Source organism: Coregonus lavaretus, assembly GCF_964263955.1.
Source record: "Coregonus lavaretus genome assembly, chromosome: 24".
Lineage (NCBI taxonomy): Eukaryota > Metazoa > Chordata > Actinopteri > Salmoniformes > Salmonidae > Coregonus > Coregonus lavaretus.
The window spans coordinates 38,053,017-38,194,633 of NC_140011.1; the positions used below are offsets into that span (position 1 = coordinate 38,053,017).

The 141,617-nt window shown below is 41.8% G+C and overlaps 3 protein-coding genes, 1 long non-coding RNA gene and 2 pseudogenes across 7 annotated transcripts; 4 read left to right on the forward strand and 2 right to left on the reverse strand.

Moving 5' to 3' along the window:
* Window positions 1–34,489: 34,489 nt before the first annotated feature.
* On the reverse strand, window positions 34,490–36,081 carry LOC311099980 (liver-expressed antimicrobial peptide 2). The gene is made up of 3 exons (XM_084140706.1): window positions 35,697–36,081; window positions 35,412–35,578; window positions 34,490–35,310 (listed from the first exon to the last, which is right to left on the reverse strand). The coding sequence occupies exons 1-3, from the start codon at window positions 35,763–35,765 to the stop codon at window positions 35,271–35,273; spliced, it is 276 nt and encodes a 91-aa protein (XP_083996832.1). The 5' UTR covers window positions 35,766–36,081; the 3' UTR covers window positions 34,490–35,270.
* Window positions 36,082–38,982: 2,901 nt separating this feature from the next.
* On the forward strand, window positions 38,983–40,317 carry LOC311099983. Its single transcript, XR_014609773.1, has 2 exons — window positions 38,983–39,503; window positions 39,843–40,317. It is a non-coding gene; the product is annotated as an uncharacterized lncRNA (long non-coding RNA).
* Window positions 40,318–46,048: 5,731 nt separating this feature from the next.
* LOC311099953 (H(+)/Cl(-) exchange transporter 5-like) lies at window positions 46,049–60,410 on the forward strand (annotated as a pseudogene). The gene is made up of 13 exons (XR_014615728.1): window positions 46,049–46,174; window positions 46,598–46,750; window positions 47,425–47,573; window positions 50,041–50,140; window positions 50,272–50,459; window positions 50,548–50,670; window positions 50,772–50,978; window positions 56,074–56,154; window positions 56,319–56,861; window positions 56,967–57,153; window positions 57,343–57,741; window positions 58,041–58,257; window positions 58,517–60,410. The product of XR_014615728.1 is annotated as a H(+)/Cl(-) exchange transporter 5-like (transcript).
* Window positions 60,411–63,432: 3,022 nt separating this feature from the next.
* Window positions 63,433–73,135, reverse strand: LOC311099970 (tumor necrosis factor ligand superfamily member 10-like; the record flags this gene model as incomplete). The annotated part of the gene is made up of 5 exons (XM_084140692.1): window positions 63,433–65,866; window positions 66,726–66,818; window positions 68,506–68,542; window positions 71,428–71,577; window positions 72,956–73,135. 5 exons carry the CDS (start codon window positions 73,133–73,135, stop codon window positions 65,403–65,405), a joined length of 924 nt encoding a protein of 307 aa, XP_083996818.1. The 3' UTR covers window positions 63,433–65,402.
* A 10,008-nt stretch (window positions 73,136–83,143) lies between these two features.
* LOC311099967 (G2/mitotic-specific cyclin-B3-like) lies at window positions 83,144–94,941 on the forward strand (annotated as a pseudogene). Its single transcript has 11 exons — window positions 83,144–83,221; window positions 83,436–83,534; window positions 85,090–85,190; window positions 87,158–87,272; window positions 87,357–87,458; window positions 87,538–87,630; window positions 89,364–89,501; window positions 89,663–89,811; window positions 89,970–90,119; window positions 94,450–94,581; window positions 94,860–94,941. The product of its transcript is annotated as a G2/mitotic-specific cyclin-B3-like (transcript).
* Window positions 94,942–106,685: 11,744 nt separating this feature from the next.
* LOC311099959 (5-hydroxytryptamine receptor 2C-like) lies at window positions 106,686–135,091 on the forward strand. Of its 2 annotated transcripts, XM_084140679.1 has the most exons (5): window positions 106,727–106,846; window positions 129,230–129,724; window positions 130,013–130,093; window positions 131,942–132,142; window positions 132,709–135,085. In XM_084140679.1, exons 2-5 carry the CDS (start codon window positions 129,373–129,375, stop codon window positions 133,599–133,601), a joined length of 1,527 nt encoding a protein of 508 aa, XP_083996805.1. In that variant the 5' UTR covers window positions 106,727–106,846; window positions 129,230–129,372; the 3' UTR covers window positions 133,602–135,085. The 2 variants fall into 2 exon arrangements, with proteins under 2 accessions (XP_083996806.1, XP_083996805.1); XM_084140680.1 differs by lacking the exon at window positions 130,013–130,093 and having other exon boundaries at window positions 106,686–106,846; window positions 132,709–135,091.
* The last annotated feature ends 6,526 nt before the right edge of the window (window positions 135,092–141,617 follow it).

Below are 141,617 nucleotides of genomic sequence, written 5' to 3' on the forward strand. Positions count from 1 at the left end.
CATTCAGGCGAAAGAGTTCAATCTTGGTTTCATCAGACCAGAGAATCTTGTTTCTCATGGTTTGAGAGTTCTTTAGGTGCCTTTTAGCTAACTCCAAGCGGGCTGTCATGTGCCTTTTACTGAGGCGTGGCTTCCGTCTGGCCACTCTACCATAAAGGCCTGATTGGTGGAGTGCTGCAGAGATTGTTGTCCTTCTGGAAGGTTCTCCCATCTCCACAGAGGAACTCTGGAGCTCTGTCAGAGTGACCATCGGGTTCTTGGTCACCTCCCTGACCAAGGCCCTTTTCCCCCGATTACGCAGTTTGGCCAGGCAGGCCAGCTCTAGGAAGAGTCTTGGTGGTTCCAAACTTCTTCCATTTAAGAATGATGGTGGCCACAGTGTTCTTGGGGACCTTCAATGCTGCATAACTTTTTGTTGTACCCTTCCCCAGATCTGTGCCTGGACACAATCCTGTCTCGGAACTCTACGGACAATTCCTCGACCTCATGGCTTGGTGTTTGCTCTGACATGCTGTGTCAATTGTGGGACCTTACATAGACAGATGTGTGCCTTTCCAAATCATGTCCAATCAATTGAATTTACCACAGGTGGACTCCAATCTAGTTGTAGAAACACCTCAAGGATGATCAATGGAAACAGGATCCACCTGAGCTCAATTTCGAGTCTCATAGCAAAGGGTCTGAATACGTATGTAAATACATTTTAAAAAGAAACGGCGGTTGAAACCAAAAATCTCCAATTTGGACTCCAGACCAAAAGGACACATTTCCACTGGTCTAATGTCCATTGCTCGTGTTTCTTGGCCCAAGCAGGTCTCTTCTTATTTGTGTCCTTTAGTAGTGGTTTCTTTGCAGCAATTCGACCGTGAAGGCCTGATTCACACAGTCCCCTCTGAACAGTTGATGTTGAGATGTGTCTGTTATTTGAACTCTGTGAAGCATTTATTTGGGCTGCAATTTCTGAGGCTGATAACTCTAATGAACTTATCCTCGGTAGCAGAGGTAACTCTGGGTCTTCCATTCCTGTGGCGGTCCTCATGAGAGCCAGTTTCATCATAGCGCTTGATGGTTTTTGCGACTGCACTTGAAGAAACTTTCAAAGTTCTTGAAATCTTCCGTATTGACTGACCTTCATGTCTTAAAGTAATGATGGACTGTCGTTTCTCTTTGCTTATTTGAGCTGTTCTTGCCATAATATGGACTTGGTCTTTTACCAAATAGGGCTCTCTTTTGTATATCCCCCCTACCTTGTCACAACACAACTGATTGGCTCAAACGCATTAAATTCCACAAATTAACTTTTAAGAAGGCACACCTGTTAATTGAAATGCATTTCAGGTGACTACCTCATGAAGCTGGTTGAGAGAATGCCAAGAGTGTGCAAAGCTGTCATCAAGGCAAAGGGTGGCTATTTGAAGAATCTCAAAAATATATTTTGATTTGTTTAACACTTGGTTACTCCATGCTTACATATATGTTATTTCATAGTTTTGACATCTTCACTATTATTGTACAATGTAGAAAATAGTTAAAAAATTAAGAAAAACCCTTGAATGAGTAGGTGTCCAAACTTTTGACTGGTAGTGTGTGTGTGTGTGTGTGTGTATATATATATATATATATATATATATAGAAGTGGCAGATAGACCGACAATAAAACACCATGTTTAAATTGAAGAAAGTTACGCATTTAATTTGTTGTCTTAAGGGGGAAGGCGTTATAGGCTTTTTTTTTTTTTTTTCAATTTCGTTTTCAATTTCAAAGGTTGGTGGTTGTTTGGATGTGGCTTGCCCTGATTGGAATCATCCTAGTTGGTCAGGATGTGTAGCACCTGTCGCCTTGTTAGTCAGTCGTTGGTGTGACCTGTGCTGGCACAGCTGCTATTCAAGAGCGGCTGGCCCAGTGCTCATGAGAGATGTTGGACAAGCGAGACTGCTGTTTAGTGCACCCTCTAAGTTTGTTGACACAAAGCCTTTTATTTTGTGTCTCCCTGTTTGGTTCGCTACACATTTGTTTTGACTCCTTATCATAAGTTGTAGGGGTTTTGTTGTGCTTTAGTATGTGTGATATAAGGCAAATATGATAGGGAGTTGATAGGAGACACTATTTAGTGTGTTTCAACTGTGAAATATCATTTAAAACAGTTTTCTATTATCATGGTCTAAAATCATGTTTTAGAACATCTCCAGGCAAAAACTAGTACAACACCTGTAGTCATGAACTAGGTCTAAAACCATGTTTTATGCAATTTTTACAATTGAACTAGTACAGCACTGGAAAGAGATAAGTGTTCATACCCTACTTGAGTTGGCTTGGCCAGCACCCAGTCTGTAAGCACCCCCATGGATGCCTTTCAGAACCCATTATAAAACTCCACCTGTTTTGTTTTGGTTGTCAGTGGCTCATTTGCTAGTTCCCTTTTTCTGTTGAAGGACGATTTTTGGTTTGCTATTGGGAACGTAACACAGTATCAGAAAGGGTGCTTAATAAACTGGTCTTAAATACATCTGAAACTAAAAGCATTGTATTACGTTCAAAACATCCTCAGACCTAAACCTAAACTGGAGTTGTGCATGACCATTGAGGAAGTTGAAATCCTAGGAATAACATTGGATTGTCAATTATCATGGTCAAGTCATATTGTTGTGAAGATGGGGAGAGGTACAGTGGAGTCAAATTGATTGACACCCTTGATAAAGATGAGCAATAATAACTGTATTAAATAAATAATTATAATATTGAGCTGACCCAGATGGATTTTTGGGGTCAAGTTTAAGGAGCTCCTTTAGCACCTCAGACTCAGTGAGAAACTGTGTAGCGGGGCAAGGGGGAAAAGAGGGAGGGGTTTCAGGACTAGTCGCATTAGAAGGGCTGGGAGATGAGGAAATGTTGGACGGGCATAGCTGACTCAAATAGGAATCCCGACTTAATGAAGTGGTGATTCATGAACTCAGCCATGCGCTCCTTGTTAGTAACAACCACATTATCAACATTAAGGGACATGGGCAGCTGTGAGGAGGAGGGTTTATTCTCCAGATCTTTCACCGTTTTCCAGAACTTCTTGGGGTTAGTCCCACAGAGAGAGAACTTTGGCCTTCCGGGTAGCCTGAGTGCACTCAGTTGGTGTTGGGACAGCTTTATGTAGGCCCTAACATTTAACGTCTAATACAGGTACCCCCGCCACACTCCCCCCTCTTTCCCGAGCGTATCTTATTCTTCTGCTGTAGTCCCTGTGTCTTGCGTGTCTCTATATTTTTGCAATCCCAAACGATCAAGGGGATACTGTGCTAGCCTCACTTTTCTTGAGTGAGTAGATGTCTGGGTCACCTAAATCACGTGTCAAACTCATTCCACGGAGGGCCGAGTGTCTCCGGGTTTTCGCTCCACCCTTGTACTTGATCGATGAATTAAGGTCACTAATTAGTAAGGAACTCCCCTCACCTGGTTGTCTAGGTCTTAATTGAAAGGAAAACCAAAAACCAGCAGACATTAGGCCCTCCATGGAATGAGTTTGACACCGCTGACCTAAATAATCCTCTTCCCTACCAATTGCCCCTGGCTGCTGCTGTTCTAAGTGCTCCACTAGCCAGGTGTTTTCATCTGTTCTACAATTTGGCTCATCTGAAAAGGTAGCTAGGTAAAGGTGCAACATGTCCTTAGTTTTAAAGGGTGACTGCACTTCCTGATTTGGCCTCGTTTTAGATTTGGTTCATTAAAAAATGCTAGTGGCCATGACTAAATTCAAAGTTGGCTTCGGGGTGTGGTTTGATGTGTGTGTGTTGGCAGGTGGGAAGAGTTAGACAAATTATTTCTCCAATTAGCTTCAGCTGGCTGGTGTGCCTATCTCCGTGCTAGATAGGGATTGTCAATAAATTACACAATGTAAATGAGACAATATTTTCATGTTGCACACCTTTTAGTTCTCATTAAATGCTTTCAATATTTGTATATGAATTTCTACAATTTATAGTTTGGGTTTAGGTTTTTAAAATCATTGAAATGTGGAGCTATTGGAATTTTAACATATAAAGCCCCACGGTGGAGGTGTCATAATACCCATAAAACCTAGTGGTCAAACAGGGAAATGGTTCCAATCGTTTTATCACCATTCATTTTTCCCATAGGGGATTTTAGAAACACTTAAAATAAAGGCTGTGTTTCATGTAGGCTGACCCTGGCGTGACATTTTGATAACCCCATGTAAATCCCTCTCGGACAAGGTGACATTAATATATTCGGCTGTTTTTACTTTCAGATTTGAAAATGCTAATTAGCATCAAAGTAGACATGTGAGACTACAAATCCCTACAAGCTCCTGCACGTCATCTCTAGCTGACACCTTTGCTAACAGGTATTTTAAAAACTTGCACAAGACAGTTCACAGAATTGTCAATTTAAAGAAATGACTAAATTCATGACTAAATTTAGTTAACATTACATAGTTAATCCAGAGATTCTTACCTTTGCCTCGATTCGGCAGTTTAGTCCAGATCATGGCATTTGACGTTCTTTATGATAGCAACATTAGCAGCTATTTAGCATTTCATTTTTAGGGGGTAAATACAGGCGAATATATTGATTAAAGTCACCTTGTCCTAGAGAGATTTACACGGTTATCAAAATGTCACGCCAGGGTAAGCCTACACAAAAACACAGCCCTTATTTTAAGTGTTTCTAAAATCCCCTATGGGAAAAATGAATGCTGAAAAACGATTGGAACCATTTCCTTGTTTGACCGCTAGGTTTTATGGTTAATATGACTCATACTGTGATACTCTATAGTCACATGTAAGTTGTGTAATTTACTGATGGTCTCTAACTAGCCCCATAAAGAAACTCAAAGTCAACCCAAATTTACCACAGGCGTTACAATCAGGCAGCGTGCAGCTGCACTCCGAATTGATAATTACTTGTGTGCCGACAGCTGTGGGCAGGATTGAAACAAACCCAACCTTCATTTACGTTGTGATGCAGTCACGACCACAAGTCTCACAAAAATCAGTTTTGGACGAGACAGACTTTATTACCAAAAGTATCCTAATTGCACGTTGTAGTAAATTTTGACAGAATAAAATGTTTCTGACTCATATCGGTGCCTTCTTTAAATGAGAAGTTGGTTTTTGGGGGCAGTTGCTCTTTAAAGTTACTGGATACTGACACGACCAGGGCAACTCAACTGGAAAGGAAAATTCAAGTGTCCACGTAACAGCGCAACACAACTCCAAATATGACAGATAAGAAACTACATAACCCCTAGGCTATATGAATTTAAAGAGACATGAGCCAAAAACAATTACCTGTAGAATGGAATAGGTTATAAGACCTCTATGATTCATTTCATTTTGTCAGTTCTACCAGCTAATGTGAGACTTTTAGATTACATAACATTTGAGGACATATTTTAAGTCCCCTGTAGCTCAGTTGGTAGAGCATGGCGCTTGCAATGCCAGGGTTGTGGGTTCGTTTCCCACAGGGGGCCAGTATGAAAAATGTATGCACTCACTAACTGTAAGTCGATTTGGATAAGAGCGTCTGCTAAATGACTAAAATGTAAAATGTAAGGGCCTATGTATTTTCTATGTTTTGATCACCTACAATCTCACCACAAAGCTGGCCATATTTTCCCTTCTCTTTCTGGCTTCCCTCCCCCTTTCCTTCTTAGTTCAAGTTTGTTTATTTGTCATATATACATGATATACACTGAGTATACCAAACATTAGGAACACCTTCCTAATATTGAGTTGCACCCCCAATTTTGTTCTCAAAACAGCCTCAATTTGTCGGGGCATGGACTCTACAAGGTTTTGAAAACGTTCCACAGGGATGCTGGCCCATGTTGACTCCAATGCGTCTCACAGTTGTGTCAAGTTGGCTGGATGTCCTTTGGGTGGTGGACCATTCTTGATACACACTGGAAACTGTTGAGCGAGAAAAACCCAGCAGCGTTGCAGTTCTTAACACAAACCGGTGCGCCTGGCACCTACTAGCAAACCCTATTCAAAGGCACTTCAATCTTTTGTCTTGCCCATTCACCCTCAGAATGGCACACATTAGGGGTGTAACGATTCGTTTTAACAACGATTCGATTTGTATCATGATTCGTGGTTGTCGATACGATTCAAGGACGATATTGGTTCATTTAGAACGATACGATCCGAAACGATTCAGTGACTTGAAATCGATTCAGTAACCTTTTAGCCAAAAATTCAACCAGTGTGACTGAAATAAATACCTGGATATTGGACAGTGCAGGTGAAGTTTCCTAGATTCCTGTTTCTTGTAAGGACCGCAATGGTGGCTTGATAATTTCTCGCTCGTCGGCTTCTCCTCTGTCGTCCGCCATGCTATGTTTTGTTGTCTTGGCGCCTTTGCGCTGCTGCTGGCGCGATGACGTCATGGATAGGCAGACTGAATCGAGTAATGTTTAAAGCCTTTATCATTAAAAGTGCTAAGAAAAAACATCCATATAAACAGGGGTGCACATAACTTTTTCAGTGAGTTACTCAGGTGAGTACCAGCAGATGGTGTTTGGTACTCACCATATATGTAGCGTGGTCTTAATAAGTGCAGTCTTCTTCACTGTCCTCCTCAGTGCCGCCACCACTGTCCTCCTCAGTGCTGCCACCACTGTCCTCCTCAGTGCCACCACCACTGTCCTCCTCAGTGCTGCCATCACTGTCCTCCTCAGTGCCGCCACCACTGTCCTCTGCTTCAGCTTCCTGCATGGTAGATGATGAAGATGCTGCAGATGCACCTCCCTGTCCTTGGTTGAGCCTCCGATTAGCTGTCTCCATCCACAGGTCAACAGCAGGCTTTGGGTCAAATGTCTCTGTGGTCTGCTTTGACAGGTGAATGTGCATCAGTGCTGAGAGACGAGCATGTGACAGACAAGATCTGTACTTGGTTTTTATAATCTTGAGATGTGAGAATCCCCTCTCACAAGCTGCACTGCTTAAAGGCAGTGTAAGAGACAGCTTAACCACCTTGTTGATGTTGGAATAAGCATCTGGGTTACTTGTACTTACTATTTGGACCAAGTCATACACAGAAGAGGCTCCCAGGCGTTTTCCTGCCTGCTTTAAGCGCATCCATTCTGTCACAGTGGTATATTTGTCAAGTTGCAAGGTGGCCTCATATTTCTTGAGAATGCTGCAAACTGTTGTGTTTCCAAAACTGTGGAGGTCTTGCATTTCCTGAGGCCATGTTGAAGGATCAAATACTAAGAAATGATCACATGACTTGAGGGAGTCATATCTGATTTCAAACTCTTCAATTAACCCCCTGAGTATTGTCTCTGTCAGCATCAGCATTGGAAACAGTGTGTGCCCTATGGCTTTCACCATCAAGCAGAAGTGTGAACTGTCCAATGGCCACCATGAGTTCATCCTTACATTCTCCAATGGTCAGCTTTTCCTTCTGAAACCTAATGGATGTGGTGTTCAAAATGTTGCAAATGTCAAGCATGTTTGACAGAAAGCACTGAAAACGCTCTGTGCAGATATGCTGCAAGTCACTGTTATCACTCGTAACCAGTTGCATTTTAATGGCTGGCAATAGTCTTGATATTTTTAACAGTGTTTCATGCCTCCATGCAGACCATCTGATATTATGAAACTTACCCAGTTTCACAAAGGAGATCCCATTTTCTTCACATAGCTTATTCAGTGCAGCAGTTTTTTTTGCTTCACCTTTTTGTAAATAAAACTGCAGCAGCTTGACCACAGAGCGATTAAATGTCTCACAGTAAGGAACGTTGCGATCAGCTGATTTAGCGCAATTCTCCAGTGTGTGTGCGGTGCACAGAATGTGCACAAGGGAGTCTCCAACCGCAGCAAGTTGCCGGAGTTTTGGCACAACGCCGTTGTAGATACCCACGTTGACAGCAGCAGTCTGTGCACACAGCGACCAACTTTGTTGTCCAGTCATCCAAGCCTGTGTCCTGGAAAAGTCTCACAAGTCCGTCTGTTATGGCCTGTGCGGTTCGGTCAGCACCCAATTCAATCAGTCCAATAAAGTCCGAAGTAAACTCTCCGTTGCTGGACACAGACACACTGTAAACGATTTCCTGCTCAGTTTTTGTGATGTCCTCAGATCCATCAAAAAGCAGCCCCCAAAATTCAGCAGACTGCAACTTGGCTCGTAACTCCCCGCTGATGGTGTGAGCGATGCTCTGCATGATCCGTGTGCCCTCTTCACGTGAATGATATGCACCTCCGACATTTACTTCTAGCCGCTTCAGTAAAGGAACATCCTCAGAATAGGAAGACATGGGACGTGCGTGTTTAGCTTTATGGAAGGCGAGGAGAAAAATATTAAACAGAGCTTGCCGCTGTTCTTCATTCAGCTTGTCTCGCCATCTGGCAAGTGGGCGACTGGACATTTATTCTCGGCTAGCTTGTTTAGCAATGGCTTGCGCTACATTTGTGTGCTCCTTGCTCTTTTCATGTTTGTCAAATAAAGGATGGTTGAAATTCTTTGAGCCTTTAAAAAATGCACCTGTTTTGTCTGCTAGATGTGGATTTGAGTGGCAAATCTTGCACCACATTTCAGTGCGCTCATCGTTAGCTTCAAGCCACTGCACATCTTGGAGCCACTTTTCCGAAAAAAGTATTTTCTTCGGCTCTGGCTCCAGTTGGCGTTTCTTTGTAGGTGGCGAAACGCCAAAGAAGCTGCTTAATGTCTGTTGCTTTTTGGACATCCCTGACAGTAGTTGACAAGCAACATGTCATGTGTAAGGTTAGATGAGAAGATCGGTCAAGTACGCAAAGGCGCGTAGTAACACAAGTGGCATTACGCATTCCTGATTTTTGTCGCGCTTGCGTACCTGCGTACCAGTTATGTGCACCCCTGCATATAAAGTCTGACGTGCTTAAATCCAATGGGTTATTTCCTAGTATCGATACAATCGATTTATTACATTTTAAAACGATGTTAGATCGATATATGTTGTCCAAAAGGCCAACTCGACGAGCACAGATCGATGTAGTTGGATCATAGAAATATAAATCGATACATCGATGTAGTAGATGGATCGTTACACCCCTAGCACACATACACAATCCATGTCTCAAGGCTTAAAGATCCTTATTTAACCTGTCTCCTCCCCTTCATCTACACTGATTGAAGTGGATTTAACAGGTGACATCAATAAGGGATCATAGCTCTCACCTGAATTAAACTGGTCAGTCTATGTCATGGAAAGAGCAGGTGTTCTTAATGTTTTGTATACTCAGTGTACATGTACTACACAGTGCAAATAAATGCTTACTTGCAGGTTAACCTCTCGACAATGCAACAATATAAAAATTATTAATAGAATAATTAAATAAATAAAAGCACAATTAAATAATTTCACCAATTTAATAATGGGCAGTTTTTCTAACAAATAGTTACATAGCCTATATGGAAATAACAGATATGAGCCAAGCATGTTTACCTGTAGAATGATATAGGTTATAAGACCTTTATGATTCATTTCGTCAGTTCTACCACCTTAAACAGGGTTAAATATGTTGTAGTAAAGTTCAGCTTCAGTCCACACGGGGGCACTGTGTCACTGTCAGAAGATATGTGCTTCAGTCAGAAAACCGTTCTCATCTCTTCAGTCTCAGCTAGCTAGCCGGCCAGTAGCTAAAGCTATCGAAGTGGCTAGCCAGCCAAGAAACGAAACCTAAATCAAATACACTCGCTGGAAACACTTTTCCAAATATCATGACATATCAACATCGTTATCTTGCCCATTCACTAAATATACTGTTAAATAACTTTGACTGACACCCAATAGCTTAAAGTTGCTGAACGGTAACAATAGCTTATTAGCATTAGCCAACCCTTATAACGCAGATAGAACAATGAGACAGATATTTCACCGGAGACTAGCTAGTTAGCTACCACCAACCCTGCCTAAACCTGTGGCTAACTCTGCTGCACGTTGACCTTCTGGCTGTTCTCCCCTCTCCACCTCATTCACTGCTGCCTCAACCTGGTCGCTTTTTTTGTTGCCACTCTTTTGGAAGAAGTTCTGAATATCTATATTTGCTCTGTGCTATGCTGCAGACTGACTGAGTGACAGGCGTTTTGCTAAGTGATGACATTGATCTCTAACCGGTGCTGTAGGGGTGCGGTCAAGGGACATGAGCGGTCCATTTCGATGTGAAACCTCGACCAATCACAGCAGACACCGCGTCACTCCAGGGGCTTCCTGCGTTGCCTGCTACTGCCTAGCGCAGTACATTGAATTGTTTTAAAATGTGTCAGTAAAACATTTTTAAAAAATACTCTATAGGGCAAGTGATGTGTGGTTATGGAAACTCATGTCAGACTGAAATGTACTCTTTTTTATTTATTTTATTTACCATCAAAAACAGCCCCGTAAACCCAGGCCTAATGACGCCACTGACAGTAATGTGGATGCTAACATGATTAGGGTTAATCCTGAATGAATCGTGAATTATGATATATGAGAAAGTTACAAAGGGTTAAAGATCATACACCCAAGCCATGCTAACCTCTTACTATTACCATTAACCATGGGGGTATGATCTTGGCAGTATGATCTTTGAGGGTTAAGCTTAATAAGGCACACAGTGTGTGTCAGTTGACCTCCATGGGTTCCTCTTCATCCTCGTTAATCTCCATGGGTTCCTCTTCATCCTCGTTAATCTCCATGGGTTCCTCTTCATCCTCGTTAATCTGACCTCTACAAAAACACAAATGGAAAACAGTCAACATAATTCAATAGATAATTACACAGTCCTTACAGGAAAAACATGATTTCACATGTGGAAAGTCACACGATTTCACAGTCATTATTATTAAACCTGTCCACACCTAGGGTTTGAACTCACAACCTATTGGTTCGCTGCATTCCGATCTTTCTGCTACACCCACGTCTGTGTCAATAACAGATTTCACCTGTATTTCTACACTTTGGACTTCAAAGTGAATCTCAGCTTTGTTAAAAAATAAACTCAAGATAAACTATTATATTTATCACGGTGATTGAGGCGTAACATTGAAACAGAATATTATGCCCCACCATCATTAGACAACTATACAGAAAACCTTCAAATTGCTGAAATAAGTAAATGAAATCGATGATGAGACAATAGTCAGATTAATTGAAAACTAAAATCGCAGCGCAGATGGCACTCTTTTGCTAAGTGCAGAGATGTATTATAGGTGATGAATGTGAATAGGAATGCTATAGACTTTGTGGTGAAGAAGAAAGATCAGTGCACTTCAAATTCAGAGGTTGTGAGTTCAAATCCCAGGTGGAGGTCGTACTTTAGCTGAACAGTGAACCAATAACTTTAAAAAACACAATTTCATTATTTTACTTATAATGATTTGGGATGGGTTGAGGCCATCTAGGACCATCCCATGACGTCCTGACGATTGGTAGAACTAATGTTTTGAGAAACTCTTAAACATCCTAACATGGTCCTCACCCTTACGGAAATACCACATGAATTTCATGTGATCAAATGTTTTCACATGCGAAATGTCACATGATGTGTTCCAAAAACACGTTTTCACATGTGAAATGTGTTCCGAAACCAAATCATGTGATATTCCACATGTGAACTCATGTGGTTTTTCCGTAAGAGGATGCCAGCAATCTGAATTTCTTGCTACGCCGCCTGGTCTGTGGCCATGACAGAGATCGGCCACAGATTTATGACAGAGATCGGCCACAGATTTATGACAGAGATCGGCCACAGATTTATGACAGAGATCGGCCACAGATTTATGACAGAGATCGGCCACAGAATACATTCCTGCACTTCTAAAAGTTGCCCAGAATCAGGTCAATAATTATGCGATTATCTGAAAACACCAATGAAAAAGTAGCAGTGCTCAGGGACACTTTAAGTGTGCACAAATGCGCTCTGGATTTTAACTTGCAACCTTCTGGACTGGAGTGCACTAATGTCTCAGCGGTGCCACCAGATACTTATTTCTTCCCAAGAAGATATATCTACACACTCTCAAAAATAAGAGAACAGTTACAGTACAGTGTTGTTCTCTGGTTTGCAAAAAGCTCAAAGATACACATAAGGTACCTTCAGAGGTACACATAGGAATTCACATGGTACTGGTCGGTACCGTTTTAGTGTACATGTTCAGATAATTTAGTATAATAGTAATTTTTTCTAAAGAATATATTCAACATAAGGTACAATCATTACTGTACTTTGAAATGTAGGTAGGCATCATGCTCATTAGCATATTTGGGGGCCTGTTCTAAAATCTGTTGTATTTGTGCCAACCGTCAGTGGAAATGTTGTACGAGTTTAAGTGGTTTATCGTTATGTTGCTGAAGGTTGAGCACCTCTTTTGACATGGTTAGTTCTACAAATGTTGTTAGAACCAGGGTTGGCGCTATGGGTGGGCTAAGAGTGTGGAAAGCTGTCATCAAGGCAAAGGGTGGCTATTAGAAGAATCTCAAATATATTTTGATCTGTTTAACACTTACTTGGTTACTACATGATTCTATATGTGTTATTTCATAGTTTTGATGTCTTCACTATTATTCTACAATGTAGAAAATAGTATAAAATAAAGAAAAACCCTTGAATGAGTAGGTGTTCTAAAACTTTTGACCGGTAGTGTATATCCAGTGGAAACGTCATAAAAAACAGCTGTTCCACAAAAATGCACATAGGCCTATAAAAATAATAATAACTGGCATGCAGATCTGTAGAAATTGTAGGATAAATTGTAAGCTTCCTCAAATGGTGCATGCAAGTGCACACATAGGAGGTCCCATGAAAATAACGTGCCCCCCTATGGAACTCAATTGCCCATTCAACTGATTCGTTCTGGCGTCGGCCCTGGTAAGAACTTGTGACAATCAAGAGCTGCACTGTTATGAGGTTTTAATATGCATTTTCCAGTAGCTTAATGGCAGCTGGTTCACAGAAAGTTAATGTTTGATGTTCAATAACTTACTGTCAACTAGCTGCAAGTCGGTTATTGTAAATTTTGCTGTAAATTACTGTAGCTAATGTCACACTCACTGACTAGATGGTTTGTCATGGAAGTGAGTATTACAATGACATGGTGACCAGCAAGGTTGCCAGGTCTAGCTAAAATGTGTAGCCCAATGACCACTCAAAACCCGCACAAAAGGCCTAAAAACTAGCCCCATTTTCTTTTCACAGCAAGAGAGGAGTTGCCATATTCATACAATAAACCCTTTTTCCATAACGTTATCGAGCCAATTAAGAAGGAATATTGTAGTAACTTCTAATGACGTTAAAAGCAAAATTAGGTTTTCCTAAAAATAATAATTGCGAGCTATGACATTATGTAATAAAGGAATTTGAATATGTGGCAAGAGAAAATACAATTCGCACTTATTAAACTCGCCAGATCATTTTCCATCAATGGATGTCGATTTAAACTTGTTTACTACTATGATTAAGCAATAAGGCACAAGGGGGTATGGTATATGGCCAATGTACCATGGCTAAGGGCTGTTCTTAAGCATGAGGCAACTTGGGAGTGCCTGGATACAGCCGTAATACGTGGTATATTGGCCATATACCACAAACCCCCAAGGTGCCTTATTGCTATTACAAACTGGTTACCAACATAATTAGAACAGTAAAAAGTATACATTTTTTGTCATACACTGGTATACAGTCTAATATACCACGGCTTTCAGCCAATCAGCATTCAGTGCTTGATCCAGGTTTATAATTGTAAATAAATCCCCTTTGCGCATGTGCATAACTATAGACAAATCCAACAGGAGAGTTTGAGTGATGAAAGTTGGACAGAGGGTCTCAATCTCTGAGCAAGAAACACTTGGAGAAACCTAAATAAAAAACTGTTAGGCTATTTTCGGGCAATTGTTCTGTTATTATGTTCCAGATGTTAAGACTACAATCTGTTATAAATTGCCCATTTGCGAAATCGACTTGTCATTTCAAAAGGCATAGGCTACAGATTAAAATGTGGGTTTATGATTGTAATGCAATTTTGCCATGGTTTGCTTGGATAAAGGCAGGTAGCCTATAGCCCCTGATAGGCCTACATCTCATTTCAGATAGTCTACAGTAGCCTAGACAAGATGCAAGCAAGATGTAAACTGAACGATTTAGCAGTTTGCTTAGTTCAAATTAACAGACAAATGTATTAATGAATAGCGGGGCGATTTCAAGGTAAGAAGTGCTTGTGTTTCCCAATAGCCTGCCGGAATAGGCTACTGAGGATAGGGTCATAATTTCAATCACTGATTTAAATATTAATAATATGTATATGAACTGAATATGCTTGTCAACAACAGCCAGTGTTGTTGATAAGCATTGTTTAGATTTTTTTTTAACCTGTAGACTAATCTGACCACTGTTACAGTCAATCTAAGGCATTCTAACAACTGGTTGGCAACTGCGATTGAGCTTTGATAACTTCTAATTTAATTAACTAAACATGTCCATTAATAATTGCATAATAACACAAGGCTACAACAACAATAAACTGAAGTTATAGGCTATTTATTAAATTGGTTTGCCAGCTCCATGAAGGCTACCCAAGTGGCACAAATGGATTTGAAATTACTCCAGTGATATCGTCATTTCAACATTTGTATTGTAGCAAATGGTAGCCTACAATGGCATATAAATTAATAGGCTACTTGATGGCCAACAGAAGCAAATGTATCATTCTCTACATTTAATGTCAGTTTCATTGAGGACTTTTCCCCAGAAAAAGAACCACACAAGGTTCCATAACTTCCCATTCAAATGCCCACTCGGGCAGCCCCCGAGACCCAAGAACTGAGCATGCATAAAACACTTCACTAGATACTGTTTTCTTTAAGCAGTCAACATTAGAATGCAGTTTAAACCACCTCCAAGCGAATTTATGTAACGCGCCCGAAGTAGTTTTCTAGTGCATCGTCTCAGTTCTAGCGTGTTAATATGTTTTATGGAAAAAGGGTTGGAAATAGGTATCTCCATAATGACAATCTAAATAGCCTAACTGGTAAAAAGTTGTCACGAAGTGAACAGCTATAAATGAAATATTGAATGGCTCTTTGGTATAACATAAATATTAAGTTCTGCTTTTCTGATGTATCAAATACTTATGTCATGCAATAAAATGCAAATTAATTACTTAAAAATCATACAATGTGATTTTCTGGATTTTTGTTTTAGATTCCGTCTCTCACAGTTGAAGTGTACCTATGATAAAAATTACAGACCTCTACATGCTTTGTAAGTAGGAAAACCTGCAAAATCGGCAGTGTATCAAATACTTGTTCTCCCCACTGTATATACTGTATTCTATAATATCTATTGCATCTTAGCCTATGCCACTCTGATAATGACATTGCTCATTCATATATTTATATATTCTTATTCCATTCCTTTACTTAGATTTGTGTGTATTAGGTTTTTGTTGTTGAACTGTTAGATATTACTTGCTAGATATTGCTGCACTGTCGGAACTAGAAGCACAAGCATTTCGCTACACTCGCAATAACATCTGCAAACCATGTGTATGTGACCAAAACATTTTATTTTATTTATTTGGAGGTTCATATGTTTACCTGTGAAGTGTACCTTTGACTTTTTTGTAACCCAGGGAACAACGCTGTACCCTAACCACACCCTTATTGTTTGAGTGCCTTAATACATGTTCTGAGTAATAAGAAGGAACCTGGTGGCACTGCAGAAACAGTGATGCGCTCAACCAAAAGGCTGCAAGTTCAAATCCCCAAGGATTCATGTATACTCTGTGTCCTTGAGCACTGCTCGTTTTACATTAATGTAACGTTGGTGGCGATAATTTGATTATGGCCAGCTTTTTGAATGTATTCTTGCCAATAAGTCTGTAGCCATATCTCTTTTATGCTCAGAGACCTGTTGTCACGTTATCATGTTATCATGGCTGGGAAGATGTTTTGGGTTGGGGGTGCTGTCGAAGGTGCAGGGAGGGGGGGGGGCTTAGTTCACTCATTTTGTGTGGGGGGGTTATCAGGGTGTGCTGCAGCACCCTCAGCACCCCTACTTCCTGCATCTATCACATAAAATCACGTGATCACAGAGAGGCGTTAACATGGTCTTACCTCCTCCCACAATGAAGAGGTGCCTGGTTCATGGGACATGTCCACTGGTTGTAGACCACCACTCCAGGATTACCCAGCGGGTTGTCAATACATTGACATGGAGCCTGCATCAGTCAAGAACGCACAGTATTACACAGAGCCATGATCACATGGAACTCCCTTCCATCTCCAATTACTCAAGCAAATTACCTTTAAAAACTGTATAAAACAACATGTCATAAATAACAATAGGGACTGTGGAATGACACACGAAAGCTGCTGTTTGGCAAAAGCTAACGAGGATCCGAATGAACCAAAAATTAAACTAGAAGTGGGGAAAGGTATGAATGTGATAATACATTTTTATCTTAGACCAATATAATTAATCAATGTGTTTCTTACGCTAGGCTCTATACGTATGGGACATGTCCACTGGTTGTAGACCACCACTCCAGGATTACCCAGCGGGTTGTCAATACATTGACATGGAGCCTGCATCAGTCAAGAACGCACAGTATTACACAGAGCCATGATCGCATGGAACTCCCTTCCATCTCCAATTACTCAAGCAAATTACCTTTAAAAATGGTATAAAACAACATGTCATGAATAACAATAGGCACTGTGGAATGACACACGAAAGCTGCTGTTTGGCAAAAGCTAATGAGGATCCGAATGAACCAAAAAATTTAACTAGAAGTGGGGAAAGGTATGAATGTGATAATGCATTTTTATCTTAGACCAATATAATTAATTAATGTGTTAATTAATTAATGTAATTCTTACGCTAGGCTCTATACGTATGGGACAGGTCCACTGGTTGTAGACGACCACTCCAGATACACCCAGCTGGTTGTCAACACACTGCGTTGGAAGAAACTGAGGAAAGATGAATAATTATTATTATTATTCGGGGGGGTGCTTATATTTGTCCTGTTACACACTTGTGTGTAATGGAATTGTGTTTCTGGCATATCGCAACTCCCCCTGAAACATTTTGATGCATTAGTTGTCACAATTTTCAACTTAAAATGCATTTATTTTACACACCACCCTTAAGATGGACCCTGGGAAAACTATCATCATCAGTCAAGTGAGGTGACTCAGCTAGTTCCCAACTGAATTATCTACAAATGTTCTTTGGCAGGGGCTATAACGTGTTCCTCAAACAACAACCTACACAAAAAAATGCTGCTTTGGTTGACCTAACTGCTGGGTTGCAGGCATTGGGTCACTTATTTGGGTTGTTTTCTTTAAAAAGAGCAAGGTTGGGTGGTTGATGCTTGGTTATTGGTGCTGGGTTATTAAGATATATCCCAGCGGGTCAGATCAGAAGACTGATGCTTGTATTCATTTTGACCCTGCCCTCTGGTTTCTGCAGGGGTTTGCTATGACATTGACCATAAAAAACAGCAGTCAACAATTAGATTGTAACTTTACATGAAGTAATGTTGTATTTCTGTTGGAAGACTGTGGGATCTAACAGATAACGAGGAACCATTCTTCCTGGTACAAATAATGCCATGGAAAAAATAAAACCTACTGTTTTCTTAAAGACACAAGACATTTTGTAATGGTGCACGATCAGATATAACTTTGTGATTGTTCATTTGTAGAGCATAGAAGTCATACTTCTGAGATACCTAGTGAAGATATTCTACCCTGGATGCTGTATCGAAAAATCACAAGATCTGTAAACTAGGTAAGGCTAGCATGCTAACACAAGTAACATAGGCTAAACACGTCTTTCTCTACTGATCTAGTGTTTAACATACATACTTGTGTGTTAAGGCAAAAGCTACTACCAAACGGTGCTACATGAACAAACAAACAATACTATATGGAGGACATTTCCATAGCAATTTTCATCAAATTAAAGTCATAAAGGCCTATGACTTGAACAGGAACGTTAACCGATCCAATAAATAGTAAAACAATTTACATCCGACGAGCCAAAACAAATCACCCAAATCATTGAGGGCTCTGTCCTATCATTCTGTTTGCATTTGAGCCAAATATCAAGAATTTTTATTTGAGGTACAATACCATCGCCATCGTGGAGTCGTGTAGCTTGTAGAGCCGGAAAAGGATGAACCCATTCACGATATGTCGAAAATTTCGAGTGACACCCGTGGTCCGGAGTGGAAGGTGTTGTGTACGGTTTATCATCCGTGTGTTGTACGTAACTTCTAAAGTACAATCTTATTTGACCTTTATTGAACACATGTTTGCTTTCATCCTTTATCCTATTCCTGGGTTTTTTCCCCTAAGCTTTTCCACAGTCATTATTGACATTGTTAAATCATAATTAGTATTATTTCTTCAAGTTGTTAATAGTTCTAATGTGTTCTAAACCAGTGATTAAGAAGTACTTTTGTTTAGTACTTAAAATAAATCAGAAGAACTTATCAAGTATAAGATCATGTAACCTTTTTCCCGTCTTGTGGACAAAATGCCAGTTGATCAGTTTTGATGGGTGATCTTTCTTAGCGGAGCCAATGTGTTGGGTCATGTTGTCAGAAAATCCTTGGTAATGGTCAAAAAGAAATCTACACACTACAATATTACATTGATATATTACAAAAACAACGCTTCAAAAAATACATGTACATTCGTGTCCGTCCACATCGAGGAAGTGAATAAGAAGGAAGTATTAAATAATTCAAATATATATTCAAAAGTTATCCATAGTTCAAAAGCCACTCCCATCACAATGAACCCGTCTAACAAGTACTGTACCCAGTCACAAAAAATTCTAACATTCATTAAAATTCAATTCTAAATATAGCTGCAAGCATCCGTGCTGGGGTTCAAAATTTGGCCCATACCACCACCATCAGTAAACATTTGACACATTACCCTAGGATGAGCTACTTCTGTACTCATTACCACGCTTGCCAAATATCAGGAATCAGTCGAACAGACCATGCAATATGCTTTTGATGTATTTTAGACAATTTTCAATGATGTTGACTACTTTAAGGACTCTAGCGCAAATTATATGGCCGCTATGAGCCAATGAGTACAGTTACATGCACACAATAAGGTGATTGTTGTGGATAGTCAGATTCATATAATAGTTTAATTAATATGTTTACATGCTTTGCAAGAAGAACGATTTCCCTAATAATCCTGTTTACATAGACACATCTGAGATCAGGCTACCTGATGGGACTTTTGATAAATGCAGAACATTTACAATCAAAATAAACATTCTACCACAGTGACCGTGTTATTTTGGGGAAGACTGAGTTAGGACTATATATATAAGAAAGGCACTATCTGAGGTATGAATTGGGGAAAAATGATGTACCAATAACTAAAATGACTAATGAGGGCCTTACAGGGTACCAACTCAGTGACAAGTGGAACGAATCTAAACGTTTATTTCTGAACGTGTAATTGCATAATAATGGAGTTATTACATAAGTGAAAAAAGGAACAGTCACTACTCCTCGTCTACAGTAGTTACAAAAACCTTTAGCTCTTACCAAAAATACATTTCAATTACCAAAGTATTATGTAACAACTTGCTTATAAAATGTTGCTCCAAAAGCAATTACACATGTATTACACAGCCATAAGAACAGGTTTATGTTATGTGTTACTGAGAATGCTAATAGTAACAAAATATGTCTATTAAGTGTCAAAAGGAAACTTAACCAAAAACTGCCGTCTTGAATCATCTACAGCTAAGGTACGTGGAAAATCATGTTAGTTTGTATTCTGAGTAAACTATCCCTTTAAAGATGGTATAGTGCAGGGGTATTCAACTCTTACCCTACGAGGTCCGGAGTGTGCTGGTTTTATGTTCTACCTGATAATTAATTGCACCCACCTGGTGTCCCAGGTCTAAATGAGTCCCTGATTAGAGGGGAACAATGAAAGAACTAAGCAGTACTGGTTAAGGTCCAAAGTTGAGTTTGATGGGTATAGTGTTTGTTTGAAACAAGAACACTTCCCCTCAGGTGGACAAAGAGGTTCCGACTTTTTGCTAAGCATCCAACTTGCTGTTTGCAATGTTTACAAATGGCTTTGAATTCATCTGCACTATTTTCAGGTATTATACAATTAAATGCAGCTTTCAACCTTTCCATGACTTGTTGAAAAAGTGATATATACAGTAGTTGAGCATCCCATATTTATAATTGACAGAATGTTCAGATAGAAATGTATTGTGTAGATCAAATATGACTGTCAGTTAGATTGGAATGGTATAGGAGAATGTATTCGATTCATCTCCAAAATGCAGTTGCAGATACAGCCCTGCCAATCCAATAGTTTCTGAAAAGTAGTCACTACTCAGATCTGTAGTAGTAGTAGTAGTTGCTTTCTCAGATCTGTATTCAAACAGTTTTAAAAAGTAATTACTTTCTGAGATCTGTATTCAAACAGTTTTAAAAAGTAGTCATTTTTTAGGGATATGTATTCACAGTAACTATTTGTATGACTCTAAGTCACACGGGGTGAGGGGCTTGACCTTTCAATGTTTGCGTTAAAACCAGTTAAATGGAACTAAATGTAATTTAAAATGTAATCTATGTAATCCCCAAAAGTAATTATTTATCATGAGAGGGCCATAAACAATTCTCCATACTCCAAGAAAGGTACAATCTCACCTTTCTGGTGAGTTATAAATTGCTCAAGTGTAGTCACTTTTTAGGACACAAGCTCAAGTAGTGCTTGTAACGCCAGGGTAGTGGGTTCGATCCCCGGACCACCCATACACAAAAATGTATGCACGCATGACTGTAAGTCGCTTTGGATAAAAGCGTCTGCTAAGTGGCATATTATTATTATTATTATAAGTGATCGATCAGGTGATAGATTAGGTGATAGATCAGGTGATAGATAAGGTGATAGATCAGGTGTGTATGCACGCATGACTGTAAGTCGCTTTGGATAAAAGCGTCTGCTAAGTGGCATATTATTATTATTATTATTATTAAGTACAAATATTAAAAAAAAATGAAAATATGAAATATTTTATGATGCATTTCCTATTCAACAAAATGGTATGAATAAGGCTTGAAATGACTATTCTTTCTAAATATAGTATAATCAAATTATAAAATGACTAACTATAAGATTTCACCTTCCTTATAACCGTAGAATACATATATGTTTAGTGTTAGAGAAAATGTGCTTATTTTCTAAAGGTCTCTCTTGATCACAGTCTACCCCGACTGCTGTAAACGTCACAGAGCTCTCTAGCTTCGCTTCCTGAACTCGTTAGGAACTTTCCTTTCATCTCATATTAATGTTGTCCGTCTATGACAAACCGAGTGTTTTTTGTTTCAAATCTATTATTTTAGATTACTTTGATAAAGTCGGCTATCAATCGATCTCTGAATGCACTAGTGACAAAACCACTCTCTCCTACTGTGCTACAATGTAAGGATTGCAGGCATGTGCTTTGTCAATAGCAACTCCTTCAGCAAGGAGTTGACGGACAGTCGGCAAAGCGAATGAAATGATATAAGAGCCAGCCCAGCTTCAAGTGGTGTTAGATTTCACATCCTACTTCACACAGGCAAAATAGATATACTCCTGTGTCCATGAGAAGCAGGGCTACCACTCAATGCAAGCCATTTCGATCTACGGTGTCCACAGATCGATTTATAAAGGGAAATGTCAGTCGGAACAGGTACCAGAACCACGCAGGTCCCCTAAATAGAGGACTTTACGTCTAAGAAGTTAAGAAGTGCCACTATATTTGGCCAATTGCCATGGCATTGCATGAGAGGGTGTGGCCCTTGGCCCTTTACCATCATGAAAGTTGCACCCTTATCATTTGCATTTTAATGTGAAGTTACAGAAGAAGCTGTATAACGGCAACAAATACAATAGTGTTTCACCCAGCTTTGCTGCTTGAACCCCTAATAACTTTTAGTTCTTGTGAACGGGTGTGTGTGTGATCTCAAATTAGATAAACATTGACTTTAGCTTACTGACTGGGTTAGTAATGTGTTCACCTGCATTGTCTTTTGGACAGCCCTGCCACAGACACACCATATTACCAAGTTTCAAGTTTTTTTTTTGTTGTATGTACAGGATACACATGGTGTACACCGTCAAAGGAAATGTTTACTTGCAGGTTCCCTCTCGACAATGCAACAACAATAAGAAATAATAAAAAGATACGAATATAAAGTAAATGGCTCAGTAGAATAGAATAAACATTTGAACACATGTATAATACAGGAAGGCACCATTTATAGTCCAATATTTACATGTGTTTTGGGGAAGCGAGATTGGGGGGGCAAGTGTTTAAACTGAAGTATTTATCTATCATAATAAGAGCCTGGTAGCAGCAGTTGCGATGTGTAGCATGAATGTGTGCGTGTGTGTGTGTGTGTGTGTGTGTGTGTGTGTGTGTGTGTGTGTGTGTGTGTGTGTGTGTGTGTGTGTGTGTGTGTGTGTGTGTGCATGAGTGAGTGCACGTGTGCTAAGGTAGAGAATCCGAGCAGGTGGTCAGTCCAGTCCAATGTTAACTGGTTCTACCACTGTCATCTCACCAGGTGTGTTAACTTTGATTATAAAATGTTTTAGTCTCCTGTAGTAATAATATTATGTTAACTGTGCAACCGACCGACCTGTCAATCAATCAATCGACAAACAAACCAATAAATCATTCACTCACTCATAAATTGAGTCACTCACTCAATGGAGGTCCTCAGTTAGTAGATAGAACTGATACACTATTGTCTTGAGAAATGAAACGGACATATTTTGCACACCAGGGGACTGCGGACTACGTAGGCAACGAAGGTGGAGTTTGCCATTGTAATCGAGTACTGTAGAGCAGGGCAAGGCGAATGTCGTCATTAACCGTAACACAAGAGATGAGGGAAAAATATCGTACAGATAAAAACCCAACACAGCACTCAACACTTAGCTACCCCTACTAGCTAAAGCTAGCTAGCTAGCTAGCTAACCTTCTTCTTGTAGCTTTCCGGCAGACTAGACGATTTGTGGCGTATTGCTACCTTTCACAGGTCAGAGTGTGAATTACACATTTGGGACACAGAAAAGGGGAGAGGGGTTTGCTGAAGTGAAACAACTTAACCGGTGTCAACTTGATCACTAATGCATTCATTCTATCGATTTAAGAGATTATTCTTCTGAGCGCTACTTTATTTAGTCTTCTAGGGCAACAAGGTATGACAGAAGAGAAGCTCCATGTATCTAACTATAGTTGACAAACAAATGGCCTACCAAATGTCAAATTATAAGCAGAAATGTGATGGTAGTGTTACAGTGTCCCCCTGACTATCGATGAATTTAAAAAACAAGAAAACTGTGCCGTCTGGTTTGCTTAATATAAGTAATTTGAAATGATTTATACTTTTACTTTTGATACTTAAGTATATTTTAGCAGTTACATTTACTTTTGATAGTTAAGTATATTTCAAACCAAATACTTTTAGACTTCTACTCAAGTAGTATTTTACTGGGTGACTTTCACTTGAGTCATTTTCTATTAAGTATCGTTACTTTTGCTCAAGTTTGACAATTGGGTACTTTTTCCACCACTGATAACAGAATATTGATATGCATTTAAATGTGTTCAATATGGCAGCAGCGTCTGTGAAGAATTTACTTGGAATTGAAATTGCTGCAATCTTCAAAAATGGAATAGAATTGGAATTTAGACTGTCTGAAATGGAATTGAAATTGTATAGAAATATCATCCCTGGAATGGAATTGGAATTGAACAAGAACCCTCCTTGGAATGGAATTGATGGAATTCAAAGGGAGGGGAAATTGAATTTGAATTTGTGGAATTGACCACAATCCTGATATACACACACATACACACACTCCCTCACTCTACCCCTGAGTAATGACACAACCCTCATCTCACATCTCCTGCCCAACCATCCATCTCTCCCTCCTCCCTCTCTACCTAGTAAGGCTATTTTCTACCACATCCAATCACAAAGAGGCATTCCAACAGAGAGTGCAGACCAGAGAGTCTTGAGGTAGATATTATATAATACTATACTAATCTATGCTAAACTTTCATAATCAGAGTCAAGATGAATCAATCTTCACCGTAGCTTAATCTGCATATCAAATTGACAGTAAGTTAATTAAACTGTATTAAGTTAGCTTCTGCATCTGGTGTGATGAATTAATCAACTATGTTTAGTTGCACAGGTATTTTTAATTTGCAATAATTCCTGGTGAAATATGTGAAATATTACTTGAATATTCAGTTATATTTATTAAACATTTGGGACTCAGCCAGTGAGTCATGTTGACTGGGCCTTGAGCAAGTCACCAGTCAGTCTGATCAGATATGGTTATGTAATTGGCTAATGCTCATATCCACTAGCGTGAACCGCTATATGTGTGTGTCTTTTGTGTACGGTAGATGGTTAGGACAATGAGGCGAAGCCTAACTCTTAATTGGTTTGACTTGTACTAATTGACTGTAGTTCCTTTAATACGCTTTATGAAACAGCTCTGACGCAATGACATGAATAGACGCACACACGACACCTCTCTCTCTATTGTCAGTCATGTATCACACTCCTCCTAAACAGACCGGACTGATCGGAGGAGAGAGGGATGAAAGGGTGTTACATAAAAAGAGGAAAACGGGTAGGAGGGAGAGAGGAAAGGATGGAGGAAAAGAGGAAGGAGAAGAGGAAGGATGTAGTAGAATTAGGTGGTCCCCTAACGGTTCTCTTTCACTGTTAATTAGGGAGGTAGAGTGAAGAGAGGGGAGTTAGAGGGGAGAGAGAAGCAGAGGGAGGAGAGAAGGAGGGAATAGATGCAGGGGAGAGAGAAATGATAATTGTTCCTACTGTGGGAGAAGGATGGGAGAGGAGATGAAGGGAGAGGGAGAGAAAGAAAGAGCGGAAAAGAAAGAGAGGGGGAGAGAGGAAGAGGGAAAAAGAGATGAGGGAGAGAGGGAGGAAAAGAGAGAATGAGAGAAAGAGAGGAAGAAACAGAGGAAGAGAGGAGGAAACAGAAAGAGGGACTGAGTAGAGAGGCAGAGAGAAGATGAAAGAGAGAAAGAGAGATGAGAGGAGAGAGAGAAGGCAGTACACGCTTAGAATTAGTGGCGACTCAAAGAACCCCTGGAGATCCTCAAGGAACACCTGGAGTTCCTGAAGTAACCATTGCTAGTCAATGGTTCATATTTGCACCTTCGGTTAGTTGAGGGGTTCTTGAGAAACCTTTAATGGTTCGATGTAGCAACGTGTTCCTGGAGGAACCCTGGAGGGGAGACGTGGCTTAGTAGGGGCGTGGCTTTAAGATATTTTGTCATTTCTGTTCATTTGTTCTCTTGTGTTGTCATCACATGTTAAGGTCTGCCTCCAAGCCCAGTCTGTAATGAGAAGATCACAATAAAACTGCAGACTGGGAAACCTTAAAACTCACCACAACCACCCAGAGCCTTGATCTGCCCCAATGTGACCCAGACCCCCTATCCCTGGACCAAAGGACCGTCCAGATGGGCCAAGTCCTCCTCAATGCCAGACAGGGTCTCCATGAAGCACAGGGGCAGCCCAGGTGCCCAAGGCACCTCCTCATCCTGTCCTGATGACCCCGTTTGACCCTGAGTGGAAGTCAATCATGGACCCCACCCACCTTCCCACTCACTGGACACCAGTCACCCCCTCATTACGCCCGTCACCATAAAATAACTGCTGAGCCACATCAAGAAGTTAAAAAGGTCAAGGCACCAGGGGAGGACACCAACTCAAAGAGGCCTCCCCTGAATTCCACTCCCAGCTCTGTGACCTCTACACCCTCTGCCTCCATGTTGGTCACTTTCCAAAGCCCTGGAAGTCAGCAGTATTGACCATGATTCCCAAGCCAGGTAAAGACCCCCACTAGCCAGCCAACTATAGGCCCATCAGCCTTCTTAACAACCTACGGAAGCTTCTGGAGAGGGTCCTGGCTCACTTCAGAGACACTGACAACGGGGGTCCTCAGGGTGCACCAGGCCGGCTTCAGGAAGAAAAGATCCACCACCGCTAACATCCTGATGCTGGCCGATATCAAATCATGAAGCTTTATTTATATAGCACGTTTCAGACATTAATGCAACGCACATCACAGGAAAAAGCAAAAATAAAAAAAACAATGAAAATAAAACAGAAATATTTACTACATGACAAACATAAGAGGATAAAAAAAAAAAAAAGAATATCAAAAACTGAAAGACTAAGAATAGAACAAGACAGAGGTCACAGTAGCGGTGTTCTTTGACGTAGAGAAAGCCTTTGACAAGATGTGTCACAATGGACTCATCTACCGACTGCAGGATACAAACCTGAAACTCCCCACTCAGTTGGTCACTCAAACAAATGGGAGATAATGCTGACGAGAAACCACATCATCCAGGTTCTCCCCAGAGGCGGGAGTAACCCAAGGCTCCGCCCTCAGCCTTCTACTGTTTAATGTATATATGTGATATTAATTACTCCCATCCAAGAGAGAGACAGGTCTCCCAGTTTGCGGATTACCTCTGCTACTGGGCGGCCTCAAAGACCTTTGCACATGCTGGGAAGAAGCTAAAGAACAGCATAACTGAAATAGAGATCTGGGCCAACATGTGGCGGGTTAAACTCAACCCCCTCAAGACACAGTGCGTCCTCTTCTCCACGCACCTCAAGGAAAGACAGGCAAGTGAAGCTCCTTGCAAGAGAAGGAGGGAAGGAAGTGACTGAACCACCTGAGGGTGCTTTGCAGGAAGAAAGGAGGATCCACCCCCAGAACAGCCATCAAAGTCTATCAGAGTTATCTCAGACCGCTGTATGAATATGTCTGTCCAGCCTGGAGCAACGTAGGGAGGTCTCTTCTGAAAACTGCAAATTGGTCCACAGGCCACACTTCTAGATAAAATACGTATACAGTCTATACCAGGAATGGGCAACTGGCGGCCCCCCTTTTGTAGGCCTGTGTACCAATTTCACAAAAACATACAGTGTATATATTTTTGGGAACTCAGTCAGGGTCTCAAATTACTGAGAGTTAGAATAATAGAATACGCAAGGTGCAAATTCATACGCATACCAACAAGCCACTGTGGCCTCATGATGAGTTCTGTTTTTTTTTGGTGGCCCCCACCCCCATCAAAGTTGCCCATCCCTAGTCTATAAAGACTATACCGTAGGTCTCAGCAAATGCACTGAACATCAACAGCAAGTCAAAAGGATAACTTACTGCCACTTTATATGCAGCCTTTATGTAGAACGTGACGTTCTGAATCAGTGTATCATCTCGAGTGTAGACCATGTGAAGGCCTGCCAATGACAGCAGACAGGATTAACAGAAGAACTGTTGCACATTTGAAGGCTTAAGGTTGCAGCAATACTTGAGGAGAGGGCACACAGTGGGGTGTGCATGTTTACCTGATGCAGTCATTTGGGCCAGGTAGAGCAGGATAATTGAGGTGGCATCCACCGGGCTGTAGCGGCTGTCTGGGACTTATCCTTGTTCTTGCTGTATTTAAACTTCTCCACTTTGTCAATCTGAGAAAAATGAACAACCACAAACACCTGGGGCCTCATTTATCAATATTGGGTAGAAACTATTCTAAAATACTACTTATGAACAGAATTTTGAATGTTCGTACGAATAGAAAAAGTGTGATTTATCAAACAATCCTACGAGCGTCATACGCACACCGGTAGGAGATAAGTGTTGATAAATACCAATTGTTCTCAGCCTGAGTGTTTGTGAACGACCTTGGCTTTTTGCATTTCGGAACGACCCTAACTAACCATATATGGCCAAAATCCTTGCTTTAACGCCCGTGGGGAATATACAATGCCTTACCATGGAATATCCCACAACAGCGCATCAAAAAAAAAAAACACGACAAAAAAACCTTTCAGAGACTGAGTACAACCAAAAGGTTGCCTGCTCAGTTGTGGTTTGACCAGTAAAAATTCAAACAGCTACAAACAGGACCATTAGGACAACACAAGTTGCTTTAGCAATGGCAAATATCCTTCATATGAGTAGGCAACGTTCACCAATAAGCCATCCATCCTCAACAGCGCCCTCCTGTAGACGTACAGGCAGGCCAACATTGCTGAAGTAGAGGGCGGTGCCTCAGGTATTTAAACACTGTTTGAGTAGGTGAAGTTATGGAGATTGTACTCCTATTAGAGACAGTTCCTCAGTTTAGGGTTCTTTAATGTTGATTGGCATTGTGCCATGCCACTTAGGCATGGCCGGCCCGCTCATTACGCAGCCGCCTATGGCAGCAAATTGACGAGGGCGGCATTTTCTGAGCTGAACTGACCAAGACGTACCTCCAACAACACATAAAACATCATAATTCTGCCCCTAAACAATGACAATTTCTCTCAACCAGTGGTACAGTGAGGGAAAAAAGTATTTGATCCCCTGCTGATTTTGTACGTTTGCCCACTGACAAAGAAATGATCAGTCTATAATTTTAATGGTAGGTTTATTTGAACAGTGAGAGACAGAATAACAACAACAAAATCCAGAAAAACGCATGTCAAAAATTTTATAAATTGATTTGCATTTTAATGAGGGAAATAAGTATTTGACCCCCTCTCAATCAGAAATATTTCTGGCTCCCAGGTGTCTTTTATACAGGTAACGAGCTGAGATTAGGAGCACACTCTTAAAGGGAGTGCTCCTAATCTCAGTTTGTTACCTGTATAAAAGACACCTGTCCACAGAAGCAATCAATCAATCAGATTCCAAACTCTCCACCATGGCCAAGACCAAAGAGCTCTCCAAGGATGTCAGGGACAAGATTGTAGACCTACACAAGGCTGGAATGGGCTACCAGACCATCGCCAAGCAGCTTGGTGAGAAGGTGACAACAGTTGGAATGATCATGAGAACGGTGAGGAATCAGCCCAGAACTACACGGGAGGATCTTATCAATGATCTCAAGGCAGCTGGGACCATAGTCACCAAGAAAACTATTGGTAACACACTACGCCGTGAAGGACTGAAATCCTGCAGCGCCCGCAAGGTCCCCCTGCTCAAGAAAGCACATATACAGGGCCGTCTGAAGTTTGCCAATGAACATCTGAATGATTCAGAGGAGAACTGGGTGAAAGTGTTGTGGTCCCCACCGTCAAACATGGAGGGGGAAACATTATGCTTTGGGGGTGTTTTTCTGCTAAGGGGACAGGACAACTTCACCACAAAATCCCTCCTGAGATGTGTGCAAACCTGGTGGCCAACTACAAGAAACTTCTGACCTCTGTGATTGCCAAAAACGGTTTTGCCACCAGGTACTAAGTCATGTTTTGCAGAGGGGTCAAATACTTATTTCCCTCATTATAATGCAAATCAATTTTTGACATGCGTTTTTCTGGATTTCTTTGTTGTTATTCTGTCTCTCACTGTTCAAATAAACCTACCATTAAAATTATAGACTGATCATGTCTTTGTCAGTGGGCAAACGTACAAAATCAGCAGGGGATCAAATACTTTTTTCCCTCACTGTATATGGGCTTTTTAGGTGAGCACGCTGATCCCGTCTTGTGATAAGCAGTGTCCATTTTGTCAAAGGCAGAGACGCAATATATTTATCTTGTCCATTCCCACCGCACCTCTCCAGGGTGGTGTTAGAGAGGCATCGCTGCGGAGCTCCACCAACATGCCCTCAAATTTTTTTGCATAAATCATTTAGCAGATATAGCATGGTAGAAATAGTATGTGGCCTTTTCTGTAGCCTACAGGCTGGATCTAAAATGTATGACAATGTAATGAGATGGAGACTTTTTACATCATGCAGGTTTCTCAGATTCAAATAGCTTAACCTAAATGGCGCCCAATCAAATAAACAAGCGCACTGCCATGTTAAACAACATATCCTAAAAACAGGACAGGTCAAAGTAAAATGGACAATATGGAATGAACATTCAGGATACTCACAACTGCTGTCCAGGAGTTTCACCCCATAGGCTAAATTGTCATGATCAGTGGTTTTAAGTTTGGATACAATTTTTACAAGCTGATCATAGCAAAACAGAAAATACTTCTGCATTTCTCGCTGTGTAAATACATTGCAAATAGGCTCAGGATAACTCCTCCAGATAAAGTTGGGTAGCTGATATTCTGAGCTTAAATAGCCAAATTGATTAGTCACAGAAATCAGGACTAATAAAGCCAATGCAATGGCCTGTTTTACAAATGGTGGGCCTACCACATGGATGGGCATTCATACAATTCCATTGCTGGCCTACATGGTAGGCTACACCCCAGTAAGCACGGACCGACGCCATCCGGACCGGCCTTCTTTTTTTTGTGTTTTACAAAACGGTTGTCCTACCACATAGATGGGCATTCCTAAAATTACATTTCAGGCGACACTGTAGGCTATACCTCAGTAAGCACGCTGACCGTCTTTTTTTGTTCAGATGTTATCCGGTCTGGACCAGCCTTGATTTGGCCCAAACATAGACATCTTTTCACCTTTCATTCAGAACCTAAATTGAACCAAACTTCAACGTCTGGAAAATACGTATTTTAGATGTCGTTTCAACTTCATTTTGCTTACTGGGACGGCATTTTTTAAAAGCCTGCATTCAGCTGTGATTATCCAATTAATAATAATACACATGAATACAATGGCATCAACACTAATACAAAGCACATATTCATTTAACAATAACAAAACAAGACATACAGCTCTCATCTGTTATAATAATCCAATGACTGAAATCAAAATACAAGTAGATATACACATCAGACTAGCCAGTTAACAATGACAGGTGAAAATGTAGCTATTAATGTTAGATAGCTAGCATTAAAAAATGAGATACATAATGCTGTAATAATTACGCAAATATTCTTAAACTATTGACAACTTTGTCAGTAAAACATGAGGAAAAGAAATACATTATTTACAGTTCTGGTATTTACGCACAGTGATGAATAAATTAGTTAGAAAGGAATAATGTCCAAAAACTGAGATTTGTGTTCACAGCAGGTGGCGAGCTGCACTTGGTAAACTGAGATTTGTGTTCACAGCAGGTGGCGAGCTGCACTTGGTAAACGGAGATTTGTGTTCACAGCAGGTGGCGAGCTGCACTTGGTAAACTGAGATTTGTGTTCACAGCAGGTGGCGAGCTGCACTTGGTAAACTGAGATTTGTGTTCACAGCAGGTGGCGAGCTGCACTTGGTAAACTGAGATTTGTGTTCACAGCAGGTGGCGAGCTGCACTTGGTAAACTGAGATTTGTGTTCACAGCAGGTGGCGAGCTGCACTTGGTAAACTGAGATTTGTGTTCACAGCAGGTGGCGAGCTGCACTTGGTAAACTGAGATTTGTGTTCACAGCAGGTGGCGAGCTGCACTTGGTAAACTGAGATTTGTGTTCACAGCAGGTGGCGAGCTGCACTTGGTAAACTGAGATTTGTGTTCACAGCAGGTGGCGAGCTGCACTTGGTAAACTGAGATTTGTGTTCACAGCAGGTGGCGAGCTGCACTTGGTAAACTGAGATTTGTGTTCACAGCAGGTGGCGAGCTGCACTTGGTAAACTGAGATTTGTGTTCACAGCAGGTGGCGAGCTGCACTTGGTAAACTGAGATTTGTGTTCACAGCAGGTGGCGAGCTGCACTTGGTAAACTGAGATTTGTGTTCACAGCAGGTGGCGAGCTGCACTTGGTAAACTGAGATTTGTGTTCACAGCAGGTGGCGAGCTGCACTTGGTAAACTGAGATTTGTGTTCACAGCAGGTGGCGAGCTGCACTTGGTAAACTGAGATTTGTGTTCACAGCAGGTGGCGAGCTGCACTTGGTAAACTGAGATTTGTGTTCACAGCAGGTGGCGAGCTGCACTTGGTAAACTGAGATTTGTGTTCACAGCAGGTGGCGAGCTGCACTTGGTAAACTGAGATTTGTGTTCACAGCAGGTGGCGAGCTGCACTTGGTAAACTGAGATTTGTGTTCACAGCAGGTGGCGAGCTGCCCTTGGTAAAGAACTGAAGCTGTGATGTCATCACTGAATTATTTTTATTCGATGGGGTTTAAAGGCGGTTGGCATCCAATGTTAATGGTGCAGTACCGCCACCAGCTGGACGGGTATTGAACGAGAAAATAAAATCCATTGCGGGAAAGGGGGAAAATGGCATACAAAAACGTACACTTCAACTAACAAAACCCATCCCACTTCTTTAATCACAGTCCGTTCCAAGATACTTCCCTACACAGGCTCAGGGGCCTGTGAGGGTGGAACATTTACCGACCGGATTTCTTGCAAGGCCTCTGCTGTGAAATCATGAAGACCCAATGTTTAGCTGCATTCACAATGATTCCAATTTTCTCAGACTTCTCCGCTTGTGCTGTACAGTTTATGACCATTGCAATAAATAATACAAAGTCCACCTTTAACATGTTACGTTTCACGATACCTCGATTGATGAGAAACCTTCACTGGTCAGGGTGGCTCTACAACCATTGTTTCTTCCCTGCCACTCATTCCTTCCAATCTTCACTGCCTCCAGATAGGAGACAGGCTGGACACTCCTTACCCTTGCCACCTCGGTCTCCTTCACTTTAACAGGGCACTCCAAGAATTCGGGCGCATGTTCGCCTCCACAATTGCAGCATTTCACTTCATCTGGCATACTATACTCTTCCCTTCTGCACACACTTGACACATTACCAAATATTTTACATTTATGACACTGAAGGGGCTTGTGCACAAACGCTCTTACAGGGTATCTCATTAATAATAACTTTATATGAAAAGGGAGACTCTTCATCAAAGAACAGTAGTATGGATGAAGTGAATTTATTTTCTCCATCAACCATATTGGTCAGTCGAGGTGCACCAACCTCTTCATCTATGTCTTCAGTTATATATTATCTGCCTTTACTTCTTGCGCCACCCCAGAAATAATCACCTTAATAGGGGCCCTGCTTCGAAAATCCTTACAGAAAACGTTCCACAATTGCAACACCGTCGTCATTCTACATACCGTTCTTCAGTATATTCTGTTAGTCTGCACACACTTGAAACATGGCAAAATCCTTTACAATTCTTACACTGCAGTGGTTTGGGGACGAAAGCTCTTACAGCGTATCTTCCATAACCAAGCTTCACATGCGTAGCTATTTGCTCTTTATAAAAAACAACAGGACTGACAGACTTTCTTCTTTTTCTCCATTCACCTAGCAGGTGAGACGCCGGGCACCAACCACACCAGGAATTCTCTTCAGGTATTCAACCTGAACATCAGTCGTCACCCCTGAGATGATTCCTTTGACGGGTGCTCTACTCCGAAGTTCAAAACACAAAACTTCTGTTGTCCGGATTCTTTTGAAGCCCACTGCAATCTTCCTCTGCTCTTCAGAAATACAATTAATCAAAATTGTTTTATATATTGTTTTATATACATACAGTACCAGTGTGCAAAGCTGTCATCAAGGCAAAGGGTGGCTAATTTGAAGAATCTCAAATATAAAATATATTTTGATTTGTTTAACACTTTTTTGGTTACCATATGTGTTATTTCATAGTTTCAATGTCTTCACTATTATTCTACAATGTAGAAAATAGTAAAAATAAAGAAAAACCCTTGAATGAGTAGGTGTGCCCAAACGTTTGACTGGTACTGTACATAGGCCTACATATTTACAAATATCTTCACATGATGGTGTTTCTATTAGTTAAAAATAAAAACAGTTTGATCTTAACATTTGAAAAAGGGCTTTTTTTTTATTCACTGTGTGATTTTTATGCCCTGATTTCTATAGGTAAATTATTCTAGGTGAAAGATGTTACTCCAACCTCATGATATACCTTTGGAATTTGTAATTGCTACTGTTGTCGAAAGGAGTAGTGTGAGTTTTGTGAAGTTAGGTGTTCCTTAACCAATGCCGTTGTCTTCTGTTTGGGAGTGATTCCTACATTGTGCAATGATGTCTTATAATGGCATACAAGAATGAATTGGCAAAGATTGTTATAAATGACATCTAATTCGCAAAGTATGGTCTTGGTTGTGTTTTTCGATAGATGAGGTCATCATAGTCTAGTACAGGAAACAGCAGTTGGGTTACTATGGTCTTTCTAATGGATACAGTAAAACAATTCTTATTACAGCTTGTTATAGTTGCACCATCGGATAATAACATGAAAGGGAAGCAAATGTCAGGGTCTAGGAAGCTGCGTTCTGATCACTGTCTGTTACACTGCATCTCTCAGACTAGTTAGTCTGTATTTTCTGTGTGCATTAGGCCTAGCCTGTGTATAATTGACTACAGCATCTTCAAACGAATAATGTAACAATATCATTAGATGGAGTTGTCATAAACAATAAAATCAAGTTAAATATAACATTAAGTTAAGCTATAAAGTTATGAAGTTATTTATGAAAGTAAACAAAAAGTCTACAAAATGTGGAAATATCTGTGCCGTGTCATCAGTAAGATACGAGCAGTCAATGAATAAACAAGAACATCAAAATTATCAGAAGCATACTTTTATTTTTGCAACTTTAAGTGTGTTTTCTCTTGTTAAATGTACATGTTGGCAGACACTCTTTTACAGTATGCTCTTATGCACATTTTTCATCATCGCTTCATTTGTGAGCAAAATCTTTGTTGTGCTTCTTTTTTTCAAATACATCGAACATTATGCCTCTTCATTATAGCGTTTCTATAAAAATCACTACGAAGACATTAGACATGAGTGAGCAAGAATCGTTACAGTACAGTTTTATGCGGTACATGGATGAATGGTTCATATTCACTTTAGTACACACTTCTTATCAGTTAACATTGCATACTAAACATTTCAACTAAACACTGTTGTGTAGGATGTCAGGATACATGGAGGACATTTGCGCAATGTTTAATGGTGATCATTGTGTGGACCCCCAATAAGAATAGCTGCTGCTTTCGATACAGCTAATGGGGATCCTAATAAAATACCAAATAAAATACAAAAAAAAATAGTTTCAAGGCTCTTGAGTTGTAGTATTATACAGTACATACATATAAATGGTAAGTTAAAGTGCTTTCAAGTACATGTGAGATGAATATACACCAAGTTGATAAAACCATTCCTCTAATTTCAAAATGTTTAATCCCTGGCCTACATTAAAAAAAAATAAGTTTGCAATCTGAGAAGTTTCACCATGTCTGTGAAGTTTCTTGACAGGCTTGTTACGTAAATCAACTTTATTAAAACATTAGTCAATGTTCTCTGATTGGTGAGAAGAAACCTCTGGCTCCTCCACTTCTAGGAATGAACCGCCCCATTGAGGGCACAGTGGCCCCTTCTACACCAGGAGAAAAATGACAGTCGATCAACATAAATGGAAAAACAAAACAATCAAATGATAGCTAATGTATAAAGCCAAGGAAGTTAACTATATCTTACCTGCAGATTTGGGTGGAGCACTCAAAATGGTCTCGGCAGTAGGCCCCAGTGGGCTTGGTACCCATGAACCTCCACAGAGGGGTCATGCGGGTTCTCCGTTGCAGTAGCTTGGTGCCCTGCTGGAGGCTCAGCCTTGAATCATGGCTTCCTATTTGACTAGCACACACCTGCCATACAAAGTGTATACATCAACAACATTTAGCATTACGGTTTCACTACTGGTTAAATATGGTTAACAACACTATTGAAAAGAAAACGATAAAATAATGATCAAAAGTGCTTTACCTGATGCATAAGAATCAGAGCCACTAGACACACTCCTTGCGTTGCTTTGCTGTAGTTTTGACCGTGCATGGTGAGATATATCCTGGAAAATTCGGTGAAAGGTGCTGGATGGCAGCTAGGTGTATGTTCTAACTACAGTAGCAAACATGCTTTTGGAGAACTCCGCTTATATACTCACTCTCTCTCTCTCTCTCTCTCGCTCTCTCTCTCTCTCTCTCTCTCTCTCTCTCTCTCACACACACACACACACATACATTTTACATTTAAGTCATTTAGCAGACACTCTTATCCAGAGCGACATACAGTTAGTGAGTGCATACATTAATTTTTTAACAATTATTATTTTATTATTATTTTATGCTAGGCAAGTCAGTTAAGAACAAATTCTTATTTACAATGACGGCCTACCCCAGCCAAACCTGGACGACGCTTGGCCAATTGTGCGCCGCCCTATGGTACTACCAATCACAGCCGGTTGTAATACAGCCTGGAATCGAACCAGGGTCTGTAGTGACGCCTCTAGCACTGAGATGCAGTGCCTTAGACCACTGCGCCACTCGGGAGCACACGCGCACACGCACACACGCACACGCACACACACTCGTACTCACACTCACATGTCATGTCATGTCAAATGACCATAAGACAATGATGAGGACACCCCCTCAATTGGATAAAAGGAACACCTTATTACTATTATTGCTGCACTTTGGACTTTGTCATTTAGACAATGATGACAACGGCAATTAATTAACAATGGACAATATATTGAAGTGTCATACAGACTGGTGCTGCTTCTTTGTGGGGACACAATGCATTGCATCCTTATATGGCCTAAATATGGAAATATACATTGGAAGCTATTCCCCTACAATTTTTTATTGTACTACTGTTTAGAATAGATGGCCAGTCCCATATGGGCTACCACACAATTCCATTAAAATAAAAAAATATATATATATATGGCTGTCCCCCTCCATTTACGCTACTGAATTTATCTCCCAGGGAGGACATGGCCTACAGGTCACGATTAATTATTGTGAAGATCTAGATTATAGACTGCTTTTCTTGCACATACCCTCTTCTTTTTTCTTGTATTTAGTATAGAGCACCTAAATGCTTAATACAAATGGATGGTACATTTATGTCTAAGGTAATTTAAACCATATTGCTGATAATAATGAATGGTTTACAGGGGGGGTTTTCTGGTTGGGGAACGATCAATGGGTGGGTTTCCCTGAGGGTCCTGCTTTGTGTTTCACATCTATGGACTTATCAACAATAAAGATAATAATTACATAATTAATAATACATTCTTTTTTTTCTTTTTTTTTTACAATGTCAACGCTAGCTATTCTCTCTTGGAATTTGAAAGGCCTTAATAGTCCTATTAAACGTTCCAGCTGTCTAGAATTTCTAGCAAGGAACCATACTGATATAGACATTTTCCAAGAAACACACCTGTTCCAAAAGGACGCCCATATAATAGAGAACCATTTGTACAAACTGAATGTCTTTTCATCAGCCCCAAACAAAACTAAAGGTGTAATCATAATGATACATAAGAAACTCAAAATCCCCATCATGGGTAATGGCGAAGACTAAGAAGGCAGAATCACTTTCCTTAAATGTACAGAGCTTTCAGAAAGTAGTCATACCCCTTGACCTATTCCACATTTCTTTGTGTTACAGCCTGAATTCAAAATGGATTCAATATTTTACACACAATACCCCATAATGACAAAGTGAAAACATGTTTTTAGACATTTTTGCAAATGTATTGAAAATGAAATACAGAAATATCTCAATACATGTTAGAATCATCTTTGGCAGCGATCACAGCTGTGAGTCTTTCTGGGTAAGTCTCTAAGCGCTTTGGACACCTAGATTGTACAATATTTGCACATTATTCTTTTTTAAATTATTCAAGCTCTGTCAAGTTGGTTGTTGATCATTGCTAGAAAGCCATTATCAAGTCTTGCCATGGATTTTCAAGCCAATTTAATAAGTCAAAACTGGAACTAGGCCACTCAGGAACATTCAATGTAATCTTGGTAAGCCATTCAAGTGTATATTTGGCCATGTGTTTTAGGTTATTGTCCTGCTGAAAGGAGAATTTCTCTCCCAGTGTCTGTTGGAAAGTATACTGAACCAGGTTCCCTCTAGGATTTTGCCTGTGCTTAGCTCTATTCCATTTATTTTTATCATAAAAAACGTCCTAGTCCTTGTCGATGACAAGCATACCCATAACATGATGCAGCCACCACCATGCTTGAATCATGCACCACCATGCATATGCTTGAAACCATATGAAGAGTGGTACTCAGTGATGTGTTGTGTGTTGGATTTGCCCCAAACATCATGCTTTGTATTTCTTTGCCACATTTTTGCAGTTTTACTTTAGTGCCTCATTGCAAACAGGATGCATGTTTTGGAATATTTGTATTCTGTCCAGGCTTCCTTCTTTCCACTCTGTCATTTAGGTTGGTATTGTGGAGTAACTACAATGTTGTTGATCCTTCCTCAGTGTCCTTTCTCTCCGGCAACTGAGTTAGGAAGGACACCTGTATCTTTGTAGTGACTGGGTGTATTGATACACCATCCAAAAGGGATATTCAATGTCAGATTTTTTTTACATCTACAAATAGTGCCCTTCTTCGCAAGGCATTGGAAAGCTTCCCTGGTCTTTGTGGTTGAATCTGTGTTTGAAATTCACTGCTCGACTGAGGGACCTTACAGATAATTGTATGTGTGGGGTACAGAGATGAGGTAGTCATTCAAACATCATGTTAAACACTATTATGTCCATGCAACTTTTTATGTGACTTGCACATTTTTACTCCTGAATTTATTTAGGATTGCCATAACAAAGGGGTTGCTCAGCATATGTGGGAACGCCTTCAAGAAAGCATTCCAGGTGAAGCTGGTTGAGAAAATGCCAAGAGCGTGCAAAGCTGTCATCAAGGCAAAGGGTGGCTACTTTGAAGAATCTCAAATATAAAATATATTTTGATTTGTTTAACACTTTTTTGGTTACTACATGATTCCATATCTGTTATTTAATGGTTTTGATGTCTTCATTATTATTCTACAATGTATAAAATAGTAAAAAATAAAGAAAAACCATGGAATGAGTAGGTGTGTCCAAACTTTTGACTGGTACTGTATATATTTTGACTGGTACTGAAGGCACTGTATATATATGTGTATATATATATATATATATATATATATATATATACACATATATATACAGTGCCTTCAGAAAGTATTCAGACCCCTTGACTTTTTCCACATTTTGTTACCTTACAGCTTTATTCTAAAATGGATTGAATATATATATGTTTTGTAATCTACACACAATACCCCAGAATGACAAAGCGAAAACAGACTTTTAGAAACTTTTGCCAAAAAAAAATCTATAAAGAAAGAAATACCTTATTTACATAAGTATTCAGACCCTTTGCTATGAGACTCGAAATTGAGCTCAGGTGCATCCTGTTTCCCTTGATGATCCTTGAGATGTTTCTACAACTTGATTGGGGATGTTTTTCAGCGGCATGGACTGGGAGACTTGTCAGGATCGAGGCAAAGATGAACGGAGCAAAGTACAGAGAGATCCTTGATGAAAACCTGCTCCAGAGCGCTCAGGACCTCAGACTGGGGCGAAAGTTCACTTTCCAACAGGACAGCAACCCTAAGCACACAGCCAAAACAGAGAGGAATGGGAGAAACTTCCCAAATACAGGTGTACCAAGCTTGTAGCGTCATACCCAAGAAGACTCGAGGCTTTAATCGCTGCCAAAGGTGCTTCAACATAGTACTGAGTAAAGGGACTGAATACTTATGTAAATTGATATTTCAGCTTTTTATTTTTAACACATTTGGAAACATTTCTAAAAACCTGTGTTTTGCTTTGTCATTATGGGGTATTGTGTGTAGATTGATGAGGAAAAAAACTATTTTATCAATTTTAGTACAAGGCTGTAACGTAACAAAATGTGGAAAAAGTGAAGGGATCTGAATACTTTCTGAATGCACTATATATACACACCAATTTGTAAGTCGCTCTGGATAAGAGCGTCTGCTAAATTACGAAAATGTAAATACCTATTTAAATCTTTTTTTACTTTCTTTTGCTTTCAGGCCCACGGGGAAGATGTGGTATGGGGAGGGTTTTCTCTGGTCACCGGGAGGGGGTTTGAGGTAATGGGTATTGGAGGTTGGGGGTGGAGGTCCACTTTTGTTTTTTTTCCTTAAACTATGTATGTATTTCTTACTGTTATTTTCCTTTTGAGTGGCAGCCTATGGGTACATGTTTTATAAACTTATACATTTAAATGAATAATGTATACAAAATTACAAAACTTGGTAAAAAAAAAAGAGGTCACAACGGTGAAAGCACGATGTTCTCAATGTCTGGACAAAATGTTCCTCTCTTTCATACATTGGAACCAGACACTAGTCATAAAACAAGCTCACACAAGGGGACTAACATACACATTATTTTACATTATATGTTATAGAGTTTTAGAGTTTACAAACGCTGGACCTGGATATTGAACCTTCAAAATTCTGTTGTTTATGTTATTCATTAATAAAAAATGAAAAAATATTTTTATCCTGGTCTTTGTTCTGCATTGGTAGGATAGCTTTGAAATGCACAGCATCCTGTTACATTCAAGGAGATAGTTGGATATCACTTAAAACTGTCACATGTCCAAGATACTACCGCATGCAAGATCAACAATCAGGTGTGGATTACACATAACCACTGAGCTTGAAGTTTGCCCTCTGTGGATGATCTTTGGTTAGTTCTTTGCTCTGTATGCAACATCACACCTAAGTCATCCCACGGTCAGTATTTCGAAATGGTTCTCTCCACAACTCTTATCTATCTAACCTGGAGAGTTTGCTATCTTCTATTCCAATATTGATTGGGTAAACTTTCACTGTATATTACTCAATTTTCAGATGATGCAAGGCAGAGCAACAATCTTTTTTGGATTCTTTCAGTTTCTTGTGGATAGCAAGGCAGAGTGACCATTCTGATGCTAAAGAAGAAGCAGTCTAGTTGTCTGTCTAGTTCAGGGGTGTCAAACTCATTCCACGGAGGGCCGAGTGTCTGCAGGTTTTTGTTTTTTCCTTTCAATTAAGACCTAGACAACCAGGTGAGGGGAGTTCCTTACTAATTAGAGACCTTAATTCATCCATCAAGTATAAGAGTGGAGCAGAAACCTGCACACACTCGGCCCTCTGTGGAATGAGTTTGACACGTGGTCTAGTTGCATGCTAGCTGTTCCTGTAGACTTCCAGTCATTGCACTAACACTAGTTAGCAATGGCTCCAGAAACGACCTTCGACTTCCTTCAAATTGCACACAGAGACATAAAAATGGTATCCATAAATTAATCTGACTCTGGTAAGTAGAGGAAAAAAGGGCTTCATTGCCAAAATCTTGAACTATCCCTTTAATTTATTTGTAACCTTTATTTAACTAGGCAAGTCAGTTAAGAACAAATTCTTATTTACAATGACGGCCTACCCCGGCCAAACCCTTTGGGACTGGGTTGTGATACAGCCTGGAATCGAACCAGGGTCTGTAGTGACGCCTCTAGCACTGAGATGCAGTGCCTTAGACCGCTGCGCCACTCAGGGTTGACCCATCCTATAGCATGTGAGATATAGCAGTCAAGGCCTCTGTCATCTCTATGGGACCATGGGGTGTGACCTTTACTAGCACTTCACTGTTTGTTTGCAAGTCTTGGCTGTCTGACATCAAATTGCAAGATAAAGAGTGAAACCATTGAGGCTGACAAAGTGCACTGAAAAGTACATGCACATTGAGCCCTCGCTTACGCCAGCCCACGTGCCATGAGGGCATTTAACACACACCAGAATGGCCCAAAGATATTTATAGTATGATGTTTTGGATCTTCCTGAAATTAAATCCACAGAAAGGATATTTTGGGGAAGGATGTTTGGCATACCTTTGAAATCTGTATCCAAAATGATTATTGAGAAATAACTAATAACATTTGGGAAATATGTGACATTTTGGCCTTACCCATGCCTTCTTAAAAACCCATAAAAGTCTTAGCCATAGTCTAAGCCAGGGGGTACTACTAAGCTGTATAGAATTGTTTTAAGGTCATACCAAGGATAATTTTGCTATTTGGGGGGGGGGGGGGGGGGCGCAAGTGTTGATCGAGGTGTGGAGAGATTATTTAAGATAGGTCACTAGGCAACAGATGCACTGTGGACAAAGTCTGATTTGTTCTGCTGAGAAATAGGGTACACTAGGATAATAACTCTCACCATTGTCTGTTCAGTGTTTCTGTTCTAGCAAACAACGACTCTAAAAATAGGTTGTGGATTTTGAGGGGTCATTGAACCCTCTATGCTTGCTGAGAGTGCATGTTTGAAGAAATAATGCTTGATTTCAATAGTGAACACATACCCAAATAATTACTGCCATTGCTGAACTTTTTTGAGACTGTAATTTGACACACTGTCTTCTGCATTCATGGACAATTCCATTATAACCCAGTTTTCAAACATGCCTGTTTGGGGACGAGGCATATACAGTAGTATGTGATAGCCACCAGAGGGTAGCCTTGTCTAATTTAGCTACACCTCCATGTCTGCTGGAAACACTGAACAAATGTCAATATTTTAACATCCTTGTTTGCTACACTGATGGGTTCAATAGTAATTTTAAAACTATTCCGTTCCATTTTGACGGGTTACCAAATTACTGACCAGAGTCTTTGGGAAAATAAAGGAATAATCGATCACCAATAAACTGATCAGCATTACGCAGACCAGCTGGCAACTGTCTTCACTGACATTTTCAATTGCTCCCTTCCCAGTCTGTAATCCCAACATGTTTCAAGCTGAACACCATTGTCCCTGTTCACTCCAAGGTAACCTGCCTAAATGACTACCGCCCCGTAGCACTCACATCTGTAATTATGAAGCACTTTGAAAGGCTGGTCATGACACACATCAACACCATCATCCCAGACATCCTGGACCCACTCCAATTCACATACTGCCCCAACAGATCCACAGATGACACAACCTCAATTCCACTTCACACTGCCCTCTCCTACCTGGACAAAAGGGCAAATAACTATGTGAGAATGCTGTTCATAGACTACAGCTCAGCATTCAACATCGTAGTCACCTCCAAGATCATCACCAAGCTCGGGACCCTTGGACTGAACACCTCCCTATGCAACTGGATCCTGGACTTCCTGACTGGCCGGCCCCAGGTGTTGAGGGTTTAGTCCCTCAGGGGTGCATGCTCAGTCCCCTCCTGGATTCCCTGTTCACCCAAGACTAAGTGGCCACTCACGACTCCAACACCATCATCAAGTTTGCTGATGACGGTGGTAGGCCTGATCACCGACGGCGATGAGACAGCCTACACAGAGGAGGTCAGAGACTTGGCAGTGTGGTGCCAGGACAACAGCCTCTCCCTCAACGTCAGTAAGACCAAGGAGCTGATTGTGGAATACAGGAGACAGAGGGGAGAGCACGCCCCCATCCACATCGACAGGGCTGTAGTGGAGCAGGAGAGGGGTTCAAGTTCTTTACATTTTTGTCATTTAGCAGACGCTCTTATCCAGAGCGACTTACAGTTTGTGCATTCATTTTAAGATAGCTAGGTGGGACAACCACATATCACAGGCATAGTAAGTACACTTTTCCTCAATAAAGGAAGCCTGAAAAGATTTGGCATGGGGAGCCCTCGGATCCTCAAAAAGTTCTACAGCTGCACCATCGAGAGCATCTTGACTAGCTGCATCACCGTTTGGTATGGCAAATGCACAGCCCTCGACCCAGGGACGGCCTGTTCAATAGGGCGATATGGGCGACGCACTGCCAAACGGGAAAAGGAAGGGATTTTTTTTCTAATCAATTATATCACGGCAACAGTAGTTATCAGTGTTGTAATCTGATCTGACTGCCACTAAATGTCAAATCAGGCTAAAGTCGTGCTTCAAATGGCCCCGCCCGTTTTTGGGCGATTTCAGTCAGGTTGAAAATCGCCCAGAAGTCTCTCATAGCCTGTCATGTAAAATCTATTTTTTTCAAATTTCAAAGCTTTCAATACATTCTCTATGGGTGTCTGTGGGCTTGCACTTACGCGCTTTCGTCATACGTGACGTAACCATGAACGTAACTAAGCAAATAGCGGCTAGCAGCGTCTCTGTTGCGACCTGCAATGTGGCGTTATTTTATGTTTTTAATTTGTACACTTAGTGGCGTTATTTTATGTTTTTAATTTGTACACTTAGTTTACAAACATTCTGCCAACCATGGATTTCCAGTGGTGGGTTTTGGACTGATCTTGTTGATCGTGTACATACCCGCTACGAACGGACTAAATAATGAAAACGTTGCTGGCAGCGGAATCCAATACAGCTGGAAGACTTGGCTGGATGACAGAGTCCCGGACAGAGAAGTGGAGCCGGCCGGCTTCACCCTGGTCGGAGCGGACCTCGATCTGACAGTCACAGGGAAAATCGATCCTGGTAAGAGAGCGACTCTGTACCCCCGAGCCCCGACATTGAACTGCTTTCTGTGTCACTGCGACCTTACTATCTGCCCCGTGAGTTCCCCCAATTGTTTGTTACCGTTGTGTACTGTTGATAATCACAAGTTTACTGGAGAACTGAGACCAAGTAGAGACTTTGGACAGGGTGGATATGGTATAATAAAGGCAGTTTATTCAGAGGTAAAGATATCTGGAATCGCGTGCACGGACTCGTTCGTCAAACTCTTAGGGAGCTATCTGAAGAGAGCCCCGAAAACATTGTGTGCTGACATTTTATACAATAAATGATGTAGGTTGAATCTAGTAGTTCTGATCTTCTGATTGGTCCTGATGAGTTGGGCGAGGTCCCCTCCACTGTTGCATTGGCTCTGAGTCGGGTTCTCTGTCTTCAAATGTTCAGCCTAAAGAGAGGGGATTTGTGTGTGTGTGTGTGTGTTTAACAGTGATGATGTGTGTGTGTGTGTGTGTGTTTAACAGTGATGATGTGTGTGTGTGTGTGTGTGTTATCAGTGATGATGTGTGTGTGTGTGTGTGTGTGTCCTCAGAGCAAGAACTCGTGAGTTGGAAGAACTGAGAGACCTATGGCGTGGGTGTTGTCCTTGGCCACCTGCTGACAAGGCTGACAAGATAGGACTCTTTTGTCCATTGTTATAGGATAGGAACAGCATTGATTGAAAACAAACGCCCAACACAAAATGGGTCATGCACAAGATTTTAGTCAGACCAAGCTATAACATTATATATTTACTACGACAGTACATTCAACCAAAAGCTAATATAACAAAGGCATCAGAGATTATTTATAATCTGTCACAGAAACTGGAATCCATCTCCCCACATCAGTCAATAAATGCTTCTGGTATTGACTTATATGCTGCCCCTGTCTTCATGTTGTTGCTGGACATATCTTTTTTAAAATGTGTGTAGGTCACCTAAATCATCAGAAAAATTGCCCCTCCTGAGAATTTTTTCAGGAGCCGCCACTGCCTCGACCGCAAAGCACTACAGAGGGTGGTGCAGGCGACCCAGTACATCACTGGGGCTGAGCTCCCTGCCATTCAGGACCTCTAGATCCGGCAGTTCAGAGTAAGGCCCGAAAAATTACCAAAGACTTCAGCCACCCAAGCCATAGACTGTTCAATCTTCTACCATCCGGCAAATGGTACCGGAGCATCGGCTCTCGGACCAACAGGCTCCAAGACAGCTTCTACCTCCAAGCAACGAGACTGCTAATTAGCCATAAGACTACTAAATAGTAAATTAAATGGTTGCCTGGTCTATCTGACTCTATGCACACTTACAAGACTATATATACACACTGTATACGCCTACACACTCACTCACACACACTACACTGACACACAAAATCACATACATTTACACACACACACACACACTTTCACAATCATCATTGCTGCTGCTACTCTGTTCTTTATTCTTACTCTTATTAGTATCTATCTGATGCCTTGTCACTTTACCCTGCCTTCATCTACCACAATTACCTCATACTCCCGCGATGTATATTCATTCTTGTGTATTTTATTCCTCTTGTGTTACGATTTTTAGTTTCATTAATTAATTCTGCATTGTTGGGAAGGGCTCGTAAGCAAGCGTTTCACGGTAAAAGTCTACACCTGTTGTATTCTGCGCATGTGACAAATAAAACATTTTATTTTATTAGCATCTGGTTGGTTGGGTGGATATGAAGGGTTTGGAGGGATGGGGAGGGTTTGTTGGAAGGTAGTAGGGCTCTTTTATTTATTTATTTATTTTTAGGAAGAAGAAGATGATCATCTGTGATCAGCTCTCAATGCCTGTCGCAACAGGAAGTTGTTGGAATTCGTATCGGATCGGACAACAACAACATTACAACAACAACAGCAGAGTTCTCCGTTTACGTTCATCCGACAAAGTAATAACGATAACGACGTTTATATTATTACGATGTCGATATGTGCTTGCACGGGAACCTCGGTTTTCTCTGGCTAATGTTAATCTTGATTGCAAGTGTTATGTGAGTGTGTGTGGCTGCTGCTCTATTGTGCTAACTTGCTAGCTAGTAAGTTAACTAACGTTGGATAACTAACGCGTTAGCTTCCTTGGTTGGGGGCAATATTGTCGATGTCAGTCCGTAGCTAGCTAACCACAACAGCCAGTCGAACATGATAACACATTTTAAGACAGAGCTAGCTAATTAGCCAACGTTAGTCCTATTTATTAGCTAAGTAACGTTCGCTCACATAGCTAGGGCCCCGAGAATGTTAGCGTAGCTATCCAGTTAGGTGGAAGATTCCTTTGTTTTGAACTATTTGCTTTTCTGTGTGTGTTCCTTCAGGATTGTCGATGGATAACACCAGATATTGCAACGATAGCTTCAATAGCATACGAAGTAGCACAAGTGACGAGGACATGGTGGAGATAGCAGGGGCGACATTAGACTTCTCTAACACGGAGGATGTACCACCCTTGGACCGAGACTATGGTTCTGGTAAGACCAAGGCCCATGTGTCTGTCTCTGTTGTAGTGTTTACACACACACACACACACACACACAATAAGTCATGGATTTGTTAATGTGTGTCTTGTTTTGATAGGTGTTTTGACTGATCAAATGTCTATTGTTAGTTTTGACTAAAAGGTAACACATGAAGCTGGGCCAGCCTACATTGCTGGGATTTAATATCAGTGAGACCAAAGTCCTCTTTGCATTTCTTCCTGACTTTGTTTTGATTTGGTTTAATTTGACACCAATTTCATTTGGAATATGCAGTTATTAGGCCTACACCATTCTGACTTGATCACATCCCAAACCTCACACTCAGTGAGGTGCCACTTTGTTTTTCATCAATATTTTCCAGGAATGTTGTCTGTAACACATTGTTCCCTTTAAGTATGTGTCATTGATATGTAAGTAAAACCTTTGTTATTAGATAAACACTAAGGGGTAGTTTCCCAGACACAGATTAAGCCTAGTCTTGGACTAAAAAGCAAGCTCAATGGATCATCTCCATAAAAAATATATTTTTAGTCGAGGACTAGGTTTAGCCTAATCTGTGTCTGGGAAACTGCCCCTAAAGCAATGGCAGCTCTAGAATGTGTTTACCTCTGTCCTTTTGAATCTCTCTTCAATTCCTCACCTCTACTTCCTCCCTTCTCCTCCAGGGGATAACCCAGGTATGGAGGAGGTAAACGGGGTTCCTAAACTGATGGACCTGCTGGATGAGCCTGTGCCAGGGGTGGGCACCTATGAGGACTTTAACACCATAGACTGGGTGCGGGAGAAGTCCAAAGACCGCGACCGGCACAGAGAGGTGACTCACATCTATTTATTTCCTTTTAACTCTTAGTCTTAACCCACTTCCCAACCCAGAACAAAACACGTGTCTCAAACAGGCTTCAGATCAGTATCTATGTGTACTTGTCATCATTATTAGGTGTAGTAGCAACACAGTGTCATTGGAAAGTATTCAGACCCCTTCACTTTTTCCACAATTTGTTACATTACCAGCCTTATTCTAAAATGGATTAAAATGTTATTTTTTCCTCATCAATCTACACACAATACCCCATAATGACAAAGCAAAAACAGGTTTGTAGAAATTTTTGCAAATTTATTTAAAAAAACAGAAATATCACATTTACATAAGTATTCAGACCTTTACTCAGTACTTTGTTGAAGCACCTTTAGCAGCGATTACAGTCTCGAGTCTTCTTGGGTATGACGCTACAAGCTTGGCACACCTGTATTTGGGGAGTTTCTCCCATTCTTCTCTGCAGATCCTCTCAAGCTCTGTCAGGTTGGATGGGGAGCGTCGCTGCACAGCTATTTTCAGGTCTCTCCAGAGATGTTCGATCGGGTTCAAGTCCGGGCACTGGCTGGGCCACTCAAGGACATTCGGAGACTTGTCCCGAAGCCACCCTTGCGTTGTCTTGGCTGTGTGCTTAGGGTCATTCTGCTGTTGGAAGGCGAACCTTCACCCCAGTCTGAGGTCCTGAGCGCTCTGGAGCAGGTTTTCATCAAGGATCTCTCTGTACTTTGCTCCGTTCATCTTTCCCTCAATCCTGACTAGTCTCCCAGTCCCTGCCGCTAAAAAACATCCCCACTGCATGATGCTGCCACCACCATGCTTCACCGTAGGGATGGTGCCAGGTTTCCTCCAGACGTGACGCTTGAAATTCAGGCCAAAGAGTTCAATCTTGGTTTAATCAGAACAGAGAATCTTGTTTCTCATGGTCTGAAAGTCCTTTAGGTGCCTTTTGGCAAACTCCAAGCGGGCTGTCATGTGCCTTTTACTGAGGAGTGGCTTCCGTCTGGCCACTCTACCACAAAGGCCTGCTTGGTGGAGTCCTGCAGAGATGGTTGTCCTTCTGGAAGGTTCTCCCATCTCCACAAAGGAACTCTGGAGCTCTGTCAGAGTGACCATCAGGTTTTTGGTCACCTCCCTGACCAAGGCCCTTCTCCTGTGTTCTTGGGGACCTTCAATGCTGCAGACATTTTTTGGTGCCCTTACCCAGATCTGTGCCTCGTCACAATACTGTCTCGGACCTCTACGGACAATTCTTTCGACCTCATGGCTTGGTTTTTGCTCTGACATGCACTGTCAACTGTGGGACCTTATATTGACAGGTGTGTGCCTTTCCAAATCATGTCCAATCAATTGAATTTACCACAGTTGGACTCCAATCAAGTTGTAGAAACACCTCAAGGATGATCAATGGAAACAGGATGCACCTGAACTCAATTTTGAGTCTCATAGCAAAGGGTCTGAATACTTATGTAAATTACACCTTGTCGTTCTCAAAACGGTGACCCGATCCTGCAGGTTCATGCTCTACAACATTCGCAGAGTACGACCCTACCTTACACAGAAAGCGGCACAGGTCCTAATCCAGGCACTTGTCATCTCCCGTCTGGATTACTGCAACTCGCTGTTGGCTGGGCTCCCTGCCTGTGCCATTAAACCCCTACAACTTATCCAGAACGCCGCAGCCCGTCTGGTGTTCGACCTTCCCAAGTTCTCTCATGTCACCCCGCTCCTCCGCACACTCCACTGGCTTCCAGTTGAGGCTCGCATCTACTACAAGACCATGGTGCTTGCCTACAGAGCTGTGAGGGGAATGGCACCTCCTTACCTTCAGGCTCTGATCAGACCCTACACCCAAACGAGGGCACTACGTTCATCCACCTCTGGCCTGCTAGCCCCCCTACCTCTACAGAAGCACAGTTCCCGCTCAGCCCAGTCAAAGCTATTTGCTGCTCTGGCACCCCAATGGTGGAACAAGCTCCCCCACGACGCCAGGACAGCGGAGTCACTGACCACCTTCCGGAGACACTTGAAACCCTACCTCTTTTTAAGGAATACCTGGAATAGTATAAAGTAATCCTTCTACCCCCCCATAAAAATAAATTAAAAAAAGAAGAAAAAAAGTGGTTGTCCCACTGGCTATCATAAGTTGAATGCACCAATTTGTAAGTCGCTCTGGATAAGAGTGTCTGCTAAATGATGTAAATGTATTTCTGTTTTTAATTTTTATTACATTTGCAAAAAAAATCAAAACCTGTTTTTTCGCTTTGTCATTATGGGGTATTGTGTGTAGATTGATGAGGAACATTTATTTGATACATTTTAGAATAAGGCTGTTCCACAAAATGTGGAAAAAGTCCAGGGGTCTGAATACTTTCCGAATGCACTGTAAGTGTTACATGGCATTACTGTCTGAATCAAAAGTATCATAGTATTATAACAATAATATTTATGTCACCTGTCTGATGTGTAGATTACCAGTAAAAGCAAAGAGTCCACATGGGCACTGGTGAACAGTGTCTGTGATGCTTTCTCTGGATGGCTGCTCATGCTACTGATTGGACTCATGTCAGGTCAGTCTAAATGGATACAGATTTATGATACAGAAATGCTTTTTCATTTGATTCCCTCTACTAAGACCCACACGGCAACGCACCTGGAAGCCATTGATTGTGTTAGTAATTTACCTTGTGGTCTATTCCAGGTGCATTGGCAGGTGGGATCGACATATCAGCCCACTGGATGACAGACCTGAAGGAAGGGGTTTGTCTGAACGGGTTCTGGTTCAACCATGAACACTGCTGTTGGACCTCCAACGAGACCACCTTCCAAGAGAGGGACAAGTGTCCACAGTGGAAAAGCTGGGCTGAGCTCATCATCGGCAGAACAGAGGCGTGCTAAAATAGTATTACTTGACCCATTGTGTTTGTTGTATGTGATTATTTTGGTCCCAGTCTGATTGTGAAATGTCTGTCTGCAGGGTCCCTTTGCGTACATTATGAACTATCTAATGTATGTGTGCTGGGCTCTACTATTCTCCTTCCTGGCTGTGACACTGGTCAGGGCCTTCGCCCCCTATGCCTGTGGCTCTGGAATCCCAGAGGTAAGACTACATTATTCCTTTACCCTTATTTGATATGTCTTCTTTTGAATGAGGACAAAGTATGTGGTTTATTTTCCCATGCTATTTATTTTCTCTCCCAGATCAAAACCATATTGAGTGGTTTCATCATCCGAGGGTACCTGGGGAAGTGGACCCTAGTGATTAAGACCATCACCCTGGTCCTGGCTGTGTCGTCAGGGCTCAGCCTGGGGAAGGAGGGACCCCTAGTCCACGTGGCCTGCTGCTGTGGCAACATCCTCTGCCACCTCTTCACCAAGTACCGAAAGAATGAGGCCAAGCGCAGAGAGGTGAGGAACAGGGCCTAAAATGCAGTTTTTGGTCCACCAGCCACTGTGGCAGGTAGATGAACAAATATAATAGCCACTCAGATTTTTTTACCAGACAACTTTTTATTTTAACGCCATAATTACCTAAAAAAACAAGATGGCCATGCTTACTGTTTCTAAAACAAGAAATGTATTAGTAAGAAGTATTGTGATATATATTGTGATCTATTTCTCAATTGCATGTCATTTTTTTGTGACCCGAGTCTTTTAACCAAAATATCAGATGAAACTAAATGTTCAGCTGCCCCTTCAAGGGTGGGAGGTTACCGTGGTAACAGGACCACTGAGTCGTGTGTCTGTGTGATTTTGGATCCTACTAGTAGTAGACAGCATATCTTCGCTATCAGTTGAAGCAGCAGACTCAAACTAACATTGAAAAACAACCGACCTTGTGAACAAAACAATGTAAATAGCCAAGAAACAGGAGGACAAAGTCTCACTTTATAAACTTTTGAGTAAATTAGACCAGCTTTTATGCCTGTTAGCAACGCCTCCAAAAATGAATATATCAGCACATTGCACAAAGCTCCCCTGCCAGGCAGTGTCGCTGTGGGTGGTGGGATATAGATTTGTATTTCTTTGTGAGATTAGCAGCTATAAAACTAAACGGCAGAAATACTTTGAAAACAGCTACTGCAGCATTTTTCATACTTTACTTTTGACAATTTTTATTTGCGAATGTAACACTCGCATTTTAGAGCCCTGCAAATTGACCACCCGCCAACGTGGCTGATGAAATAGACGTTCTTACCCCTAAAATCTACCTGCATGTGGTGGGTGGCAGATGTTAATTTTATACCCTGGTGAGGAACACTGCACTGGGCTATTCACAAACATCTGAACCCTTTTTTAAATGGATGTATACAATACTGGTTAACCGTTTAAGTATGTTTCAAGGAACTGGCACAAATTGCTAAACATTGGACCACTGATGTTGTTTTGCATTGACTCTGAAATCAAGCTGTATCAAAAGAATGAGAGCGTCAAGTCCGATTCAGCGCAGGAAAACCCCATTAAACTATAAATAGCCTGTAGCCGGTCTCATGGTTTTATGATTTCAACAAACACATACCCCAAGGCGATGTTTTTGCTCCTCTGCTACAGTGAGATACTATTAATTTACATTTACATTTACATTTACATTTTAGTCATTTAGCAGACGCTCTTATCCAGAGCGACTTACAGGAGCAATTAGGGTTAAGTGCCTTGCTCAAGGGCACATTAACGTCATTTAGCAGACGCTCTTAGCCAGAGCGACTCACAAATTGGTGCGTTCACCCTATAGCCAGTGGGATAACCACTTTACAATTTGGGGGGGGGGGGTAGAAGGATTACTTTATCCTATCCCAGGTATTCCTTAAAGAGGTGGGGTTTCAAATGTCTCCGGAAGGTGGTGAGTGACTCCGCTGTCCTGGCGTCGTGAGGGAGCTTGTTCCACCATTGGGGTGCCAGAGCAGCGAACAGTTTTGACTGGGCTGAGCGGGAACTATGCTTCCGCAGAGGAAGGGGAGCCAGCAGGCCAGAGGTGGATGAACGCAATGCCCTCGTTTGGGTGTAGGGACTGATCAGAGCCTGAATGTACAGAGGTGCCGTTCCCCTCACTGCTCCATAGGCAAGCACCATGGTCTTGTAGCGGATGCGAGCTTCAACTGGAAGCCAGTGGAGTGTGCGGAGGAGGGGGGTGACGTGAGAGAACTTGGGAAGGTTGAACACCAGACGGGCTGCGGCATTCTGGATGAGTTGTAGGGGTTTAATGGCACAGGCAGGGAGGCCAGCCAACAGCGAGTTGCAGTAGTCCAGCCGGGAGATGACAAGTGCCTGGATTAGGACCTGTGCCGCTTCCTGTGTAAGGCAGGGTCGTACTCTCCGAATGTTGTAGAGCATGAACCTGCAGGATCGGGTCACCGCCTTGATGTTGGCGGAGAACGACAGGGTGTTGTCCAGGGTCACGCCTAGGCTCTTCGCACTCTGGGAGGAGGACACAGCGGAGTTGTCAACCGTGATGGCGAGATCATGGAACGGGCAGTCCTTCCCCGGGAGGAAGAGCAGCTCCGTCTTGCCAGGGTTCAGCTTGAGGTGGTGATCCGTCATCCATACTGATATGTCTGCCAGACATGCAGAGATGCGATTCGCCACCTGGTTATCAGAAGGGGGAAAGGAGAAGATTAGTTGTGTATCGTCAGCGTAGCAATGATAGGAAAGGCCATGTGAGGATATGACAGAGCCAAGTGACTTGGTGTATAGGGAGAAAAGGAGAGGGCCTAGAACTGAGCCCTGGGGGACACCAGTGGTGAGAGCACGGGGTGCGGAGACAGCTTCTCGCCACGCCACTTGGTAGGAGCGACCGGTCAGGTAGGACGCAATCCAGGAGTGAGCCGCGCCGGAGATGCCCAGCTCGGAGAGGGTGGAGAGGAGGATCTGATGGTTCACAGTATCAAAGGCAGCAGACAGGTCTAGAAGGACAAGAGCAGAGGAGAGAGAGTTAGCTTTAGCAGTGCGGAGAGTCTCCGTGACACAGAGAAGAGCAGTCTCAGTTGAATGACCAGTCCTGAAACCTGATTGGTTTGGATCAAGAAGGTCATTCTGAGAGAGATAGCAAGAGAGTTGGCTAAAGACGGCACGCTCAATAGTTTTGGAAAGAAAAGAAAGAAGGGATACTGGTCTGTAGTTGTTGACATCAGTGGGGTCGAGTGTTGGTTTTTTGAGAAGGGGAGCAACTCTCGCTCTCTTGAAGACGGAAGGGACATGGCCAGCGGTCAAGGATGAGTTGATCAGCGAGGTGAGGTAGGGGAGAAGGTCACCGGAGATGGTCTGGAGAAGGGAGGAGGGGATGGGGTCAAGCGGGCAGGTTGTTGGGCGGCCTGCAGTCACAAGTCGCAGGATTTTATCTGGAGAGAGAGGGGAGAAAGAAGTCAAAGCATAGGGTAGGGCAGTGTGAGCAGGACCAGCAGTGTCATTAGACTTAACAAACGAGGATCGGATGTCGTCAACCTTCTTTTCAAAGTGGTTGACGAAGTCATCCACAGAGAGAGAGGAGGGGGGGAGGATTCAGGAGGGAGGAAAATGTGGCAAAGAGCTTCCTAGGGTTAGAGGCAGATGCTTGGAATTTAGAGTGGTAGAAGGTGGCCTTAGCAGCAGAAACAGATGAAGAAAATGTAGAGAGGAGGGAGTGAAAAGATGCCAGGTCGGCAGGGAGTTTAGTTTTCTTCCATTTCCGCTCCGCTGCCCGGAGCTCTGTTCTGTGAGCTCGCAATGAGTCATCAAGCCACGGAGCTGGAGGGGAGGACCGAGCCGGCCGGGAGGATAGGGGACACAGAGAGTCAAAGGATGCAGAAAGGGAGGAGAGGAGGGTTGAGGAGGCAGAATCAGGAGATTGGAGGGAGAAGGATTGAGCAGAGGGAAGAGATGATAGGATGGAAGAGGAGAGAGTAGTGGGAGAGAGAGAGCGAAGGTTGCGGCGGCGCATTACCATCTGTGTAGGGGCAGAGTGAGTAGTGTGGGAGGAGAGCGAGAGAGAAAAGGAAACAAAGTAGTGGTCGGAGACATGGAGGGGAGTTGCAGTGAGATTAGTAGAGGAGCAGCATCTAGTGAAGATGAGGTCAAGCGTATTGCCTGCCTTGTGAGTAGGGGGGGACGGTGAGAGGGTGAGGTCAAAAGAGGAGAGGAGTGGAAAGAAGGAGGCAGAGAGAAATGAGTCAAATGTGGACATAGGGTGGTTGAAATCCCCCAAAACTGTGAGGGGTGAGCCATCCTCAGGGAAGGAACTTATCAAGGCGTCAAGCTCATTGATGAACTCTCCAAGGGAACCTGGAGGGCGATAGATGACAAGGATATTAAGCTAGAATGGGCTAGTGACTGTGACAGCATGGAATTCAAATGAGGAGATAGACAGATGGGTTAGGGGAAAAATTGAGAATGTCCACTTGGGAGAGATGAGGATTCCTGTACCACCACCCCTCTGACCAGATGCTCTCGGGGTATGCGAGAACACATGGTCAGACGAGGAGAGAGCAGTAGGAGTAGCAGTATTTTCAGTGGTGATCCATGTTTCCGTCAGCGCCAGGAAGTCGAGGGACTGGAGGTTGGCATAGGCTGGGATGAAGTCAGCTTTGTTGGCAGCAGAACGGCAGTTCCAGAGGCTGCCTGCGACCTGGAACTCCAGGTGTGGGGTGCGTGCAGGGACCACCAGGTTAGAGAGGCAGCAGCCACGCGGTGTGGTGCGTTTGTGTAGCCTGTGCAGAGAGGAGAGAACAGGGATAGGCAGAGGCATAGTTGACAGGCTGTAGCAAATGGCTACAAAAATGCAGAGGAGATCGGAATGAAATGAGCTAAGCATCTGGGAGAGGAGAGAGCAGGGCCTCCCTCACCAAAAACTTCTACCTCAGAAACTAAAATTGTTTCACTGAACCACCCGAACAAAAACTCTCCCAACTTCCACCTTTAGAAATCAGAATTGTTGTGAACCACAGCGGTTCAATGTTTAAAGGAATAGACTCAACCCACTTTATTCAGCTAGCTAACTATGACACCATAGCTAACTAGCAAGCTAGCATCCAATAACAATAACACACCGTTTAGCACCAACACTTGGTCACAACAAACCACCAATAGTGTGATAACACACTAAACAGATCATTTGTGTCTGTGTCAAGTTCCTTTCATGACGCAGCAATGATTAAACGTTGGCTAGCTAGGACAAGTATATTGTATTTGGCTACTACCGTACAGTTAGCTGGTCGTGTTGGGTAGCTAGCAATGGCCACTGTGTTGACTTTGAAGAACGGCTAGCTAGCTAGCTTCGTGCTACACCCGGCACACAATGGCTATTAATGGAAGTACAATGCCACAAACATGTAGTGACTCTGTCTTCCTTCTGTAAACGTTGTGCCTGAGATTTATTTTCCAACAAAGAGATATTTTGCATTGAGTCATGAATCAGCAAGCATATTATTATTTGTTATTTAGCCGTGTTGCTGAGCTGTGTTGTAAAGCATGAATGGACTGACACATTGATCACCTTCTTCTTCCTTCCTCTGCTTGGTGGTTTGTGTGTCAGGTTCTGTCTGCTGCTGCTGCCGTTGGTGTGTCTGTGGCTTTTGGTGCCCCCATAGGAGGAGTGCTCTTCAGTCTGGAGGAGGTAACAAGTGACTTAGCTGTCTTCTTCTTATGCAAATCTATGGGCTCTATGACTGTCAAGTTGAAACACTCTTAAAGTTAACGTTTGAAAGTAATAAAGTTGACAAAGTTAAACATTTGACTAAGAGCACTGTGTAACTGTCCGTCTCCTCATGGTGCTGTCAGGTGAGCTACTACTTCCCTCTGAAGACGCTGTGGCGGTCGTTCTTCGCAGCGCTGGTGGCAGCCTTCACCCTCCGCTCCATCAACCCATTTGGAAACAGCCGCCTGGTGCTGTTCTATGTGGAGTTCCACACCCCCTGGCACCTCCTGGAGCTCATACCATTCATCCTTCTGGGCATCTTCGGGGGCATCTGGGGCGCCTTCTTCATCCGCGCCAACATCGCGTGGTGCCGGAGGCGTAAGACCACGTGGCTGGGCCACTACCCGGTCCTGGAGGTGCTTGTTGTCACAGCGCTGACGGCGGTGGTGGCTTTCCCTAACAGCTACACCCGCACCAGCACCAGTGAGCTCATCTCTGAGCTCTTCAACGACTGTGGCCTGCTGGACTCCTCCAAGCTGTGTAACTATGACAACGCCAACGTCACCAAGAGCAGCAACGAGCTACCGGACCGCCCGGCTGGAGATGACGTTTACACGGCCATGTGGCAGCTGTCCCTGGCCCTGGTCTTTAAGATGCTCATCACCGTGGTTACCTTCGGCATGAAGGTACTGGAGAACCTCCAGCATATCTATATGGTACATCTGTCCAGAGATTTCACTGGTGCTCTTCCCTGTGATTTGAGTGTTAATATAACGGTGTCGTTCCTCCAGGTTCCCTCTGGTCTTTTCATTCCCAGTATGGCGGTGGGGGCGATCGCAGGCAGGCTGCTGGGGATAGGCATGGAGCAGCTAGCCTACTACCACCATGACTGGGCGGTCTTCAGGGGCTGGTGCTCCCCTGGTGCTGACTGCATCACCCCAGGCCTCTATGCCATGGTGGGGGCTGCTGCCTGCTTAGGTAAGGCCTGCACGGGTACTGTATGTTGGCACCTTGCATGTTTAAGAGATTTTCCTTCACTTGTTTTTGTCTTTACTCTAAACTCCCTTTTCCTGGTTAAATGTTGTCTTGAGGGTATGCCTCATGTTTTGTGCCTCCACCCCTCTCTCTGTGCCACCCACTCCCTCCCCACTGGCTTTGTGCCCACAGGTGGGGTGACCCGTATGACCGTGTCCCTGGTGGTCATCATGTTCGAGCTGACCGGAGGGCTGGAGTACATCGTGCCCCTGATGGCCGCAGCCATGACCAGTAAGTGGGTGGCAGACGCCATCGGGCGTGAGGGGATCTACGAAGCTCACATCCGTCTCAACGGATACCCCTTCCTGGAGGCCAAGGAGGAGTTCAGCCATAAGACCCTGGCCATGGACGTGATGCGGCCGCGTCGCAGTGACCCGCCGCTCTCCGTACTGACCCAGGACGGCATGACGGTAGAGGACGTGGAGACCATGATCACTGACACCACCTACAGCGGCTTCCCTGTGGTGGTCTCCCATGAGTCCCAGCGCCTAGTGGGCTTCGTGCTGCGCAGGGACCTCACCATCTCCATAGGTAGGGATGACCGATCATCATTATCATGTGTTGAGGTGCTGGCTTTTGAGCCACATGCTCTTTCACCTTTGTCAAAACAATGTAATGTATTCTTAATAATAATACATGATATTTATATAGCGCTTTTCAAGGACCCAAAGTCGTTTCTTATTTGGTCTTATCCCACTGCCACCCCTCAGTAACCCCTCCCTCTCCTCTCAGATAATGCCAGTTTCTCTGCCACCCCTCAGTAACCTCTCCTCTCAGATAATTCCAGTCTCTCTGCCACCCCTCTGTAAACCCTCCCTCTCTCCTCTCAGATAATGCCAGACAGCGTCAGGATGGGATAGTGAGCACATCGAGGGTCTTCTTTACAGAGTACACGCCCCCTCAGCCCCCCAACAGCCCCCCTCCTCTGAAGCTCAGAGGCATCATGGACCTTAGTCCCTTCACTGTCACAGACCACACCGCCATGGACATTGTGGTGGACATCTTCAGGAAGCTGGGACTGCGCCAGTGCCTCATCACACACAATGGGTAAGACACCTGCTACTGAGAACTAGCTATGTAATTAGGGACCTCTACTTACATCTATAGTGGACTGATTTCATAAGTAGAACATAGCAGCCCCCCAAGACAGACAAAAAAATTACTGTAAATTGATAACAGGTTTTATAAAAATATGTCTCTGAATTGGCTTATACATTTTTTTTTTTTTAATCCTTCCTAAAGTTGTGTTGTATTATGGTAAGAAGTCCAGACCTCTTTGACATTTTGTCCCTCTCTTTTTTTACAGCCGCTTGCTGGGTATTATCACAAAGAAGGACATTCTGAAGCACGTGGCTCAGATCGCCAACCGGGACCCAGACTCTATCCTCTTCAACTGATGCTATAGTACCAGCTGTAGCACTTTAGGCCAGACATCACTGTGGAACCACAGCTTTTACCCAGGCCTGTCTCCATTGCACTATGTTCATGTCTAGTGGATTCCTCCTTGCAGTGACAGCTGGCCACTCCATTAGAACTGGAGAGGTAGAGGATTCGTTGTTCTTCAACAGCAAGCTGGCTTTCCAGGATTGGCCCAAATGATGAGTTGGATTTTGAAAAACTGTATGACTTGTTAAATGAGCGTCAGTAACTGGGAGAATATGTTTTTCTTGGCTCTATTGGCAGGAGTGGTCTTCCTCTTCAGTTGACAGATGAGAGTAGGCATGCTGGGTGTGGCATGTGTCTCTGGAGAGACCAAGGATTGTAAATCAGCAGAGACGAGTCTGAGATTTAAACCACACCACTGCCAAGACATACTCCACCTTCCCTCCTCCACAAAGACATCTTAACCCATACAATCACTAAGCGAGGAGTGAAAATGATCAGCCTCCACCTATCAAAGTATCATGAAGAAATTCTCAGCTGAAATTGTGAAGTCTGCCTGAAATATTTGTCATGAATGAGCACTTGCATATGGCTGTCAAGACTAAATGTATTTTATATGGCATTATAGCTATAGAGAAAAGTGTTTCTCTCCTTGGTAATGTCATATTCCTCATTGCGTTTTTGTCATGTAATTGGTTGTGGTTTTAACACAGACCTGGAGATGATGTCCTCTTCGTACAGGGACACTGTAAAACAGCATGGATTTCTTATTCATTATTCACCAGGATAAAATAAGCTGCATAAAATAACCCTCCTCTGAAACTAGCATGCTGTGGTTCATTTTGACCACAGGGAGGTACTAATGTGCACTACCTAGATGTGGTTTACGGTCACATTACTACATTTTAGGACCAGGTTATCAGCAACAAACACTCAACAGTGGAAAATAATTAAATATGAATGTACCTTTTCAGTTAATGTTACGTATTGTATAAGTTTATGGGTCACTTTATCCGGCACACTACAGAGTCCTCAGTAGTGTGCCGGGTAGTCGGAGTATGAGGTCGTAGAGAAGAGTAATATTGGATGAGGTGAGGGATGATCGAGCGAGAGGTCTCCAGTGTGTCAAATCTCTTTTCGTCCTCCAGCTCTTACCTCTCCTCTCGCAATGTCTATGGATCTGCATGCCCTTCCTACCTGCTGGCTAAGGCCAAGGCAGGGGCAGGCGATCTGGAGACAGGACTGGCCTGTCAACAGTCTAGTAAAGAACTCTGGATCTCTTCTCCCTTTTACCTCATGCTGTCTCACGAGACCCTCATGTCTTACCCTCCCTACAACATCAAAGTCCACACTAAGAATGAGTAATTGAAACGTAGCATACTGTCTCTTACACATTAACTAAGCTGAGGGACCTCAAATCTCACTTTTACCTAGAGCAGATACCCTGGGAGGTTGATGGTGGACGTTCTTAAACTAGATTAATGTATTCCTGTACCTTTTAAGGACAAGTGTGACTTCAACCAAGTCTGACCCTTTTTGTATTGTATACCGTAGTTCATTACATCAGTAAAATACTTTGGGGTCTCATAGAGCTAAACACATTATCACATAAAAGCACTCCATTTAAAAATACTTATCAGTTGTTTTTGGAGATGCAGCTACAGTAATCATATGTAACATCATCAAACCATATGTCTATGTTATTTGTATTTGTATTTATGCTAACTGCAATGGGTTTGTATCACTACCATCTTATGTAAACGTGCAACTGAGATTCATTTCATATTTGCTATGAATTAAAACAACGTTAACCTTCACGTGAGAAAATGTGTGCTCATTGTGCCCAGTTACTCACCAATAAGTACTATACACACAAGTTTGGAGTCATTCTCATTCCAACATCATGAACCCATTGAATCCCTCCCTGAGGATCTAACCATTATGACTCACGGCTGAGGGATGTGGTCTGTGTGTGAATGGTCTGGGTGGGTGGCCCATCATGTCTTTCATGAGAAAGTGACAGGAAGATGTCTAGACAGTCAATGTTTATAGTTTCAAACAATAGTCAAATACACAGTCAAAGAGTCACTCTTTTAGACATTGCAAACATTTGTACGTCAAACCCAAACAATTAAACCAATAACACATTGCACATCGTCCATTAGGATGTGGCCCTGAACAGTGCTTAACAGGAAGTTCAAACTTGGCTCTGACAATACTTAATATCCCTTACATACTTGGTATGTTTTTTTTTCCAGGTATGTTGCCTGTAAAAATAAAACAGGCAATGTTTTTTATATCCCAATTCAAACAGTCTCATTTTTACCACATTCTTGCTGAGATAAGCCTTTAATATCGCCTGGGCACATGCCGGCAAGTTTAGGAGTGGGAGTAGATGTGGGCCAATGTGGGTGGACATCTAAAGTATTTTAATAAATCCATTGAATATAGGCTACACCATCACAAATAAATCCATTATTAATTCATTTTTAGCCAGGTCCTAAGAAACATAAGACTAATTAAATGTATTTTCAAAATAATAGAATGCCATATTTTGAGTTTAATTATGTGACTGGTCTGTGCAGTCTATAGACCACATGGCTGTGCCATGCACATGAAATCAATAGTAATTTTGTTCATTACATTTTAGTCATTTAGCAGATGCTCTTATCCAGAGCAACTTACAGTTAGTGAGTGCATACATTATTTTTTATACCCCCCGTGGGAATCGAACCCACAACCCTGGCGCTGCAAACGCCATGCTCTACCAACTGAGCTACATCCCTGCCAGCCATTCCCTTCCCTACCCTGGACGAATTGTGCACCACCCCATGGGTCTCCCGGTCACGGCCGGCTACGACAGAGCCTGGATTCGAACCAGGATCTCTAGTGGCACAGCTAGCACTGCAATGCAGTGCCTTAGACCACTGCGCCACTCGGGAGGCCAGTGCCAAGACACACTTAGTCTACCCTGATCACAGTCAACACACATATATTTTATAGTAGGCTAAGAATATAATGAAATATAACAGAATAAAATACAAATAATATTTTTCCCACACAACGTGCGAACCGCTGTCATATTAAAAAAGTGATATTTCTTGCCCAAGGCAAGACAATGCTTTTTTTATCCACGTTTCATCTCTTTCTGACCCTCACTCCGCTTTGTTAGGGAGCAGACGTAGGGTCTTACATTGAGAGTATCTTCATCATGATATCGATAGAAAATAATAGCAATCCAAAGTTTCAAAAGAGTCTTGTGTTCATGTTTCACAACTTCCGCAGGCTTTTGGAGTTGCCTATATGCAATCGAGTAAAATTAGGCTCCATTATTGCATGCTAAATATTTCTGATCAGTGATAGATGAACACTTGATTTAGGCTCCATTATTGCATGTTAAATGTTTCTGATCAGTGATAGATGAACACTTGATTTAGGCTCCATTATTGCATGCTAAATGTTTCTGATCAGTGATAGATGAACACTTGATTTAGGCTCCATTATTGCATGCTAAATGTTTCTGATCAGTGATAGATGAACACTTGATTTAGGCTCCATTATTGCATGCTAAATGTTTCTGATCAGTGATAGATGAACACTTGATTTAGGCTCCATTATTGCATGCTAAATGTTTCTGATCAGTGATAGATGAACACTTGATTTAGGCTCCATTATTGCATGCTAAATGTTTCTGATCAGTGATAGATGAACACTTGATTTAGGCTCCATTATTGCATGCTAAATGTTTCTGATCAGTGATAGATGAACACTTGATTTAGGCTCCATTATTGCATGTTAAATGTTTCTGATCAGTGATAGATGAGCAATCGAATAGATGAGCTACCACCTCTACTTATTTGCCCAGCCAGAGAATTAACCAAATATACAGATGGAGATTCAGTGAAACAAAATCACATTGATTGATTAAGACAAGTCACAGGCTTTTTGGTTGGGAGTAGGCCTAGACTGCTAAGCGACTGCAAGTGAAAAGCAAAATAATCCACTTGTTAATTAAACTACGTACAGTAACATGCTGGCAAAATGTTCTGGTCAGTGTTAATAAATGAACCTAGACAAGATGATCATCAGCAGCACTCACCTCCACTTAGCTAACAACAGTCTAATTGTAGAGGCTTTGTCGCCAACGTGGTCTCAGAGCATTTCATATTATTCTGTATGTATTTTTCTGTATTTAGTATGATATGTTATGTTTCGTATGGTGTGTTAATTTGTGGTGTCCATCATCCATTTCGTATGATATGTTACGAATTCCAATTTGTTGTGGCTAACGTTAGCTAGGTGGCTTACGCTAACGTTAGCTAGTTGGCTAACATTAGCTCTAGGGGTTAGGGTTATAGGGTTAAGGTTAGGGTTAGGGGAAGGGTTAGCTAAACGGGTTAAGGTTAGGGTTAGGGGAAGGGTTAGCTAAACGGGTTAAGGTTAGGGTTAGGGGAAGGGTTAGCTAACATGCTAAGTAGTTGCAAAGTTGCTAAAATGCTAAAGTTGTCCGTGATGAGATTCAAACACGCAACCTTTGGGTTGCAGATGTTTGCGTTACACTTATTATATTATTATTATAGTATTATTAGCTAGTTCTCTACAGTAGTACTAAGTTACTGTCCGGTGCTGAATCTCTGTTCCACTGGGCACACACTGGTTGAATCAACATTGTTTCCACGTCATTTCAATGAAATGACGTTGAACCAACGTGGAACAGACGTTAAATTGATGTCTATGCCCAGTGGAGTATGACTGAAGACTAGTACTGGTATCTGGTTAACTGCAGTAATCAGTAATACCTCCACCCACAGTAAAGAACAACCAAAAGTTGTTGCTGAAAAAACGACATTTACTGCAGTTCATTGCTAAATGGAATAAATAGCAGAATTCTCAATATGATGAAGGAATCCCAAGAGGGCCATTACCAAAATCCCTTCGAGCCTTACCGACGCACATTGTCTTATGCATTTCCACTTTCCCTCGCAGTGCTGGAGATTCTTATTTGTGATTGTGCTACAGTACCAAAGCGGGCTACCAATTAGTCCACACCACTCTATTCTAATATATCGTTTTAATGTAGCCATCTGTGAGCCAGTTTTATTAATGACCTGTGCACCAGTCTGTGGCTGGCTGTGTCAGAACCATGGTGATTTGGAGTCTATGTCCATAGACTTTTAGTAAGATTTGTAGTCGCGGTCAAAAGTTTTGAGAATGACACAAATACTAATTTTCACAAATTCTGCTGCCTCAGTTTTGATGATGGCAATTTGCATATACTCCAGAATGTCATGAAGAGTGATCAGATGAATTGCAATTAATTGCAAAGTCCCTCTTTGCCATGAAAATGAACTTAATCCCCAAAAAACATTTCCACTGCATTTCAGCCCTGCCACAAAAGGACCAGCTGCCATCATGTCAGTGATTCTTTCGTAACACAGGTGAGAGTGTTGACGAGGACAAGGCTGGAGATCACTCTGTCATGCTGATTGAGTTAGAATAACAGACTGGAAGCTTTAAAAGGAAGGTGGTGCTTGAAATCATTGTTCTTCCTCTGTTAACCATGGTTACCTGCAAAGAAACACATGCCGTCATCATTGCTTTGCACAAAAAGGGCTTCACAGGCAAGGATATTGCTGCTAGTAAGATTGCACCTAAATCAACCATTTATCGGATCATCAAGAACTTCAAGGAGAGAGGTTCAATTGTTGTGAAGAAGGCATCAGGGCGCCCAAGAAAGTCCAGCAAGCGCCAGGACCGTCTCCTAAAGTTGATTCAGCTGTGGGATCGGGCACCACCAGTGCAGAGCTTGCTCAGGAATGGCAGCAGGCAGGTGTGAGTGCATCTGCACCCACAGTGAGGCGAAGACATTTGGAGGATGGCCTGGTGTCAAGAAGGGCAGCAAAGAAGCCACTTCTCTCCAGGAAAAACATCAGGCACAGACTGATATTCTGCAAAAGGTACAGGGATTGGACTGCTGAGGACTGGGGTAAAGTCATATTCTCTGATGAATCCCCTTTCCGATTGTTTGGGGCTTCCGGAAAACACCTTGCCCGGAGAAGACAAGGTGAGCGCTACCATCAGTCCTGTGTCATGCCAACAGTAAAGCATCCTGAGACCATGTGTGGGGTTGCTTCTCAGCCAAGGGAGTGGGCTCACTCACAATTTTGCCTAAGAACACAGCCATGAATAAAGAATGGTACCAACACATCCTCCGAGAGCAACTTCTCCCAACCATCCAATAACAGTTTGGTGACAACCAATGCCTTTTCTAGCATGATGGAGCACCTAGCTATAAGGCAAAAGTGATAACTAAGTGGCTCGGGGAACAAAACATCGACATTTTGGGTTCATGGCCAGGAAACTCCCCAGACCTTAATCCCATTGAGAATTTGTGGTCGATCCTCAAGAGGCGGGTGGACAAACAAAAACCCACAAATTCTGACAAACTCCAAGCATTGATTATGCAAGAATGGGCTGCCATCAGTCAGGATGTGGCCCAGAAGTTAATTGACAGCATGCCAGGGCAGATTGCAGAGGTCTTGAAAAAGAAGGGTCAACACTGCAAATATTGACTCTTTGCATAAACTTAATGTAATTGTCAATAAAAGCCTTTGAAACTTATGGAATGCTTGTAATTATACTTCAGTATACCATAGTAACATCTGACAAAAATATCTCATAACACTGAAGCAGCGAACTTCGTGAAGACCAATACTTGTGTCATTCCCAAAACTTTTGACCACGACTGTACAGTACATGTTTAGTATTCCCTTGTGTGAGAGAGCTTTTTCCCTCCTTAACCTCCATGTTCATGGGTCAAACCGGAACGCCCCAAAATAGCTGGATGAGTCCTCTGCGTGCACGGCTGTAGGCGACGACACAGAAACAAAGATCTCATCCCCGGCCCTCAGCTCAAACAGGCCTCCCTGGTAGACAGAGTGGAGGGCATACTCAGTGTCAGGCGCCCAGCACTTGGTGCCCACCCCCTTCAGCAACTGAAGGGGCCTGGCGTATGACGTCTTCTTGTAAACACACTGGACCAGCTGGTAGCTGGAGGTGCCCCCATGGTGGTTACCCCCCTCGTGGGTGAGGGAGGGGTAGCGGAAGTACACCTGGGCATACAGGTAATAGCGTCCGGACCGGGGGATGCGGAGGCGCCCGTGAGACAGGGTCATGTTGTGGAGATGGGAGCCGAAACTCTGGTTACCCCAGGACCGGACTGGGTGGCGGCAGGACTGATGCAGGTCTTTCTGAGGTGCCAGGGATATAGGGCCTATAAGGAGGTCAAAGGAAGATATGTCAATACAGACAGTCCATTCAAAGCATTATTACTGTAGACTCAAAGATGAGTCGGCCTATAGCTAACTGGATTCCTTTAACAAGGATCTCTTTAACTTTGGTGAAATCCGTGCAGCAGGAAAACAGCAGTAAGGTGGATTGGACGGGAGAAAGAGGAAGAGAAAAAATTCAGTCAAGAAACATAAGTATCAGCTATTCTGACGTATTTGTTCATGAGGACAACATTACTGCGTTCTTGGATACATGATCAGAGAGATTGCTGGTGATCTGAATTTGAAAACAGCGCCCTGTCTGTGAAGTCTGAAGTTTATGTGAGATCATGACACAGTTTCAGTGAATTGGTTTCGGTGATGTGTTGAGATGAGTGATGCCACACCTAAGCCTTTATTTGCTCAGATGGTCTTTGCAGATGTTCAGGGCCGGTTCCCGGATGCATGGCAAAATGTGCAGAATTGCAGAAAACGTACTTTAAAACTGCAACATTTTCTCTACGCTCCATGGCAAAATGTGTAGAATTGCAGGAAATTAACTAAAACTTAAATATTTCTCTACACCGTCAAGAGGGCGGCCACCAAAATGTTTGCCGTGAGATGCGGGGCCCCCCAATCAAATCTTGCTTAGGGCCCCCAAAAGGCTAGAGCTGGCCCTGCAGATGTTTGATATTAGTACAGTGTTTTTAATGCTATACTGTTGAAATTGACTGACATTCTGCAATTTTATCCCAGCATAAAAACATTAGATTACATTAGATTAAAATAAATCAAAAATATTCTGACAAAAGCGAATGTCCCACCAAATGAAGAAGAAAGCACAAACATACTAGTCTCACATACCCTGTAAGCCACTGTCTCGGAGTGTGAGATGAGCAGAGGGCTTCTGATGCCCTACAGCACTGACTGGCTTGGTTCTTGGCTGGACGCTGGGTTCTGAAAAGGAGCATAGCAGTGAGAGAACGGTAGCACCAGGAGTGGATATTGGATACAGTTGAAGTCGGAGGTTTACATACACCTTAGCCAAATACATTTAAACTCCGCTTTTCACAATTCCTGACATTTAATCCAAGTCTTAGGTCAGTTAGGATCACCACTTTATTTTAAGAATGTGAAATGTCTGAATAATAGTAGAGAGAATGATTTTTTCAGCTTTTATTTCTTTCATCACATTCCCAGTGGGTCAGAAGTTTACATACACTCAATTAGTATTTTGTAGCATTGCCTTTAAATTGTTTCCACAAGCTTCCCACAATAAATTGCCTTCCACAAGCTTCCCACAATAAGTTGGGTGAATTTTGGCCCATTCCTCCTGACAGAGCTGGTGTAACTGAGTCAGGTTTGTAGGCCTCCTTGCTCGGACATGCCTTTTGGATTGGCCACTCCAATACCTTGACTTTGTTGTTCTTAAGCCATTTTGCCACAACTTTGGAAGTATTCTTGGGGTCATTGTCCATTTGGAAGACCCATTTGCGACCAAGCTTTAACTTCCTGACTGATGTCTTGAGATGTTGCTTTAATATATCCACATAATTTTCCTTCCTCATGATTCCATCTATTTTGTGAAGTGCACCAGTCCCTCCTGCAGCAAAGCACCCCCACATCATGATGCTGCCACCCCCGTGCTTCACGGTTGGGATGGTGTTCTTTGGCTTGCAAGCAGTCCCCTTTTTCCTCCAAACATAACGATGGTCATTATGGCCAAACAGTATTTTTGTTTCATCAGACCAGAGGACATTTCTCCAAAAAGTACGATCTTTGTCCCCATGTGCAGTTGTAAACCGTAGTCTGGCTTTTTTATGGCGGTTTTGGAGCAGTGGCTTCTTCCTTGCTGAGCGGCCTTTCAGGTTATGTCGATATAGGACTAGTTTTACTGTGGATATAGATACTTTTGTACCTGTTTCCTCCAGCATCTTCACATGGTCATTTGCTGTTGTTCTGGGATTGATTTGCACTTTTCACACCAAAGTACATTAATCTCTAGGAGACAGAACGCGTCTCCTTCCTGAGCGGTATGACGGCTGCGTGGCCCCATGGTGTTTATACTTGCGTACTATTGTTTGTACAGATGAATGTGGTACCTTCAGGCATTTGGAAATTGCTCCCAAGGATGAACCAGACTTGTGGAGGTCTACAATTTCTTTTCTGAGGTCTTGGCTGATTTCTTTTGATTTTCCCATAATGTCAAGCAAAGAGGCACTGAGTTTGAAGGTAGGCCTTGAAATACATCCACAGGTACACCTCCTATTGACTCAAATGATGTCAATTAGCCTATCAGAAGCTTCTAAAGCCATGACATCATTTTCTGGAATTTTCCAAGCTGTTTAAAGGCACAGTCAACTTAGTGTATGTAAACTTCTGACCCACTGGAATTGTGATACAGTGAATTATAAGTGAAATAATCTGTCTGTAAACAATTGTTGGAACAAATACTTGTGTCATGCACATAGTAGATGTCCTAACCGACTTGCTGAAACTATAGTTTGTTAACAAGAAATTTGTGAAGTGGTTGAAAAACGAGTTTTAATGACTCCAACCTAAGTGTATGTAAACTTCTGACTTCAACTGTACATAAGATATGCTATGATGATGATGATTGATGGATGGATGGATGGATGATTACCTGGAACGGCGTGTTTTGAAATAATACTTTCTGTCACCTGAAAGACAAAACCCCTTTTTAAGATGTGGCATAGACCTCAATAGTGAACCCACAGCACAGAGTATAGTACAGCCTATCTATGACATGCAGTGCAGCATTTCTGTTGAGCAATCCGATTCTTTGTCATTCCAATTTCATGCTGAACACTTTTGACAAAGTCGAGAGGGTTACACATTTTATTGGGACCTGGACACATCCCAGTAAATTATCTCACTCCCTAGATTTCACGGAAAAACACATGGAGGAGACAGACCAGATGTGCGACTGACTTGTTATGCCTCGACTAGTTTTTCAACTGAAATAATGAAAAACAGCCGTGCTCTTTGAAGCTGAATCCCCATGCACTCTCAACAACTACTCCCACCCACCCCTTGATCATGATCTATGACAGAAAGAGACCATGAAGGACAAATAATAATAATATGCCATTTAGCAGACGCTTTTATCCAAAGCGACTTAAAGTCATGCGTGCATACATTTTTTTTTTTTGTGTATGGGTGGTCCCGGGGATCGAACCCACTACCTTGGCGTTACAAGCGCCGTGCTCTACCAGCTGAGCTACTGAGGACCACTAGGATGATTCTTACAGCTTTACCTATTTAGCACTGCAAGGTTTGACTGAATCAGACACTGCCAAGGTTCTACCCTTAAGGAAAAGCCACATAATTTAACATGTTTTGAACATGTACATTTTTATTTCACGTGAAATATCACGTGAAATCATGTGAAACCATGTGTTTTTGGAACATTTCACATGTGATGATATTTCACATGAAGTTTCATATGGATTTTCACATGACCACATAACCTTTCCCATCTCTCACTGCAGCTACTAATGCACATATGTGCCCCTGGCCCTTGTCAAGTGTAGTTTCATGTTGTCACATGTAGTTTCATGTTGTCACATGTGTAGTTTCATGTTGTCACGTGTAGTTTCATGTTGTCACATGTGTAGTTTCATGTTGTCACATGTAGTTTCATGTTGTCACATGTGTAGTTTCATGTTGTCACATGTGTAATTTCATGTTGTCACATATGTAGTTTAATGTTGTCACATGTAGTTTCATGTTGTCACATATGTAGTTTAATGTTGTCACATGTAGTTTCATGTTGTCACATGTAGTTTCATGTTGTCACATGTGTAGTTTCATGTTGTCACATGTAGTTTCATGGTGTCACATGTGTAGTTTCATGTTGTCACATGTGTAGTTTCATGTTGTCACATGTAGTTTCATGTTGTCACGTGTAGTTTCATGTTGTCACATGTAGTTTCATGTTGTCACGTGTAGTTTCATGTTGTCACATGTAGTTTCATGTTGTCACATGTAGTTTCATGTTGTCACATGTGTAGTTTCATGTTGTCACATGTAGTTTCATGTTGTCACATGTAGTTTCATGTTGTCACATGTAGTTTCATGTTGTCACATGTGTAGTTTCATGTTGTCACATGTAGTTTCATGTTGTCACATGTAGTTTCATGTTGTCACATGTGTAGTTTCATGTTGTCACATGTGTAGTTTCATGTTGTCACATGTAGTTTCATGTTGTCACATGTGTAATTTCATGTTGTCACATATGTAGTTTAATGTTGTCACATGTAGTTTCATGTTGTCACATGTAGTTTCATGTTGTCACATGTAGTTTCATGTTGTCACATGTGTAGTTTCATGTTGTCACATGTAGTTTCATGTTGTCACATGTGTAGTTTCATGTTGTCACATGTGTAGTTTCATGTTGTCACATGTAGTTTCATGTTGTCACATGTGTAGTTTCATGTTGTCACATGTGTAGTTTCATGTTGTCACATGTAGTTTAATGTTGTCACATGTAGTTTCATGTTGTCACATGTGTAGTTTCATGTTGCCACATGTAGTTTCATGTTGTCACGTGTAGTTTCATGTTGTCACATGTTGAGATTTTGCATCCTCATGTTGTCACATTTATTTCACATGAGATCATGTGTATGAGTGGTCCTCTGTAGCTCAGCTGGTAGAGCACGGCGCTTGTAACGCCAAGGTAGTGGGTTCGATCCCCGGGACCACCCATACACAAAAAATGTATGCACGCATGACTGTAAGTCGCTTTGGATAAAAGCGTCTGCTAAATGGCTTATTATTATTATGTTTTCACTTGTGCTCACATGTTGTCACGTGTAGTTTCATGTTATCACATGTTGCTTTACATGTTGTCACATGTTATCACATTGACTTCACACAAGATCACGTGAAATTCATGTGTTTATTCCGTAAGGGTAAACTAGAGAATTGAGTATGATGCAATGTGGACCATGGGAACAGGAAAGCTCATATCCGGAGAGGAGCTCTGTCTGATATTTGGGGTCAAGCTGAGGTTATACCTCTATAAACAACAATGCTGATGAGGGTGGAAGCTGTTGTACGTAAGGTTCTGAAGAATTCCATCACTGGACTAAGCTCTGAGCTCAGAAACGTCAATACAGCATGTTACGAGTGAGGCAAAAGTGAATGCTATAATAACTCTCTCCCTTGTTAAGAATTCTATAACCATGTGTATGTAGTACTTCCACAAACATCATAGGCATTGGAATAGTTTGTAATGAACAAACTGTGTAACTAAGACATTGACAGTTTAGCTCCTGCAGCCCTCCCACTCAAACGCATTATGGATGACGGAGTGGGTGTTCCCCTCCTCATCCAATAATTAGATTACCCACTGGGCACGCACTGGTTGAATCAATGTTGTTTCCACGTCATTTCAATGGAATTACGTTGAACCAACATGGAACAGACATTGAATTGACGTCTATGCCCAGTGGGTAGACTTTACGGCAACTCAGATCAATTCAAACCTGTCGTTGAACAAAGACATACATCATGGCCACATCAAACAGCCGGTGGTACCCACCTTGGTAATATAGGCCCTGATTCCCTGGGCCAATTTGATGCAGGGCTCCCCAAACAGTTGAACCAGAGACTCAGGTATCTCCTGGTCTTTCTCCAGGGCATTCAGAAGCCCCAGGCAGCGTAACTCCTCAGCCACCCCCTGGCTCCTCACCTGCACAGCACAACCCACACAGGACAGGGATGATTAAGTATCTTTGTCTGTATCTGTATTAGAGGACAAGGATGCAACTACTTTGTTTTGGGTTTCCCCCAAAAAAATATAGACCTAGTATCGCCATAACATCTTATCCATTAGTGTTTTGAAATGTCATTGTTCTATTTTCTAAGGATGAACTAACAGGCTTGATGGCGCAGACCAGAAAGAGTGTACCGCTTTTCATAGATATTGACGTGTGCTGTGTTGTTAGTCACACTGCTGGAGTTGTACTTTTTCCAACATGATAACTGCAAATGGCAAACGTTTCCAGAAACTGGTTTTAATTTGTAGAAGTAAAGCAGTACAAGCTCAGTCCTGTCCATGATTTGGTCGCTCTGCTTGTGTGCAAGCGGAACAACACACCTTTCCCTGCCCCCATTGCCAACACCTCAACACAACTTTGCTGACTCTAAACTTGGCAGCTTTCGTGACTTTGTACAATACTTAATGCATTGCTAGTCAGGCCTTATGATAACGTTTGACATAGCATTGAGTTGCAGCGGACTACAAATCCCTTCCCTCTCAACAAGTATTTGCCTGGTGACTACCTGTTTCATAAACTTTCATTGTTACATCCAATGTGAGTGTTTTCTTCCCTGAGGAATGTGGTTCATTTGGGTTTGTTTCTTCGACCCCATGCTCATATTAGTGACTCACTGGCTCTTTGTTTGTGCTGCTAACAGGCTCTGTCATCATGGTAACAAACAATCCCATGCCATGCTACAGAGAGAGGAGAATCTGTCCCATGTAATCAGTACAGTGATTAGACCTGACAGCTCCAGACTACATTGATTATTACAGTCATATTCATCTCCATCCAGTTACAACGTCTTCAGTGTATGCTGATACTTTATGTAGACAGATTCCACTTTTAATCAGCAGGTATCATACAATCTAAATGGGAAAGTATACTGTCTGGATAAGTATGCTGCAAACTACAGTATAGTTCTGATTAGGAGGTGAAGAATAATGTAGCCTACTGTATGTGTACTTATTATCTGTAGCTAGAATACTGCTTTTTAGAGTATTTGTAAAAGGTTTTTATAGGGTAGTTCATATACTCTTAATTATTAGATAATATGTCATTTATAAATCAGTCGGCCAATAAAATGTTCTTCACTCACTGCCATGCATCACTCAAGAAGACTATATAGGCAACTTCATAAATGTTTTAATGTATGTACTCTGAATGTGTTGGCATAACTTTCCTGACTACCAGAAGTTCTGGAGAACCAACTGTGAGCTGGAGAAAAAAACCATCAGAAGAGCCTGAACATACGTTTTCTGGTCGTCAGACAAACATCAGCTGTTGGGTAAAAAAAAAACACCTTACCTGAGCAACTGACATGTTCAAGAAGACGAGGAGTCCAGTTGTTGAAGCTACTTGCAGTCCTACCACGACAATAACGATAATTGGGACCCATAACTTTGACGGCAAGTCCCGTCGGCTGTTTGATGCGGCCATGATGTCTCTTTGTTCAACGACAGGTCTAAATTGATCTCGTGTTGCCATAAAATACAATTGGTGGATGAGGAGGGGAACCCCACACACCGTCATCCATAACACCGTCAATATTTTCTCTATTGAGTGGGAGGGCTGCAGGGGCTAAACTATCCAAATTCAACAACGCCCCCGTGTCATTGGTGCCGCACACAGAGGCGCGCTTTTTTTCCTGAGCGTTTTTCTACTAATCTCCCGTGGGCAGATTCTGTAGCCTATTGCCTGCTACAAGTATTCGGTTTTTAAACTTAAACAGTCAAACTCACTATTTTAGTTGGCTCTAATGCTATATGTTTGGATCTGCTTTTTGCAAATAGATAGGCTAAGTTTGACATGGTTGGTTTATTGATCCTTGTTTTGTGTTAATCTAAAATGAAGCCTGTTTTTGTGAGCCTACTGTTCAGTAGGTTATTGATATTTAGCTTTATTTGTAACACTCAAAGGCTCATATTCCCTCATTATGCATCTGAGGCTCAGATAGAGTGAGAATAATACATTTTGTCTGGCCACAAGCCAAACTGGCAGCCCCCAGTTTCCTGATGCCCTCAATGGTCCAGTAGACTCTTGCTGCAGACCTCATCTCTCAGGCCTGCCTGTGAACAACTGCCCAGGAAAAGCGAACCCCCTCTTTCAATTGGCTCCTGGATGCTTATCATTCTATTGGCTCCTGACTACTTCTTTGTTCTAGTGGATAGCAGTAGCAGACATTTTTTAACTTCATTTTGTTTTGCCTACCTGAATAGAAATAGCCTGCTGTTTCTGCTTTATATGCTTTTTTATGTATTTTAGTTCATGGAATGCTGCTCGTGTCGCTATCCCAATTTGTTTAATTTACTTGTTTATTTCATTCCATTTGGGAGACAATGAATTTAACCATATTTTGCATTATTGAAATATTATGAATTATGTTGGGATGATGACAAGAATCCTGTCTGACTTGTAGAGAGTTCAGTCCTATGGCAATCTTGGAAGATGAAGATGGGTTCTAGTTTACTCCTGCCGGAATTCTATCTTTGAACTAAGCCTACCTTTCTCAAGACAGTAGGTTCTATGTAAACATTTCTGACTGACTGACGAAAGAAGCTCTCCTCTCGTGCACACGACATGTTCTGGTCGTAGAGGCTGGTGCGTAGCCTAGTTCGGAAATATGAAAAGGCTGACAGCTCCCCTCACCCAGTTCACATTGGACATAGACTGCTCAGATTTTATCACAGTGCTTCCATAGGCCTACCTCTGCGGTGTTTTAACCTGTTACAAGCAGTGGCTCAATTAAACTCAACCAGGGTGTTTCTCCAAGACTAACGCTCCGATGCAGGTTTCGGTGGCGCATTAGCAAGCGCAAAGAGTGAGTATTCAGCCCTGTTTCCCAGCACAGCCCACGGTCTGTCCAAGGAAGAAGCGGAGTCTGTTTGGCTATGAGTTAGAGGATGAGCCTGTGACCCTTAAATCAGATTCTTGATTCTGCTATCCAGTCCATCAACGAGCGTTTTACGCAGCTTGAGGAGCACAGCAGTGTTTTCAGCATCCTGTACAACATCCCCACCAACAAGGACATGGACATTACGGCTCTTACCAGGGACTGCACAAAGCTGGAAAGGGCCCTTACGCACAGGGATTCCAAGGAAATCAGCAAAAAATAGTTATACGATGAGCTCAAAGCCTTGAGCAGGAGACTGGGCAGTGAGGTAAAACCAATCGACGCATTGGAGCACATATCCAGACACCAAATTGCCTCCTTGTTCCCCAATGCCTTTCTTGTCCTGAGAGTTCGCCTCACATTCCCGTGACAGTGGCAAGTGGAGAGCGCCCCTTCTCCAAGCTCAAACTCACTGCCTGCGCTCTACTACACTCTAAAAAGGTTCCTGGAGTAACCTTTAGGGGTTCTTCAAACTGAAACTGTGGGGGAACCCCTATAGGTTATTCGAAGAACCCTTTAAAAGGGTTCTTCAAAGAACCCCTTTTAAGAACCCCTTTTAATGGTTCCTCAAATAACCTTTTGGGGTACATTTTTGAACTACCCCCCCATTATTATTATTATTTATAATAATAATATGCATAACAATAACACAATATTTTAGTTGTTAATGTTTATTATGATTTTAGTGGCAAAGCAGAATAAAAAAAAATCTAAATATGAGGTAAACTCCCAGCAGAGCCCCAAGTGTAATGAGTATATCCTCTGGTGTGTTGATGTTAGTGTTGATGTTCTCCGTATCCATAGCCAGAATGATTTTGCAGTGCATGGTGATCGAATAGGTGAAGTCTGTGAATCCCAAAAATAGTAATTATACAGAAGATTAACAAAACATGCACACAACGGTATTCATACCTTGGTTTTTGTGGAATACCTGTTATTTTAACAGCCACTGGTCATTGAATAACAGGGTAGGCCTACAAATGAATAAGTAGGCCACTGTGTTAGAATATGTCTACAATTAATCAAGAAAATAAATCTTACATTCATAAAAGTAGGCCTAGGTGTTGTCTGGGGTTTCAACGGAAAGTAGACACGGAGTCCAATCCAGCTTGACGTTCTAAATAAATCCAGCTTGATGTTCTGAATAAATCCAGCTTGATGTTCTGAATAAATCCAGCATTAATGTGTATTCACTTAATGCGCATATTCAAGTGTACATTCACCTTTGTTATTTTAAGTTTTTGACGAGGCAAGGACTTGTATACCAGGTAATGGCTAAACTGCTGAAATCTTAACTATTTGTATCGGACACTTGTCACCATCTTTTAGGCAAGAAAATAAGCCCCCCCCCCCCCAAAATTTTTTTTTTTTTAAATAAAATAATAGATATGGTAGGTAGGCCCTCCAAAAAATGCTATCCTCCCCCGTTATTGTAATGGTGAGAGGTTAGCATGTCTTGGGGGTGTATGATATTTGTGTGTCATTAACTTTCTCACTCACCATTTTTCACGATTAATTCTGGATTATCCATAATTATGATAGCATCCACATTTATGTAGACGTGTTTAGAAACATATTCTATTCTTATTTACAATAAAAGTGACTCCAAAATGACACAATACATTATTTACCATTAATTTGTATAAGGCACAAAAAAATCTGAAACACAACCAAAACAAACAGCAAATGCATCCAACAGATGTGTAGAGTCACAAACTTCAGTGCCTTCAGAAAGTATTCACACCCCTTTACTTTTTCCACATTTTGTTGTGTACAGTCTGAATTTGAGATTTTGTGTCATTGGCCTAGAGGAAAACCTGGTTCAGACTGCTTTCCACCAGACACTGGGAGATGAATTCACCTTTCAGCAGGACAATAACCTAAAACACAAGGCCAAATCTACACTGGAGTTGCTTACCAAGAAGACAGTGAATGTTCCTGAGTGGTGGAGTTACATTTTTGACTTAAATCTACTTGAAAATCTATGGCAAGAACTGAAAATTGTATTCAGCAATGATCAACAACCAATTTGACAGATCTTGAAGAATTTTGAAACTAATAATGGGCAAATGTTGCACAATCCTGGTGTGGAGTTCTTAAAGACTTACCCAGAAAGCTGTAATCGCTGCCAAAGGTGCTTCTACAAAGTATTGACTCAGAGGTGTGAATACTTATGTAAATTAGATATTTCTGTATTTCATTTTCAATAAATGTGCTAACATTTCTTAAAACATGTTTTCACTTTTTCATTATGGGGTATTGTGCTTAGATGGGTGAGAAAAATAATCTATTTAATCCATTTTGAATTTAGGCTGTTAACACAACAGAATGTGGAAAAAGTCAAGGGGTATGAATACATTCTGAAGGCACTGTGTGTATATACAGTATATATACTGTATATTCCAGACTCTAAAATTGCTCTTTCTTATATTGCTCATTCTGATATATTTGAGATATTACTGCACTGTTGGAGCTAGAAACATAAGCATTTCACTGCACCTGCGATAACATCTGCAAATCTGTGTATGAGACCAATAAACTTTGATTTGATTTACACTCACACAAGCAGAGCCGAGAAGGCACACAGGCCCTCTCTCCCTGTCAACTAATTCAACATAGGTCACACTGACCCAGACTCACGCTTAAGCACAATAACAGGATACATTTCCATTCACAATCATAACAGTAGACCCTTGCATGGTAAAACAGTTTCCCACAGCAGCCTCAGGAGTGTGTTATTGAAAATAGGACTGTCCATCCATGGAGTGAGGCCATCTCCCAGGTCCTAGCTGAAACATTTGAAGAAGAGAGAGGGGGGGGGGGGGGAGACGGACAGAGAGAGAGAGAGAGAGAGAGAGAGAGAGAGAGAGAGAGAGAGAGAGAGAGAGAGAGAGAGAGACACACATACACATAAGAAAATGGGTGGTTGGAGTTGCAAAGAAAGAGCAGCCAGAGACGGTATATAGGGTTGTGCAGTCAGTGTCAGACTGAAATCCCACTCACTTCCCCAGCCTCTCTGGCTTGATTAGGATGTTGAAGTAGGACTTTTTCAGCTGCTCTGCGAACATGGTGAACACACCGGGCTCGGCAGTGAAGCAACTAACACAGACAGAGAGGGGGGTTGAGTTGGCAGGTCATCAGCTTTAGGGTAGTGTGGAGTTAGGAAAGAGTTGTTGGAATGCAGAATGGGTTTATATACTGTAGACTGGGGTTGTATGAATGGGCAGAATGAACGCAGAAGAGCTGTATGTAAGTGTGTACAATGTGTATGTGCGTGTACATACTGTAAGTGAATGTATGCGTGTGTGTGAGAGACTCACAGGCAGTTGGTGGTTGAAGCCATTACAATACACACTTTCTGTTATCCTAGTTGTAGCCAAGCAGCTAGCTAACACAGCTAACATTACGTTAGCTAGATAACTAGCTAACGTTAGCTAGCCAACTCTTAGTACAAGTTAGATAGAGAGTTCGAAACACTGAGTGGGGAGGGGAAAACTGAAAACTAGCTGTTATTGGCAGAGAGGTTTCGAACTCTCTTTCTTATTGGTCTATTAACTAATTTACCGCCTGGTGATGTCACCAGGCAGGCCAAAACTCCATCCCACCAAAACAGGCTGAAATTTCAGGCAGTCTTTTCAAACAGCTCTTACACTAAAAGGGAATTATTATAATTTTCCTAATTTCACAGTATTATTCCAACCTCATAGTGTGGAAATATATATAAAACACAGGAAAATCATGTTTTTGGCTGCACTGGGCCTTTAAAAAGTTGCATTGTTTACATTGGTATTGTAAGTTCATACATTCACTGTGTACCGGTGTCCTAGCTAGCTAGTTAGCTACTTCCCTAGCCGCACTACATTAACAGAACTGCGGGAAAACAGTGCTCGGCAGGCAGGGGGCGACGGACACTGTGTACCATTCATACGTTTATTGTGTTTTAGTTTTGACCTAAAGTGCATTGTCTGTTGTTTGGACGCTATCCTCTTTTATATTAAACAGAAAGAAGTCTTCCGCTTCCGTCTCATGTGCCAGGCCTGGAAGTGACGTTTACATTTTTACATTTTAGTCATTTAGCAGACGCTCTTATCCAGCGTGACTTACAGTTAGTGAGTGCATACATTTTCATACTGGTCCCCTGTGGGAATCGAATCCACAACCCTGGTGTTGCAAGCGCCATGCTCTACCAACTGAGCTACACGGGACTACACTGGCATTGGAGAGGGGGAGAGGGGCCTGAGAGATGAGGGGTCTTAGAGATGAGGTCTCCAGTAGGTGCCAGTATAGAGAGGGGCCTGAGAGATGAGAGGTCTTAGAGATGAGGGGTCTTAGAGATGAGGTCTCCAGTAGGTGCCAGTATAGAGAGGGGCCTGAGAGATGAGAGGTCTTAGAGATGAGGGGTCTTAGAGATGAGGTCTCCAGTAGGTGCCAGTATAGAGAGGGGCCTGAGAGATGAGAGGTCTTAGAGATGAGGGGTCTTAGAGATGAGGGGTCTTAGAGATGAGGTCTCCAGTAGGTGGCAGTATAGAGAGGGGCCTGAGAGATGAGGGGTCCTGAGAGATGAGGTCTCCAGTAGGTGGCAGTATAGAGAGGGGCCTGAGAGATGAGAGGGGGCCTGAGAAATGAGGTGTCCAGTGGGTGGCAGTATAGAGAGGGGCCTGAGAGATGAGAGGGGGCCTAAGAGATGAGGTGTCCAGTGGGTGGCAGTATAGAGAGGGGCCTGAGAGATGAGAGGGGGCCTGAGAGATGAGGTGTCCAGTGGGTGGCAGTATAGAGAGGGGCCTGAGAGATGAGAGGGGGCCTGAGAGATGAGGTGTCCAGTGGGTGGCAGTATAGAGAGGGGCCTGAGAGATGTCTTCAGTAGGTGGCAGTATAGAGAGGGGCCTGAGAGATGAGGGGCCTGAGAGATGAGGTGTCCAGTGGGTGGCAGTATAGAGAGGGGCCTGAGAGATGAGGTGTCCAGTAGGTGGCAGTACAGAGAGGGGCCTGAGTGATGAGGGGCCTGAGAGATGAGGGGCCTGAGAGATGAGGTCTGCAGCTGGACCCAATGGTCTGGTCACAGCTGAGATGTGGGGGTGTAATCAGAGCTATGTGCCCCTAGACATCACATAGGCCTACTCAAACTTGTGCTGGCTGTTGAGTGGGGACTTTCAACATAATATGCATTTTCACTGCAATCCCCTTTTGTCCTCAGTGCCTTCTTTGGCACTGTCCATTCCAACACAGCTGGATTTTGTGTATGCAGCGGCCTTATGGACCTTGCAGCTGTGCATCAGACTGCAGATTTAACACACACACACACACATTCCTGGTGTTAAATGATTTCAGGGATTTAGGCCTACTTGTTCCGGATATAATGTCTCAAGCGGTCTTCCATGTCTCAAGCAGTCAATGGCATGACGATTAAAATGCACAGAGTGCCCTCTACTGTCAGAAACTCCCAATTACAGCAACATAATGTTGCCGCTGGCTGGGGTGTTGATCACCAGAGATGGTAACATGATGTTAAGGTTCATAAGCCCTTTATATGGTTCATAAGCCCTTTATAAGGCCTACATAAACGCTTCACAAATCATGTAAGTAAAGTTATGACACATTTGGCAAAGCATGGGTGAATTACTGGTGTTGTACAAGGCAATGTGACAGTACCATAACCGTAGAAATAGAATCTCATTCTAGTTCTGTGGCCAGCACTCTGGGGCCATCATTCTGGGGCCAGCACTCTGTGACCAGCACTCTGGGGCCATCATTCTGGGGCCAGCACTCTGTGACCAGCACTAAGTGACCAGCACTCTGTGACCAGCACTCTGGGGCCATCATTCTGGGGCCAGCACTCTGTGACCAGCACTCTGTGACCAGCACTCTGGGGCCATCATTCTGGAGCATCATAATGTGATTTCATCAGCCACTTCCACTGAACACTTGATGAAGAGAAAAACGCAAACCTATCAGCAACCTGTTGGCCCAAGTGACACCCAAGTCTAGATACTTGAACTCATCAGGTGGAAATGACATTTAATTTCTTTCCCTTTTTCCCAATCTCTTTTTCCCCCCACCGACCTGAAAACCCAGAGAGAGGACAACAGACATGATCCTTGTGCTCTGAGTTTGCTCTCATCAATAATCTGTAGTCTAATCTTTAATTGGTTGGGTTGATTGACTGACTGATTGGTTGGGTTGAATCGTTTATTGACTTGTTGATTGCCTTATTGATTGACCTATTGACTTTTTGATTGGATTACTTATTGGTTGATTGATTGGTTGATTTGTTAGCTAATTGGTTGACTTGTTGGTTGATTGGTTGATTTGTTGGTTAATTGGTCGATTTGTTGGTTGATTGGTTGATTTGTTGGTTGATTGGTTGGTTGGTTGATTTGTTGATTTGCTAGTTGGTTGATGTCTTTTTTTAATGCTTTCCCAGTGTCTAACACACCCAACAGGGAGCGAGTCAGCCTCAGTACAGTGCTCCTGGAGCAGTGTAGGGGTTCAGTGTGGACAACAGCAGGTGGTGCCGTCTGCCAGCAACCCTGGTGAGCAGATCACATTTCACTAGATGTCTTTTCTCTCCCAGCCAGCTCCTCATATGGAGAGAGAGGTGTCTGGAGGAGAGAAATGGAGAGAGAGGGGGCTGGAGGAGAGAAATTGAGAGAGGGCTGGAGAAGAGAAATGGAGAGAGAGGGCTGGAGGAAAGAGAAATGGAGAGGGAGTGCTGGAGGAAAGAAATGGAGAGAGAGGGCTGGAGGACAGAAATGGAGAGGGAGGGGTGGAGGAGGGAAATGGAGAGAGAGGGCTGGAGGACTGAAATGGAGAGAGAGGGGGCTGGAGGAGAAAAAATTGAGAGAGAGGGCTGGAGGAGAGAAATGGAGAGAGAAGGCTGGAAGAGAAAAAATGGAGAGAGAGGGCTGTAAGAGAAAAATGGAGAGAGAGGGCTGGAGGAGAGAAATGGAGAGGGAGGGCTGGAGGATAGAAATTGAGAGGGATGGCTGGAAGAGAGAAATGGAGAGAGAGGGCTGGAGGAAAGAAATTGAGAGAGAGGGCTGGAGGAGGGAAATGGAGAGAGAGGGCTAGAGAAGGGAAATGGAGAGAGGGGGCTGGAAGAGTTGAATGGAGAGAGAGGGCTGGAGAAGGGAAATGAGAGGGAGGGCTGGAGGAAGGAAATGGAGAGAGAGGGCTGAGGAAAGAAATGAGAGAGAGGGCTGGAGGAGAGAAATGGAGAGAGAGAGGGTTGGAGGAGAAAAAATTGAGATGGAGGGCTGGAGGAGAGAAATGGAGAGAGAGGGCTGGAGGAAAGAACAGAGAGAGGGCTGGAGGAGAGAAATGAGATGGAGGGCTGGAGGAGAGAAATGGAGAGAGAGAGAGAGGGCTGGAGGAGAGAAATGGATAGGGAGGGCTGGAGGAGAGAAATGGAGAGAGAGGGCTGGAGGAGAGAAATGGAGAGAGAGAGGGCTGGAGGAGAGAAATGGAGAGAGAGAGGGCTGGAGGAGAGAAATGGAGAGAGAGAGCTGGAGGAGAGAAATGGAGAGAGAGAGGGCTGGAGGAGAGAAATGGAGAGGGAGCTAGAGAGAGTAAAGGAGAGTGTAGATGCAGAAATGCATGAAGACACTGAATGTTCTCTATAAACTGCTGGAGAAGATACAAAAGGAGGGAGAGAAGCTTTTGGAGAAGGGTGACGAGAGCGCAAAGGAAGAAATGAAGACGAGGATGAAGGAGGTAGAGAGGAAGGAGAAGGCGGGATCAAGGTAGAGAGATGTGGTGGAGGAGGAGATCCAGAGGGTGAGGAAGGAAGACAGAGAAATGAAGAAGAGGGAGGAGGTAGAGATGAAACACAAGGGTCTGGAAAGGTGCAACTTAGGTAGAACTCCAAGTGATTCAAGGTTGCTGCATTAATGTCAGGGGAACATAGCAGGGGTTAATGACTTGAAATTCCACATGATTATTGCATTTCCATTTTAGTGTGTTGCACTTGCTTTCAGCAGCATCTATGAGTCACATGATTATGAACCAAGGACACAGTTGGTTCCTGATGTTGTGAGATTCTCTCTGGTGTTTACAGAACAACTGGTGCTGTGAGATTAGGATATTATGATTCAAGGATGCTGTCAGGATTTGGATATCAGGACCTGCTTATACAAAGCAACTGTAACAGTAGTAGCAAAGGATGCAATATATGTGAAAATGTATGGCTGCTACATGATGCATGGAATGCTAAGGCATAAATGTGTTAAAGCGTGTATTCTTATTCTAAATGTACAGTTGAAATCAGAAGTTTACATACACTTAGGTTGGAGTCATTAAAACTCGTTTTTCAACCACTCCACACATTTCTTGTTAACAAACTATACTTTTGGCAAGTCGGTTAGGACATCTACTTTGTGCATGACACAAGTAATTTTCCCAACAATTGTTTACAGACAGATTATTTCACTTATATCACAATTCCAGTGGGTCAGACGGTAGTCTGCTGTCCCCAGCGTCTAGCTAGCCATGCCTTGCTAGTGCCACCTACTTCAGCAAACAGGCTAACGACATGGCTTTTCCCACAGAAACGACTATTAGCTACCAAACATCACAGTATAACGTTACCATCCCGGTGGAGCAGAGAGATGTCTTTCTCAAAGGGAAAGAACCCCTCTTCCATCAAAGTTCATGGAAAAGGATCAATAGGTGGGATGGAGAATCAGGTAACTAGCTAGAAGCTAATGTTATCAAACTCACATCTGCTGTCTGATGAAATCCTGCCTTTTGAAAAAGAGTGTTGCAATGATTGAACATGATGCACTGTTTTCCTGATCAGGCCAAAGAGTAGTAGCTAGCTAGCTATAACAAGGTCTAGCTAAATTATTTTTGTTCTCTGCAAAATGAAGAAAATGACCCGGTCTTTGTCTTTCTCAGGAGGAAGGCGTTCACAATAAGAGGTCCACATCTTCTCCACAGGGTGGCGTAAAGAAAAGATCTGCCTTCGTTGACATCACCATTGACCAAGGGTTTTCAACTGTGGTGCTTGTGGATGTGTAAATTGATTCTGAAAATAACCTGTGGTTAAACTGTTGGCAATATTAATCTTTCAACAGGAGACATTTTCAAATATATATTACATATTTCAAAATATCGCATTTATAACTACAGATTCCACAGCGATTTTGTAACTCATACTTGGACAAGCAATATTATATAAATATTTCAGAAAATATCTCCATTATACCAGTTGAGGATGTACTGGAAATGTCATAACGTACAAACACTGCACACCTGACACTGTTTCAAAGCAGTTTCCGGAATCATTGAGGGGATTAGATTAATCTGGCCTGGGTAGGCTTGACGTAATTAAGCACTTTGAGTAATGCGTAGAATTCTGTGTTTTCACATGCAAAAGTGATTGCTTTTGATAAATGCTTTATCTGCCTTCCCAATGAAAACAACTAGTTTGAAAATTCAAACATGTTTTATTGAAAATATATATTGCATGTGTCTAGACGATGCACAATGCTGCCTTGTTGACAACAGCACTGCAGATTACTGTTCGATTTGAGAAGGGCGCTCCTCCCTCGCCGTATTTGCCCGTTCATGTCACGGGCAATAGACCAGTGCCCCGTGGTTTAGCATGATCGAATAATCCCATTATTAGAGTTTTGAATAAATAGCTGATTTCTGGGAAGGGGCCCAAAGCCATTGTAAGAGGGTGTTGGTCAATACTGAGCGCTGCATCACAATAATAAATTGCCAAGAGTGGGACATTTTTCCATAGATGTTTGTTTTTGTCTTGATCCCAACCCTTCCTAATATTGAGTTGCCCCCACTTTTGCCCACAGAACAGCCTCAATTCGTTGGGGCATGGACTCTACAAGATGTTGAAAGCATTCCACAGGGATGCTGGCCCATGTTGACTACAATGCTTCCCACAGTTGTGTAAAGTTGGCTGGATGTCCTTTGGGCGGTGGACAATTCTTGATACACATGGGAAACTGTTGAGTGTGAAAAACCCAGCAGCTTTGCAGTTCTTGACACAAACCGGTGTGCCTGGCACCTATTACCATACCCCGTTCAAAGGCACTTAAATCTTTTGTCTTACCCATTCACCCTCTGAATGGCACACATACACAATCCATGTCTCAATTGTCTCGAGGATTAAAAATCCTTCTTTAACCTGTCTCCTCCCCTTCATCTACAATGATTTGAAGTGGATTTAACAGGTGACATCAATAAGGGATCATAGCTTTCACCTGGTCAGTCTGTCATGGAAGGAGCAGGTGTTCCTAATGTTTTGTACACTCCGTGTGTATATATTGAATTATTGTTGTGTAATTTTTAAGCAGCTTTGATCCTATAAATGTTGCCAGTATGTGTAATGAATGGTGTAGCACTGCTAGATTGGTACCCTATTTACTGCTAGATTGGTACCCTATTTACTGCTAGATTGGTACCCTATTTACTGCTAGATTGGTACCCTATTTGCCCCTTTAAAATGTAGACGTGTCTTCTGAGGAAATGTAACAATCTGAATGGTCATAAAGATTTACTGTTGTCTCTCTCATTTACCCGTTTTGAATAGGCTACCAAGATCCAAATGAACAACCAGACCAAGATTGAGAAGCCTGCCAAGAAGGCACTTAGGAGCAAAGAAGCTGCCAAGAATGAAGCTAATCTGAAAGAGTAATGTTTCTCAGAGCCATTTCTTCACCACACTGATCATCACTCACTGAAAGCTTAAGATCTAGATTGGATAGAATGGGTTCGACACGGTCACTGACGAGGTGACACAAAATGCCCATTTCGGTTTCTCATTGTGGAGTGGAGCAAGTGGCTCGGATATCTTCTAGTTAGAACACACAGAAAACGACCGGAGGTCTATCCGATAGGGTTAGAATTAGATCAGTCTACTCTAATGGGATAATTATCTGACTAATGAGCATTTGTAATGTTTCCATCAACTAGGATGTCCATTAATTTGTTCAGTTCAAAACAGCCTAAACTACTGTAGCTACAGTGCATTCAGACCCCTTGACTTTTTCCACATTTTGTTACGTTACAGCTTTATTCTAAAATTGATAACATCGTTTTCCCTCTCAATCTACACACAATACTCAATGATGACAAAGCAAAAACAGGTTTTTAGACATTTTTGCACAAAATAAAAATGGAAATATCACATTTACATAAGTATCCAGACCCTTTACTCAGTACTTTGTTGAAGCACATTTGGCAGCGATTACAGCCTTGAGTCTTCTTGGGTATGATGCTACAAGCTTGGCACACCTGTATTTGGGGAGTTTCTCCCATTCTTCTCTGCAGATCCTCTCAAGCTCTGTCAGGTTGGATGGGGAGCGTCGCTGCACAGCTCTTTTCAGGTCTCTCCAGAGATGTTCGATCGGGTTCAAGTCCGGGCTCTGGCTGGGCCACTCGAGGACATTCAGAGAGTTGTCCCGAAGCCACTCCTGCGTTGTCTTGGCTGTGTGCTTAGGGTCGTTGTCCTGTTGGAAGGTGAACCCTCGCCCCAGTCTGAGGTCCTGAGTGCTCTGGAGAAGGTTTTCATCAAGGAGCTCTCTGTACTTTTGCTCCGTTCATCTTTCCCTCGATCCTGACTAGTCTCTCAGTCCCTGCCGCTGAAAAACATCCCCACAGCATGATGCTGCCACCACCATGCTTCCCCGTAGGGATGGTGCCAGGTTTCCTCCAGACGTGACGCTTGGCATTCAGGCCAAAGAGTTAAATCTAGGTTTCATCAGACCAGAGAATCTTGTTTCTCATTGTCTGAGAGTCCTTCAGGTGCCTTTTGGCAAACTCCAAGCGGACTGTCATGTGCCTTTTACTGAGGAGTGGCTTCCGTCTGGCCACTTTACCATAAAGGCCTGATTTAGTGGAGTGCTGCAGAGATGGTTGATCTTCTGGAAGATTCTCCCATCTCCACAGAGGAACTCTGGAGCTCTGTCAGAGTGACCATCGGGTTCTTGTTGCTCAATTTGGCCGGGCAGCCAGCTCTAGGAAGAGTCTTGGTGGTTCCAAACTTCTTCCATTTTAAGAATGGTAGAGGTCACTGTGTTCTTGGGGACCTTCAATACTGCAGAAATGTTTTGGTACCCTTCCCCAGATCTGTGCCTCAATACAATCCTGTCTCGGAGCTCTACGGACAATTCCTTCGACCTCATAGCTTGGTTTTTTCTCTGACATGCACTGTCAACTGTGGGACCTTTTATATAGATAGGTGTGTGCCTTTCCAAATCATGTCCAATCAATTTAATTTACCACAGGTGGACTCCAATCAAGTTGTAGAAACATCTCAAGGATGATCAATGGAAACAGGATGCACCTGAGCTCAATTTCGAGTCTCATAGCAAAGGGTCTGAATACTTATGTAAATAAGGTACTTGTTTATTTTTAGTAAATCTGCAAACATTTCAAATAAACAGTTTTTTCTTTGTCATTATGGGGTATTGTGTGTAGATTGATGAGGGGGGGAATAATTTCATCAATTTTAGAATAAGCTGTAACGTAACAAAATGTGGAAAAAGTCTAGGGGTCTGAATACTTTCTGAATGCACTGTATATCAGATGTCTCCATTTTGTGTTTGTATATGTTCTCTCCCCAAAACAGCTAAAACCTTTCTTTCTTTTTTTTGTAGGCCTAAAGCTGTGTGCTCTAATGGGCAATCTAAGAAGTTGGAGGTGGGCCTATCCCCAGAGAAAGACCTGGTGGTATGGCCACAGGAGGAGACCGCTCTATTCCCAGGGAGACCGGTGAGAGACAGACACACATCCATGCTATCAGCCCTCTGGGTTCAACAAGGCAGTCATTCTCCTCTGCCTGTGTCCTATTCCCAGGTGATGCCTGACGAGTTTGACATTAACAAGGAACTCCATGGTGACGTTTCCATGAGCGCCGAGTATGCCAAGGAAATATTTGACTACCTGAGGGCGAGAGAGGTAAGTTGTTGTCTTGGGGCGTTTTAATATGGTGGAGGATAATACATCCTCTGAATGAAATGTTATAATTTTTCTTCAGGAGAAGTTTGTTTTAAAGGATTACTTGAACAGTCAGCCGGACTTGAACAAAGACATGAGAGGGATTCTGGTGGACTGGATGGTTGAACTTCAGGTTAGTTTTGGTTCCAGATAACTTTGTTTGGTTGGCTGATTGATTCTCATCACACCAACATGTGTTTTGGTTATACAGTGAGGGAAAAAAGTATTTGATCCCCTGCTGATTTTGTACGTTTGCCCACTGACAAAGACATGATCAGTCTATAATTTTAATGGTAGGTTTATTTGAACAGTGAGAGACAGAATAACAACAACAAAGTCCAGAAAAACGCATGTCAAAATGTTATAAATTGATTTGCACTTGAATGAGGGAAATAAGTATTTGACCCCTCTGCAAAACATGACTTAGTACTTGGTGGCAAAACCCTTGTTGGCAATCACAGAGGTCAGACGTTTCTTGTAGTTGGCCACCAGGTTTGCACACATCTCAGGAGGGATTTTGTCCCACTCCTCTTTGCAGATCTTCTGCAAGTCATTAAGGTTTCGAGGCTGACGTTTGGCAACTCGAACCTTCAGCTCCCTCCACAGATTTTCTATGGGATTAAGGTCTGGAGACTGGCTAGGCCACTCCAGGACCTTAATGTGCTTCTTCTTGAGCCACTCCTTTGTTGCCTTGGCCGTGTGTTTTGGGTCATTGTCATGCTGGAATACCCATCCATGACCCATTTTCAATGCCCTGGCTGAGGGAAGGAGGTTCTCACCCAAGATTTGACGGTACATAGGCCCCGTCCATCATCCCTTTGATGCGGTGAAGTTGTCCTGTCCCCTTAGCAGAAAAACACCCCCAAAGCATAATGTTTCCACCTCCATGTTTGACGGTGGGGATGGTGTTCTTGGGGTCATAGGCAGCATTCCTCCTCCTCCAAACACGGCGAGTTGAGTTGATGCCAAAGAGCTTGATTTTGGTCTCATCTGACCACAACACTTTCACCCAGTTCTCCTCTGAATCATTCAGATGTTCATTGGCAAACTTCAGACGGGCCTGTATATGTGCTTTCTTGAGCAGGGGGACCTTGCGGGCGCTGCAGGATTTCAGTCCTTCACGGCATAGTGTGTTACCAATTGTTTTCTTGGTGACTATGGTCCCAGCTGCCTTGAGATCATTGACAAGATCCTCCCATGTAGTTCTGGGCTGATTCCTCACCGTTCTCATGATCATTGCAACTCCACGAGGTGAGATCTTGCATGGAGCCCCAGGCCGAGGGAGATTGACAGTTATTTTGTGTTTTTTCCATTTGCGAATAATTGCACCAACTGTTGTCACCTTCTCACCAAGCTACTTGATGATGGTCTTGTAGCCCATTCCAGCCTTGTGTAGGTCTACAATCTTGTCCCTGACATCCTTGGAGAGCTCTTTGGTCTTGGCCATGGTGGAGAGTTTGGAATCTGATTGATTGATTGCTTCTGTGGACAGGTGTCTTTTATACAGGTAACAAGCTGAGATTAGGAACACTGCCTTTAAGAGTGTGCTCCTAATCTCAGCTCATTAGCTGTATAAAAGACACCTGGGAGCCAGAAATCTTTCTGATTGAGAGGGGTCAAATACTTATTTCCCTCATTAAAATGCAAATCAATTTATAACATTTTTGACATAAGTTTTTCTGGATTTTTTTGTTGTTATTCTGTCTCTCACTGTTCAAATAAACCTACCATTAAAATTATAGACTGATCATTTCTTTGTCAGTGGGCAAACGTACAATATCAGCAGGGGATCAAATACTTTTTTCCCTCACTGTAGCTGCCCTAACACATTCTAGATCTGAACGTCTACCTCTGCTCCTCCTTCAGGAAAACTTTGAGCTGAACCACAAGAGCCTTTACCTGGCGGTGAAGCTGATGGACCACTACCTGGCCTGCAGTGTCGTCATGAGGGAGAGCCTGCAGCTCATTGGCACCACAGCCATGCTCATCACGTCCAAGTTCGAGGTGAGGCCCTGAGGGGTACGGGACTGGTCAGAGACCTGAACACCAGAATATTTCCTCATGTTGCTTAGAAGCTTAACAGTTCTGACCTAATCATGAATTGCTATTAAAGTGAAACATTATCCTTCCATTAGTAAGTACTGAGTATTGTTGTCCTCCCTTAGGAATGCACTCCGCCTTGTATCAATGATTTCATGTACATCTGCGCCTACAAAAGGAAGAGATTATTGCCATGGAGATAAACATCTTGCAGGCACTGAAGTTTGATATACACATTCCGGTCCCTTACCACTTTCTCCGACGCTATGCCAAGGTGAGACCTTCCTTGTCCTTTGGCAGTACTCAGGAATGTATTTTGAAACACTTCACGCTTCAGAGGTCTCCCATTTTTTTTAAAAAGGAGATGTATTCGTTGATATGCTGTGTTAGTAAATAGATGGACACATGATTGATTCTCCCTCCTCTCCCCAGTGTGTGAGGGCCAGTATGGAGACTCTGACGTTGGCTCGCTATGTGTATGAGCTGAGCCTTCTGGAGCTGGAGCAGGTTCCTGAGAGAGGCTCTCGCCTGGCTGCTGCCTGTCTGCTCCTGGCCCTCATCACTAAAGGCCTGGGAGGATGGGTGAGTGTACAATCAGCTGCTATAATCACGCCAACTCTTCCTTTGTAAACACCAATCCCATACTGCATGGCTCCCATTAATGCTGATTGCCATATCTCATTTAATTTGGGTTCTCGGTAAAGACTGATCAGCACAGACACACATGATAGTTTAAATGGAAGAATGGCAGATGGAAAATACATTGGATATCTCTGTGGATTCAAGCTATGCTGAACAAAAATATAAACGCAACCTGTAAAGGCCCATGTTTCATGAGCTGAAATAAAAGATCCCAGAAAAGCTTTTTTCTCTCAAATTTTGTTCACAAATTTGTTTACATCCTTGTTAGTGAGCATTTCTCCTTTGCCAAGATAATCTATCCACCTGACAGGTGTGGCATATCGAGAAGTTGATTAAACAGCATGATTATTACACAGGTGCACCTTGTGCTGGGGACAATAAAAGGCCACTAAAATGTGCAGTTTTGTCGCACAATACAATGCCACAGATGTCTCAAGTTTTGAGGGAGTGTGCAATTGGCATGCTGACTGCAGGAATGCCCACCAGAGCTGTTGCCAGATAATTGAATGTTCATTTCTCTACCATAAGCCGCCTCCAACGTCGTTTTTAGAGAATTTGGCAGTATGTCCATCCAACCGGCCTCACAATCGCAGACCACCTGTATGGTGTCGTGTGGGCGAGCGGTTTGCTGATGTCAACGTTGTGAACAGAGTGCCCCATGGTGGCAGTGGGGTTATGGTATGGGCAGGCATAAGCTACGGACAACGAACACAATTGCATTTTATTGATGGCAATTTGAATGCACTAAAATACTGTGACGAGATCCTGAGGCCCTTTTTTTTCTATAGGTATCTGTGACCAACCAACGCGTATCTGTATTCCCAGTCATATGAAATCCATAGAATAGGCCCTAATACATTGTTTCAATTGACTGATTTCCTCATATGAACAGCAACCTGGTAAAATCAATGAAATTGTTGCGTTTTTATATTTTTGTTCAGTATAGTTAAACGCGCATTTCTATTGAATAAACTAAGTTAGTCTATTCCTAGAAAACATTGAACCGCTGTAGTTTACAACAATTATAGTTTCTGAGGTGGAAGTTGGGAGAGTTATATTTGGGTTATTGTAGCCATTTTCTGTAGCCTGTCAACTATGCCTCTGTCTATCCCTGTTCTCTCCACACCTCACACCGCGTGGCTGCTGCCTCTCTAACCTGGTGGTCCCTGCACGCACGACCCACGTGGAGTTCCAGGTCTCCAGCAGCCTCTGGAACTGCCGTTCTGCGGCCAACAAGGCAGAGTTCATCTCAGCCTATGCTACCCTCCAGTCCCTCGACTTCTTGGCGCTGACGGAAACCTGGATTACCACTGAAAACACTGCTACTCCTACTGCTCTCTCCTAATCTGACCATGTGTTCTCGCATACCCCGAGAGCATCTGGTCAGCGGGGTGGTGGCACAGGAATCCTCATCTCTCCCAAGTGGACATTCTCTCTTTTTCCCCTGACCCATCTGTCTATCTCCTCATTTGAATTCCATGCTGTCACAGTCACTAGCCCATTCTAGCTTAACATCCATGTCATTTATCGCCCTCCAGGTTCCCTTGGAGAGTTCATCAATGAGCTTGACGCCTTGATAAGTTCCTTTCCTGAGGATGGCTCACCCTTCACAGTTCTGAGTGACTTCAACCTCCCTACGTCTACCTTTGACTCATTTCTCTCTGCCTCCTTCTTTCCACTCCTCTCCTCTTTTGACCTCACCCTCTCACCGTCCCCCCCTACTCACAAGGCAGGCAATATGCTTGACCTCATCTTTACTAGATGCTGTTCTTCTACTAATCTCACTGCAACTCCCCTCCATGTCTCCGACCACTACTTTGTATCATTTTCTCTCTCGCTCTCCTCCAACACTACTCACTCTGCCCCTACTCAGATGGTAATGCGCCGTCGCAACCTTCGCTCTCTCTCTCCCGCTACTCTCTCCTCTTCCATCCTATCATCTCTTCCCTCTGCTCAATCCTTCTCCCTCCAATCTCCTGATTCTGCCTCCTCAACCCTCCTCTCCTCCCTTTCTGCATCCTTTGACTCTCTATGTCCCCTATCCTCCCGGCCGGCTCAGTCCTCCCCTCCTGCTCCGTGGCTTGACGACTCATTGCGAGCTCACAGAACAGGGCTCCGGGCAGCCGAGCGGAAATGGAGGAAAACTAGACTCCCTGCGGACCTGGCATCTTTTCACTCCCTCCTCTCTACATTTTCTTCATCTGTATCTGCTGCTAAAGCCACTTTCTACCACTCTAAATTCCAAGCATCTGCCACTAACCCTAGGAAGCTCTTTGCCACCTTCTCCTCCCTGCTGAATCCCCCCCCCCCCCTCTCTGTGGATGACTTCGTCAACCATTTTGAAAAGAAGGTTGACGACATCCGATCCTCGTTTGTTAAGTCAAATGACACTGCTGGTCCTGCTCATACTGCCCTACCATATGCTTTGACTTCTTTCTCCCCTCTCTCTCCAGATGAAATCTTGCGACTTGTGACGGCCGGCCGCCCAACAACCTGCCCGCTTGACCCTATCCCCTCCTCTCTTCTCCAGACCATCTCCGGTGACCTTCTCCCTTACCTCACCTCGATCATCAACTCAAAAAAAAAATGTATGCACGCATGACTGTAAGTCGCTTTGGATAAAAGCGTCTGCTAAATGGCATATTATTATTATTATTATAACTCATTCTTGACCGCTGGCTATGTCCCTTCCGTCTTCAAGAGAGCAAGAGTTGCACCCCTTCTCAACAAACCTACACTCGATCCCTCCGATGTCAACAGCTACAGACCAGTATCCCTTCTTTCTTTTCTCTACAAAACTCTTGAGCGTGCCGTCTTTAGCCAACTCTCTTGCTATCTCTCTCAGAATTACCTTCTTGATCCAAACCAGTCAGGTTTCAAGACTGGTCATTCAACTGAGACTGCTCTTCTCTGTGTCACGGAGGCTCTCCGCACTGCTAAAGCTAACTCTCTCTCCTCTGCTCTTGTCCTTCTAGACCTGTCTGCTGCCTTTGATACTGTGAACCATCAGATCCTCCTCTCCACCCTCTCCGAGTTGGGCATCTCCGGCGCGGCTCACTCTTGGATTGCGTCCTACCTGACCGGTCGCTCCTACCAAGTGGCGTGGCGAGAATCTGTCTCCGCACCCATGCTCTCACCACTGGTGTCCCCCAGGGCTCAGTTCTAGGCCCTCTCCTATTCTCGCTATACACCAAGTCACTTGGCTCTGTCATATCCTCACATGGCCTCTCCTATCATTGCTACGCAGACGACACACAACTAATCTTCTCCTTTCTCCCTTCTGATAACCAGGTGGCGAATCGCATCTCTGCATGTCTGGCAGACATATCAGTGTGGATGACGGATCACCACCTCAAGCTGAACCTCGGCAAGACAGAGCTGCTCTTCCTCCCGGGGAAGGACTGCCCGTTTCATGATCTCGCCATCACGGTTGACAATTCCGTTGTGTCCTCTTCCCAGAGTGCGAAGAGCCTTGGCTTGACCCTGGACAACACCCTGTCGTTCTCCGCTAACATCAAGGCGGTGACCCGATCCTGTAGGTTCATGCTCTACAACATTCGGAGAGTACGACCCTGCCTTACACAGGAAGCGGCACAGGTCCTAATCCAGGCACTTGTCATCTCCCGTCTGGATTACTGCAACTCGCTGTTGGCTGGGCTCCCTGCCTGTGCCATTAAACCCCTACAACTCATCCAGAATGCTGCAGCCCATCTGGTGTTCAACCTTCCCAAGTTCTCTCACGTCACCCCGCTCCTCCGCACACTCCGCACACTCCACTGGCTTCCAGTTGAAGCTCGCATCTGCTACAAGACCATGGTGCTTGCCTACGGAGCTGTGAGGGGAACGGCACCTCCGTACCTTCAGGCTCTGATCAGTCCCTACACCCAAACGAGGGCATTGTGTTCATCCACCTCTGGCCTGCTGGCCCCCCTACCTCTGCGGAAGCACAGTTCCCGCTCAGCCCAGTCAAAACTGTTCGCTGCTCTGGCATCCCAATGGTGGAACAAGCTCCCTCACGACGCCAGGACAGCGGAGTCACTCACCACCTTCCAGAGACACTTGAAACCCCACCTCTTTAAGGAATACCTGGGATAGGATAAAGTAATCCTTCTACCCCCCCCTTACCCCACCCCAAAGAAAGAAAAAATAAAAATAAACATATTGTAAAGTGGTTATCCCACTGGCTATAAGGTGAATGCACCAATTTGTAAGTCGCTCTGGATAAGAGCGTCTGCTAAATGACGTAAATGTAAATGTAAATGTACCCCAGACACCCATCCTGGAGTACCACACTGGCTACCCTGTGAAGGAGCTAACCCCCCCTGGTGAAGATGCTGCGCTCCATGCTGGCCTGTCCTACTGATGACAAGCTGACAGCCGTCACTACCAAGTATTCCCACAAGTAAGGCACCTTGCTCTGTTGTAGGTGACAGACATACCCTTTCACGGGGGAAAATATACTTGCTACGATTTATATGTTGCTGTCTCACCTCGCTATCTTAAGATGAACGCACCAATTGTAAGGTGCTCTGGATAAGAGCATCTGCTAAATGACTAAAATGTCAAATGTAAACTAGAACAAGGAAAACCAGGGGTTCTCAATCTAGACGTAAGTGTTTTAGTTGCATTCTATGTCCAGGAAGAAAACATGTATTTATTTAAGAATCTCTTGTATTTCAGAGTGTTCTTTGAGGTAGCATGTATCCCCTTGGTGGCTGTCCAGACACTAGAAGATGCTCTGAAAGAGCAACAAGTCTCCTAAGCGAACCGCCGGAGAGGTACTCTGTCTACTAATAGTGTAAATAGGTTATTTATTTGTATGTCATATTTGTTGTCTCCTTGTAGAGGAACATTTTTACAAATCAGCGAGAGCACAACCTGTTGAATTTGTTTCAGTTGTTATTTCTACACTTAATACAAAATACATGTGATGGGAACGATGTGAAACAGCCAATAGGGTTTAACAATCTGTTTTTTATGTAGCATTTTAGATTTTGATATTTTTTAAGGCTGTATGAACGCAATTATCCACTTGTGTTAATTGACACTTGAGAGATTAAATATCTGTGTCCTGTATGTGTTTTTCTATGAGATTGTGTATTATCCTGATGTACGTCTGGCTGGACCCAGACATGTCCAGAGAATAACACACAAATTACTGTTAGCTACTTGAGTGAGTACACCCAGTATGTCAAATATTATCTCTTGCTATGCAAAGTTGTGATTTTAGTACTTAATTCACTGTCAGCAATCAGTTATCACACTACTTGTATACAATGTTAAATTAATCATTTTTATACATGTTACTCAGTCATTAAATGTTACATAGAAAAGTCTGTCAGTGTTGGGCCTTATTAAAACGTAGTGCATGTCAGCATACATTCACACGTCTATTATATGCATAGCAGTCCTACAATGAACAGTAGCCTTTAGAGGGTGTTTGTCCAAGTTGTCAGTGAATTGTCCTTCTGCCATTTCAAATCCTGAGTCCAGACCATGTTGTTTTGAGATATATCAGGTATAATTGCAAATTGAGTGGGAAAGGGAGAATGGAGGAGAGAAACAGGAAGGAAGGTTGCAGTCAGTGCCCTGTGGAGTGAGGGAGGTAGTCATTAGAGCTGTAATTGAAGTGTGACAGATGGAGACACAGGGCTATAGCTGTGCTTCTCTTCTCATTAGATGGGTTGCATGTCAGAGGTCATCCTGGTCTGCAACGTTCCACCTGGTTTAGTAGCACCAACACTTCTGTCCTGGTCTGCGTCACTGAAGTCACTCGGAGACATGTCTTATCAATACAATGCTAGTGAATACTCAAACTGTGTAGTGTTTTCAGATGCTGGTTAATGATTCACAAGCTGGTCATAACACTCCATGGTTAACACACATGTACAGACCCATATTATTGAGAGTGTAGGCTAATAGAATGGACAACGGCATATCGTGCATACCCTTGATATGATTGGTCTCCTGTCTCCAAAGATTCATTTGTAGAATGTCCGCACTCAAAAATGTTAAAGTTATTATATTCTCCTGTCTCACGTCTCTAACCCAGCAGGTGCAGGCCGGCAGTAACCTAAGAGTTCCCTGATGTCTCCAGTTGATTGTGGTCTCTGTCATGTCCCTATATTGTATGTTCTTGCTGAGATGTCCATGGGCTGCCCATTGGTCCATATATCAGAGACGGCAAGGTTCCTCCTCACCGTCCTGGATATGTCATAGCTGGTTACTCTCCCCTGGCCTGAGGCCAAAACATGGGCAGAAAATAATGATATTTTTCTCTGTTTTGGGTGCACTACGTTTGTGAAAAAGTGTGTGTGTGTATATATATATATAAGGGTTTTTCTTTATTTTTACTATTTTCTACATTGTAGAATAATAGTGAAGACATAAAAATTATGAAATAACACATATGGAATCATGTAGTAACCAAAAAAGTGTTAAACAAATCAAAATAGATTTTAGATTCTTGAAAGTAGCCTTGATGACAGCTTTGTACACTCTTGGCATTCTCTCAACCAGCTTCACCTGGAATGCTTTTCCAACAGTCTTGAAGGAGTTCCCACATATGCTGAGCACTTGTTGGCTGCTATTCCTTCACTCTGCCGTCCGACTCATCCCAAACCATCTCAATTGGGTTGAGGTCAGGGGATTGTGGAGGCCAGGTCATCTGATGCAGCACTTCTTGGTAAAATAGCCCTTACACAGCCTGGAGGTGTGTTGGGTCATTGTCCTGTTGAAAGACATTAAGCCCAAACCAGATGGGATGGCGTATCGCTGCAGAATGCTGTGGTAGCCATGCTGGTTAAGTGTGCCTTGAATTCTAAATAAATCACAGACAGTGTCACCAGCAAAGCACCCCCACACCATCACACCTCCTCCTCCATGCTTTATGGTGGGAACTACACATGCGTTTGTAGTGTATTAGGATTATGTCTTTGTTAATGTTTTTTCATGTGGAACTGAAGAACTGTTTATGTTAGTTCAAAAGTAGCCGTTTGTGGGGTGACGCCCCAGGGGAGACTGGTGATTGGACCGCAGAGGGAGCAACCCATCTTTTTGCATTGTTTATAAGTATATGCTGGACGAAGTAGGAGTCAGAGCAGCCATTACAATTCGAGGACACTGCTCTCCGGGTCTCATGACGCCTGTAAATCATGCTGAAAGCTTGTGATACGAATAAACTTATGAGGTATAAACAAAGGTTCAGTATGAGCGGACTCCTTTGTTTATCAGCAATAATTGCCAGCATTTACTCGATACGACAAATGGCGCCCAACGTGGGGCTGGTCTGCATCTCTCCTTTGCTCCATTCAGCCGCCAAGCTAACTCGTTCTGAAGTCATGGCCAGAAAAGGGTGAGTTTTTTCTCACAAGCTTTGGGAGGTTGTTAGTTTGGATGCTGGTTGTGTACACTGGAGCGATGTACCATTAGGACCGAAATGTGCCTCGTGTGGCGTTATTGCTGAGAACTAAGGGTCCGTCATAATTATTCTAAAATTGTACAGCAATTGAAGGCAGATATAATAAAGGCAGATGATTAAAGGCAGAGATACGTATGCAATTAGGGCATTGTGAATCTGATAAGACCCCATGGGGGCCATCATAGGATGGGCCATAAATCCTGATTATGCATTCGGTGTTTCAGGTTAGTTCTGGGAACTATGAGGTGGACGGTTATATTGTAAGTTATTCTCATCTTGTAGCCGACGGGGTATCTGCTTGGGGTAACCGCTCATATAATATCCATATCTCACGGCAGCATAAAGTTAGAAGGGGATAAATGTACGGTAGTTAGGCACAATGCAGGTTATATTGCGTCATGCCACATTGTACATAAAGGCTAAGGCTAAATGCTAAAGGCTAATGCTGAATGCTAATTATGTTACATGCTACATGCTAACTTTTGACCTTGGAGGGCCATTGCGATGGATTAAAGCCTCTTAAATTTGTTTGTGTGTGTAGAATTCAGAGTTCTACGCAAATGTGAGCTCTGTTATGTGTAATTGTTTGATTATAAGGTATAAAATAGTGAAGCTGTAGCGGAATGCTAAGGTTCTATTGTCTGGGAATCGTATAGTTGAATGTATTTGCGCATGCGTTTAATTTTACGACACTACACTACAAAACGTGGGAGTTGGAGTTTATTGCACGAGATTATGAGACGTTGGTTTACGGTACTAAACTACAACACGGTGGGTACTAAAACTACAACAAAGGGGATTGTGGGTAAAGTGTCATATTTCTGTTGGGCTTTGCTGCAGGGGGAGACAGAGAAACACAGACGAGGGAACAAAGAGGAAAGATTTGAAAATGAATTAAATCTTCTAGTTGTTACATCGGCTGTTGGTTAAAGATGAAACTTGTTTTGTGACCTATTGAATGGATAAATTAGATATATGTTGACGGATTATAATAAATTAAATTAAAAGACGATTAAAATAAATTAAAATTAAATAAAAATGTTATTGATCTATTTAGTCCTGAGTTAAGTTTTAGAGCGAATGTGAGTGGGGGAATATTGAATATGGTTGAAATAACTCAGTGATTGCATTAACTACTAAAATCTTTTTCTGTGTCTCTGTTCTTTTGTCATATGAGAGGAACAATGGAGAGAGAAAGAGAGGGGGTGCTGACGTATACATCACATCACGTGACGCGACAGAGGATCAGTCAAAAGGTTTTGGTACTGGTCTGTTTGCAAAATCTTCCCCTACAGGATGTTTGATGTTATGACAATTTCACATAGGCTTGGCAAATACTGATTCATTAAAAATTGCATTTGGGAGGCTCTGTTCATCACTTGGGTTGATTGGAGTTGTGTTGGGAATCAAGGACTGACATTATTCTGTAAAATTAAGATAATTAGGTGCTTATAAAGCAAGGGGGTTTATGGGTAGTGTAGTAATGGTAGGGTTAGAGGCTTTGTTTTTAGGATTGTAGTCTGAAGTTGACTACTTGCTTTTGATGGGTTGTGGTAAGATAGCCACTAATTGATAAATTGGTAAGATAGGATATAGAAATAAAAAATTGATTTTAATTGTTCATAATTTTTAATTGATTTTTTAATTGATTTTTTATTTTAATTAGAAATGGTTTTTGAATAGAAATTTTAATTGATTTTTTTCATATTCATATTTTTATTGATTGATAAAAAAAAAGGCTATATAGTCTAAAATAAAATAATTCACAATAAAGGAATATAAAAGGGTTGTTATAATGGGGAGAAAGGACAGCAAGGCTATGAAGGTGATTACACCGGTTGGTATAGTACAAAATAGTAATTCTTTAACTAAAGTATTGTTAGGTTATCCGGCAAATGAAACAAAAGTTGCCCTTCATTCTCAAACAAAAACTGATAAAAGATTCCAGCGATAAGATAAACAAAGGTATAGAGAAAATGCTAAAGGAAGAGAAGGCGACAGAAAAACTAATGGCAGAAGTTAGTACACCTTTCTCACATACGGATTCAGCAAAAACACCCCCACCTTATGAGAAGGAAGTAGAGCTTAGGGATGTTTATCCTCAGCTTCCAGGGATCATCCAGGAGGGTGATTATTGCATCAGAGATGAAGATGAACGAATAATAGCTAGAGGACAAGCAGAAACGACAATGAAGATGAATCCAAAACTCCAGAAGTAAGAAAAAACCGAGATGTCTGGAAACTAAGAGAAGAATGAGGTTCGGAAAGATGAGGATGAAGATCCAGAAGAGAAGAAAAACTGCTGAGAAAAGAATCCCAAGAATTGGAGGAGAAGAATACATTGAGGTCAAGGAAAGGCCAATAGTAAGAAGATGATGGAAGATGATATTTCGAGGACAGAACTTAGAATATAAGCTTTTGAAGAATCCTGATATGTCAACAACAAAGAACAGGACGAAGAAACTCTCAAAAAACTCAATCATACAACTGGTGGAGAAGGAGAAGAGAAGCTTTGGTTATGAAGAATCAGAGTGAACCAAATCAACAATCACTGTTACAGCTTCAACTGAACAAGATCAAATGCAATTGTACCAGCCAAGGGGGGTACCAGGTGTTTCATATCCACAGCCAGCTTCTGGATAGACACAGAATTGGAGAGGAAGAGGACGAGCAGGCTTAGAAGGAGGAGGAAGATTTCAGCTACACTTCCAGCAACTTTCAGAAGACTGTTATAATTATGGACAGGTTGGTAACTTTACCTGTGAGTGCAATAAGTCAGGAGGAAACATCAGAGGGAATTTCAGAGGAAGATACAGAAGCCAGTCAAGATCATCTGGAGGACAGGTGAACCCCTACAGGGGTCCGGAGCAAGGATTCTAGAGCCTAGAAGATACGAAGGGGGGTGTCAGCTGATAGCACCGATTAGAGAAGAAGAGAAAATATCTAACAATTGAAGTAAAAACAAAGGACTAGGAGAGGTGAATAGTGGAAAAACGTATCTGTGTTCAGCCTAAAGAGGTTAAACATCTCACTATGTAAAATTAACTAATTAGGATAGGGATTTGAGGTAGTAAAACAGCTAATTACTCTTAAGGAACCAATTGAGCTCTGCTATAAAAATCAAAGAGAAATTAAAATAGACATACTAATATTAGAACATATACCTATTGCATTGTTGGAAAGAGATGCATTGTGTAAATTGAACTGTACAATAAGATGTACACTAGACGGCTGTCTGGTAGAAGATTTTAAAAAGTAGGGTTTTTGGGAATCATATTGGCTTAAAAAGATAATATCATAGGAAGGATGATAATCTATTAGACTGCCTATTAGACAATCTGTCTGAAAAATAAAGTTAAAAGGGGTGACTGTTATTCTGGGTTACATTCTTACACCAAGAGATTTCAGGCTAGGCTAAAAGGTGTTTAGTCGTTTGCCAAGTCTGTGTGTAAAGAAGTCATCACATATTCTAAAAAGTGGTGGTAAAGGATTTTGTGAATAAATCAGTGGAGAAGGTTTTTAAAGGTTAGGAGAAAAGATTAGATTAAAAAAAGTTAGGAGAACTAGGGTTGAAGGAACTCTAAGACAGTAAACTAAGTTTCAATGTTAGTTAGTAGTAAGAGAGAGAGAACAATGGTGAAGGACATTTTTAGAGTTTAGTGGGAAGATAAATATGGTAGGAGTTTAGATCTGTTAGGAGCAGATGCGTTGCTGAATGATAAGAGAAGATTGAGGGTGATTGAGTATCTATATTTACAATTCCCAGCAGGAAGATCAAGGTAATTGTGGGTGTATTTTTTATAATCAAAAGTTTGAAAGTCAGGGATTAGAGGTAGGACTGAGAGAAAAAGTGACACTAGTGGTGATAGATGGAAGTACAAGCAAAGAGTTCAAAGCTTTGGGGAAAATGGATGAAGTAACAACAATGACATCAACACTTCAGTCTATTATAACAACAGTGAGAAGCAATTTAACTCTTTCAACATTGATAGTTATTAAAGCCATAAATATATCGCATTTGATTATAAGGGAACCAATAGCTCCAGCACCAATTTTAGGGGGAAAAATACTTATTAGGGTTAGGATGGGGACGTTCCTCCCACATGGAGAGATAATTATGGAGAAGAAGTATTGTTATCAGGACCAGGAGTAGAAGCTGTTGCACCTAGTCAAAGGAGGTATAGTTTGTACAACAATATGAAGGGGAAGAGGGTTATGAGTGACTGTTCACTTATTTTGCATAATGTTACAGAGAAAGATCAGGGAGAATATATGTGTACTTATCTAGTGCAAGCATTAAAATTTGTTCCGGTTAATAATTATTGGTTAAAGGGCTATGTAATTCGTAAAGTGACGCTTATAATGGAAGATTTGAAGTCTGTTGAAGTTTCCACAGTCACCAAAGGAGTTCAGGAAGAATATGTTACAGTAGTCACTCCAACAGTAAATAATGCACATAGGATGTCGGTAGCTTTCCCACTAGAAATAATTAAGGTTAATACATCAACTAAATCAACTACTTTAATGGTAACTTTGGAAAGGGATTAATGATACGATGGCAATAGCAAATGTAGGACATAACATATTGTAGGACAAAACATATTGTAAAGTGGTTATCCCACTGGCTATAGGGTGAATGCACCAATTTGTAAGTCGCTCTGGATAAGAGCGTCTGCTAAATGACGTAAACGTAAATGTAAATGTAGGAAGTATGACACAGACACAAACAACGACTTTTCTGAAATGGTACGGATAGAGAGTGCTGTAAATGGTAGTAAGGATAGGGTTAAAATAGGAGAGCAGATAGTAGTAGAGAACAATATAGATTCATCTGAAATAGTGAAGGATACTATCATGGAGGTACAGGATGAGGTCTTTGATTTTAATGACAGACAAGGAGAGGTATCTGATCAGTACCGCTCGTTAGGGAAGAGAGAAACTAAATGGATGGGTTTGATTCTTCTGTTGTAAAAATTAGAGATAGATGGGCAGGTAGGAATGTTTGGTTCCAGCGGTTAACTTATTCTGTAAGATCAGTGAGGAATCTTGATGGTCCATGTCTGTTGAGAATTCCAGCGCCAGAGACGTGGGGTTCCATTTTAGAGACGGTCGCTCAACCGCTATCAAGTGTGTGTCAGTCTTATGCTTTGTCATGACTGTGGTATCAGCAACAGTCAGTAACAGATAAAATAATGTCGTTGTCAAAACATTTGTTTAAGCCTAGGTTTAGGTGTTCTTGGTTAAGTGAATTAACTTGGGGGAATTTGTTAGATGGGAAGGAAAATCAGGTAATAGCGAACCCTGATGCATTGGAGGTGAAACCAGTGAGGGCTAAAAGTTGTTTTTGTTCTAATAAAACATATGATGTAAGGGGCATGTTTATGGGAATATCAGATTGTGATGATTATATGATGACTTTGGGTAAGCATGACCTTAAGGGTAGTAAGGAGAAATATAATGTTACTTTTTATGTTCCAGGTAGTAAGAACAGCAAGACTTTGATGGTGAAAAATTAGCTTTTGCCTGACAATGTGACTATTGGGAATTTTAGAGATATTTTGAGGTTTGTGGTGATAAAGCATATATATTCTTACCCTATGGATGGACAGGATGTTGTTACATGTCAACATTGAAGCTTCCATATGAGGATTTTACCATTATAAGAGGGGTAGCACCGGACACAGATAAATCTGAAGCTAGAGTTTAAAATAGGGTGAAAAGAGACATAATAATAATAATAATAATATGGCGACATGTCATAGTCTTCAAGCCTATCATTGAAGGATAAGTCTAAGAGAGAAGGGGGGACTTTTTCCATGGTATGGTGTAACATTTGGGAAGATCATATTGATAATATTAGTTATACTTTGAGTCCAGATAGTTCAGATATTATCACTAGGGTTATATATGCATTGAAGAATATAAGGGATGCATTTGATAGATCTGAAGGAGCTGGATGGTCAGCGAAGACTTGGTTGCAAGATCAGTTAGGCCAGTAGGAGCAGTGATGGATTACATTTTAATAGCAGCTTTGATAACACTGTGTGTGATGTTTGTAATTTGTTACTGACCTTTGAGAAAGCTATGATATTGAGATAGGTTGGAGTAGTGATGCCTGGAGACAACACTCAGATGCCGGTGTTGACTGTTCCTGATCTGGATGAAGAGGGACAAGTGGAACTGGATGGATAAATATCCTTTTTGATGATTTGATCATTTTTCAAAAAAAAAAATTCAATATTAGTGTGATTTTAGTATGATTTTATGAATCAAAGGGGGGAAGTGTATGAATGAATCACATTATCCTATTTCATTATTCTATCATTTATATTGATTCATACATCATTTATATATCATTTTTATATTCTTAGTTGATATTGATGTTTAATTTGAAAGTGTTGTTTTGCAAAAGATACTGTTTGGTCTTTTCTTTTCTTCCAGAAGCATTTGGGGGAACATGTAAAGATTGAAATACTCAAACAAGGACAATATGAAGGGACAATATGAAAGGACAATGACTGGAGGAGATGAAACAAGGAGGGTGTGGAAAGATTCCGATTCCATCATCAACAATGCATTAGAAGAGGAGACTACGGGAGGAGATGAAGTGTAGTGGACTACATTCCAGTGTCTGCAATGAAATATAGACATATTTGCATGTGTAATACATAATTTGTGTCATAGTCTTAGGTATTAATTTTTGTAGAATGATATTTGATGTTATTGGATACATGTGGGGATCTTAGATGTTTTTGTTTATTTCGTGAATGCTTAGGGACAGGGAGTCTAGGCAGGGAGAGGTCCACTATAGGGTCCGATGGGTTGACCAGCCTTAGAGTGGACATTTTTTGGATAGTATTTTGTTTGCAGGGCCTTACATGTGTATTTAATTGCATCATAGTTTCAAATGCATTTATAAAGAGTTATGAATTCATTGGGAGTACCTAGGTGGTTGCCTGGGGCAGAGGGACCGTGAGAGAATTTTACTGTCTTGATTGATAACGAAGGTTGCCGGAAAGTTTTTCGCTCTCACACTCCATAAAGATTTGTTCATATTTCATAGTAATGTATTCACACTTCATAAACAGTTATTCATATTTCATAGAAAGGTATATACACTCTAGAGAAGAATGTTTTTTGGTTTAATGTTAAAGATACTCAATAAGATAAATTGTTACTTGTCATAATCCTATTCTGTTTGGTTTCGAGACTTTTAGTTAGTCTCGAAGGGGGGAAATGTAGTGTATTAGGATTATGTCTTTGTTAATGTTTTTTCATGTGGAACTGAAGAACTGTTTATGTTAGTTCAAAAGTAGCCGTTTGTGGGGTGACGCCCCAGGGGAGACTGGTGATTGGACCGCAGAGGGAGCAACCCATCTTTTTGCATTGTTTATAAGTATATGCTGGACGAAGTAGGAGTCAGAGCAGCCATTACAATTCGAGGACACTGCTCTCCGGGTCTCATGACGCCTGTAAATCATGCTGAAAGCTTGTGATACGAATAAACTTATGATCAAAGGTTCAGTATGAGCGGACTCCTTTGTTTATCAGCAATAATTGCCAGCATTTACTCGATACGACACGTTCACCCACACCGCGTCTCACAAAGACACAGCGGTTGGAACCAAAAATCTCACATTTTGACTTGACCAAAGGACACATTTCCACCTTTCTAATGTCCATTGCTCGTGTTTCTTGGCCCAAGCAGGTCTCTTCTTCTTATTGGTGTCCTTTAGTAGTGGTTTCTTTGCAGCAATTCGACCATGAAGGCCTGATTCACACAGTCCCCTCTGAACAGTTGATGTTGAGATGTGCATGTGACTTGAACTCTGTGAAGCATTTATTTGGGCTGCAATTTCTGAGGATGGGAACTAATGAACTTATCCTCTGCAGCAGAGGTAAATCTGGGTCTTCCATTCCTGTGGCGGTCCTCGCGAGAGCCCGTTTCATCATAGGGCTTGATGGTTTTTGCGACTGCACTTGAAGAAACTTTCAAAGTTCTTGAAATGTTCCGTATTGACTGACCTTCATGTCTTAAAGTAATGATGGACTGTCGTTTCTCTTTGCTTATTTGTTCTTGTCATAATATGGACTTGGTCTTTTACCAAATAGGGATATCTTCTGTATACCCCTCCTACCTTGTCACAACAAAACTGATTGGCTCAAATGCATTAAGAAGTTTAAAATTCACTTTTAAGGAGGCACACCTGTTCATTGAAATGCATTCCAGGTGACTACCTCATGAAGCTGGTTGAGAGAATGCCAAGAGTGTGCAAAGCTGTCATCAAGGCAAAGGGGGGCTATTTGAAGAATCTCAAATGTAAAATCTATTTTGATTTGTTTAACACTTTTTTGGTTACTACATGATTCCATATGTGTTATTTCATAGTTTCGATGTCTTCACTATTATTCTACAATGTAAAAAATTAAAAAAAGAAAGAAAGAAAAACCCTTGAAGGATTAGGTGTGTCCAAACTTTTGACTGGTAGTGTATATATTGTGATTTCAGGGGCTGCTGCAGCACCCTTACTTCCCATGGCTATGCCCTCGGCTATAATTGTGGTAAGTAAACATAAGCTATGGATAAAAACTATGTCGAACTGGGTCTGAGGAATTGTCCTGTGTGTGCATTGGTGACGGTGTGTCTTAGACTCAGCCTAGTGCATGTACACTAGGCTCAGCCTCTGGCTAGGACAGATGGAAAATATTTAATGCACCATTAAGCGGGTCAGGGACAGAAATAAAACATTGTATTTACAATGTTGTTATTGACCGTACAGTAGTAGACCTACTGCATTAAAATATGAAGTAGGTATTTTCTTAAACTTTGTTCAAGACATGCACATTCAGATGAGGAAAGTAGAAAACCCTATCTAATAGAACACGCAATTTGCAAGCGGCAGGAAGCCTTCAAAACAGACTGCATTTTACGTGCATTATTCATTAAGCAATATTCAACAACAATCTCATCTGAAAATGCATGTGCACTCAAAAAGCAGAGCGGCATTGTGAGCATGGCAGTGTCCGTGGATGGTTGAAAGGCGTGGATATGAGAACATTGGGTTTGTTCTAGACTCGAAGTCAGAGGAGACGCCTCTACTTATGCAACTGTCGCAGATTTTACACCGAGAGTTCTCACTTTACCATGAAAGGAGGCTAACATACATGATGGGGCTATGAAGGAAAACACGTTTTGAGGAGGTGAAAACGAAAAGTGCGCGCAGAAGGTCCGACAGTATCATCGGCGGTATGTAACGTCTCGCTTTGAAATAGGTTTATATCCTATGTAAAGACATGCAAGCGCGCGACAATATTTTTGTAAGATCTTTGAATTAATTTGCATCGGTTCACTATTGGGCTATACAGACAGTTTTAGGATCTTCAATTCTAAATAGCCTAGCCACTTTATATTTTAGCCATTTAGCAGACGCTCTTATCCAGAGCAACTTACCGGAACAATTAGGGTTAAGTGCCTTGCTCAAGGGCACATCGACAGATGTTACAGCTAGTGGGCTCAGGGATTCGAACCAGCGACCTTTCGGTTACTGGCCCATCGCTCTTAAGGCTAGCTGCCGTCCATATAAAGCCTTAATTCGTTTTCAATCAAACGGCAGCCACTTGATTAGCTGTAGCCTAAAGCTGAAGGACGGGGCTGGGAAAATCTAACCACTCTCAAATACATAGATGGTGCTTGGGTGCATGTGAGAACAACATAATAGTTTTACACATTTGAAGCTCATTGAGACATTGTTTACTAATGGAGTAAATTGAACAATTTTGTATTGGGTGATGATGGGGTAAGACAGTTGTAAGTCAGGAGGAAATGAGTTATATTCTGCAGGAAGACGTGCGTAGCCTGTTAAACAGCAGTAAATATAGCAGATTGGACCTTTAAAAAGGTAGTCTATGACCTGTACGATTTCCCCTGCTCATTGGTAATTTCATGAAGAACACGTGACATATACCATAATTTAAAGAGACCTTATTAAAAGGTATTCTGCGGTCACCCTTTCACTAAATTGGGGCGGCAGGTAGCTTAGTGGTTAAGAGCGTTGTGCCAGTAACCGAAAGGTCGCTGGTTCTAATCCCCGAGCCCACTAGGTGAAAAATCTGTCGATGTGCCCTTGAGCAAGGCACTTAACCCTAATTGCTCCTGTAAGTCGCTCTGGATAAGAGCGTCTGCTAAATGACTAATTATTTATTTATTAATATAAATTATTTGATTAGTTTCGCCACAGAGATCGATATTTGGCATTAATCTTGGATCTCATGGTTAATTGATTGCATTAGGTGGATGACTGCTCTTGTATAGTCTGATTAGTGTTGAGTGAGTAGGCCTGTTCTTGACTGCAATGTCATCCTTTGCACAAATCCAGACGAAAAAAAATATATTTATCAAGTGCATTTAGGGGCCGATTCCGACCTGAGTGAAGTGTAAATGGAACGTAATTCCCTTTTTTTGCACTTTTCTCGCAGTGTGTATTCTGACCTTGAATTTAAGCATAGAAATAGAATGCTATTCACCGGCTATTCGTTTGTATGAAGGTATGAATGTGTAGTGGATGTGTGTCTACATATACACGCGAACCTACCAGTTCCAAGTGATAAAAGCATCTACTTAATTTTTTTAGATAGAAATAACACCATTCTCCATGCACGGTAATTTACAACTTGATAAGAGCTATTTATAAGAGCTAGGTAGATGAGTAATCCGTTTGGTTAAGGGAATTTTAAATATAAATTACTTGTTTTAGATCAATTTTACCTTATAATCCTGGAGACAAATGTGAAGCCACTCATATGGCAGCAAACTGATTAAGCATATCAACTTATCAACTTTCCCATAGTTCAGTTTATGAAATGCTGTGCCATTATGCAGAATGTAAATTGTACAGCCTTTTAACTTGCTGGGATGGGCACTCTGGAATGTATTAATTATAGGCTACCCCGACTTTCTCTGTTTCCTATTTCTATCATGTTAAATATTAGCCACTATCAGTATCGACCTTCAGTAGGCCTAATAACCACACATATTCAACTGCCAATTTGCTTCCTGTGTAAACGGCCGTGTGGTTGTTGCTGAGGATCATTAGTAACAGTTGATAATATCAACAAAAAAACATGTAGGCTAATTAAATGTTATGGAGGGGATGTTCAAGCCATAACAGGTTTAACCGGATGAATGGCGCAATACTTTGACGTGTCATCACACAGTTCCATGGTTAGCCAATTTTCTTCCTTTGTGCATAAAGGCTCTCCAAACCTGTTTTTTATTATTCATAAATGCTTCAACGTAAACCTAAATAATCAACAAGATCAGAGTATTTTTAAATCTACCAATTGGTGCTGAAATTAAGATGAATATGCATATATTTAGTTGTCTTTCTTTCATTGATCCCTAATAATCTGAACCGTTCTCTCAATATATTCTATTGAGTCTGTCGACTAAATTCAAACTTAAAGGTATGCCATATTTAAAGAGATGGCTTAAGATAAATGTACTGAAAACCATATTGAATGAAAACTCCACAAGAAAATCTGTTGCCCAGCAAGTGGGATGGTTTTCAGCAGTTTAATTACATTTATTCCGAGCGCATTGCTCGACTGAATAAGGTAAGTCTGAATACCAAATACTGACAAGTGTGTAAGAAAGGCCTGCATAGAAATGGCGTAAATTCCTACGTCGGAATCGGACCCATAATGTCTGAGGTTCTTATGAATGAGTCCTTCTAAGAAAACAAATAATCAAATTACAGTTCTTAGGAGGAGGATATCCCTTTGGTATGGCACAATAATGCATTGATAATGATGAGTGATATTTGTTTAGGTAACCATTGATTATATTGCATATGCCCATTTAATAAGAGAAAGCGTTTTTCAATGGCATAGTTTATCCAACTTTGGATCTTGAAGAATAGTTTGGCCTTGCCCTCCAAGCGCAAAGTCTATTTAACAGTCAAGTGGTAGGCTATGCTTTCATACTTCATGATTTTTATTGGGCTATACATTAACCTGGGTTGAACGTGCCAGACATCATTGGCACTGCAAGTCTTCCCTGGGATGAAGATCATAGTGTTTTTTATCTATTCTGACTGTGGAACTGGACTGAGGACCTATCTGCCTACACCACAGATAAGGCTTGCAGACAGGTTTTTATTTGAGCATGCTGTTCCCATATGAGAGCCAGTCATCACGCACGATCAGCACTACATGGACCATTTAGAAAGTTTTAAACGGCTACCAGCATGTGGTGTTTCATCCATGGTTTAAATTCCTCCATAAATATGATATTTAATACTAACCCTCACAATATAGGAACAACTGATGTCATAGCTTATGCCTACAACACGGAAGCCTACCTAAAATGAATACAAGTCAAATTTAAGACACAACAGTATCATCATTTTGAAACATGCATGGGCTGTTTACTAAGATCAAATAATATACTTGATTCTCTCTCTGGTGTGCGTCAGGCAGTTCAGTTCAACTGAAGTGAATCAACAGTCTCACATCTCTACATACATCATTTACCATGTAGATTAGGGTTTATAGGGAAGCTTGTAGTTCTTATCTTACAGTGTACATAGTGTATCGCATGTGGATTTGTGTAAACTCTGCTTCTACGTACGTTGTCTGTATATCCTGTTTATCGTCTGTCTATCCTGTTTATCGTCTGTCTGTAAATCCTGTTTATCATCTGTATATCCTGTTTATCTTCTGTATATCCTGTTTATCTTCTGTATATCCTGTTTGTCTGTGTATATCCTGTTTATCTTCTGTATATCCTGTTTATTGTCTGTCTGTATATCCTGTGTCGTATCGGGTGAATGCTGGCAATTATTGCTGTCAACAAAGAGTCCGCTTAGGCTGCACCGTGATTAGAGGCTTTTATTAATATCACACGTTTACAGCATAAGTTACAGACCCGCGGTGTCTGGAGAAGCCCCGTCCCAAATTAATCTGAATGCTTCTGACTACCCCTTTGTCTAACTCCTACTTATAAACAATGGCAAAAATGGGTTGCTCCCTTTTTCGTCCAATCACCTATCCCCCCTGGGGCGTCACCCTCCAACTGCTATATTTGAACTAAGATAAACAACATTCCATTCCTTCATGAAAAACATTTAACAAAGGCATAATCCTAATACACGACATTTCCCCCCTTCGAGACTAACTAAAAGTCTCGAAACCAAACAGAATAGGATTATGACAAGTAACAATTTATCTTATTGAGTATCTTTAACATTAAACCAAAAAACATTATTCTCTAGAGTGTAAATACCTTTCTATGAAATATGAATAACTGTTTATGAAGTGTGAATACATTACTATGAAATATGAACAAATCTTTATGGAGTGTGAGAGCGAAAAACCTGTCCGGCAACCTTCGTTCCAAATCCATCCATCAATCAAGACAGTAAAAATCTCTCACGGTCCCTCTGCCCCAGGCAACCACCTAGGTACTCCCGATAAACTCATAAACAATGTAAATGCATTTGAACCTATGATGCAATTAAATACACATGTAAGCCCCTGCAAACAAAATCCTATCCAAAAAATATCCACTCTAAGGCTGGTCAACCCATTGGACCCTATAGTGGACCTCTCCCTGCCTAGACTCCCTGTCCCTAAGCATCAACGAAATAAACAAAAACATCTAAGATCCTCACATGTATTCAAAAACATCAAATATCCTTCTACAAAAATTAATACCTAAGAATATGACACAAATTATGTATTACACATGCAAATATGTCTATATTTCATTGCAGACACTGGAATGTAGTCCACTACACTTCATCTCCCCGTAGTCTCGACTTCCAATGGATTGTTGATGATGGAATGGGAACCTTTCCACACCCTCCTTGTTTCATCTCCTCCAGTCATTGTCCTTTCATATTGTCCTTGTTTGAGTATTTCAATCTCCACATATTCCCCCAAATGCTTCTGGAAGAAAAGAAAAGACCAAACAGTATCTTTTGCAAAACAACACTTTCAAATTAAACATCAATACCAACTAAGAATATAAAAATGATATATAAATGATGTATGAATCACATTATCCTATTCCCCCCCTTTGATTCATAAAATCATACTAAAATCACCCTAATATTGAAAAAAAATTTTTTTTTGAAAAATGATCAAAAAGGACATTTATCCATTAATACTCCATCCAGACCCCCTTGTCCATCTTCATCCAGATCAGGAACAGTCAACCACGGCATCTGAGTGTTGTCTCCAGGCATCACTCTCCAACCTATCTCAATATCATAGCTTTCTCAAAGGTCAGTAACAAATTACAAACATCACACACAGTGCTATCAAAGCTGCAACTAAAATCTGAACCATCACTGCCCCTACTGGGCCTACCTGATCTTGCAACCAAGTCTTCGCTGACTTCCGCTCCTTCAGATCTACCAAATGCATCCCTTATATTCTTCAATGCATATATAACCCTAGTGATAATATCTGAACTATCTGGACTCAAAGTATAACTAACATTATCAATAACACCTAACCCTAGGCTTAAACAAATGTTTTGACAACGACATTATTTTATCGGTTACTGATTGTTGTTGCTGATACAACAGTCATGACAAAGCATAAGATTGACACATACTTGATAGAGATCGAACCCCACGTCTCTGGTGCTGGAATTCTCAACAGACATGGACCCTCAAGATTCCTCACTGATATTACAGAATGAGCTGCTGGAACCAAAGATTCCTACCTGCTATCTTTAATTTTCACAACAGAAGAATCAAACCCATCCATTTAGTTTCTCTCTTCCCTAACGAGCGGTACTGATCAGATACCTCTCCTTGTCTGTCATTAAAATCAAAGACCTCATCCTGTACCTCCATGATAGTATCCTTCACTATTTCAGATGAATCTATATTGTTCTCTACTACTATCTGCTCTCCTATTTTAACCCTATCCTTACTATCATTGACAGCACTCTCCATCCGTAACATAAACCCCTGAGTCCTTCTTGCTACCCCCTTTAATTTCAGAAAAGTTGTTGTCGGTGTCATACTTCCTACATTTGCTATTGCCATCGTATCATTAATCCCTTCCAAAGTTACCATTAAAAGTAGTTGATTTAGTTGATGAATTAACACCCTTAATTACTTCTAGTGGGAAAGCTACCGATATCCTATGTGCATTATTTACTGTTGGAGTGACTACTGTAACATATTCTTCCTGAACTCCTTTGGTGACTGTGGAAACTTCAACAGACTTCAAATCTTCCATTATAAGCGTCACTTTACGAATTACATAGCCTTTTAACCAATAATTCTTAACCGGAACAAATTGTAATGCTTGCACTAGATAAGTACACATATATTCTCCCTGATCTTTCTCTGTAACATTACGCAAAATAAGTGAACAGTCACTCATAACCCTCTTCCACTCCATATTGTTGTACAAAATATACTTCCTTTGACTAGGGGCCACCGCTTCTACATCTGGTCCTGATAACAATACTTCTTCTCCATAATTATCTCTCCATGTGGGAGGAACGTCCCCATCCTAACCCTAATACGTATTTTCCTCTAAAATTGGTGCTGGAGCTATTGGTTCCCTTATAATCAAATGCGATATATTTATGGCTTTAATAACTATCAATGTTGAAAGAGTTAAATTGCTTCTCACTGTTATTTTAATAGACTGAAGTGTTAATGTCCTTAGTTACTTCATCCATTTTCCCCAAAGCTTTGAACTCTTTGCTTGTACTTCCATCTATCACCACTAGTGTCACTTTTTCCCAACTCTCAGTCCTACCTCTAATCCCTGACTTTCAAACTTTTGATTATAAAAAATACACCTATAATTACCTTGATCTCCCTGCTGGGAACTGTAAATATAGATACTCAATCACCCTCAATCTTCTCTTATCATTCAGCAACACATACTTTCTCAATGCATCTGCTTCTAACAGATCTAAACTCCTACCATATCTTCCCATTAAACTCTAAAATGTCCTTCACCACTGTTCTCTCTCTTACTACTAACTTTGAAACTTAGCTTACTGTCTTAGAGTCCCTTCAACCTAGTTCTCCTAACTTATTTTAATCTAATCTTTTCTCCTAACCTTTAAAAACCTTTTCCAACTGATTTATTCACAAAATCCCTTTACCACCAATTTTTAGAATATGTGATTGGGAAAGTCCCCACCTGCTTCTGACTTCTTTACACACAGACTTGGCAAACGACTAAACACCTTTTAGCCTAGCCTGAAATCTCTTGGTGTAAGAATGTAACCCAGAATAACAGTCACCCCTTTTAACTTTATTTTTCAGACAGATTGTCTAATAGGCAGTCTAATAGATTATCATCCTTCCTATGATATTATCTTTTCAAGCAAATATGATTCCCAAAAACCCTACTTTTTTAAAATCTTCTACCAGACAGCCGTTTAGTGTACATCTTATTGTACAATTCAATTTAAACAATGCATCTCTTCCCAACAATGCAATAGGTATATGTTCTAATATTAGTATGTCTATTTTAATTTCTCTTTGAGTTCTATAGCAGAGCTCAATTGGTTCCTTAAGAGTAATTAACTGTTTTACTACCTCAAATCCCTATCCTAATTAGTTAATTTTACATAGTGAGATGTTTAACCTCTTTAGGCTGAACACAGATAAGTTTTTCCACTATTCACCATTATTTCTCATAGTCCTCTGTTTTTACTTCAATTGTTAGATATTTTCTCTTCTTCTCTAATCGGTGCTATCAGCTGACACCCCCCTTCGTATCGTCTAGGCACTCTAGAATCCTTAGGGTTCACCTGGAGAACAGGTGATCTTGACTGGCCCCTGTATCTTCCTTAAAAATGTTCTCTGTTGTTTCCTCCTGGTCCATTGCACTCACAGGTAAAGTAACCAACCTGTCCATAATTATAACAGTCTTCTGAAAGTTGCTGGAAGTGTAGCTGAAATCTTTCTCCTCCTTCTAAGCCTTCTCGTCCTCTTCCTCTCCAATTCTGTGTCTGTCCAGAAACTGGCTGTGGATATGAAACACCTGGTACCCCCCTTGGTGGCTGGTACAATTGCATTTGATATTGTTCAGTTGAAGCTGTAACAGTGATTGTTGATTTGGTTCACTCTGATTCTTCATAACCAAAGCTTCTCTTCTCCACCAGTTGTATGATTGAGTTTTCTGAGAGTTTCTTGATCCTGTTCTTTCTTGCTGTTGACATATCAGGATTCTTCAAAAGCTTATATTCTAAGTTCTGTCCTCAAAATATCATCTTCCATCATCTTCTTACTTTTCTTCAGCTTCTTGGCCTCAATGTATTCTTCTCCTCCAATTCTTGGGATCCTTTTCTCAGCAGTTTTTCTTCCTTAGAAATGTTCTCTTCTTGAGTTGTTCATCCAGTTGTGTTACTTCTTCTATTTCTTCTGTGCCAGTCCTTGTAGGACAAACTCATTTTGAATACACAGCACCTTTAGTCTCCTCTTTATCGCTGTCTTCATCTGAACTCGAATCTCTTGTATCCTTCTTCCTTCAACTTCCATCAGAGATCAAATCTCTAGTATCCTTCTTTCCTCTCTTGCCAACTTCCTTCTGATCACAGAGTCATATCCACCCATGATCTCTTCTCAATCACTCTGATCTTCATCTTCATCATCTTCTTCCTTAACCTCACTCTTCTCTTCCAGACATCTCATTTTCTTCCTTCTGGAGTTTTGGATTCATCTTTCTGGTCGTTTCTGCTTGTCCTCTATCTATTATTCATCTTCATCTCTGATGCAACAATCACCCTCCTGGATGATCCCTGGAAGCTGAGGATAAACATCCCTAAGCTCTACTTCCTTCTCATAAGGTGGGTGTCTTTTTGCTGAATCCGTATGTGAGAAAGGTGTACTAACTTCTGCCATTAGTTTTCCTGTCACCTTCTCTATACCTTTGTTTATCTTATCGCTGGAATCTTTTATCAGTTTTTGTTTGAGAATGAAGGGCAACTTTTGTTTCATTTGCCGGATAACCTAACACTTTTATATTCCTTTATTGTGAATTATTTTATTTGAGACTATATAGCCTATGGCTTCCCCCCTTTAATTATTAATATAAACCAAACAACCCCAAAAAAAATAAAAAAAATAAAAAAATAAAAAATGATAAAAAAAATTATAAACAAATTAATCAACAAAAATATGACTATCAAAAAATTATATTTAAAATTTTATTCAAAAACCATTTCTAATTAAAATAAAAAATCAATTAAAAAATCAATTAAAAATTATGAATAATTAAAACCAATTTTTTATTTCTATATCATATCTTACCAATTTATATGTTCTAATATTAGTGGTGGTTATCTTACCACAACCCATCAGGAAAGTAAATGTAAGTTAGTCAACTTCAAAGCCATCCCAAAAACAAAGCCTTCTAACCTTACAACACTACATTTCCCATAACCCCCTTGCTCTATAAGCACCTAATTATCTTAATTTTACAGAATAATGTCAGTCCTTGATTCCCAACACAATTCCAATCAAACCCCAGTGATGCACAGAGCCTCCCAAATGCAATTTTTTATGAATAATTTGCCAAGCCTATGTAAAATTGTCATAACATCAAACATCCTGTAGGGGAAGATTTTGTAACAGACCAGTACCAAAACCCCTTGACTCGATCCTCTGTCGCGTCACGTGACGTGATGTATACGTCAGCACCCCCTCTCTCTCTCTCTCTCTCCTGTCGTATCGTCCTATTGCTCCTCTCATATGACAGAAGATCAGAGACACAGGAAAATATTTTAGTAGTTAATGCAATACTGAGTTACTTCAACCATATTCAATATTCCCCCACTCACATTCACTTTAAGACTTAATTCAGGACTAAATAGATCGCTCAAAAACATTTTTATTTTATTTTAATCCGTCATTTAATTTAATTCATTATACTCCATCAACATATATTTAATTTATAAATTCACTACATCTCAACAAATAGTTTCATGTTCGAACAACAGTCACTTTAACGATTTAGAAGATTTGTGTCCAAATTCCCCTTGTCTGTGGCTATTTCTCCCCCTGCAGTGTAACCCCACAGAAATATGACCCTTTACCCACAATCCCGTGTTGTAGTTTTACCAATCTCCTCATGTTGTAGTTTTAGCGCCGTAAAATCAAGCGCATGCGCAAATCCATTTAACCATACGATTGCCACACAATAGAACGCCAGCGTTCTACCTCAGTTCTCTATTTTACACTTATAGTCAGACAATAACACTTAACAGAGCTCACACACACACACAAACACATTTAAGAGGGTTATCCTATCGCAATAGGACCTCTAAGGACAGCCGTTAGCATGTAGCACGCAACACAATTAGCATTTAGCCTTAGCATTTAGCATTAGCCTTTATGTACAATGTGGCCTGAACCAACATTTAGCATTAGCATTAGCATTAGCCTTTAGCTAACTGCGGCCTACCACACACAAATAAGCCTCCTGCACTGCCCATTTTCTTTTTTGACTTAGTATCCTACCGTTTTGTGCTACCGTGGATTTAATGACAATTCACCGAGAAATTAGACCCAACAGACCCCCCGTCGGACGAAAGTCGAGCAATAATCACAATCAGATACATTTCATTAACCCGAGTTTTTTTTTTAAAACACACCGACTTGCACATTATTATTATATATTATATTATATTATATTATTATTATATTATATTCTATCGTGCAACCGGATTTGTCGGCCCATATCTAAATGGCCCCCTGGGGTCTTAAGCGGTACAGTGCTCTAATGTATGCATATCTGCCTTAATTGTACACCTGCCAATACTTAATTCCTACCGTTTTGTGCTCTAAAATTCAAATTATCTACCGTTTACCAATGGAACCACATTTTAGAATATTATTACAGACTCCTAGTCGACAGCAATAACGCCACATGAGGCACATTTCGGTCGTAATGGTACACCCCTCCAGTGTACACAAGCAGTATCCAAACTAAGCTGTGAGGAACACTCACCCTTGTCTGGCCATGACTTCAGACCGAGTTAGCTTGGCGGCTACGAATGAAGCAAAGGAGAGATGCAGACCAGCCCCACGTTGGGCGCCATTTGTCGTATCGGGTGAATGCTGGCAATTATTGCTGTCAACAAAGAGTCCGCTTAGGCTGCACCGTGATTAGAGGCTTTTATTAATATCACACGTTTACAGCATAAGTTACAGACCCGCGGTGTCTGGAAAAGCCCCGTCCCAAATTAATCTGAATGCTTCTGACTACCCCTTTATCTAACTCCTACTTATAAACAATGGCAAAAATGGGTTGCTCCCTTTTTCGTCCAATCACCTATCCCCCCTGGGGCGTCACCCTCCAACTGCTATATTTGTGTCTCCTGAGTGGCGCAGTGGTCTAAGGCACTGCTTCGCAGTGCTAACTGTGACACTAGAGATCCTGGTTCGAATCCAGGCTCTGTCGCAGCCGGCCGCGACCGGGAGACTCATGGGCGCCGCACAATTGGCCCAGCGTCGTCCAGGGTAGGGGAGGGAATGGCCGGCAGGGATGTAGCTCAGTTGATAGAGCATGGCGTTTGCAACGCCAGGGTTGTGGGTTAGATTCCCACGGGGGGCCAGTATAAAAAAATATATATATGTATTCACTAACTGTAAGTCGCTCTGGATAAGAGCGTCTGCTAAATGACAAAAAAAAAGAAGAAAAATAATAAAAAAAAAAATTAAAAAAAAAATTGGAACTAAGATAAACAACATTCCATTCCTTCATGAAAAACATTTAACAAAGGCATAATCCTAATACACGACACCTGTTTATCGTCTGTCTGTATATCCTGTTTATTGTCTGTCTGTATATCCTGTTTATCGTCTGTATATCCTGTTTATTGTCTGTCTGTATATTCTGTTTATTGTCTGTCTGTATATTCTGTTTATTGTCTGTCTGTATATCCTGTTTATTGTCTGTCTGTATATTCTGTTTATTGTCTGTCTGTATATCCTGTTTATTGTCTGTCTGTATATCCTGTTTATTGTCTGTCTGTATATCCTGTTTATTGTCTGTCTGTATATCCTGTTTATTGTCTGTCTGTATATCCTGTTTATTGTCTGTCTGTATATTCTGTTTATTGTCTGTCTGTATATCCTGTTTATTGTCTGTCTGTATATCATGTTTATTGTCTGTCTGTATATCCTGTTTATTGTCTGTCTGTATATCCTGTTTATTGTCTGTCTGTATATTCTGTTTATCGTCTGTCTGTATATCCTGTTTATCGTCTGTCTGTATATCCTGTTTATTGTCTGTCTGTATATCCTGTTTATCATCTGTCTGTATATCCTGTTTATTGTCTGTCTGTATATCCTGTTTATCATCTGTCTGTATATCCTGTTTATTGTCTGTCTGTATATCCTGTTTATCATCTGTCTGTATATCCTGTTTATTGTCTGTCTGTATATCCTGTTTATCGTCTGTCTGTATATCCTGTTTATTGTCTGTCTGTATATCCTGTTTATTGTCTGTCTGTATATCCTGTTTATTGTCTGTCTGTATATCCTGTTTATTGTGGCAGCACCATTTCACCAAGTCAAATTCATTTACAAATTCATTTACATACAAATGTATTTGGCGAATAAAGGTGATTCTGATTACAGGTTCCTAATGTGTGGGACACCTGTGCTTTCACATTGAGGACAATTCCCCTGCTGATGACAGAATGAGTCCGGCCAGCTCTAGATATCAAGCTAATTAGTCTCTTCAGAACCTCTTCCTGTAAGTGAACTGTTTCAGAATAGCCTCTCCTCTCCTGAGAATCCTGTCATAGCATCACCGACCAGGGCAATGTCCTGCGTTTGGCTTCTCCTAGGAACTCAGTCTGGGTTGTGTCTGTCTGTGCTTTAATGTTTGTCTGATGACTCTTGATTATGGTAACAAGTGGAATGACTTCTTGAGTTATAAACATAGGGCTATATTATACTATACATGGCATTACAATGGTCCGAGGAGTTAGCTAAAGCTGGAACAGATCTGGATCAACACATTTAATAGGACTTAAAGTGGAACTGACAGCGTTTTAGCAACATTAAATCGTATAAACAATATGTTCATGTACACCCCCAGGAAGAATATGCCCATTTAATAAGATAAAGCATTTTTTAATGGCAGAGTTGATCTAACTTTGGATCTTGAAGAATAGTTTGGCCTTGCCCTCCAAGCGCAAAGTCAATTGGTAGGCTATGCTTTACATTTACATTTTAGTCATTTAGCAGACGCTCTTATCCAGAGCAACTTACAGTTAGTGAATACATATTTTTTTTTTTATACTGGCCCCCCATGGGAATCGAACCCACAACCCTGGCGTTGCAAACGCCATGCTCTATCAACTGAGCTACATCCCTGCTGGCCATTCCCTCCCCTACCCTGGGCCAATTGTGCGCCGCCCATGAGTCTCCCGGTCGCGGCCGGCTGCGACAGAGCCTGGATTCGAACCAGGATCTCTAGTGGCACAGTTAGCACTGCAATGCAGTGCCTTAGACCACTGCGCCACTCAGGAGTACTTCATGATTTTTATCGGGCTATACATTAACCTGGGTTGAACGTGCCAGACATCATTGGCACTGCAAGTCTTCCCTGGGATGAAGATCATAGTGTTTTTTTATCTATTCTGACTGTGGAACTGGACTGAGGACCTATCTGCCTACACCACAGATAAGGCTTGCAGACAGGTTTTTATTTGAGCATGCTGTTCCCATATGAGAGCCAGTCATCACGCACGATCAGCACTACATGGACCATTTAGAAAGTTTTAAACGGCTACCAGCATGTGGTGTTTCATCCAGGGTTTAAGTTCCTCCATAAATATGATATTTAATACTAACCCTCACAATATAGGAACAACTGATGTCATAGCTTATGCCTACAACACGTAAGCCTACCTAAAATGAATACAAGTCAAATTTAAGACACAACAGTATCATCATTTTGAAACATGCATGGGCTGTTTACTAAGATCAAATAATATACTTGATTCTCTCTCTCTCTCTGGTGTGCGTCAGGCAGTTCAGTTCAACTGAAGTGAAGGTGGTCCTCTGTAGCTCAGCTGGTAGAGCACGGCGCTTGTAACGCCAAGGTAGTGGGTTTGATCCCTGGGACCACCCATACACAAAAAAAAAAATGTATGCACGCATGACTGTAAGTCGCTTTGGATAAAAGCGTCTGCTAAATGGCATATTATTATTATTATAATCAACAGTCTCACATCTCTACATACATCATTTACCATGAAGATTAGGGTTTATAGGGAAGCTTGTAGTTCTTATCTTACAGTGTACATAGTGTATCGCATGTGGATTTGTGTAAACTCTGCTTCTACGTATGTTGTCTGTATATCCTGTTTATCGTCTGTCTATCCTGTTTATCGTCTGTCTGTAAATCCTGTTTATCATCTGTATATCCTGTTTATCGTCTGTCTGTATATCCTGTTTATCGTCTGTCTGTATATCCTGTTTATCGTCTGTATATCCTGTTTATCATCTGTCTGTATATCCTGTTTATTGTCTGTCTGTATATCCTGTTTATCGTCTTTCTGTATATCCTGTTTATCGTCTGTCTGTATATCCTGTTTATTGTCTGTCTGTATATCCTGTTTATTGTCTGTCTGTATATCCTGTTTATTGTCTGTCTGTATATCCTGTTTATTGTCTGTCTGTGTATCCTGTTTATCGTCTGTCTGTATATCCTGTTTATTGTCTGTCTGTATATCCTGTTTATCGTCTGTCTGTATATCCTGTTTATTGTCTGTCTGTATATCCTGTTTATTGTCTGTCTGTATATCCTGTTTATTGTCTGTCTGTATATCCTGTTTATTGTCTGTCTGTATATCCTGTTTATCGTCTGTCTGTATATCCTGTTTATCGTCTGTCTGTATATCCTGTTTATCGTCTGTCTGTACATCCTGTTTATTGTCTGTCTATATATCCTGTTTATTGTCTGTCTGTATATCCTGTTTATTGTCTGTCTGTATATCCTGTTTATCGTCTGTCTGTATATCCTGTTTATTGTCTGTCTGTATATCCTGTTTATTGTCTGTCTGTATATCCTGTTTATCGTCTGTCTGTATATCCTGTTTATCGTCTGTCTGTATATCCTGTTTATTGTCTGTCTGTATATCCTGTTTATTGTCTGTCTGTATATCCTGTTTATTGTCTGTCTGTATATCCTGTTTATTGTCTGTCTGTATATCCTGTTTATCGTCTGTCTGTATATCCTGTTTATTGTCTGTCTGTATATCCTGTTTATCGTCTGTCTGTATATCCTGTTTATTGTCTGTCTGTATATCCTGTTTATTGTCTGTCTGTATATCCTGTTTATTGACTGTCTGTATATCCTGTTTATTGTCTGTCTGTATATCCTGTTTATCGTCTGTCTGTATATCCTGTTTATTGTCTGTCTGTATATCCTGTTTATTGTCTGTCTGTATATCCTGTTTATTGTCTGTCTGTATATCCTGTTTATCGTCTGTCTGTATATCCTGTTTATCGTCTGTCTGTATATCCTGTTTATCGTCTGTCTGTATATCCTGTTTATTGTCTGTCTGTATATCCTGTTTATTGTCTGTCTGTATATCCTGTTTATTGTCTGTCTGTATATCCTGTTTATCGTCTGTCTGTATATCCTGTTTATTGTCTGTCTGTATATCCTGTTTATCGTCTGTCTGTATATCCTGTTTATCGCCTGTCTGTATATCCTGTTTATAGTCTGTCTGTATATCCTGTTTATCGTCTGTCTGTATATCCTGTTTATCGTCTGTCTGTATATCCTGTTTATCATCTGTCTGTATATCCTGTTTATTGTCTGTCTGTATATCCTGTTTATCGTCTGTCTGTATATCCTGTTTATAGTCTGTCTGTATATCCTGTTTTTTCGTCTGTCTGTATATCCTGTTTATCGTCTGTCTGTATATCCTGTTTATTGTCTGTCTGTATATCCTGTTTATCATCTGTCTGTATATCCTGTTTATTGTCTGTCTGTATATCCTGTTTATTGTCTGTCTGTATATCCTGTTTATTGTCTGTCTGTATATCCTGTTTATCGTCTGTCTGTATATCCTGTTTATCATCTGTCTGTATATCCTGTTTATCATCTGTCTGTATATCCTGTTTATCATCTGTCTGTATATCCTGTTTATTGTGGCAGCACCATTTCACCAAGTCAAATTCATTTACATACAAATATATTTGGCGAATAAAGGTGATTCTGATTACAGGTTCCTAATGTGTGGGACACCTGTGCTTTCACATTGAGGACAATTCCCCTGCTGATGACAGAATGAGTCCTGCCAGCTCTAGATGTCAAGTTAATTAGTCTCTTCAGAACCACTTCCTGTAAGTGAACAGTTTCAGAATAGCCTCTCCTGAGAATCCTGTCATAGCGTCACCGACCAGGGCAATGTCCTGCGTTTGGCTTCTCCTAGGAACTCAGTCTGGGTTGTGTCTGTCTGTGCTTTAATGTTTGTCTGATGACTCTTGATTATGGTAACGAGTGGAATTACTTCTTGAGTTATAAACATAGGGCTATATTATACTATACATGGCATTACAATGGTCAAAGGAGTTAGCTAAAGCTGGAACAGATCTGGATCAACACATTTAGTAGGACTTAAAGTGGAACTGACAGCGTTTTAGCAACATGAAATCGTATAAACAATATGTTCATGTACACCCCCAGGAAGAATATGATGCAGTTTTTTTTCCTTCATTTTCTGACAAACGAGCACTTAGATATGGTTATTTTCACGTTTTCATAGAATGTTTGGGAATGACGTAGAGTAAGGTATTTGTGAAAATTCTATAGCGATATAGAGTGGGAAAGCGGCCTTGTGTTTGGACAATTAATAGACACTGCAGTAAATAAAACCTAATAAAACCTAACCTTAATGGGCCTCCCGAGTGGTGCAGTGGTCTAAGGCACTGCATCGCAGTGGTAGCTGTGTCACTAGAGATCCTGGTTCGAATCCAGGCTCTGTCGTAGCCGGCCGCGACCGGGAGACCCATGGGGCGGTGCACAATTGGCCCAGGGTAGGGGAGGGAATGGCCGGCAGGAATGTAGCTCAGTTGGTAGAGCATGGCATTTGCAACGCCAGGGTTGTGGGTTCGATTCCAGTATGGAGAAAAAAAATAAAATGTATGCACTCACTAACTGTAAGTCGCTCTGGATAAGAGCGTCTGCTAAAAAAATAAAATAAAAATAAAACAAACATGTCAGTCTTGTCCAGGACCGGACTCTACACAGATCGTGCGCCATAGCCAATCAGAGCTACAGTAGGCCTATAAGCCATTTGCCACATGGGCCTGCCATTATTCACTTTCAACTGGACTGTGTGTTTACAGGCAGTAGCAACAGTCGGACTTTAGACCATTTAGAAAGCATTGGTCAAAATATGTAAATACCACAGGTGTCCTCTTACATTTGGGAACTTGACAGTCCTATTGATCAAACTCTCCCTCCCTAAGATCAACAACTAATATTAGCCAGAGTGAGATGAGCTAAAATCTAACGAGGCAAGAGTAGATAAACCCTCTCAAACCTTTTCAGCTTGATGTTGGCCGTCAAAATTGCACTAATAAACAATGGGGAATAGTAGCCTGCTCGCCCCTTCTGCAGCTTACCTGCCAATGCATGTTGTCCCAACCCACGTTTTGACAACTGAATGGGAACGTCCTGCCCGCCCATTTGATCGATGCCAAATACATTTGGTTGACAACTAAGAGATAATATATGCATGCTAACTGTGGATAACAGTCGTTCAAGTTCAGCATAGCTAGCTAGCTAGGTAGCAAAGCGATTCCCATTTCTTGATAGCTAACCAAATGACACCTGCATCTCTAGCTGTAGCCACCGAAAAACTATATGATGGGGAAAAAGTTGGCCACTCACCCACTCGTTCAATGACATGACAGCCTCCCAGCAGCTAGCTAGCTAGCTAACGTTAGGCTCCGTGTTTTTAGCTTGCTAAATAAATAGCTACATAAATAGATAGGCTGGTTTATTAGCCACGTTATGACTGACTTGGGATCATTGCCCTTGCTAGTTTGATTGTATTGACATTCTCAGCCTTAGTTATTGATATATTGAGTAATTGAAACTGAAACGGTGCATCCCGAATGGGTGGAGGCAGCAAAACATGTACCAGGCCAGCTGTGATTTACAACCTGATAGCAATATTTGTTGGACTACCTAGAAATGTATTGGTGAATTATTTGAATCATTGAACTGCATCCATCTATTCTGCCAACAGTACCTTACTCTACTATCAATTTCAATCAATTTTATTTTATATAGCCCTTCTTACATCAGCTAATATCTCGAAGTGCTGTACTAGTCTTGCTAATACTCTCTACGTCCTTGACTTGAGAGTCTGCAACGGCTGCTTTGGTGTGTCGTCGTCTTTGGTATCATGGCGGTCCACAAACACATTTTATAGGTGCATGCCACCACCTACTGTATTGGCTGTGTATTAGCCTACTATTCTGTAGTATGAATTCATTACACTTTGTGAAAAAATTGCCCTACCAACTAACCCTGCACCCATTAAAACCGCACCACTATTCTACTACTTTGGCCCTATCTGATCCTACTCCAGGCCAGCAGCCTGGGATGACGGGACACTATTGTTCAAAACATCTCTTCTGCAGTAAAATCTCGTACACCCAAGTACTTCTCTGCAGCTGCCACCACAGAAAATCCTCTATGATTTACGTTCCATTCCTGAGGTACAATTGACAACCATGGCCATGAACGCCAAAAAACCAACCTTACTGAAGCACATGTTATTCCTATCACTCTCCATTGGCCTTGGATCCTTCACCTTGGATCCATCTTCCTCTACTACTCTCTTCACTGCCTCAGCATATGACACCTTCTGCACTACTCTGATCCTGGCAACCTCAACTTGCCTTTCTCTCACCGGACACCTCTGATCTCCAGCACCATGGATACCCCTACAGTTTAAACACACTATTTTTTCCACCAATAATACACATTCCTTTGTCTCATGTCCTCCTGCACACTTCTCACATCTAAGAATCTCCCTACTACACACTGCTGCCACATTACCATACGTTTGACACCTAAAACACCATAATGTATTCGGGACAAAAGCTCTCGCGTGATAACTGACAGATCCTAACTTTATCTGGTAAAGACTCAAAACTCAGTAGTCCAGACAGTGTCTTCTCCATTTCACAGCGCTCTCCACTGGGTCTGCCTCGCACCAAACGGTGGGCGTCACAGACACCGGGAATCTTCAACCTCAACACTTAACGCCACTCCAGTTATTACTCCTTTCAAAACGGCGCCCTGCTCCGGAGAGGAAAGCAAGTCACAGTTCTTGTCCCCAGTTGCGTGGTACAGTGCGTACGCTCCCTTAGGACAGCAGAAATGCAAAAAATCTACACGATACCACTTCGAGTCACTTTCACCAACCCAACATTCCCCAACCTCTTCTCCACATAACCTGACACCACATATGGATCAGCCAGAAGGCAAATATCCATTCTCTCCAAAAATCTCACTCCCACTGGGCCAGAACCATCTTTATCACCATCTGGATGAGGCCTGAACTCAGCAGTCCTCACCGCAGGTACTACATCATACCCTCGTCAGGTTCCATCTCTGAGCTACTAGCACGTATCCCTCTTTTTGCATTTGACGCCAACCCTCCTCACCACACTGCTTCCCACTACACTCAGCTCCTTCTCGGTCATCACTGCACCTGCCACCACAATTAATTCACTTCCGAAAGTTCTGTGCGATCCTCCATTCCATCAAAACATCGGCTGCAGTGGTGTAAAGCTCACCACCATTGGACTCTGGAGCAGTGGAAACGTGTTCTCTGGCATGATGAATCATGCTTCACCATCTGGCAGGCCAACGGACGAATCTTGGTTTGGCGGATGCCAGGAGAACGCTACCTGCCCGAATGCATAGTGCCAACTGTAAAGTTTAGTGGAGGAGGAATAATGGTCTGGGGCTGTTTTTCATGGTTCGGGCTAGGCCCCTTAGTTCCAGTGAAGAGAAATCTTGACGCTACAGCATACAGTGACATTCTAGACGATTCTGTGATTCCAACTTTGTGGCAACAGTTTGGGGAAGGCCCTTTGCCGTTTCAGCATGACAATGCCCCCGTGCACAAAGCGAGGTCCATACAGAAATGGTTTGTTGAGATCGGTGTGGAAGAACTTGACTGGCCTGCACAGAGCCCTGACCTCAACCCCATCAAACACCTTTGGGATGAATTGGAACGCCGACTGCGAGCCAGGCCTAATCACCTAACATCAGTGCCCATCCTCACTAATGCTCTTGTGGCTGAATGGAAGCAAGTCCCCGCAACAATGTTCCAACATCTAGTGGAAAGCCTTCCCAGAAGAGTGGAGGCTGTTATAGCAGCAAAGGGGGGACCAACTCCATATTAATGCCCATGATTTTGGAATGAGATGTTCGACAAGAAGGTGTCCACATACTTTTGGTAATGTAGTGTTTATTCCACTTTCTTCCATTTTTCCTTGTCCACCATCTTCTTTGCTACCTTCTGTTACGTTTGTCCCCATGGACCTGCTTCAACCTAACTAACCTGGTTCAGCTTATCAACCAGCTAATTATTAGAATCAGGTGTGCTAGATTAGGGTTGGAGTGAAAATCTACAGGATGTTAGCTCTCCAGGAACAGGGTTGGAGTGAAAATCTACAGGATGTTAGCTCTCCAGGAACAGGCTTGGAGTGAAAAGCTACAGGATGTTAGCTCTTCAGGAACAGGGTTGGAGTGAAAATCTACAGGATGTTAGCTCTCCAGGAACAGGGTTGGAGTGAAAAGCTACAGGATGTTAGCTCTCCAGGAACAGGCTTGGAGTGAAAAGCTACAGGATGTTAGCTCTCCAGGAACAGGGTTGGAGTGAAAATCTATAGGATGTTAGCTCTCCAGGAACAGGGTTGGAGTGAAAAGCTACAGGATGTTAGCTCTCCAGGAACAGGGTTGGAGTGAAAAGCTACAGGATGTTAGCTCTCCAGGAACAGGGTTGGGGTGAAAAGCTACAGGATGTTAGCTCTCCAGGAACAGGGTTGGAGAGCCCTGCTCTACGTCATGGAATATTTTGTCAAATAGAACTTAGTCCAACAGTTTTGTAGCATAAACTGGGAATTTGATTTTTTTGGACTGATATTATGATTGTCTGTTTGTTTCATATCTGCAAAGTAATTAAAACGCTGTTAGTTCCACTTTAAGACTTTAAAAAGATAGAACACAGATACTGTACATAGAAGAACACAATGGTGATGTCATCTTTCCTACAGACCAGTGGAGGCTGGTCCTCCTATAGCTCCTCCCACCAGCCTCCACTTCTACGGACATTGTCAGTGCTAGGATGCATTTTTGAAACATTACAATTTCCACCACTCCCCCAGGGGTAAGTTTGTCTAGCTTAGTGTTTGGTGGGCAAATTAAAGGTGACAAAACATTTTATTTTAGAGGGTTGAATCACCAGAGCTTCAATGTTTGCCGGAGGAATGAAGACATCCAGGGACTAAAATTAACTTAGACTATCTCTAATTTGTCTTCCTCTTTAAGCTTTAGTCCCTTTGAAGGATAATACATTGACATCGTTTGGGATTATAGCACGGCATGGTGTGACATTTTTATGTTCTTACGGTGGTAGTGGCTTCTAGTCTGACTGTCAAAGATACAGCATATTACCCAGACTCCCGATGTGGCACAGAGACCAATGTGATACACATCAGCACTTGGCCATTCTTACAGAAGTATAGCATGCAATGCCATCTGGGGTCTTCTTCAATAGCCAAGCGCTGTACCAAGTCTGTATAATTTTTTTGCACTGAGTTTAGTAATCTTCTCTGCATAAACCGCCTTATAGTCTCTGCTGATCTTATTGATGCTGCATGATTTCTGGCGGCGGTCCAGCTGTTCCTTGACTCAGTGGATCAGAACCGGATCCATGTCCCGTGGTCACACACTGCACATCCTCTTTGGCACCAGCAGAGAGCCCAGAGCATCCAGCCCATCTGGCAGGAACAGTGGACTTTAACCAGAGCAATTAGGGAATCACCCCTACTGCCATCTGCTCTAAAGGTGTACTCTGTAAGATGTGCACATGCGAATAGCACTTCATGTCTAGTAGTACGTCATTTGAATAAATAAAATAGCCTAACCGTTTTACTGTACAATTGTTGCCCTGTGGGGAAAAAAAGTAAACAATGGAAAAATAACATTTGCACATACAGTACAAATATTTGTTTGCAAAGTCTCCTATGACAACAAAAACAATGCCGCAGTAGGTCCTTAGTTTTGCGGTTATGATGAGGAGAGTGTATCGCTGAAATGCATCACTGTTCAATTTACAGTTGAATAAGCACATGCTTTTATAAAGAACATGCCTGAATAAAAAACATTGGCTGTTGAGAATCACAGTATTTGTAATGAATTAGCATACTGGTCTGACTTGTCCCTGACAGATGTGGCATACATAGAAGCAGAGGTTGATGTGGCTGTAATGTTCTGTTAATGCACAAGCTAAGTTGTCTGTCTACAATGGAAATGTGTTTACAGAAATGTGACTAACTCAGAACTGTTTCGGTTTCTTTTGCAGATTTTTTTAAATATATTTTTTCATCATCACAAATGTCATCCGAGTTCTCCAGGGGCATGAAAAACTAAACCTTCTGTCTATCATTGGCATCGCAGGAAGTTCAATGTTTGTTGAGCACCGTAGTGGTGCTTGGAACACAGGTGATGGCTGAGCACAGCAGTAGCCGTGCTTGGAGGGTCCAGCCTCTAGCCTCTCTCAGTGACAGGATGATTATGACCGAGAGCACAACGGTTCTCTTGAATCTGAGCTTCCCCGTAGAGTGGAATCAGTCTGACTCTAGACCGGAGACACCTGACAAGGAGAAGAACTGGCCTGCTCTGCTCATCTTAGTGGTCATCTTCTTCACTGTGGCGGGCAACATCCTGCTCATCCTAGCTGTGTCTCTAGAGAGGAAGCTGCAGAATGCCACCAGCTTCTTCCTGCGCTCCCTGGCTGTGGCAGACATGCTCGTGGGTTTTCTCGTCATGCCGGTCTCACTGATCAACATCCTCTATGGTAGGTACGGTTGAAGTCGGAAGTTTACATACACATTAGCCAAATACATTTAAACTCAGTTTTTCACAATTCCTGACATTTAATCCTAGTAAAAATGCCCTGTCTTAGGTCAGTTAGGATCACCACTTTATTTAAGAATGTGAAATGTCAGAATAATAGTAGAGAGAATGATTTAGTTCAGCTTTTATTTCTTTCATCACATTCCCAGAGGGTCAGAAGTTTATATACACTCAATTAGTATTTGGTAGCATTGCCTTTAAATTGTTTAACTTGGGTCAAACGTTTCAGGTAGCCTTCCACAAGCTTCCCACAATAAGTTGGGTGAATTTTGGCCCATTCCTCCTGACAGAGCTGGTGTAACTGAATCAGGTTTGTAGGCCTCCTTGCTCAAGCACGCTTTTTCAGTTCTGCCCACAAATGTTCTATAGGATTGAGGTCAGGGCTTTGTGATGGCCACTCCAATACCTTGACTTTGTTGTACTTAAGCCATTTTGCTACAACTTTGGAAGTATGCTTGGGGTCATTGTCCATTTGAAAGACCCATTTGTGACCAAGCTTTAATTTCCTGACTGATATCTTGAGATGTTGCTTCAATATATCCACATACATTTCCTTCCTCATGATGCCATCTATTTTGTGAAGTGCACCAGTTCCTCCTGCAGCAAAGCACCCTCCACAGCATGATACTGCCACCCCCCGTGCTTCACGGTTGGGATGGTGTTCTTCGGCTTGCAAGCATCCCCCTTTTTCCTCCAAACATGACAATGGTCATTATGGCCAAACAGTTCTATTTTTATTTAATCAGACCAGAGGACATTTCTCCAAAAAGTATGATCTTTGTCCCCATGTGCAGTTGCAAACCGTAGTCTGGCTTTTTTATGGCGGTTTTGGATCAGTGGCTTCTTCCTTGCTGAGCGGCCTTTCAGGTTATGTCGATACAGGACTCGTTTTACTGTGGATATATATACTTTTGTACCTGTTTCCTCCAGCATCTTCACAAGGTCCTTTGCTGTTGTTCTGGGATTGATTTGCATTTTTCGCACCAAAGTACATTCATATCTAGGAGACAGAACGTGTCTCCTTCCTGAGCGGTATGACGGCTGCGTGGTCCCATGGTGTTTATACTTGCCTTCAGGCATTTGGAAATGGCTCCCAAGGATGAACCAGACTTGTGGAGGTCTACCATTTTCTTTCTGAGGTCTTTGCTGATTTCTTTTGATTTTCCCATGATGTCAAGCAAAGAGGCACTAAGTTTGAAGGTAGGCCTTGAAATACATCCACAGGTACACCTCCAATTGACTCAAATGATGTCAATTAGCCTATCAGAAGCTTCTAAAGCATTACATAATTTTCTGGAATTTTCCAAGCTGTTTATAGGCACAGTCATCTTAGTGTATGTAAACTTCTGACCCACTGGAATTGTGATACAGTGAAATAATCTGTCTGTAAACAATTGTTGGAAAAATTACTTGTGTCATTCACAAAGTAGATGTCCTAACCGACTTGCCAAAACTATAGTTTGTTAACAAGAAATGTGTGGAGTGGTTGAAAAACTAGTTTTAATGACTCCAACCTAAGTGTATGTAAACTTCCGACTTCAACTGTAGGTAGGTGGTAGGTTGAGCTCTATTAGCAAAGCAAAGCAGTGATTGTTTACCCTCGGAATAATGATCTATTGAAAGCAGCTAGGGATACGAGGCTTTACTGTGAGGGGATGTTAGTGGATGAGGAAGACGGTGAGGAAAAATATCCTGGGTAACATGTTATGGCATGTCTACCGGAGCAAACAAATCAGGCTTTTATGTCTATGTTAATTGGTCCAATTGGTCAAGCCCCTTAGACGAGGATAAAGGGACAGTTCGTTATGTTGATGGCGACTAAATGGAGATAATTTGAGTAGACAGAAAGACATTCTAATGTGAGATTACCCCCCTTCCCCGTTCCCACACAATTCCCTTATCTCAGTAAGCCCTATTACTTTGAGCGGCATTGAAGAGTTTGTTTATTTTAGATCTTCCCTCTTAAACTTTGATTACTTTCATGCCATTTAAGGCTTAAAGACTTTGATCGGGTATTTTTGTAGTTACATCATAGCAGTCTATTTGTTGATCAATGAGACTGAAAAATTACCTTGGATTTGTTTGCATGGTCACAAAGTGCCGATTTGATAATGAAATATCAGTAATTGTTAGTGAACTGTTCCTGTTCATCCCTTAGACTACGTGTGGCCATTCCCCAGACCCCTCTGTCCCGTCTGGATCTACCTAGACGTGCTGTTCTCCACAGCATCCATCATGCACCTGTGTGCTATCTCACTGGACCGCTATGTGGGCATCTGTAACCCAATCCAACACAGCCGCTCCAACACCCTCTTCAAGGCCAAGGCTAAGATCGCCCTCGTCTGGACCATCTCCATAGGTGAGTCCATGCTGACATAGTTACTGTAAATCTGGAGAAAAAAAAGATTAAACAAGAGATCTAGCTAAATAATTTCCTCCTACTGTGTTGTCTGTGTGTCTGGAGAGATAGTCAGTTACTCTGTGACATGCTTTCTGTTTTGCCTTTGAATAAAAAACAGCAGTGCTCTTTTCTACAGTCTGTCAGAAAGCCAAACTGACCCTTTCCCTCTTACCTCTCCTGGGGCTGTCTGACATCTTCACCCTGAGAGATGCTCTAAACAGGGACAACAGGACAAGCCATGATGGACTCATGGCTCAAGGCTTTTTGGTTTCACAGAAATGGGAGAGCCAGTCAACCTGTTAGCTTGTTGACTTTATCTAAAAACCTCATCCACTTTCTCCGCCCTCATGTCCTTCCTTGAAAGCACCCGGTGGTCAATTTGTTTAATCATTATGCTTCCCTCCTCTAATCTAAAAATATAATGTTTTTGAGATAGATGTAGCCATGTTTGTGCATTGGTTTAAATATGACAATAATAAGTTATATGAATTGTCCTGTCCCGTCCATCTCTCTCTCTCTGACAGTGATCTCCACTCCCATCGCTGTGATTGGCCTGTATGATGAGGGGAAGGTGTTTGTCAACGGGACCTGTGTACTGAACGAGCACAGCTTCGTCCTGGTGGGCTCTTTTGTAGCCTTCTTTGTCCCTCTGGTCATCATGGTGGTCAGCTACTATTTGACTGTGCGTGTGCTGCAGCACCAAGCTTCTGATTTCCTGCATGGAGGCCAGGGTTCGATCAACCAGTCGGTCTTACTCAGGATCACCCCAAGGTCCCCTGCAGGGGACGGTCTCCGCCTCCTCAAACAGGACCCTGCCCCTGAGGCCTTGCCAGCTGTTGGTTCCTCCGATGTTTCCGTCTCTCAAGCCTCCCTTCAACCCATCTCTCCAGCAGGGAGACTGGAGCCAGGGGGAGCTGGTGGGAGACCTGGCATGGCTCAATCAATAAAAAATGAGAGGAGAGCTTCCATGGTCCTGGGTGTGGTGTTTTTCCTCTTCCTGATTATGTGGTGTCCATTCTTCATCACCAACGTGCTGAGTGTGTTGTGTGAGGACTCGATAATAAGCTTGTGCAATAAGCCTGTGTTGGCAGTGCTCCTAAAGGTCTTTGTTTGGGTGGGATATGTCTCCTCTGGTGTCAACCCACTGGTCTACACTCTATTCAACAGGACCTACAGACAGGCCTTCCACCGCTACCTACAGTGTATCTACCATAGCACGCCAGCCAACCCTACCGTTCCTGGTTATACCGTCACACCTATTCTCTGCAGTAAAGATGCCAACGACTGTAGCTGTAACAGCCACAATGGGCATAAAGGGGACATGAAAGGAAGAATGGGGTTGGAGAGAGAGGGTACAGGGTCTGGGATGTTGGCCAGCGTCTGTCCCACCCCCACTGAGGATGTCAGCTGTGTCTGAACTGGCTGGCCTCCTGTCTTTCCCCTCCAGGCTCTCTCTACATACAAAACATTGTTGTGACACAGCCATAGGGCGGCGCACAATTGGCCCAGCGTCGTCCGGGTTTGGCCGGTGTAGGCCTTCATTGTAAATAAGAATGTGTTCTTAACTGACTTGCCTAGTTAAATAAAGGTTAAAAAATAAAAAAAATAAAAAAACATTGCTTCATGTCACTGTCTGGATTCTCCAGCTCCACTTCCTGTTCAAACACAGGAGATGTACTGGATTCTCCAGCTCCACTTCCTGTTCAAACACAGGAGATGTACTGGATTCTCCAGCTCCACTTCCTGTTCAAACACAGGAGATGTACTGGATTCTCCAGCTCCACTTCCTGTTCAAACATAGGAGATGTACTCGATGTCTCCCTGTTGCTGGACCTGCAAACATGACCAGATATGAAATTGTGTTAAGGCTGCACAATGTGACTAAAGACATTGATAGTGTTTGTGTCAGACTTTAATATTGGCATTACATCTAGTGAGTAATACGTGTTTACTCAGTGTGGTTATTGAAATGAAATGTCCATTAACTGCACTACTAGGAAATCAAAAGGCGTTTGCATCCCTCACAACAGGCTTTGAGAGGGTCACGTACAGCTTTACAGGAAAACCACCTGCTGTAGCTCTCTGTAATCCTAGAACCACAGTGCCACCTAGTGGACATATACTGTACAATACATACAAATGTAATTTTCTTACTGTACAATACATATACTATACGTTTTTTTCTGTCTGTATGATAGATTCAAGTCAAAGATAGGAAATTGGTATTGCACTTGAATGGGAAACAGATGTCCTCATGGACAAGGAGATGTTTCACTCCTCATTACCTCAAGACTGGTACTATTTTGGTTAATATTTCTGACCGAGGCCAGGAACCACACCCTATGAGTTTTGTTTTTCTTAATCATATCACAATCGACTTTTACTAGTTTATTTTTTCTCTGACATATTGTATTCAAATATGTAAATTTGGTGATATCTCATTCAATATGCACATATTTGCCTATCACGCAAAGTGAGTTTGGGAAACCCTGGTCTAAGGATAACCACAGACAATTTGGTGAATGCACATGCTTCTGAGGCTGAGAACAATTTGTTGGCATGTGGGTAGAGTCTGACTTTAGGGAAATGGCAGTTAAAGACAAGGACAATGAATTTAGACTACCAAACGCCAAACAGCTATTTAGACCCAACCACCATCTATCTATTCAAAGTAAGTTACTACATATAGGCCAGTTTGTAACATTTTCTATGAAATGGGCTTTTAAATTATGTGTGATTCAATTTGTAAGTCGCTCTGGATAAGAGCATCTGCTAAATGACTTAAATGTAAATGTTATTTTAATGTGAGTTTTGATATTATGGATGTATGTCCATTTAAAAGTGTTTACAATTCATTACATTTTGATGATGATAAACTAACGAAAATAATAAATATACATTTGAATCAACTTTTTTTTTTACTTTTTAATTTAATTTATTTTTTTTTAAATACCAAAACATCTCAAAGTGTATAAGTAAATGTAAAAATGTCATTTTAGCCTGTGGCGCTTAATATGATATGATATCTGTGGGGGGTTTTCTTCAGTTCTAAAATACAGGGCTCTATTTTCTGCAGGCGTTAAATTGGCGCTAGCGTCAAACGCATGTTAGTTTGCAATTTCATGTAAAAACTTGTGCACTGGCATTTTCAAGCCGTAACGCCAGGTTCGGCAATTTACCTCTAACATCAGCACGCTTGTGCTCAGATGGGAGGGGTGGAAATATTAAAAACATGATTTTAAGTGCTAATTTCAGACAGCGCTGGTAGGGATATTTAAGACCAACCAAAAGCTGGTTTTTAGCGGTAAAGCAGTTGGTTATGGCATGAATTTTGACAGCGGAAACGCAGCCTATCCAGCCGTGACGCACACTGCCCATATGTGCATTGAACAAGATGTGAGTTGGTGCCTGTAAACTTCCTATTTAGAAACATAAAACACGAATGTTTTTTTTCTTCCCCATTTCGTTTTATTTGATTAAATACCAAGCATAGCCTCCCCTCCTCTCAATGTCTGTTTTATTTTTGTCCTGCCCAATGCAATCAAGTAGGCTAGTCAAGACCGTTGATAAAGTGTTTGGCTCGTGAGACCACTTGGAAATCAATCTTAATCACCAAAACTTTATTAAAATATCAAGTTTGAGAGGAGGAAAATAGTGTGCTGACATTACCTTTTTATCTGTGTATTGTAGGCAGGCCTACATTGTTTTAGCCATACTTTGGACATGTGTAAGACCCCCTCCATGATGTAGGCTACGTGTCCATTCCCATCATGAAACATGAGATGAGAACCTCGGTGAATACCGGTGAACCTCGTATTTAAAAGTTATTTTCCTGTAACAATAGTTTGTTTTCTGTTTTCATATTTTTTAAACCCAAGCCCTCCATAGGCTACCCTTATGCCTCGATCACACCGACAGGGTTTTTGCGTTTTGGTACACAAGAAGTATGCCTTGTACACGCTGCATTTGCCTTGTACCATTGCGTTGCAGAGGCAGTTGCAGTGCGTTCTGTGTGGTGCATACATAGGATTTATCAACCTTATGCATGAAATTGTATGCGTAGACAGCTTGACAGAAATGGTAGCAGAAGGTGAATGTTGAACTTTTGTTGCACACATATCCAGACGATACTGTGTAACATTTTGCGCAATGAAGATGTAGGTGTGATCAAGGTGTTACTCTAGTTCTACTACAACGAAGGCTGGCCCAACAGCAATGGGGTCGTCTTTTTCATATGATGGTGATTTTATATCATTACATTTTACATGTATTTATTGTTATTGGGAAAAAACGAACAGATTGCTTGTTTTTCGTAGAAATGTAATACAACCAAACTTATTAGAATGATTCACTGTCCTGGTTTTATGGTGAGAACGTCCGTGGCACGCATGCAATGCAACTTCTGGAGAAGTGTGAATGCGATCTGTAAGATGGTTCCAATATGTATATAAAACATATGTCGGCGCAGTATAATGGTGAGTGGACATTCTCCCTTTATCGTTATATCGGATCTTTGTCCAGCTACCGTGAAAAGTGTGGATGTGCATAAAACCCTCCGTAGTCTGCGTTGTTTTAATATTATGTGTCCACAGGGAGCAATTATGGTGCCTGTAAGTGTATTTACACATAGCCTATTGAAAAACAAGTTGTTTTGTTTAGAATTTGATAATTATTCGCTCTCTTTTTAGGCCTCATCAATAATGAATTTTATGTTGCTTATTGACAACATTTGGCAGGTCCATCCTCAGCCATAATGCAATTTACAGTAGCCTAGCCCCTATATCAGTGCGAATACTATGTATATATTTCCACATTGTAGCTATGCAATTACTTAGAACAATGTGGACTGCAAACAGGTTGAAGTTAACATACTGTATGTGTATTTAGCAACGATGGGTTAGGTCTACATTTTGTTATTACGTTTCTGTAAGCTGTTTAACAAACTATAGTGACTAACATTGGAATTGAAGTTGATTCCAAGGCAATACATAAAATACCATAAATACACAATTTAACGCAACCACATATTTAGCCATGGAGCACGTTCTGATTGGCCAGTGAGGGGCCAAGCCTCAACACACCCACAACTTGTTTATCATCAAAACCCAGCACTTTGGCGCTAACGCCAGCAACTGCTACGACAATTGTGGTTGTGGAAATAGCAAAAGTATTAGATTGACCATTGCCTTAGGTTTGTTAAAATAGAGCCCATAATATAAATAATCAAGTAACTGTTACAACGTTTTCTAAGATTACCAATCCCTTTTTGAGTTAGGGATGGGCTCATTTTATTTTCTTATTTTGTGGTGATGTTCATATCATGATACACCAACAATACTATTTTCTGGTACTGGCTCAATTTAAATGATAATACACATATTGTAGAGGATTTAGTATTTTAATCGATAATGTCTTCCAAGTTCCATCATCATCTGCATACATATTAGTCTTGGGTATATGGTTGGTTTGCCCCTCACTAGAAGCTATATTATGCTTGCAGCAACACCTCATTAGCATAAGGTAAGGCCTCCTGTAGCTCAGTTGATAGAGCATGGCGCTTGCAACGCCAGGGTTGTGGGTTCGATTCCCACGGGGGGCCAGTATGAAAAATCTATGCACTCACTAACTGTAAGTCGCTCTTGATAAGAGCATCTGCTAAATGACTAACATTTTAATGTATTACATCTATCAAGAACCCCTTTTTCCATTCACCAGAATAATTTTGCTTAAGGATTTGATGGTTAAAATCTGCATTAAGCATCTTAGATACTGTAGATTGCAATCCCAGTGTCTCCCTTTTGCCCTTGGGGCATGGACTCTACAATTCGTCAGGGCATGGACTCTACAAGTGGTCAAAAGCATTCCACAGGGATGCTGGCCCATGTTGACTCCAATGCCTCCCACAGTTGTGTCAAGTTGGCTGGATGTCCTATGGGTGGTGGACCATTCTTGATACACACGGGAAACTGTTGAGAGTGAAAAGCCCAGCAGTGTTGCAGTTCTTGACACAAACTGGTGTACCTGGCACCTACTACCATACCCTGTTCAAAGGCACTTAAATATTTTGTCTTGCCAATTCACCCGCTGAATGGCACACATACACAATCCATGTCTCAAGGCTTAAAAATCCTTCTTTAACCTGTCTCCTCCCCTTCATCTACACTGATTGAAGTGGATTTAACAAGTGACATCAATTAGGGATCATAGCTTTCACCTGGATTGACCTGGTCTGTCTAGGTCATCGAAAGAGTAGGTGTTCTTAATGTTTTGTACACTCAGTGTATATTTGTACTATTTATGTGACTTTTTACCCTTTGAATTGTCATTAGTGTATGAGATGTAGAATGAGTGCTAGAGAAATACTTTGAATGTTCATTCAAGCTTCTAGATCATTCTGCACCAAGCTATGAATGGGGAGACTTCTTTCCACTTTAATAGGCTTGAATCGTGTGCCTCCTACACACACGCGCGGACACACGCACAGAGTTCTCATCCCAACAATGAGAGCCCCTTGTATTCCGCTCCTTTTCCCACAGCATAGCGCGCTATGCACGGTACTGCCCCTCACCCTAACGCATGGAAACACGCGATTATCACATAGACTGGCCTATGCATATTGGATGAAGATGCTAGGTCATTCTATTCATGCGTCTGCTTTTTATCTTTTGGGGTGTCATTTTTGTGTCCTAAATTGGGTTTTCGGTTCTGTGGGTTCTGAGCATCTTTGAAACAGAGGGTGGTGGTCTATGTGAGCCAATACACGCATGCGCCGTGGTTTCGTTGCTGCAGAGCGTTCGTCGAGGAAACCCGACGCTGCCAAGGAAACACACATGCAGGCATAGGGAATCCAGATTTCAGCATCTTCCTCCATTCCCTTCACGTCGACAATGCATCGGTAATGATGGTAGCGCGCAGCAATGCCTCCGATCTATTCCATGCCTGATGTCTAAATAGCTGCTAAATCATACAGCCAAAGAGAGGAGGTAAAAAAGGTTAAGAAAAACAACCAGTGGTAAGTAGATTTATGTACCATTTTACAATTTTTAGATCACTAGAATTGACTACATTATTCTATATTGCACAATAAGTATTTCCAATTCTACAATGTTTTTGTGTGGAAAAATACTAAACCAGAACAGTTCTATTTATTATAATTTTACAATAGAAGAAATGCTTGCATGTGGAACATATTTTTGTGTGACAGATATGGTGCCTCGGTATAGTGTCATAGGTTGACGCTCTCACCACTCAAAATGCAATCAAGACACCCTATCCTATCCATCCTGTTCAATTCTAACCAATCAATATATTGGTTTTCCTCTTCACGTTCACGCTTATTAGATTTTCAGCTGTACTTGAACACTGCCTGGTTATCTGCTGCTGTAGCCCTGTAGTTGCGAGCACCTGTTCCTTTTGCTTTACAAATCACATGCACGTGCAGAAGCAGCAACGGTCGGATGTATGATGACGTAATCATCAGTCCAACTGCATGAATTCACTAATGTCATTATTTTTATTCGAGTCAGTCATGTCCAATCAAAGATGACTACTAATGAAGTCATGGATATTTTTGAAAAAGCAATCTGTGCCTGCATGGTGCTGCAGGATTAGAACCACATGTCTGCTCATGGATCTATTACTAAGCAGTTAAGAATACATTAGGCCTACTAAACTAGAATACTGTGTAACATTTGAATACTACAGTAATTACATTGTTATTACACAGGAGCAATTAGGGTTAAGTGCCTTGCTCAAGGGCACATCAACAGATTTTTCACCTAGTCAGCACGGTGATTAGAACCAGCAACCTTTCGGTTACTGGCACAACGCTCTTAACCACTAAGCTACCTGCCGCCCCAGGAAACTTTGACAGTTGTAATGAATGAAGTTATTTCAGGTATCCTTTTTTAGGAGAAGGAGGAACCTGTAATGTGGGGTGCTGTGATTGTATATTTTACTCATAACTGTGCTGATTTTTACATAATGCTCATTGCTCTTACTTCGTTTAAATAGATTCACTCTCTGTGTGGTGACTCTGATTGAACTGCCAGGTCTGTGATGGGAGGAATGCAGTAGATCATTGATTTCTACTGTCTTGTTCTGAACACACTGTAGATTATGTAAAAGTGAGCCTGGAGCCAATGTCATGCTAACAGCATGGTGGAAGCGTTGCTATGGTTTCCACTCATTAATCCATTTTCTTCCCATGACTGTTAAATCCGGGCTGTGGAGGCTGTGGAGTCTGTGGCGGCTGTGGCGGCTGTGGAGTCTGTGGCGGCATGCTATACAGGCTACAGTAAAGGAGACAAGAATTAGAGGTGAGAGAAAAGTCACCCAACTTGACGTTTTAGGATCAATGGTAGCATTTAGCTAGATGTTTAGAGCCTCTCTTAGTTTGAATAGTGAGAAACTCCAACAACAAAGAGACATTGTGAGCGATGGAGAAAATGTGGAAGAGACTGTAGTGGTTAGCAGATGCCAGCAACATACTGGAGGCCAATAGATTCTTGAGAGGACGGCAGTGTTTGGTGTGAAAGTGATCATTCATGAAGAACTAACAAAGGAGAACAAAGTTTACTCATTCATATTTGAACAATAAGCTGTAGTGTGTCAGGACATAAATAAGCATAATATTTAGGAGGTGAGGTCTCGGTGGTCTCAGCACTAGGAGTCATGTACAGTTGAACTCGGAAGTTTACATACACTTAGGTTGGAGTCATTAATAATAATAATAATATGCCATTTAGCAGACGCTTTTATCCAAAGCGACTTACAGTCATGCGTGCATACATTTTAATTTTTGTGTATGGGTGGTCCCGGGGCTCGAACCCACTACCTTGGCGTTACAAGCGAAAACTTGGTTTCAAATTTCTTGTTAACAAACTATAGTTTTGGCAAATCGGTTAGGACATCTACTTTGTGCATGACACAAGTAATTTTTCCAACAATTGTTTACAGACAGATTATTTCACTTATAATTCACTGTATCACAATTCCAGTGGGTCAAAAGTTTACATACACTAAGTTGACTGTGCCTTTAAACAGCTTGGAAAATTCCAGAAAATTATGTCATGGCATTAGAAGCTTCTGATAGGCTAATTGACATAATTTGAGTCAATTAGAGGTTTACCTGTGGATGTATTTCAAGGCCTACCGTCAAACTCAGTGCCTACCTTCAAACTCAGTGCCTCTTTGCTTGACATCATGGGAAAATCAAAAGAAATCAGCCAAGACCTCAGAAAACAAATTGTACACCTCCACAACTCTGGTTCATCCTTGGGAGCAATTTCCAAACGCCTGAAGGTACCACGTTCATCTGTACAAACAATAGTACGCAAGTGTAAACACCATGGGACCACGCAGCCATCATACCGCTCAGGAAGGAGACGCATTCTGTCTCCTAGAGATGAACGTACTTTGGTGCGAAAAGTGC

What these genes read in the sequence shown, in the direction of transcription:
- LOC311099980 (XM_084140706.1), bottom strand. Translation starts at nt 35,765, where the DNA reads ATGCACGGTCAAAACTACAGCAAAGCAACGCAAGGAGTGTGTCTAGTG. An exon ending in CTCTGATTCTTATGCATCAG is followed by an intron (nt 35,579 to 35,696) that starts GTAAAGCACTTT and finishes TTTGTATGGCAG; the next exon opens with GTGTGTGCTAGTCAAATAGG. An exon ending in TGCTCCACCCAAATCTGCAG is followed by an intron (nt 35,311 to 35,411) that starts GTAAGATATAGT and finishes CTCCTGGTGTAG; the next exon opens with AAGGGGCCACTGTGCCCTCA.
- LOC311099959 (XM_084140679.1), top strand. Translation starts at nt 129,373, where the DNA reads ATGGCTGAGCACAGCAGTAGCCGTGCTTGGAGGGTCCAGCCTCTAGCC. An exon ending in ACTGATCAACATCCTCTATG is followed by an intron (nt 129,725 to 130,012) that starts GTAGGTACGGTT and finishes CAAACGTTTCAG; the next exon opens with GTAGCCTTCCACAAGCTTCC. An exon ending in AGCTGGTGTAACTGAATCAG is followed by an intron (nt 130,094 to 131,941) that starts GTTTGTAGGCCT and finishes TTCATCCCTTAG; the next exon opens with ACTACGTGTGGCCATTCCCC.